Below are 144179 nucleotides of genomic sequence, written 5' to 3' on the forward strand. Positions count from 1 at the left end.
TCAGTGAACCAAAGCTGTTGTTGTGATATCAGTTTCAATGGGTCAGACCCCTCAGACAGTACAGAGGGGGAAACCATGGGGTTTATTATGTGTTCCCTCTCACACACACACACACACACACACACACTCACACACACACACACACACACACACACACACACACACACACACACACACACACACACACACACTGGTACGGATGTATATACACACACACACACACACACACACACACACACACACACACACACACACACACACACACACACACACACACACACACAGACACACACACACACACACAGACACACACACACACACAGACACACACACACACACACACACATACTGGTACGGATGTATACACACACACACACTGGCATGGACATATGTTGACACACACACACACACACACACACTGGCATGGACATATGTTGACACACACACACACACACACACACTGGCATGGACATATGTTGACACACACACACACACACACACACACACTGGCATGGACATATGTTGACACACACACACACACACACACACACACACACACACTGGTACGGAAGTATGCAGATACACACACACACTGGCACGGACATATGCAGACACACACACACACACACACTGGTACGGACGTATATATACACACACACACACACACACACACACACACACACAATCACACACACACACTGGCAGTGGTACAGATGTAGGCAGACACACACAGACACACTCGCGCACACTCACTCACTCACTCACTCACTCACACACTCACACACACACACACACACACACACACACACACACGTCATCTTGGGGCTAAAAGTGTTGGCAGCACACCATCCTGTCAGGACGAGAGCAGTGTATGTGGACCCCAGCACTGACAGATGTTCCACTGGAGGCGAGTAGAACCCTGGGTAGTGGATTCTACTAGCTGAACACAGAACACACTGGCAAAGATGAATGCAGTCAGACACATGAACACACACACAGGTACAGGAATCCTGGGCCCTGGGGAGAGAGCGAGGAGAACAGAGAACATTAGCCACTACCACTGATCTGGAACCAGTTAGAACCCAGAACCATCCATTGTTCTCTAGAGCAGAGAGGAGACAGTAAGGGATGAAAAACAAGGCTGGTGTCTGGATTGGTAATCATGCTGGGTGGTGTCTACTGTAGTGGTGTCTGGATTGGTAATCATGCTGGGTGGTGTCTACTGTAGTGGTGTCTGGATTGGTAATCATGCTGGGTGGTGTCTACTGTAGTGGTGTCTGGATTGGTAATCATGCTGGGTGGTGTCTACTCTAGTGGTGTCTGGATTGGTACTCATGCTGGGTGGTGTCTACTGTAGTAGTGTCTGGATTGGTACTCATGCTGGGTGGTGTCTACTGTAGTGGTGTCTGGATTGGTACTCATGCTTTGTGGTGTCTACTGTAGTAGTGTCTGGACTGGTACTCATGCTGGGTGGTGTCTACTGTAGTAGTGCCTGGATTGGTAATCATGCTGGGTGGTGTCTACTGTAGTGGTGTCTGGATTGGTAATCATGCTGGGTGGTGTCTACTGTAGTAGTGTCTGGATTGGTAATCATGCTGGGTGGTGTCTACTGTAGTAGTGTCTGGATTGGTAATCATGCTGGGTGGTGTCTACTGTAGTGGTGTCTGGATTGGTAATCATGCTGGGTGGTGTCTACTGTAGTAGTGTCTGGATTGGTAATCATGCTGGGTGGTGTCTACTGTAGTAGTGTCTGGATTGGTAATCATGCTGGGTGGTGTCTACTGTAGTGGTGTCTGGATTGGTAATCATGCTGGGTGGTGTCTACTGTAGTGGTGTCTGGATTGGTAATCATGCTGGGTTTAGACTTTAGTTTGGGTCTTTGGTTTAGAGTCTTTAGTTTGGGTCTTTGGTTTGGTTTAGAGTCTTTAGTTTGGGCCTTTGGTTTAGAGTCTTTAGTTTGGATCTTTGGTTTGGTGTAGAGTCTTTAGATTGGATCTTTGGTTTGGTTTAGAGTCTTTAGATGGTGTTGATGGTATCCTCAATGAAATTAGGATTCCAATTGACTATATTTAAACTCTTTAACATCATTGTCACACCTTAGAGAGCCACTTTATGTCTATATTTGGTTTGGTCAGGGTGTAATTTAGGTGGGCATTCTATGTTCTGTTTTCTATGTTTTTTGTATTTCTATGTTTTGGCCGGGTATGGTTCTCAATCAGGGACAGCTGTCTATCGTTGTCTCTGATTGGGAATCATACTTAGGCAGCCTTTTTTTCCCTGTTGTGATTGTGGGAAGTTGTCTTTGTTAGGGGCACTATAGCCCTTGTAAGCGTCACAGGCGTTTTGGTTATTTCTTGTTTTGTTGGCGACATTATAGATAAAGATATGTACGCTGCACCTTGGTCTTCCTCCAACAACGGCCGTGACAATCATCCTTAGCTCTGGCATCTTCCCCAATATTTGGAACCAAAGACTGATCACCCCAATCCACAAAAGTGGAGACACATTTGACCCCAATAACTACCGGGAAATATGTGTCAACAGCAACCTTTGGAAAATCCTCTGCATTATCATTAACAGCAGACTTGTATATTTCCTCAGTGGCAGAATACCTGACCACTGTGACTGACCCAAACTTAAGGAAAGCTTTGACTATGTACAGACTCAGTGAGCATTGCCTTGCCTTTGGGAAAGGCCACTGTAGGCGGACCTGGCTCTCAAGAGAAGACAGGCTATGTGCTCACTGCCCACAAAATGAGGTGGAAACTGAGCTGCCCTTCCTAACCTCCTGCCCAATGTATGACCATATTAGAGAGACATATTTCACTCAGATTACACAGACCCACAAATAATTTGAAAACAAACCCAATTTGGATAAACTCCCATATCTACTGGGTGAAATACCAGTGTGCCATCACAGCAGCAAGATGTGTCACCTGTTGCCACAAGAAAAGGGCAACCAGTGAAGAACAAACACCATTGTAAATAAGACCCTTATTTATGTTTATTTATTTTCTCTTTTGTACTTCAACTATTTGCACATCGTTACAACACTGTTTATAGACATAATATGACATTTGAAATGTCTTTATTCTTTTGGAAGTTTTGTGAGTGTAATGTTTATTGTTAATTCTTTATTGTTAATTTCACTTTTGTTTATCTATTTCACTTGCTTTGGCAATGTAAACATATGTTGCCCATGCCAATAAAGCCCCTTAAATTGAAATTGAATTGAGAGAGAGAAGGGGGAGGGAGAGAATGAGTAGTGTTGTGTTTCTCAGCATGCTGTCATGATCCTAGTGTACACGTTGGCTTTGCATACATTTACATGAGAGAGTGTGAGGGAGAGAGATTGCGGGAGAGAGAGAAAGAGAGTGTTTTCTGTATTTAAAGAAGAGTCTGAGTACCTGTCACACAGATTCAGATCACACTACACTTGTGGCAACAACCTCTAGGCAACAAGCTGCCACACACACCCCTCGGGGATTGTTTGTGTCTTCATTAACATCGTGACTGACTGCATGAATCACAGCCGGTGTCCCACATGGCACCCTCTCCCCTATATAGTGCACTACTGTTAACAAAAGCCCCGTCAAAAGTAGTGCACTATATAGGAAATAGGGTGCCATTTGGGACACTACCCTAGAGCAGACATCCTACCTTCTTCTCAAACCTAAAGATACTATCTCTGTAAAGCCAAGAGTCTAACTGACTGACAGACTGGCCTATCTCTGTATTTATGTTGTGTGAAGCAAAAACATGTGTTTTGAATGTGTCTTGGGGTGTGTTGTGTACATCTGGTGTATGATGTAGCCTATGAATTCAGCCTGGTTTGATTAAAATATGTCAAACAAATGGTAGTGGTTTCGATTGCAGCTAGTTTATGATTTGAGTGCATCATGGCATATTTATTACCAGTATAACGTTACTGTATATGGCTCAACGGTGCCATCTAGTGACGGTTTCCCTGAATTTAGTTTTAGTGCTTGTTGTCAGTTGGGAGGAAAGGTGAGCGTTTTTTTTGTTCTTATTTGATTCCTTATAGGTCTCTGCTGCATTCACATTGATGAAATATAGATTTTGATAGGGAAATTTAGTCAAATCTTTGGTGTAAAGTTATAATTTCCCAACTGAAACCAACCAACGGCCGAATCTAAAGCGTCTAGGTATGCTAGCTAACATTAGCTAACAGTTAACTTAGCTAGCTAACATTAGCCAACAGTTAACTTAGCTAGCTAACATTAGCTAACAGTTAACTAAGCTTAGAAATTATTCCATGTAAGTTTGATGTACTTTTATGTGAAATGTACTATTTACATCACGCGTTGGACAGCTTAATTACTTGAAGTAACTAAGTATCAAGAAAACACAACTTGCAATTTTTTCGACCACAAATTGTTCTAGCTAACTAACTAGCGGGCTTGTCAAGTTAGCTAGGTACAGTACCTAGCTAGCTGTGCTAGCCACTTCGAGTGAGTTAACTAACGTTACCTGGCTTCTGATAGTTTGGTCAGCTACATACATTAGCCCGTGTCTATAACTGTTCTCCAACTACTTGTGTTTTCTCAGACAGACGTCCTTTGCTGTTTATTTATGGTTGAAGACTTGGCTTGTTAGTTAGCCATGTCTCGCTTTACCAGTGCCTTCGTTGCATCTCCTTATAGGAGTGATCAGGCTCCAAAACCAACTGATAAGAGGTGAGTGTGCAGACCTGTGCAAAAATCGAGATATTTTTTAGTCAGTTTGTGTTTCCATTAATTATCTCCCTCCCGCTCTCTCTCTTTTTCTCTCTCCGCTATCTCTCTTTTTCTCTCTCCCCCTTCCTTTCTATCTCCTTTCTCTTCCCCCTTCTCTCTCTCCCCACTCTTCCTTCCCACCCCACTCTTCCAGGTGGAGTAGGCCTCCAGAGGGCCTTGTTGTACCCCAGGATGTGGAGAGGGGGCTGGGGCCATGGAGTAAGGACCAGGGGCTGCCCAGCTCAGACCCCCCTCTCCCCCCTCAGCTGTGGGGACCCAAACGGCAGCTAGGCCAGTGTGAGTTCTGCACCTCAGATTGCACCCTATTCCCTATATAGTACTTTGCTGCTTTTGTCCAGGGCTCTGTTGGCTGATGGCTTGGCCCAGACGAGGGACACAGCCCTGTAAATACAGCTGTATCTTAGCTTACAACTCTCTCCCTCCCTGCTTCTCTCTCTCCCACCCTCTTCCCCCTACAGCCAGCCCTGGACCCAGGGTTCCCATGGATACTGCTACCAGGTACAGGATGACCAGCAGACAGCAGACAGGAACAGCTATCCTGGGTGGGTGTACTCACTGTGTGTGTAGTGGGTGTGTGTTACAGGCGAGGCACAGGTCTATAGATGATGATGGTGTGTGTGTGTGTGTGTGTGTGTGTGTGTGCATGTGTGCGTGTGTGTGTGTTGTAGTGCGTGGTTGTCGCAGGCAGAGTCCGCTCCCTCTACAGGGTACAGCTGTAGGGAGACTGGGGCTGTCAGAGGAGGAGGCCAAGGAGCAGATGGAGAACGGTCAGTACCATGTCACTGAGTGTGTGGGCGTGCGTGTGTGTGTGTGTGTGTGTGTGTGTGTGAGTAGAGAATGGTCAGTACCATGTTATTGTGCATCACCAATGACACTCTATTCCCTACAGTGAAAGTATTCACACCCCTTGACTTTTTCCACATTTTGTTGTGTTACTGGCCTATACACAATACCCCATAATGTCAAAGTGGAATTGTGTTTTTTGTTGTTGTTGTTGTTGTTTTTTTAATGAAAAGCTTAAATGCCTTCAGTAAGTATTTGTTATGGCCAGCCTACATGAGTTCAGGAGTAAAACTGTGCTTAACAAGTCACATAATAAGTTACATGGACTCACTCTTTGTGGAATAATAGGGTTTAACATGATTTTAGATTGACTACCTCATCTCTGTAACCCAACACCTAAATGACAGAGTGAAAAGAAGGAAGCCTGTACAGAATAAAACATATTCTAAAACATACATCCTGTTTGCAATAAGGCACTAAAGGAAAACTGCTAAAAATGTGGCAAAGAAATTCACTTTATGTCCTGAATTGTTATGTAATGTCCTGAAAAGTGTTATGTTTGGGGCAAATCCAACACAATACATCACTGAGTACCATATTTTCAAGCGTGGTGGTGGCTGCATCATGTTATGGGTATGCTTGTCATCGGGCAAGAATTAGGGAGTTTTTAGGATAAAAAGAAACGGAATGGAGCTAGGCAAAGGCCAAATCCAATTTTTTATTTATTTTTTATTTCCCCTTTATTTAACCAGGTAGGCCAGTTGAGAACACCTTTATTTAACCAGGTAGGCCAGTTGAGAACACCTTTATTTAACCAGGTAGGCCAGTTGAGAACACCTTTATTTAACCAGGTAGGCCAGTTGAGAACAAGTTCTCATTTACAACTGCGACCTGGCCAAGATAAAGCAAAGCAGTGCGACAAGAACAACAACACAGAATTACACATCAACAAACGTACAGTCAATAACACAATAGAAAAAATATATGTACAGTGTGTGCAAATGTAGAAGAGTAGGGAGGTAAAGGCAATAAATAGGCCATAGAGGAGAAATAATTACAATTTAGCATTAACACTGGAGTGATAGATGTGCAGATGATGATGTGCAAGTAGAGAAACTGGGGGGCAAAAGAGCAAGAGCATAAATAACAATATGGGGATGAGGTAGTTGGGTGTGTTGTTTACAGATGGGCTGTGTACAGTTTCAGTGATCAGAAAGCTGATATTTCTGTATTTCATTTTCAATAAATTTTGCACCAAAAAAAATCTAAAAACATGTTTTCATTTTGTCATTATGTGTAGATGGAAATACATATATTTAATCCATTCAGGCTGCAATCTCAACAAAACGTGGAATGAGTCGAGGGGTTTGAATACTTTCGGAAGGCACTTCTTTTGACCAGAGCGTTATGAGCCGTTCCTCCTCTATTGAAAAACAACGGCTTGTTCTGCACAAAGCCGTTCTTGCTCCAGTCATATGATACAGTCCCAAAATGGGGCATACTTTTCTCCATACTTTCTACATGGTGTTAGTTGTTTAGGTTTACACTGAATGCGTTTTTCCCCTAGAGTTTTATTTGACACTGTACGGCCTTAGGCTGCATGAAAAAAAAAAAACACTCTGGCAGCCCGCCCTAGAATTTCATATGCAGAAAAAACAACACTCTGGCAGCCCGCCCTAGAATTTCATATGCAGAAAAACCAACACTCTGGCAGCCCGCCCTAGAATTTCATATGCAGAAAAAACAACACTCTGGCAGCCCGCCCTAGAATTTCATATGCAGAAAAAACAACACTCTGGCAGCCCGCCCTAGAATTTCATATGCAGAAAAAACAACACTCTGGCCGCCCGCCCTAGAATTTCATATGCAGAAAAAACAACACTCTGGCAGCCCGCCCTAGAATTTCATATGCAGAAAAAACAACACTCTGGCAGCCCGCCCTAGAATTTCATATGCAGAAAAAACAACACTCTGGCAGCCCGCCCTAGAATTTCATATGCAGAAAAAACAACACTCTGGCCGCCCGCCCTAGAATTTCATATGCAGAAAAAACAACACTCTGGCAGCCCGCCCTAGAATTTCATATGCAGAAAAAACAACACTCTGGCAGCCCGCCCTAGAATTTCATATGCAGAAAAACCAACACTCTGGCAGCCCGCCCTAGAATTTCATATGCAGAAAAAACAACACTCTGGCAGCCCGCCCTAGAATTTCATATGCAGAAAAAACAACACTCTGGCAGCCCGCCCTAGAATTTCATATGCAGAAAAAACAACACTCTGGCAGCCCGCCCTAGAATTTCATATGCAGAAAAACCAACACTCTGGCAGCCCGCCCTAGAATTTCATATGCAGAAAAACCAACACTCTGGCAGCCCGCCCTAGAATTTCATATGCAGAAAAACCAACACTCTGGCAGCCCGCCCTAGAATTTCATATGCAGAAAAACCAACACTCTGGCAGCCCGCCCTAGAATTTCATATGCAGAAAAACCAACACTCTGGCAGCCCGCCCTAGAATTTCATATGCAGAAAAACCAACACTCTGGCAGCCCGCCCTAGAATTTCATATGCAGAAAAACCAACACTCTGGCAGCCCGCCCTAGAATTTCATATGCAGAAAAACCAACACTCTGGCAGCCCGCCCTAGAATTTCATATGCAGAAAAACCAACACTCTGGCAGCCCGCCCTAGAATTTCATATGCAGAAAAACCAACACTCTGGCAGCCCGCCCTAGAATTTCATATGCAGAAAAACCAACACTCTGGCCGCCCGCCCTAGAATTTCATATGCAGAAAAACCAACACTCTGGCAGCCCGCCCTAGAATTTCATATGCAGAAAAACCAACACTCTGGCAGCCCGCCCTAGAATTTCATATGCAGAAAAACCAACACTCTGGCAGCCCGCCCTAGAATTTCATATGCAGAAAAACCAACACTCTGGCAGCCCGCCCTAGAATTTCATATGCAGAAAAACCAACACTCTGGCAGCCCGCCCTAGAATTTCATATGCAGAAAAACCAACACTCTGGCAGCCCGCCCTAGAATTTCATATGCAGAAAAACCAACACTCTGGCAGCCCGCCCTAGAATTTCATATGCAGAAAAACCAACACTCTGGCCGCCCGCCCTAGAATTTCATATGCAGAAAAACCAACACTCTGGCAGCCCGCCCTAGAATTTCATATGCAGAAAAACCAACACTCTGGCAGCCCGCCCTAGAATTTCATATGCAGAAAAACCAACACTCTGGCAGCCCGCCCTAGAATTTCATATGCAGAAAAACCAACACTCTGGCAGCCCGCCCTAGAATTTCATATGCAGAAAAACCAACACTCTGGCCGCCCGCCCTAGAATTTCATATGCAGAAAAACCAACACTCTGGCAGCCCGCCCTAGAATTTCATATGCAGAAAAAACAACACTCTGGCAGCCCGCCCTAGAATTTCATATGCAGAAAAACCAACACTCTGGCAGCCCGCCCTAGAATTTCATATGCAGAAAAACCAACACTCTGGCCGCCCGCCCTAGAATTTCATATGCAGAAAAACCAACACTCTGGCAGCCCGCCCTAGAATTTCATATGCAGAAAAACCAACACTCTGGCAGCCCGCCCTAGAATTTCATATGCAGAAAAAAAAAAAAATCCTGATAAGGAAATAGGTTGCCTTTGGGACATAACCTTACTCTGCCCTATCGCTCTCCTGTTGAGCAGACACCGTGGAGTTGGTGAGAGAGCTGGTTACCATGCTGTCCAGAGACAGAGTCAAAGCTGTACGAGGCCTTCCTGTAAGTCTGGGGGAGCGCAGAAACATCAGGTAAACACACATTATGACGCATTCAACTACTTTTCACAGAGACAAACCAATATGTTATTTTTTATTTTATTTATTTAACCAGGCAAGTCAGTTAAGAACAAATTCTTATTTTCAATGACGGCCTAGGAACAGTGGGTTAACTGCCTGTTCAGAACGACAGATTTTGTACCTTGTCAGCTCGGGGGTTTGAACTCGCAACCTTTCGGTTACTGGTCCAAGGTCTCAGAGCAAGTGACGTCACCGATTGAAACGCTATTGAAACGCTATACCACCGCTAACTAAGCTAGCCGCTTCACATCCGTTAGACGTACAGTTAGGCCCTAAAGCTCAGGCTTACGCAGCGCAGTCTATACAGAACATTCAGAACGTATTCAGACCCCTTCCCCCTTTTTCCACATTTTCCATTTTCTAAAATGGATTAAATCGTTGTCTTTCCTCATCAATCTACACACAATACTCCATAATGACAAAGCCATTATTTAAAATAAAAAAAATCTAAAACTAAAAGAATACATTTACATAAGTATTCAGAGCCTTTACTCAGTACTTTGTTGAAGCACCTTTGGCAGTGATTACAGCCTCGAGTCTTCTTGGGTATGACGCTACAAGCTTGGCACACCTGTATTTGGGGAGTTTCTCTCATTCTTCTTTGCAGATCCTCTCAAGCTCTGTCAGGTTGGATGGGGAGCGTTGCTGCACAGAGATCAAATCAAATCAAATTTATTTATATAGCCCTTCGTACATCAGCTGATATCTCAAAGTGCTGTACAGAAACCCAGCCTAAAACCCCAAACAGCAAGCAATGCAGGTGTAGAAGCACGGTGGCTAGGAAAAACTCCCTAGAAAGGCCAAAACCTAGGAAGAAACCTAGAGAGGAACCAGGCTATGTGGGGTGGCCAGTCCTCTTCTGGCTGTGCCGGGTGGAGATTATAACAGAACATGGTCAAGATGTTCATAAATGACCAGCATGGTCGAATAATAATAAGGCAGAACAGTTGAAACTGGAGAAGCAGCACAGTCAGGTGGACTGGGGACAGCAAGGAGTCATCATGTCAGGTATTCCTGGGGCATGGTCCTAGGGCTCAGGTCCTCCGAGAGAGAGAAAGAGAGAAGGAGAGAATTAGAGAACGCACACCTAGATTCACACAGGACACCGAATAGGACAGGAGAAGTACTCCAGATATAACAAACTGACCCTAGCCCCCGACACATAAACTACTACTGCAGCATAAATACTGGAGGCTGAGACAGGAGGGGTCAGGAGACACTGTGGCCCATTCCGAGGACACCCCCGGACAGGGCCAAACAGGAAGGATATAACCCCACCCACTTTGCCAAAGCACAGCCCCCACACCACTAGAGGGATATCTTCAACCACCAACTTACCATCCTGAGACAAGGCTGAGTATAGCCCACAAAGACCTCCGCCACGGCACAACCCAAGGGGGGGGGGGGGCGCCAACCCAAACAGGATGACCACATCAGTGACTCAACCCACTCAGGTGACGCACCCCCTCCAGGGACGGCATGAGAGAGCCCCAGTAAGCCAGTGACTCAGCCCCTGTAATAGGGTTAGAGGCAGAGAATCCCAGTGGAAAGAGGGGAACCGGCCAGGCAGAGACAGCAAGGGCGGTTCGTTGCTCCAGAGCCTTTCCGTTCACCCTCCCACTCCTGGGCCAGACTACACTCAATCATATGACCCACTGAAGAGATGAGTCTTCAGTAGAGACTTAAAGGTTGAGACCGAGTTTGCGTCTCTGACATGGGTAGGCAGACCGTTCCATAAAAATGGAGCTCTATAGGAGAAAGCCCTGCCTCCAGCTGTTTGCTTAGAAATTCTAGGGACAATTAGGAGGCCTGCGTCTTGTGACCGTAGCGTACGTGTAGGTATGTACGGCAGGACCAAATCAGAGAGATAGGTAGGAGCAAGCCCATGTAATGCTTTGTAGGTTAGCAGTAAAACCTTGAGAGATGTTTGATCATGTTCAAGTCCAGGCTCTGGCTGGGCCACTCAAGGACATTTAGAGACTTGTCCCGAAGCCACTCCTGCGTTGTCTTGGCCTTTTGCCCCAGTCTGAAGTCCTCAACACTCTGGAGCAGGTTTTCATCAAGGATCTCTCGGTACTTTGCTCCATTCATCTTTCCCTCGATCCTGATTAGTCTCCCAGTTCCTGCCGCTGAAAAACATCCCCACAGCATGATGCTGCCACCACCGTGCTTCACCATACAGATGGTGCCAGGTTTCCTTCCAGACGTAAAGCTTGGCATTCAGGCCAAAGAGTTCAATCTTAGTTTCATCAGACCAGAGAATCTTGTTTCTCATGGTCTGAGAGTCCTTTACAGATATAACTGCGGGGACTGCGGGCTATGGGTCAACCGTCTCATCACTACTGTGTGTTTCCAGGTGCCGTGTCTTAGCAGAGAAGTTCTCCAGGAGGAGTCTAGAGAGAACAAGCTGCACTGACTGTTGGGAGCAGATCTCACTGGTCAGAACCCATGTCCTGTAGTAGTCACTAGATAGACATGTTAGAGAGGACACTGGTCAGAACCCATACCCTGTAGTAGTCACTAGATAGGCATGTTAGAGAGGACACTGGTCAGAACCCATATCCTGTTGTAGTCACTAGATAGACATGTTAGAGAGGACACTGGTCAGAACCCATATCCTGTAGTAGTCACTAGATAGACATGTTAGAGAGGACACTGGTCAGAACCCATATCCTGTAGTAGTCACTAGATAGACATGTTAGAGAGGACACTGGTCAGAACCCATATCCTGTAGTAGTCACTAGATAGACATGTTAGAGAGGACACTGGTCAGAACCCACATCCTGTAGTAGTCACTAGATAGACATGTTAGATAGGACACTGGTCAGAACCCATATCCTGTAGTAGTCACTAGATAGACATGTTAGAGAGGACACTGGTCAGAACCCATATCCTGTAGTAGTCACTAGATAGACATGTTAGAGAGGACACTGGTCAGAACCCATATCCTGTAGTAGTCACTAGATAGACATGTAAGAGAGGACACTGGTCAGAACCCATGTCCTGTAGTAGTCACTAGATAGACATGTAAGAGAGGACACTGGTCAGAACCCATGTCCTGTAGTAGTCACTAGATAGACATGTTAGAGAGGACACTGGTCAGAACCCATATCCTGTAGTAGTCACTAGATAGACATGTTAGAGAGGACACTGGTCAGAACCCATATCCTGTAGTAGTCACTAGATAGACATGTTAGAGAGGACACTGGTCAGAACCCATATCCTGTAGTAGTCACTAGATAGACATGTTAGAGAGGACACTGGTCAGAACCCATATCCTGTAGTAGTCACTAGATAGACATGTAAGAGAGGACACTGGTCAGAACCCATGTCCTGTAGTAGTCACTAGATAGACATGTAAGAGAGGACACTGGTCAGAACCCATGTCCTGTAGTAGTCACTAGATAGACATGTTAGAGAGGACACTGGTCAGAACCCATATCCTGTAGTAGTCACTAGATAGACATGTTAGAGAGGACACTGGTCAGAACCCATATCCTGTAGTAGTCACTAGATAGACCTGTTAGAGAGGACACTGGTCAGAACCCATATCCTGTAGTAGTCACTAGATGTCTCTGTCTCTCAGTCTGTTCGTAGGTGCAGCAGTGTGGTGTTTTTCAGACAGTCTCTCTCTCTGTGGCGCGGTTCTCTGAGGGAGATCAGTGGAAGGTTTGGTTCTGCTGTCCTCTGCTACTTCCTGTTTCTAAGATGGCTGCTCCTCTTCAACCTCCTCTCTTCCCTCCTCAACCTCTCCTTCATCACATTGCCGTGGGCGCTGCTTGGCACCGACACTCAGGGCGCCGGGGCAACTGCCGGGTTCAGGGGACTGGAGCTCCTCACTGGAGTGGTGAGTGGACACACTGACACGGACACATGCATACATATAGGATACGCAGACACACACAAATACACACTCTGTTTTAAAGATGCAGTAACTAAGTCTAAAGTGTCATCTGTCTGTCTGCCTGTCTGTCTCTCTCTCTCTCCCTGCCTCTCTCCCTGTTTCTCTCTCTCCCTGTTTCTCTCCCTTCCTCTCTCCCTGCTTATCTGTCTGTTTGTCTGCCTCTCCATACCTCTCTCCCTGTCTCTCTCTCCCTGCCTCTCTCCCTGTCTATCTCTCTCCCTGCCTCTCACTGTCTCTGTCACTCCATACCTCTCTCCCTGTCTCTCTCTCCCTGCGTGTGTGTGTGTGTGTGTGTGTGTAGGGGTGGTTCAACGTGTCCATGCTGTACTATGGTGTCTACAGCAGTAACAGTGTGCTGAGTGGAGGCCAGTCTAGTTATAACATCCAGCTAGCTTACCTCTTTACCATCACCTCCTACATGCTGCTCTGTGGAGCCTCACTCATATACAGGTAATACTGTCTGTCTGTCTGTCTGTCTGTCTGTCTGTCTTACCTCCTACATGCTGCTCTGTGGAGCCTCAGTCATATACAGGTAATACTGTCTGTCTGTCTGTCTGTCTGTCTTACCTCCTACATGCTGCTCTGTGGAGCCTCAGTCATATACAGGTAATACTGTCTGTCTGTCTGTCTGTCTGTCTGTCTGTCTGTCTGTCTGTCTGTATGTCTGTCTGTATGTCTGGTTTACCTCCTACATGCTGCTCTCTGGAGCCAGATACTCTTCCTGGGGTTTATTATGTATCCCCATTAGTTCCTGTCAAGGCAGCAGCTACTCTTCCTGGGGTTTATTATGGATCCTCATTAGTTCCTGCCAAGGCAGCAGCTACTCTTCCTGGGGTTTATTATGGATCCTCATTAGTTCCTGCCAAGGCAGCAGCTACTTTTCTGCCTTGGCTGTACCTCCATAATATCTGTCATAATCACACCAGACAGGGAACAGCTGGCTCTGGTCTACTGTCCCCTCCCGCTCGCCCCACTCAGATTTTTTTTTGCTAGTGAGATGTCCGGTCCTGAGGCACCCCTCCGCGGGGCGGGGCCAATAAGTAGCCCGGAGTGGCCCCGCCCCAGTCAGAAAAAACAATGGAGTGGGGTGTCTCACTTTCTCTACCGTCCCTGGCGTCTACACAGTAAACAAACAAACAACTGACTTTCAGCTTGTAGGGAAGGACATTCAACATGTATGGCACTGACACAAATGACTAATAATATGGAGGAACAGTCAGCATGCCAGATATTATGGAGGAACAGTCAGCATGCCAGATATTATGGAGGAACAGTCAGCATGCCAGATATTATGGAGGAACAGTCAGCATGCCAGATATTATGGAGGAACAGTCAGCATGCCAGATATTATGGAGGAACAGTCAGCATGCCAGATATTATGGAGGAACAGTCAGCATGCCAGATATTATGGAGGAACAGTCAGCATGCCAGATATTATGGAGGAACAGTCAGCATGCCAGATATTATGGAGGAACAGTCAGCATGCCAGATATTATGGAGGAACAGTCAGCATGCCAGATATTATGGAGGAACAGTCAGCATGACAGATATTATGGAGGAACAGTCAGCATGCCAGATATTATGGAGGAACAGTCAGTCAGCATGCCAGATATTATGGAGGAACAGTCAGTCAGCATGCCAGATATTATGGAGGAACAGTCAGTCAGCATGCCAGATATTATGGAGGAACAGTCAGTCAGCATGCCAGATATTATGGAGGAACAGTCAGTCAGCATGCCAGATATTATGGAGGAACAGTCAGTCAGCATGCCAGATATTATGGAGGAACAGTCAGCATGCCAGATATTATGGAGGAACAGTCAGCATGCCAGATATTATGGAGGAACAGTCAGCATGCCAGATATTATGGAGGAACAGTCAGCATGACAGATATTATGGAGGAACAGTCAGCATGCCAGATATTATGGAGGAACAGTCAGCATGCCAGATATTATGGAGGAACAGTCAGCATGCCAGATAATATGGAGGAACAGTCAGCATGCCAGATATTATGGAGGAACAGTCAGCATGCTAGATATTATGGAGGAACAGTCAGCATGCCAGATATTATGGAGGAACAGTCAACATGCCAGATAATATAGAGGAACAGTCAGTCAGCATGCCAGATAATATGGAGGAACAGTTAGCATGCCAGATATTATGGAGGAACAGTCAGCATGCCAGATATTATAGAGGAACAGTCAGCATGCCAGATAATATAGAGGAACAGTCAGTCAGCATGCCAGATAATATGGAGGAACAGTTAGCATGCCAGATATTATGGAGGAACAGTCAGCATGCCAGATATTATAGAGGAACAGTCAGCATGCCAGATATTATGGAGGAACAGTCAGCATGCCAGATAATATGGAGGAACAGTCAGCATGCCAGATAATATAGAGGAACAGTCAGTCAGCATGCCAGATAATATGGAGGAACAGTTAGCATGCCAGATATTATGGAGGAACAGTCAGCATGCCAGATAATATAGAGGAACAGTCAGTCAGCATGCCAGATAATATGGAGGAACAGTTAGCATGCCAGATATTATGGAGGAACAGTCAGCATGCCAGATATTATGGAGGAACAGTCAGCATGCCAGATAATATGGAGGAACAGTCAGCATGACAGATAATATGGAGGAACAGTCAGCATGCCAGATAATATAGAGGAACAGTCAGCAAGCCAGATAATATGGAGGAACAGTCAGTCAGCATGCCAGATATTATGGAGGAACAGTCAGCATGCCAGATAATATGGAGGAACAGTCAGCATGCCAGATAATATGGAGGATCAGTCAGCATGACAGATATTATGGAGGAACAGTCTGTGTGTGTGTGTGTGTGTGTGTGTGTGTGTGTGTGTGTGTGTGTGTGTGTGTGTGTGTGTGTGTGTGTGTGTTGAGCAGCATGGCAGGGTGTCTCCAGACTGGTGTTGTGGCGTCAGGTGTAGCGGCTCAGAGACCTGGCTCTCTGTCTGGAAGAGGAGATGACTACTGGAGACTGTTGTGTAGCTGGGACTTCTCTCTGCTGCACCACGCGGACATACACACACACAGGACCAACCTGCTAGTACATCTAAAGGTACTCTCACACACACACACACACACAAACACACACACACACATACACATACACATACACATACACAGAAACAACCTGCTAGTATTACTGAAGATACACACATAAACAACCTGCTAGTATTACTGAAGATACACACATAAACAACCTGCTAGTATTACTGAAGATACACACATAAACAACCTGCTAGTATTACTGAACTCTGTTGATTTGTATTGAGACCTCTAACTCTGTTGATTTGTATTGAGACCTCTAACTCTGTTGATTTGTATTGAGACCTCTAACTGTTGATTTGTATTGAGACCTCTAACTCTGTTGATTTGTATTGAGACCTCTAACTCTGTTGATTTGTATTGAGACCTCTAACTCTGTTGATTTGTATTGAGACCTCTAACTCTGTTGATTTGTATTGAGACCTCTAACTCTGTTGATTTGTATTGAGACCTCTAACTGTTGATTTGTATTGAGACCTCTAACTCTGTTGATTTGTATTGAGACCTCTAACTGTTGATTTGTATTGAGACCTCTAACTCTGTTGATTTGTATTGAGACCTCTAACCCTGTTGATCTGTATTGAGACCTCTAACTCTGTTGATTTGTATTGAGACCTCTAACCCTGTTGATTTGTATTGAGACCTCTAACTCTGTTGATTTGTATTGAGACCTCTAACTGTTGATTTGTATTGAGACCTCTAACTCTGTTGATTTGTATTGAGACCTCTAACTCTGTTGATTTGTATTGAGACCTCTAACTCTGTTGATTTGTATTGAGACCTCTAACTGTTGATTTGTATTGAGACCTCTAACTGTTGATTTGTATTGAGACCTCTAACTGTTGATTTATATTGAGACCTCTAACTGTTGATTTGTATTGAGACCTCTAACCCTGTTGATCTGTATTGAGACCTCTAACTCTGTTGATTTGTATTGAGACCTCTAACCCTGTTGATTTGTATTGAGACCTCTAACTCTGTTGATTTGTATTGAGACCTCTAACTCTGTTGATCTGTATTGAGACCTCTAACCCTGTTGATTTGTATTGAGACCTCTAACTCTGTTGATCTGGATTGAGACCTCTAACCCTGTTGATTTGTATTGAGACCTCTAACTCTGTTGATTTGTATTGAGACCTCTAACTCTGTTGATCTGTATTGAGACCTCTAACCCTGTTGATTTGTATTGAGACCTCTAACTCTGTTGATCTGTATTGAGACCTCTAACCCTGTTGATTTGTATTGAGACCTCTAACCCTGTTGATTTGTATTGAGACCTCTAACTGTTGATTTGTATTGAGACCTCTAACCCTGTTGATTTGTATTGAGACCTCTAACTGTTGATTTGTATTGAGACCTCTAACCCTGTTGATTTGTATTGAGACCTCTAACCCTGTTGATTTGTATTGAGACCTCTAACTCTGTTGATTTGTATTGAGACATCTAACCCTGTTGATTTGTATTGAGACCTCTAACTCTGTTGATTTGTATTGAGACCTCTAACTGTTGATTTGTATTGAGACCTCTAACCCTGTTGATTTGTATTGAGACCTCTAACTCTGTTGATTTGTATTGAGACCTCTAACTCTGTTGATTTGTATTGAGACCTCTAACTCTGTTGATTTGTATTGAGACCTCTAACTCTGTTGATTTGTATTGAGACCTCTAACTGTTGATTTGTATTGAGACCTCTAACTCTGTTGCTCTGTATTGAGACCTCTAACTCTGTTGATCTGTATTGAGACCTCTAACTGTTGATTTGTATTGAGACCTCTAACTCTGTTGATTTGTATTGAGACCTCTAACTCTGTTGATCTGTATTGAGACCTCTAACTCTGTTGATCTGTATTGAGACCTCTAACTGTTGATTTGTATTGAGACCTCTAACCCTGTTGATTTGTATTGAGACCTCTAACTCTGTTGATCTGTATTGAGACCTCGAACTGTTGATTTGTATTGAGACCTCTAACCCTGTTGATTTGTATTGAAACCTCTAACTCTGTTGATCTGTATTGAGACCTCTAACTCTGTTGATCTGTATTGAGACCTCTAACTGTTGATTTGTATTGAGACCTCTAACCCTGTTGATTTGTATTGAGACCTCTAACTCTGTTGATCTGTATTGAGACCTCTAACTCTGTTGATTTGTATTGAGACCTCTAACTCTGTTGATTTGTATTGAGACCTCTAACTCTGTTGATTTGTATTGAGACCTCTAACTGTTGATTTGTATTGAGACCTCTAACCCTGTTGATTTGTATTGAGACCTCTAACTCTGTTGATTTGTATTGAGACCTCTAACTCTGTTGATTTGTATTGAGACCTCTAACTCTGTTGATTTGTATTGAGACCTCTAACTCTGTTGATTTGTATTGAGACCTCTAACTGTTGATTTGTATTGAGACCTCTAACTCTGTTGATTTGTATTGAGACCTCTAACTCTGTTGATCTGTATTGAGACCTCTAACTCTGTTGATCTGTATTGAGACCTCTAACTGTTGATTTGTATTGAGACCTCTAACCCTGTTGATTTGTATTGAGACCTCTAACTCTGTTGATCTGTATTGAGACCTCTAACTGTTGATTTGTATTGAGACCTCTAACCCTGTTGATTTGTATTGAGACCTCTAACTCTGTTGATCTGTATTGAGACCTCTAACTCTGTTGATCTGTATTGAGACCTCTAACTGTTGATTTGTATTGAGACCTCTAACTCTGTTGATTTGTATTGAGACCTCTAACTGTTGATTTGTATTGAGACCTCTAACTGTTGATTTGTATTGAGACCTCTAACTCTGTTGATTTGTATTGAGACCTCTAACTCTGTTGATTTGTATTGAGACCTCTAACTCTGTTGATCTGTATTGAGACCTCTAACCCTGTTGATTTGTATTGAGACCTCTAACTCTGTTGATTTGTATTGAGACCTCTAACTCTGTTGATCTGTATTGAGACCTCTAACTCTGTTGATTTGTATTGAGACCTCTAACTCTGTTGATTTGTATTGAGACCTCTAACTCTGTTGATCTGTATTGAGACCTCTAACCCTGTTGATCTGTATTGAGACCTCTAACTGTGACCTTGTAGCTTGGTTGAGTAGGCTATTGCATGCAAAAGGCATCCTTGGGGGGGCTGGGGGAACAGACAGAATGAAACACACATCCCCCCCCCCCCACACACACACACACACACACACACACACACACACGTACCCATCTTACTAGCTGTGTTTGTCTAGGAGTCTCTAAGGGAGAGCAGAGTGGAGAGAGAGCTGTCTGTGTCAGACAAGATGAGGGCCTGTCTGGTCCGTCTGGCTGTCTGGCTTCTGTCTGTCTGTCTGGCTACTGGGGCCTGTGTGGCTGTCTACTACCTCTGTCAGCACAACCTGCAGGTCAGTAGCACAAACACACACCACACACACACAGTTTAATGTGTTGTACTGTCACCTGGAACTACCTCTGTGTGTGTGTGTGTGTGTGTGTGTGTGTGTGTGTGTGTGTGTGTGTGTTTCTCCAGTGTGTGGTAACGTCCCCCAGTCCAGAGGATGTCCTGACAGAGGCCTGGTCTCTGCTGCTGCCTGTAGCAGTGTGTGTCCTCAACACCTTCATATCACTACTCTACGCACACACACACAGACTGGAGCGCTACGATAGCCCACGTACACGCATCTACGTCACGGTGCTCAGGTAACTCACGCAGTACACACACACAGTACACACACACAGTACACACACACCCACGCACACAGTACACACACACCCACGCACACAGTACACACACACACACACACACACACACACACCCACAAACAGTATACACACACCTACGCACAAACAGTACACACACACACACACACACACACACAGTACACACACACACACACACACACACACACACCCACGCACACACAGTACACACACTCACGCACACACAGTACACAGTAGTAGGTAACATGTTATTGTCTCTGTGACTGTAACACCCCAGACCCTCAGTAGTAGGTAACATGTTATTGTCTCTGTAACTGTAACACCCCATACCCTCATTAGTAGGTAACATGTTATTGTCTCTGTGACTGTAACACCCTAGACCCTCAGTAGTAGGTAACATGTTATTGTCTCTGTGACTGTAACACCCCATACCCTCATTAGTAGGTAACATGTTATTGTCTCTGTGACTGTAACACCCCAGACCCTCAGTAGTAGGTAACATGTTATTGTCTCTACTCTGACTGTAACACCCCATACCCTCAGTAGTAGGTAACATGTTATTGTCTCTGTGACTGTAACACCCCAGACCCTCAGTAGTAGGTAACATGTTATTGTCTCTGTGACTGTAACACCCCATACCCTCATTAGTAGGTAACATGTTATTGTCTCTGTGACTGTAACACCCCAGACCCTCAGTAGTAGGTAACATGTTATTGTCTCTGTGACTGTAACACCTCAGACCCTCAGTAGTAGGTAACATGTTATTGTCTCCACTCTGACTGTAACACCCAGACCCTCAGTAGTAGGTAACATGTTATTGTCTCTGTGACTGTAACACCCCATACCCTCATTAGTAGGTAACATGTTATTGTCTCTGTGACTGTAACACCCCAGACCCTCATTAGTAGGTAACATGCTATTGTCTCTGGGACTGTAACACCCCAGACCCTCAGTAGTAGGTAACATGTTATTGTCTCTGCGACTGTAACACCCCAGACCCTCAGTAGTAGGTAACATGTTATTGTCTCTGTGACTGTAACACCCCAGACCCTCATTAGTAGGTAACATGTTATTGTCTCTGTGACTGTAACACCCCAGACCCTCAGTAGTAGGTAACATGTTATTGTCTCTGTGACTGTAACACCCCAGACCCTCAGTAGTAGGTAACATGTTATTGTCTCTGTGACTGTAACACCCCATACCCTCAGTAGTAGGTAACATGTTATTGTCTCTGTGACTGTAACACCCCAGACCCTCAGTAGTAGGTAACATGTTATTGTCTCTACTCTGACTGTAACACCCCATACCCTCAGTAGTAGGTAACATGTTATTGTCTCTGTGACTGTAACACCCCAGACCCTCATTAGTAGGTAACATGTTATTGTCTCTGTGACTGTAACACCCCAGACCCTCAGTAGTAGGTAACATGTTATTGTCTCTCTGACTGTAACACCCCAGACCCTCAGTAGTAGGTAACATGTTATTGTCTCTGTGACTGTAACACCCCAGACCCTCAGTAGTAGGTAACATGTTATTGTCTCTGTGACTGTAACACCCCAGACCCTCATTAGTAGGTAACATGTTATTGTCTCTGTGACTGTAACACCCCAGACCCTCAGTAGTAGGTAACATGTTATTGTCTCTGTGACTGTAACACCCCATACCCTCAGTAGTAGGTAACATGTTATTGTCTCTGTGACTGTAACACCCCAGACCCTCAGTAGTAGGTAACATGTTATTGTCTCTGTGACTGTAACACCCCAGACCCTCAGTAGTAGGTAACATGTTATTGTCTCTGTGACTGTAACACCCCAGACCCTCAGTAGTAGGTAACATGTTATTGTCTCTGTGACTGTAACACCCCCAGACCCTCAGTAGTAGGTAACATGTTATTGTCTCTGTGACTGTAACACCCCAGACCCTCAGTAGTAGGTAACATGTTATTGTCTCTACTCTGACTGTAACACCCCAGACCCTCAGTAGTAGGTAACATGTTATTGTCTCTACTCTGACTGTAACACCCCATACCCTCAGTAGTAGGTAACATGTTATTGTCTCTGTGACTGTAACACCCCAGACCCTCATTAGTAGGTAACATGTTATTGTCTCTGTGACTGTAACACCCCAGACCCTCAGTAGTAGGTAACATGTTATTGTCTCTGTGACTGTAACACCCCAGACCCTCAGTAGTAGGTAACATGTTATTGTCTCTGTGACTGTAACACCCCAGACCCTCAGTAGTAGGTAACATGTTATTGTCTCTACTCTGACTGTAACACCCCATACCCTCAGTAGTAGGTAACATGTTATTGTCTCTGTGACTGTAACACCCCAGACCCTCATTAGTAGGTAACATGTTATTGTCTCTGTGACTGTAACACCCCAGACCCTCAGTAGTAGGTAACATGTTATTGTCTCTGTGACTGTAACACCCCAGACCCTCAGTAGTAGGTAACATGTTATTGTCTCTGTGACTGTAACACCCCAGACCCTCAGTAGTAGGTAACATGTTATTGTCTCTACTCTGACTGTAACACCCCATACCCTCAGTAGTAGGTAACATGTTATTGTCTCTGTGACTGTAACACCCCAGACCCTCATTAGTAGGTAACATGTTATTGTCTCTGTGACTGTAACACCCCAGACCCTCAGTAGTAGGTAACATGTTATTGTCTCTCTGACTGTAACACCCCAGACCCTCAGTAGTAGGTAACATGTTATTGTCTCTGTGACTGTAACACCCCCAGACCCTCAGTAGTAGGTAACATGTTATTGTCTCTGTGACTGTAACACCCCAGACCCTCATTAGTAGGTAACATGTTATTGTCTCTGTGACTGTAACACCCCAGACCCTCATTAGTAGGTAACATGTTATTGTCTCTGTGACTGTAACACCCCAGACCCTCAGTAGTAGGTAACATGTTATTGTCTCTGTGACTGTAACACCCCATACCCTCAGTAGTAGGTAACATGTTATTGTCTCTGTGACTGTAACACCCCAGACCCTCAGTAGTAGGTAACATGTTATTGTCTCTGTGACTGTAACACCCCAGACCCTCAGTAGTAGGTAACATGTTATTGTCTCTACTCTGACTGTAACACCCCATACCCTCAGTAGTAGGTAACATGTTATTGTCTCTGTGACTGTAACACCCCAGACCCTCAGTAGTAGGTAACATGTTATTGTCTCTGTGACTGTAACACCCCAGACCCTCAGTAGTAGGTAACATGTTATTGTCTCTACTCTGACTGTAATACCCCAGACCCTCAGTAGTAGGTAACATGTTATTGTCTCTGTGACTGTAACACCCCAGACCCTCATTAGTAGGTAACATGTTATTGTCTCTGTGACTGTAACACCCCAGACCCTCAGTAGTAGGTAACATGTTATTGTCTCTCTGACTGTAACACCCCAGACCCTCAGTAGTAGGTAACATGTTATTGTCTCTACTCTGACTGTAACACCCCAGACCCTCAGTAGTAGGTAACATGTTATTGTCTCTACTCTGACTGTAACACCCCAGACCCTCAGTAGTAGGTAACATGTTATTGTCTCTACTCTGACTGTAACACCCCAGACCCTCAGTAGTAGGTAACATGTTATTGTCTCTGTGACTGTAACACCCCAGACCCTCAGTAGTAGGTAACATGTTATTGTCTCTACTCTGACTGTAACACCCCAGACCCTCAGTAGTAGGTAACATGTTATTGTCTCTGTGACTGTAACACCCCAGACCCTCATTAGTAGGTAACATGTTATTGTCTCTGTGACTGTAACACCCCAGACCCTCAGTAGTAGGTAACATGTTATTGTCTCTGTGACTGTAACACCCCCAGACCCTCAGTAGTAGGTAACATGTTATTGTCTCTGTGACTGTAACACCCCCAGACCCTCAGTAGTAGGTAACATGTTATTGTCTCTGTGACTGTAACACCCCCAGACCCTCAGTAGTAGGTAACATGTTATTGTCTCTACTCTGTGACTGCAGGAATGCGATGCTGAAGGTGTCTATCCTAGCAGTGTTGTGTTACTACTGGTTAGCGCTGGTCCCCGGCAACGTCCCGGTAAGAACTAATACACGCATATTGCCTGAGTCACATACGGCACCCTATTCCCTGTGTAGTGCACTACTTTAGACCAGGGTGTGTGTCTGTGTGTCTGTCTGTCCTACAGTGCTGGGAGTCGTATGTTGGTCAGGATGTGTACCGGCTGGTCATAGTGGACTTCATCTTCTGTCTGCTGGGATCCTTCTGTGGAGAATACCTCTACAAGTACAGCTGTCCATACTATACTATACTATATACTATACTACTATACTGTAGAGAATACCTCTACAAGTACAGCTGTCCATACTATACTATACTATATACTATACTACTATACTGTAGAGAATACCTCTACAAGTACAGCTGTCCATACTATACTATACTATATACTATACTACTATACTGTAGAGAATACCTCTACAAGTACAGCTGTCTTTACTATACTATACTATATTACTATACTATATTACTATACTATACTATATTACTATACTATACTATATTACTATACTATACTATATTACTATACTATACTATACTATGGATAATACCTCTACAAGTAGAGTACTTATATTGGAGCTGGGATGATCAACAGCGACCACTTATCACAGTCATGTTGCTGATATGGTTCATTACGATAAGTAGCCTATACTAGAGAAATGTCAAGTCTGAAATACGTTTGCTAATGTGGATGATTGTTAATTGACGGCTACGACAGTCAGACTGGTAGTAGTAGTTTTTAAAGGGCAATTAAAAACCAACTGTGGTACACATCAATGTTGTAACTAGTATAGTACTGTATACACTGAGTGTACAACACATTAGGAACACCTTGCTGATATTGAGTCGCACCCTCTTTTGCTCTCAGAACAGTCTCAATTCATCTCTACAAGGTGTTGTAACTAGTATAGTACTGTATACACTGAGTGTACAAAACATTAGGAACACCTTGCTGATATTGAGTCGCACCCTCTTTTGCTCTAAGAACAGTCTCAATTTGTCGGGGTCATGAACTCTACAAGGTGTTGAAAGTGTTCCACAGGGATGCTGGCCCATGTTGACTCTACAAGGTGTTGAAAGCGTTCCACGGGGATGCTGACCCATGTTGACTCTACAAGGTGTTGAAAGGGTTCCACAGGGATGCTGGCCCATGTTGACTCTACAAGGTGTTGAAAGCGTTCCACAGGGATGCTGGCCCATGTTGACTCTACAAGGTGTCGAAAGCGTTCCACAGGGATGCTGGCCCATGTTGACTCTACAAGGTGTTGACAGCGTTCCACAGGGATGCTGGCCCATGTTGACTCTACAAGGTGTTGACAGCGTTCCACAGGGATGCTGGCCCATGTTGACTCTACAAGGTGTCGAAAGCGTTCCACAGAGATGCTGGCCCATGTTGACTCTACAAGGTGTCGAAAGCGTTCCACAGAGATGCTGGCCCATGTTGACTCTACAAGGTGTTGACAGCGTTCCACAGGGATGCTGGCCCTTGTTGACTCTACAAGGTGTTGAAAGCGTTCCACAGGGATGCTGGCCCATGTTGACTCTACAAGGTGTTGACAGCGTTCCACAGGGATGCTGGCCCATGTTGACTCTACAAGGTGTTGACAGCGTTCCACAGGGATGCTGGCCCATGTTGACTCTACAAGGTGTTGACAGCGTTCCACAGGGATGCTGGCCCATGTTGACTCTACAAGGTGTTGACAGCGTTCCACAGGGATGCTGGCCCATGTTGACTCTACAAGGTGTCGAAAGCGTTCCACAGGGATGCTGGCCCCATGTTGTCTCTCCAAGGTGTTGAAAGCGTTCTACAGGGATGCTGGTCCATGTTGACTGCAGTGCTTTCACTGTTGTGTCCAGTTGGCTGGATGTCCTTTGGGTGGTGGACCATTCTTGGTACACACAGGGAAACTGTTGAGTGTGAAAAACCCAGCAGCGTTGCAGTTCTTGACACAAACTGGTGCGCCTGGCACCTACTACCCCGTTCAAAGGCACTTAAATATGTTGTCTCACCCTCTGAATGTCAACACAGACACAATCCATGTCTCAGTTGTCTCAAGGCTTAAAAATCATTCTTTACCCAGGTCTCCTCCTCTTCATCTACACTGATTGAAGTGGATTTAACAAGTGACATCAGTAAGGGATCATATCTTTCACCTGGATTCACCTGGTCAGTCTATGTCATGGAAAGAGCAGGTGTTCCTAATGTTTTGTCCACTCAGTGTCTATCCTCTCCTCTATAAGTTTGCCCATCTATCTGTGGTTATTCCATGTTTAGTATATTTACAAAAAATACACTTATATAGATAGTTTAGTATTAGTATTTAACTCCACCATGGACTCAAGAACACCTGTTGTTGTCTTTAGTGTGATTGCCACTAGGTGTGTTGTGAAGCCGGCAGAGTTTGACGTGGCCAGGAACGTTCTAGATCTGATCAACGCTCAGACCCTGGCCTGGTACAGTAACCTATAGTCCTACCCTCTCTGCCGCTCTAGTAACCTATATCTCTACCCTCTCTGCTTCTCTAGTAACCTATATCTCTACCCTCTCTGCTTCTCTAGTAACCTATATCTACACCCTCTCTGCCTCTCTAGTAATATAATCGATTAGCATGCCCACCATTTCCGTCAGTTAAACATGACAAACTGAACACAGTATGTATGCATTAACGTATCATGATACAATATTATAGTGTGGCAACATATGAGGTGTGAATGGCAAACATTTCACAGCAAAATGGATGTACATTTTTTCTCTACAGCAAAAGAAATTTCAAAATATATTAGAATAGCAGACTGATCACATGACCAATATCTGAGCTCTGATTGGAGTAGTCCTAAAATTGCACACTAAGTGGCGCAGCTGATAAAAATTCCCCATGCTGGCAACATTGCTTGGCAATATTGGCAAAAAAATGCTAGTGTATCATTAGCTTGAGACTGTCTGAATGTTGTTCTGCCTGCCTGTCTGTCTGCCTGTCGGTCTGTCTGCTTGTCTGTCTATCTGTCTGCCTGTCCGTCTGTCTCTCTCTGTCTCTCTCCCTCTCCAGGATAGGGGTGTACTTCTCTCCTCTCCTCCCTGTCGTTCAGCTCATCAAACTCTTCCTAATCTTCCACCTAAAGAAGGTAGAGCCCTGGAGAAAAGCAGTGCACTAATAGTGAACACTAGGGTTCCATTGTAATACTAGGGTTCCATTGTAATACTAGGGTTCCATTCTAATACTAGGGTTCCATTGTGATACTAGGGTTCCATTCTAATACTTGGGTTCGGTTGTAATACTAGGGTTCCATTGTGATACTAGGGTTCCATTCTAATACTAGGGTGCCATTGTAATACTAGGGTTCCATTCTAATACTAGGGTTCCATTCTAATACTAGGGTTCCATTGTAATACTAGGGTTCCATTGTAATACTAGGGTTCCATTCTAATACTAGGGTTCCATTGTGATACTAGGGTTCCATTCTAATACTAGGGTGCCATTGTAATACTTGGGTTCCATTCTAATACTAGGGTTCCATTGTGATACTAGGGTTCCATTCTAATACTTGGGTTCGATTGTAATACTAGGGTTGCATTCTAATACTAGGTTTCCATTGTAATACTAGGGTTCCATTCTAATAATAGGGTTCTGTTGTAATACTAGGGTTCCATTGTGATACTAGGGTTCCATTCTAATACTAGGGTTCCATTCTAATACTAGGGTTCCATTGTAATACTAGGGTTCCATTGTGATACTAGGGTTCCATTGTGATACTAGGGTTCCATTGTAATACTAGGGTTCCATTCTAATAATAGGGTTCTGTTGTAATACAAGGGTTCCATTGTGATACTAGGGTTCCATTCTAATACTAGGGTTCCATTCTAATACTAGGGTTCCATTGTGATACTAGGGTTCCATTGTGATACTAGGGTTCCATTGTGATACTAGGGTTCCATTGTGATACTAGGGTTCCATTGTGATACTAGGGTTCCATTGTAATACTAGGGTTCCATTGTGATACTAGGGTTCCATTCTAATACTAGGGTTCCGTTGTAATACTAGGGTTCCATTTGAGATGTAGACTCAGACTCCCTCCCTCCCTCCCTCCCCCCTCCTCCCTCCCTCCCTCCCTCCCTCCCTCCCTCCCTCCCTCCCTCTCTTTCTCCCCCCTCCTCCCTCCCTCCCTCCCTCTCTTTCTCCCCCCTCCTCCCTCCCTCCCTCCCTCTCTTTCTCCCTCCTCCTCCCCCCCCCTCCCTCTCTTTCTCCCCCCTCCTCCCTCCCTCCCTCCCTCCCTCTCTTTCTCCTCCTCTCTCCCCCTTCCTCCCCCATCTCTCTTTCTCCCTCCCTACCTCTCTTTCTCCCCCCTCCCTCCCTACCTCTCTCCCTCCTCCTCTCTCCCTCCCTACCTCTCTCCCCCCTCTCTCCACCCCCCCTCCTCCCTCCCTACCTCTCTCCTAGACCAGTATAAGGAGCTGCCATCCTCCCAGCTCCTGGAGTAGGGTGGGTCAGATGCAGACCCTCTTCATCTCCCTCCTCTTCCTCCCCTGTTACCTGGGGACTCTGGCCCTGCTGGCATACACACTCTGGAGGTACACACACACACACACAATCAATACAATGTTTTTTATAAAGCCCTTTTTACATCAGCAGAGTGCTGTACAGAAACCCAGCCTAAAACCCCAAACAGCAAGCAATGCAGATGTAGAAGCACGGGGGCTAGGAAAAACTCCCTAGAAAGGCAGGAACCTGGGTAGAAACCTAGAGAGGAACCAGGCTCTGAGGGGTGGCCAGTCCTCTTCTGGCTGTGCCGGGTGGAGAGGAACCAGGCTATGAGGGGTGGCCAGTCTTCTTCTGGCTGTGCCGGGTGGAGAGGAACCAGGCTATGAGGGGTGGCCAGTCTTCTTCTGGCTGTGCCGGGTGGAGATTATAACAGTACATGGCCATGAAGGCCAGATCGTTCTTCAAGCTGTTCAAATGTTCATAGATGATCAGCAGCAGGAATCATCAGGCCCGGTAGTTCTGAGGCCTGGGCCCAGGTCCTCCGGGAGGGGAGACATAGAATGCCTAACAAGCAAAAAGGCAGTAACTGCTCATTTGGTTGAAAATTAGTTAATGTAATTTTTTGCTACATTAAATACATGCTTCATCATGTGGACAAGTATCCTTCCTCTGTTGTATTGTGTTTTGTAGAAAATGGGGGTCATGTTAACAGTAACAGCATAAAGGTACTGTGAAACCAAGGTGAATCAAAGCTGTTCCACACTATGAGCAGGTACTGCCTTTTTGCTTGGTAGGGCAGTGTACTCTGCTTTGTCTCGGGGTAGTAAGTTAGTGGTCTGTTGATATCCCTTTGGTGGTGTGGGGGCTGTGCTTTGGCAAAGTAGGTGGGGCTATATCCTACCTGGTTGGCCCCGTCCAAGGGTAACCACGACCCTCCCCTGTCTCAGTCTCCAGTATCTATTCTGTAATAGTCTATGTGCCGGGGGGCTAGGGTCAGTCTGTCCTATCTGGTGTAATTCTCCTGTCTTATCTGGTGTCCTGTGTGATGGTAGGGCAGTATAGTCCACGAAGATCTCCCCCGCCACAGGAGTCCCAGAGGGCGCAAAACTGGACAGGAAAGACCCCGTCAGGGACTCAACCCACTCACTCGTACAGCGTGGCATGACGGGATGCACCCTCCTAGGGAGGGCATGGGAGAGTGAGAGCGAGCCAGTGACTCAGACTCCGTAATCGGGTCAGAGACAGGGGAACTTAGTGGAGTGAGGGGAGCCGGCCAGGCGGAAAACGCAAGGATGGTTCGTCACTCCAGTGCCTTGCCGTTCACCTTCAAACCCCCTGGGCCAGACTACACTCAATCAAAGAACCTACTGAAGAGATGAGTCTTCAGTAAAGACTTAAAAGGTCGAGATCGAGTCTTCATCTCTCACATGGATAGGCAGACCATTCCATAAAAATGTCGCTCTATAGGAGAAAGCCCTTGCTTCCAGCTGTTTGCTTAGGAATTCTAGGGGCAATAAGGAGTCCTGCGTCTTGTGACCGTAGCGTACTTGTAGATACAGTATGTACCACAGGACTAACTCTGAGAGATGGGTAGGAGCAAGTCCTGTAATTCTTTGTAGGTTATCAGTAAAACCTTGAAATCAGCCCTAGCCTTAACAGGAAGCCAGTGTAGAGAGTCTAGCACTGGTGTAATATGATTGGTGTGATATGATGTAATATGTCAAGACTCTAGCAGCCGTGTTTAGTGCTAGCTGAAGCTAGTCTAGTTTTGAAGTGACAAAAGCATGGATTAGCTTTTCTGCAAAATGGGAAAAAAATGTTTTATCTGTTCGTCAAAGGAGAGATCAGGGTCCAGAGTAACGCCGAGGTCCTTCACAGTTTTATATAAGACGACTGTACAACCATCGAGATTCATTGTCAGATTCAACAGAAGATCTCTTTGTTTCTTGGGACCTAGAACTAGCATCACTGTTTTGTCAAAGACTAAAAGTACCAAAATTGCCACCATCCACTTCCTTATGTCTGAAGCACGGGCTTTGGGGTTGTCAATTTTTAGTGCTTCACCATGTTTCATTGAAATCTATAGCTGTGCGTCGTCCACATAGCAGTGAAAGTTGACATTGTGTTTCCGTTATGACATCACCAAGAGGTAGCACATATAGTGAAAACAATAGTGGTCCTAGAACGGAACCTTGGGGAACACCAAACGTCCGAAGACAAACCATCCACCGAGACAAACTGATATCTTTCTGACAGATAAGAACTTGCGCGTGTGGACCATTTATGGTTTCCAATCTTCCCCCCCCAAAAAAATGTGCTGATTGATGTTGTCGAAAGCGGCACTAAGGTCTAGGAGCACGAGGACAGACGCAGAGGCTCGGTCTGACGCCATTTAATAGGTCATTTACAACCTTCATACGTTTGGTCTCAGGACTATGGTGGGGTCTAAAACCAGACTGGGACGTTTCGTATACATGATTTGTTTTCAGGACGGCGGTGAGTTGCTGAGAAACTGCTTTTTCTAACGTTTTTGACAGGAACACGAGATTAGACATAGACTGATAGTTTATTTTCATTTATCAGGTCAAGGTTTGGCTTTTTCAGAAGACGTGTTATTACTGCCACTTTCAGTGAATTTGGTACACATCTGGAGGATAGGGAGACGTTTATTATGTTGAACATAGGAGGGCCAAGCACAGGAAGTACAGTGAGCTCCGAAAGTATTGGGACAGCGACCATTTTGTTTGTTTGTTGTGGCTCTGTACTCCACTTTGGATTTGAAATGATACAATGACTACGAGGTTAAAGGTCAGACTGTCAGCTTTAATTTGAGGGTATTGTCATCCATATTGGGTGAACCGTTTAGATATTATTATTATTATTATTATTCTTGTACTTAGTCCTCCCATTTTAGGGGACCAAAAGTATTGGGACAAATTCACTTATATGTGTCTTAAAGTAGTTTAAAGTTTAGTATTTAGTCCCATATTTCTAGCAAACAGTGACTACATCAAGCTTGTGACTCTATAAACTGGTTGGATGCATTTGCTGTTTGTTTTGGTTGTTTCAGATTATTTGGTGCCCAATAGAAATGAAGGGTAAATAACGTATTGTGTCATTTTGGAGTCACTTTTATTGTAAATAAGAATAGATATTTCTAAACACTTCTACATTAATGTGGATGCTACCGTTAATTAATCGTGAATGAATGAATGAATCTTGAATGATGATGAGTGAGAAAGTTAGATGCTCAAATATCACACCCCCAGGACATGTTAACCACTCACCATTACAATAACAGGGTTAGCATTTTTTTTTGTGGGGGGGGGTGGGATGATATCTGTGCATCTGTAACTTTCTCACACAGACTGTAGACCGGTGTATAGACACACTCTAACCCTACCTGTCCTGTCTCGGTCCCCAGTCTCCCTCCCTCTAGTGTGTGTGGTCCGTTCCAGGACCAGGGCTGGGTGATGCAGACTGTAGACACACACTAACCCTACCTGTCCTGTCTCTGTCCCCAGTCTCCCTCCCTCTAGTGTGTGTGGTCCGTTCCAGGACCAGGGCTGGGTGATGCAGACTGTAGACCAGTAGATAGACACACACTAACCCTACCTGTCCTGTCTCTGTCCCCAGTCTCCCTCCCTCTAGTGTGTGTGGTCCGTTCCAGGACCAGGGCTGGGTGATGCAGACTGTAGACCAGTAGATAGACACACACTAACCCTACCTGTCCTGTCTCTGTCCCCAGTCTCCCTCCCTCTAGTGTGTGTGGTCCGTTCCAGGACCAGGGCTGGGTGATGCAGACTGTAGACCAGTAGATAGACACACACTAACCCTACCTGTCCTGTCTCGGTCCCCAGTCTCCCTCCCTCTAAGTGTGTGTGGTCTGTTTCAGGGCTGGGTGATGCAGACTGTAGACCAGTAGATAGACACACACTAACCCTACCTGTCCTGTCTCAGTCCCCAGTCTCCCTCCCTCTAGTGTGTGTGGTCCGTTCCAGGACCAGGGCTGGGTGATGCAGACTGTAGACACACACTAACCCTACCTGTCCTGTCTCTGTCCCCAGTCTCCCTCCCTCTAGTGTGTGTGGTCCATTCCAGGACCAGGGCTGGGTGATGCAGACTGTAGACCAGTAGATAGACACACACTAACCCTACCTGTCCTGTCTCTGTCCCCAGTCTCCCTCCCTCTAGTGTGTGTGGTCCGTTCCAGGACCAGGGCTGGGTGATGCAGACTGTAGACCAGTAGATAGACACACACTAACCCTACCTGTCCTGTCTCTGTCCCCAGTCTCCCTCCCTCTAGTGTGTGTGGTCCGTTCCAGGACCAGGGCTGGGTGATGCAGACTGTAGACCAGTAGATAGACACACACTAACCCTACCTGTCCTGTCTCGGTCCCCAGTCTCCCTCCCTCTAAGTGTGTGTGGTCTGTTTCAGGGCTGGGTGATGCAGACTGTAGACCAGTAGATAGACACACACTAACCCTACCTGTCCTGTCTCAGTCCCCAGTCTCCCTCCCTCTAGTGTGTGTGGTCCGTTCCAGGACCAGGGCTGGGTGATGCAGACTGTAGACACACACTAACCCTACCTGTCCTGTCTCTGTCCCCAGTCTCCCTCCCTCTAGTGTGTGTGGTCCATTCCAGGACCAGGGCTGGGTGATGCAGACTGTAGACCAGTAGATAGACACACACTAACCCTACCTGTCCTGTCTCTGTCCCCAGTCTCCCTCCCTCTAGTGTGTGTGGTCCGTTCCAGGACCAGGGCTGGGTGATGCAGACTGTAGACCAGTAGATAGACACACACTAACCCTACCTGTCCTGTCTCTGTCCCCAGTCTCCCTCCCTCTAGTGTGTGTGGTCCGTTCCAGGACCAGGGCTGGGTGATGCAGACTGTAGACCAGTAGATAGACACACACTAACCCTACCTGTCCTGTCTCGGTCCCCAGTCTCCCTCCCTCTAGTGTGTGTGGTCTGTTTCAGGGCTGGGTGATGCAGACTGTAGACCAGTAGATAGACACACACTAACCCTACCTGTCCTGTCTCTGTCCCCAGTCTCCCTCCCTCTAGTGTGTGTGGTCCGTTCCAGGACCAGGGCTGGGTGATGCAGACTGTAGACCAGTAGATAGACACACACTAACCCTACCTGTCCTGTCTCGGTCCCCAGTCTCCCTCCCTCTAGTGTGTGTGGTCTGTTTCAGGGCTGGGTGATGCAGACTGTAGACCAGTAGATAGACACACACTAACCCTACCTGTCCTGTCTCTGTCCCCAGTCTCCCTCCCTCTAGTGTGTGTGGTCCGTTCCAGGACCAGGGCTGGGTGATGCAGACTGTAGACACACACTAACCCTACCTGTCCTGTCTCGGTCCCCAGTCTCCCTCCCTCTAGTGTGTGTGGTCCGTTCCAGGGCCAGGACTGGGTGATGCAGACTGTAGATCAGTGGCTAGCCTCCCTTCAGGCCTCTCAACCCCACTCTGCCTGGCTAGCTTGGATCATCAACGTTATACTACACAGTCAAGTCTTCTACTGCCTCCTAACACTCATAGTACTGTGAGTAGCTGTGTACACACACATAAACACACACACACACACTTCTCCTATGTCCAGTCCTGGTACAGTATGTTACTGTGTGTCTAACGGTTTTATCCTCCCATGAAATAAAGAACAGAAGCTACGGCTATTAGCTCTGACTGATGTACTGACAATGACCGTGTGGTTGCTATAGCTAGCCTAGCTCCTAGCTATCTGATAACTACTCTATTGAGGGATAATGTACTATGACAGTGTGGTTACTATAGCTAGCCTAGCTCCTAGCTATCTGATAACTACTCTATTGAGGGATAATGTACTATGACAGTGTGGTTGCTATAGCTAGCCTAGCTCCTAGCTATCTGATAACTACTCTATTGAGGGATAATGTACTATATGACAGTGTGGTTACTATAGCTAGCCTAGCTCCTAGCTATCTGATAACTAGTCTATTGAGGGATAATGTACTATGACAGTGTGGTTGCTATAGCTAGCCTAGCTCCTAGCTATCTGATAACTAGTCTATTGAGGGATAATGTACTATATGACAGTGTGGTTACTATAGCTAGCCTAGCTCCTAGCTATCTGATAACTAGTCTATTGAGGGATAATGTACTATGACAGTGTGGTTGCTATAGCTAGCCTAGCTCCTAGCTATCTGATAACTAGTCTATTGAGGGATAATGTACTATGACAGTGTGGTTGCTATAGCTAGCCTAGCTCCTAGCTATCTGATAACTAGTCTGTTGAGGGATAATGTACTATGACAGTGTGGTTGCTATAGCTAGCCTAGCTCCTAGCTATCTGATAACTACTCTATTGAGGGATAATGTACTATGGCCGTGTGGTTGCTATAGCTAGCCTAGCTCCTAGCTATCTGATAACTACTCTATTGAGGGATAATGTACTATGACAGTGTTGTTGCTATAGCTAGCCTAGCTCCTAGCTATCTGATAACTACTCTATTGAGGGATAATGTACTATGACAGTGTGGTTGCTATAGCTAGCCTAGCTCCTAGCTATCTGATAACTAGTCTGTTGAGGGATAATGTACTATGACAGTGTGGTTGCTATAGCTAGCCTAGCTCCTAGCTATCTGATAACTACTCTATTGAGGGATAATGTACTATGGCCGTGTGGTTGCTATAGCTAGCCTAGCTCCTAGCTATCTGATAACTACTCTATTGAGGGATAATGTACTATGACAGTGTTGTTGCTATAGCTAGCCTAGCTCCTAGCTATCTGATAACTACTCTATTGAGGGATAATGTACTATGACAGTGTGGTTACTATAGCTAGCCTAGCTCCTAGCTATGTTAAGATGGATTCTCTGACTGTCGCTCTGAATAAGAACGTCTGGTAAATGACTAAAATATAAAAATGTGCCTTTACTTCCTGTACGGTGGTGATGTACTTCCTGTGGCAGGTGACTCAGGGTCGTAAATGTCTCATCATGTCTCTTCCTGTACGGTGGGGATGTACTTCCTGTGGCAGGTGACTCAGGGTCGTAAACGTCTCATCGTGTCTCTTCCTGTAGGGTGGTGATGTATTTATAGTGGCAGGTGACTCAGGGTCGTAAACATCTCATCATGTCTCTTCCTGTAGGGTGGTGATGTATTTCCTGTGGCAGGTGACTCAGGGTCGTAAACGTCTCATCGTGTCTCTTCCTGTAGGGTGGTGATGTATTTCCTGTGGCAGGTGACTCAGGGTCGTAAACGTCTCATCATGTCTCTTCCTGTAGGGTGAGGATGTATTTCCTGTGGCAGGTGACTCAGGGTCGTAAACGTCTCATCATGTCTCTTCCTGTAGGGTGAGGATGTACTTCCTGTGGCAGGTGACTCAGGGTCGTAAACGTCTCATCATGTCTCTTCCTGTAGGGTGGTGATGTACTTCCTGTGGCAGGTGACTCAGGGTCGTAAACGTCTCATCATGTCTCTTCCTGTAGGGTGGTGATGTACTTCCTGTGGCAGGTGACTCAGGGTCGTAAACGTCTCATCATGTCTCTTCCTGTAGGGTGGTGATGTACTTCCTGTGGCAGGTGACTCAGGGTCGTAAACGTCTCATCATGTCTCTTCCTGTAGGGTGGTGATGTATTTCCTGTGGCAGGTGACTCAGGGTCGTAAACGTCTCATCATGTCTCTACGGGAACAGATCGTCAACGTGAGGCTCTCCTACACATACATACACTAAAGCACACACACACACCTACACAAACACACACTCACCTCTCTCTCTCTCTCTCTCTCTCTCTCTCTCTCTCTGTGGTGTTAGGAGGGGAAGGACAAGGCCTTTCTCCTCAGGAGGTTACAGTGTCTACAGAGACAGGGAGCAGGCAGACCTAGACCACAGGTTAGTACTATAACCCCATAGGACTCAGGTCTAAAGTAGTGCACTGTAAAGGGATTAGGGTGCCATTTATGATGCAGTCTTGTTGTAGATAAGATGACAGACAGACAGATGTAGATATGAAGACCGTCTGTTTCCCCTATAGGTGCACTTCGAGGAGGAGAGACCGACCAGGCCAGAGTCAGGGCAGCTTAGAGAAGAAGCACGCCCTCCTCCCTCCTTCCAACACCCACACCCCCCCATGGAGGCCCCCTCCATGTTCACTCGGCCTCCCTGGGACAGCTCCCCCAGGCTAGGTAGAGCCCAGCCCCCCAGCCCCCGTGGTGGAGCCAGCCCCAGAGGCAGCCCTGGTCGCGGCCGGACCCCAGCCAGCAGGCAGGCGTGCTGGGTAGAGGAGGAGCGACCAGCCCCTCCCCCTCCAGATCCACTGTGGCCAGTCAGGGGTAGAGGATGGCTTCAGGGAAGGCCCCACGGGGGGCCCAGATTGGAGCCGCTGCCTGCCCGCGAGGTACCCGTCCTGCCTGGGTCGGTGCCTGAGAGCGCCCCCCCTCCCCCACGGAGACCAGGGTCCAGCAGAGCAGAGGTGAACCAGGGACAACATCAGTCGTAGCTAGACTCAGAGAGAGGATAGGATCCCACATCAACTGTCGGGCTCAGACATGGCCTGCTTCCAAAATGCCACCCTATTCCTTAGGACTCAGGTCAAATGTAGTGCACTATGTAGGGAATAGGGTGCCATAGAGCTCTGGTCTAAAGTAGTGCACTATGTAGGGAATAGGGTGCCATAGAGCTCTGGTCTAAAGTAGTGCACTATGTAGGGAATAGGGTGCCATAGAGCTCTGGTCTAAAGTAGTGCACTATGTAGGGAATAGGGTGCCATAGAGCTCTGGTCTAAAGTAGTGCACTATGTAGGGAATAGGGTGCCATAGAGCTCTGGTCTAAAGTAGTGCACTATGTAGGGAATAGGGTGCCATAGAGCTCTGGTCTAAAGTAGTGCACTATGTAGGGAATAGGGTGTTGTCCCAGAAGAAGATTTAAATGTTAGTTAGTTGAGATAAAGGGAGTTGTTATATTGTGTGTTGTCTTTTTGATGAATATAACAAAGGTTTAAGTGCTAGTTAGTTGTGATGAAGGTAGGTGATCTTTATGTTGATATGCTGAGTCATGTTGATGTGCTGAGTTATGTTGGGATATGCTGAGTTATGTTGATATGCTGAGTCATGTTGGGATATGCTGAGTTATGTTGATATGCTGAGTCATGTTGAGTTATGTTGATATGCTGAGTTATGTTGATATGCTGAGTCATGTTGATATGCTGAGTTATGTTGATATGTTGAGTTATGTTGATATGCTGAGTTATGTTGATATGTTGAGTTATGTTGATATGCTGAGTCATGTTGGGATATGCTGAGTTATGTTGGGATATGCTGAGTTATGTTGGGATATGCTGAGTTATGTTGATATGCTGAGTCATGTTGAGTTATGTTGATATGCTGAGTTATGTTGATATGTTGAGTTATGTTGATATGCTGAGTTATGTTGATATGTTGAGTCATGTTGATATGCTGAGTTATGTTGATATGTTGAGTTATGTTGATATGCTGAGTTATGTTGATATGTTGAGTTATGTTGATATGCTGAGTCATGTTGGGATATGCTGAGTTATGTTGGGATATGCTGAGTTATGTTGGGATATGCTGAGTTATGTTGATATGCTGAGTCATGTTGATATGTTGAGTTATGTTGATATGCTGAGTTATGTTGATATGCTGAGTCATGTTGGGATATGTTGAGTCATGTTGATATGCTGAGTCATGTTGGGATATGCTGAGTTATGTTGGGATATGCTGAGTTATGTTGGGATATGCTGAGTTATGTTGATATGCTGAGTTATGTTGATATGTTGAGTTATGTTGGGATATGCTGAGTTATGTTGATATGCTGAGTTATGTTGATATGCTGAGTCATGTTGATATGTTGAGTTATGTTGATATGCTGAGTCATGTTGATATGCTGAGTCATGTTGATATGCTGAGATATGTTGATATGCTGAGTTATGTTGGGATATGCTGAGTTATGTTGATATGCTGAGTTATGTTGATATGCTGAGTCATGTTGATATGTTGAGTTATGTTGATATGCTGAGTCATGTTGGGATATGCTGAGTTATGTTGGGATATGCTGAGTTATGTTGATATGTTGAGTTATGTTGGGATATGCTGAGATATGTTGATATGTTGAGTTATGTTGATATGCTGAGTTATGTTGATATGCTGAGTTATGTTGATATGCTGAGTTATGTTGATATGTTGAGTTATGTTGATATGCTGAGTCATGTTGGGATATGCTGAGTTATGTTGGGATATGCTGAGTTATGTTGATATGCTGAGTTATGTTGGGATATGCTGAGTTATGTTGATATGCTGAGTTATGTTGATATGTTGAGTCATGTTGATATGTTGAGTGACGTTGATATGCTGAGTCATGTTGGGATATGCTGAGTTATGTTGATATGCTGAGTCATGTTGATATGTTGAGTTATGTTGATATGCTGAGTCATGTTGGGATATGCTGAGTTATGTTGGGATATGCTGAGTTATGTTGATATGCTGAGTTATGTTGATATGCTGAGTCATGTTGAGATATGTTGATATGTTGAGTTATGTTGATATGCTGAGTCATGTTGGGATATGCTGAGTTATGTTGATATGCTGAGTTATGTTGGGATATGCTGAGTTATGTTGATATGCTGAGTCATGTTGAGATATGTTGATATGCTGAGTTATGTTGATATGCTGAGTTATGTTGATATGCTGAGTCATGTTGAGATATGTTGATATGCTGAGTTATGTTGATATGCTGAGTCATGTTGATATGCTGAGTTATGTTGATATGCTGAGTCATGTTGAGATATGTTGATATGCTGAGTCATGTTGATATGCTGAGTTATGTTGATATGCTGAGTTATGTTGATATGCTGAGTTATGTTGATATGCTGAGTTATGTTGATATGCTGAGTTATGTTGATATGTTGAGTTATGTTGATATGCTGAGTTATGTTGATATACTGAGTCATGTTGATATGCTGAGTCATGTTGAGATATGTTGATATGTTGAGTTATGTTGATATGCTGAGTTATGTTGATATGTTGGCAGGGTGTTGATTATTTTTGATATTCTAATAAGTCTTGTTCTGTATCAGTTGATTTTGAATTAAATTCTTTGTCATCTGTAAATAACATGTTTGAGTCAGTCAGTGGACGTGTCTGAAATCTGGCGTGCCTACTACCAGGGTGGTATTGCTGCTGGAGGACTGGCGTGCCTACTACCAGGGTAGTATTGCTGCTGGAGGACTGGCGTGCCTACTACCAGGGTAGTATTGCTGCTGGAGGACTGTCTTGCCTACTACCAGGGTAGTATTGCTGCTGGAGGACTGGCGTGCCTACTACCAGGGTAGTATTGCTGCTGGAGGACTGGCGTGCCTACTACCAGGGTAGTATTGCTGCTGGAGGACTGTCTTGCCTACTACCAGGGTAGTATTGCTGCTGGAGGACTGTCTTGCCTACTACCAGGGTAGTATTGCTGCTGGAGGACTGGCGTGCCTACTACCAGGGTAGTATTGCTGCTGGAGGACTGTCTTGCCTACTACCAGGGTAGTATTGCTGCTGGAGGACTGGCGTGCCTACTACCAGGGTAGTATTGCTGCTGGAGGACTGGCGTGCCTACTACCAGGGTAGTATTGCTGCTGGAGGACTGGCGTGCCTACTACCAGGGTAGTATTGCTGCTGGAGGACTGGCGTGCCTACTACCAGGGTAGTATTGCTGCTGGAGGACTGGCGTGCCTACTACCAGGGTAGTATTGCTGCTGGAGGACTGGCGTGCCTACTACCAGGGTAGTATTGCTGCTGGAGGACTGGCGTGCCTACTACCAGGGTGGTATTGCTGCTGGAGGACTGGCGTGCCTACTACCAGGGTAGTATTGCTGCTGGAGGACTGGCGTGCCTACTACCAGGGTGGTATTGCTGCTGGAGGACTGGCGTGCCTACTACCAGGGTGGTATTGCTGCTGGAGGACTGGCGTGTCTACTACCAGGGTAGTATTGCTGCTGGAGGACTGTCTTGCCTACTACCAGGGTAGTATTGATGCTGGAGGACTGCCGTGCCTACTACCAGGGTGGTATTGCTGCTGGAGGACTGGCGTGCCTACTACCAGGGTGGTATTGCTGCTGGAGGACTGGCGTGCCTACTACCAGGGTAGTATTGCTGCTGGAGGACTGGCGTGCCTACTACCAGGGTAGTATTGCTGCTGGAGGACTGCCGTGCCTACTACCAGGGTGGTATTGCTGCTGGAGGACTGGCGTGCCTACTACCAGGGTAGTATTGCTGCTGGAGGACTGGCGTGCCTACTACCAGGGTGGTATTGCTGCTGGAGGACTGGCGTGCCTACTACCAGGGTGGTATTGCTGCTGGAGGACTGGCGTGCCTACTACCAGGGTGGTATTGCTGCTGGAGGACTGGCGTGCCTACTACCAGGGTGGTATTGCTGCTGGAGGACTGGCGTGCCTACTACCAGGGTGGTATTGCTGCTGGAGGACTGGCGTGCCTACTACCAGGGTGGTATTGCTGTTGGAGGACTGGCGTGCCTACTACCAGGGTAGTATTGCTGCTGGAGGACTGGCGTGCCTACTACCAGGGTAGTATTGCTGCTGGAGGACTGGCGTGCCTACTACCAGGGTGGTATTGCTGCTGGAGGACTGGCGTGCCTACTACCAGGGTAGTATTGCTGCTGGAGGACTGGCGTGCCTACTACCAGGGTAGTATTGCTGCTGGAGGAGACTGGCGTGCCTACTACCAGGGTGGTATTGCTGCTGGAGGACTGGCGTGCCTACTACCAGGGTGGTAGAATGATGAAGACCTATAGGATACAGCCTCCTACAGGAAGGTAAATGGTGGTTTCTACCCTCTTCTCTCTGTTGGTGGATAGAATGATGAAGACCTATAGGATACAGCCTCCTACAGGAAGGTAAATGGTGGTTTCTAACCTCTTCTCTCTGTTGGTGGATAGAATGATGAAGACCTATAGGATACAGCCTCCTACAGGAAGGTAAATGGTGGTTTCTACCCTCTTCTCTCTGTTGGTGGATAGAATGATGAAGACCTATAGGATACAGCCTCCTACAGGAAGGTAAATGGTGGTTTCTACCCTCTTCTCTCTGTTGGTGGATAGAATGATGAAGACCTATAGGATACAGCCTCCTACAGGAAGGTAAATGGTGGTTTCTACCCTCTTCTCTCTGTTGGTGGATAGAATGATGAAGACCTATAGAATACAGCCTCCTACAGGAAGGTAAATGGTGGTTTCTAACCTCTTCTCTCTGTTGGTGGATAGAATGATGAAGACCTATAGTATACAGCCTCCTACAGGAAGGTAAATGGTGGTTTCTAACCTCTTCTCTCTGTTGGTGGATAGAATGATGAAGACCTATAGGATACAGCCTCCTACAGGAAGGTAAATGGTGGTTTCTACCCTCTTCTCTCTGTTGGTGGATAGAATGATGAAGACCTATAGGATACAGCCTCCTACAGGAAGGTAAATGGTGGTTTCTAACCTCTTCTCTCTGTTGGTGGATAGAATGATGAAGACCTATAGGATACAGCCTCCTACAGGAAGGTAAATGGTGGTTTCTACCCTCTTCTCTCTGTTGGTGGATAGAATGATGAAGACCTATAGGATACAGCCTCCTACAGGAAGGTAAATGGTGGTTTCTACCCTCTTCTCTCTGTTGGTGGATAGAATGATGAAGACCTATAGGATACAGCCTCCTACAGGAAGGTAAATGGTGGTTTCTACCCTCTTCTCTCTGTTGGTGGATAGAATGATGAAGACCTATAGTATACAGCCTCCTACAGGAAGGTAAATGGTGGTTTCTAACCTCTTCTCTCTGTTGGTGGATAGAATGATGAAGACCTATAGGATACAGCCTCCTACAGGAAGGTAAATGGTGGTTTCTTCCCTCTTCTCTCTGTTGGTGGATAGAATGATGAAGACCTATAGGATACAGCCTCCTACAGGAAGGTAAATGGTGGTTTCTTCCCTCTTCTCTCTGTTGGTGGATAGAATGATGAAGACCTATAGGATACAGCCTCCTACAGGAAGGTAAATGGTGGTTTCCTATAGGCTGTGTTTCCACTGCAGAGGTCCGTCAGAGGCTTGACCACTTTGGCCAATCAGAACATTGATTAAAAAAAATCTGCTGTTTAGCCACATGGACCTTATCATCACACCAATGAGATCGAGGATCCAAATTCACCGTGTGTCTGCCTTGACTTATCATCACACCAATGAGATCGAGGATCCAAATTCACCGTGTGTCTGCCTTGACTTATCATCACACCAATGAGATCGAGGATCCAAATTCACCGTGTGTCTGCCTTGACTTATCATCACACCAATGAGATCGAGGATCCAAATTCACCGTGTGTCTGCCTTGACTTATCATCACACCAATGAGATCGAGGATCCAAATTCACCGTGTGTCTGCCTTGACTTATCATCACACCAATGAGATCGAGGATCCAAATTCACCGTGTGTCTGCCTTGACTTATCATCACACCAATGAGATCGAGGATCCAAATTCACTGTGTGTCTGCCTTGACTTATCATCACACCAATGAGATCGAGGATCCAAATTCACCGTGTGTCTGCCTTGACTTATCATCACACCAATGAGATCGAGGATCCAAATTCACTGTGTGTCTGCCTTGACTTATCATCACACCAATGAGATCGAGGATCCAAATTCACCGTGTGTCTGCCTTGACTTGTCATCACACCAATGAGATCGAGGACCCAAATTCACTGTGTGTCTGCCTTGACTTATCATCACACCAATGAGATCGAGGATCCAAATTCACCGTGTGTCTGCCTTGACTTATCATCACACCAATGAGATCGAGGATCCAAATTCACCGTGTGTCTGCCTTGACTTATCATCACACCAATGAGATCGAGGATCCAAATTCACCGTGTGTCTGCCTTGACTTATCATCACACCAATGAGATCGAGGATCCAAATTCACCGTGTGTCTGCCTTGACTTATCATCACACCAATGAGATCGAGGATCCAAATTCACTGTGTCTGCCTTGACTTATCATCACACCAATGAGATCGAGGATCCAAATTCACCGTGTGTCTGCCTTGACTTATCATCACACCAATGAGATCGAGGATCCAAATTCACCGTGTGTCTGCCTTGACTTATCATCACATCAATGAGATCGAGGATCCAAATTCACCATGTGTCTGCCTTGATGTTCATAATACCCTCAACAATATTTGACCAGTTGGTTACGGTGACACTTCTGCCAAGGACACACAACCCAGAGTGGCCACAGCAAAGCCCAGGGAGCCTGATCCTCTCTGGAAGTTGCTGTAGCCCTGCTTGGGATATTTAGCCAACACTAGAGCCTGTAGCCCTGCTTGGGATATTTAGCCAACACTAGAGCCTGTAGCCCTGTTTGGGATATTTAGCCAACACTAGAGCATGTAGCCCTGTTTGGGATATTTAGCCAACACTAGAGCATGTAGCCCTGCTTGGGATATTTAGCCAACACTGGCTATTGGTTGAGACGCAGGGCCCGTTCTAGCTTGGTATGTCAGGGGTGGGGAAATTGGAAATGTGAATCGTGCCAAGTTGGAGGTAACAATGTGTTTAGGTTCTAGTTTGTTGAGATGCGTGAATACGCCACACCAATAGATAGATTTTTATGTCTGTTTTAAAACTTAATTTCCTTCAGTTCTACTTTAGTAATGATGTATATTCACGACTTGGTCAGTTAATTTGATAGCATGTATAATCTATGCAAATAAATGATATGAATTGATAGTCCACATCTGTTTTCTTTTATTCTGTAACAGGGTATATTGTAACAATGTATTCAAGTGAATCAAATCAAAGTCTATTTATGATATAGATACACAATACAATGGTGGACTCACTAAACAGAGAACATCCCTGGTCATCCCTACTGCCTCTGATCTGGAGGACTCACTAAACAGAGAACATCCCTGGTCATCCATACTGCCTCTGATCTGGAGGACTCATTTGTTAATTATGTCTGAGTGTTGGAGTGTGTCCTTGACTATCCGTAAATAAAAATACAACAACCAGATTGTGGCATTTGGATTGGCTAATAGAACTAATTTGAAATGATTTATACTTTCTATTATTTGTGATACTTAAGTATATTTAAAACCAAATACTTTTAGACTTTTACTCAAGTAGTATTTTACTGGGTGACTTTCACTTTTACTTGAGTCATTTTCTATGAAGGAATCTTTACTTTTACTCAAATATGACAGTTGGGTACTTTTTTCACCACTGGGTGTGGCTAACTTGGTGTTTGAGGGTTTTAAAAATCATATTAAAATGAGGTTTCTTATATATAAGTTTACAAATTGACTCATTCATCCCCCCTCCTCTCCCCTGTAACTATTCCCCAGGTCGTTGCTGCAAATGAGAATGTGTTCTCAGTCAACTTACCTGGTAAAATAACGGATAAATAAAAATAAATAAATAAAAATCTCTCAGAGTACAGACAGGTATAAAACATTTCCTTCTGATTACATTTTACAATCTGTTATTCCATGTATGAATCTGTTATTCCATGTATGAATCTGTTATTCCATGTATGAATCTGTTATTCCATGTATGAATCTGTATGAATCTGTTATTCCATGTATGAATCTGTTATTCCATGTATGAATCTGTTATTCCATGTATGAATCTGTATGAATCTGTTATTCCATGTATGAATCTGTTATTCCATGTATGAATCTGTTATTCCATGTATGAATCTGTTATTCCATGTATGAATCTGTATGAATCTGTTATTCCATGTATGAATCTGTTATTCCATGTATGAATCTGTTTTTTAATGCATTTCTTTGGGCTAATAGCAGTAAGGCCAAATTCAATGTTTCATCAAATAATGTATTTTATATATTCCTACAGGGGTCCTAAAATGATACATCAAATAGCTAAATTATCCATGGTATGACCATCTTAAAACAATTCCATATGTCAGCTTAGTAGAAACCCAGACCCGTGTCTTTGGACTAGGTGGATGGATACAATACGCATTTCTTTAGTAGGAAAAACAGGTGCTGCTGATAATACTGCCATCGTCGTGGAGACAGAGGACATGTATCTGATGCTGTCTGGCCAACTAGACTATGGTATGTTATATAGTAAGGCAGAGGGGGGCGCTGTTTCGCTCGCTCGGATGCTTTCTCGGGTGAGATGGTTTCAGACACGTGCGGATTGAAGGCAAAGTTAGCGAGTGGCGCTGTTGGGATGCCGGAATTATTTTTGGATGAACGTGCGAGGTAACCTACTTTTTTAAAGTGATTAGTTTGACAATCAGATGGAAAAGATAACTGGTTGTGTTCATGGCACATTAAAAAGTAGTTAATTTTTTACATTTAAATTACATGTCTTTACTATAAATTCATTTTTTTTAAAAATGAGGGGCAGGGCCTCATACTGGCCTCTCCAAATCACTTAGCACCAGCGCTAGCCTGGGGACGAGGTTAATGTCTATGTATTGGGGCCAGTAGATGGCGATGTTTCTTTAAGAAACTGATACTCATGTCTATGGCGATAAATTCTGCACGCACCTCCAGCCGCTACATAGGATAAACTAACACACACTGTAAACACACAATATTACCTCTGGTTAGTGTGTCAAGGTTTTGGTCAGAACTTTTGCTGTTTTTTAACCATTTTGACAGTCACACATCCGGCACCACCTAAACAAAAACAATTATGCAGTTACCACAGGTTATCTGATCGAATCCTGGCCTCACGCTGTTCACACAGGCAGCCCAATTCAGACGTTGACGCCACTAATTGGTCTTTTGACCAAGGAGATCAGATGTTTTGCCAATAATTGGGCAAAAGACTCAAAAATTGGGCTGCCTGTGTTAATGCAGCCTTTTCGTGTCAAGGTTTGTCAGACTTTAAGACTACTTATTGTTGGCAATGTCTATTTTAACAAAAGTGTGGATTGCAGTCACTCCTTGTCCATAGACTGCTTTCAAGGTAAGGAAACATCTTAATATGTCAAATCTAAACTATCCCTTTACAATAGAACATCAGACCCTGGTTCAGGCTCCCGAGTGGTGCAGCGGTCTAAGGCACCTCATCTCAGTGCTAGAGGCTATATCACTACAGACCCTGGTTCAGGCTCCCGAGTGGTGCAGCGGTCTAAGGCACCTCATCTCAGTGCTAGAGGCGATATCACTACAGACCCTGGTTCAGGCTCCCGAGTGGTGCAGTGGTCTAAGGCACCTCATCTCAGTGCTAGAGGCGATATCACTACAGACCCTGGTTCAGGCTCCCGAGTGGTGCAGTGGTCTAAGGCTCCCCATCTCAGTGCTAGAGGCTATATCACTACAGACCCTGGTTCAGGCTCCCGAGTGGTGCAGTGGTCTAAGGCACTTCATCTCAGTGCTAGAGGCGATATCACTACAGTACCTGGTTCAGTGGTCTATGACACTGCATCTCAGTGCTAGAGGCTATATCACTACAGTACCTGGTTCAGTGGTCTATGACACTGCATCTCAGTGCTAGAGGCTATATCACTACAGACCCTGGTTCAGAGGTCTAAGGCACCTCATCTCAGTGCTAGAGGCGATATCACTACAGACCCTGGTTTGAATCCAGGCTGTATCACAACCGGCTGTGATTGGGAGTCCCATAGGGCGGCGCACAATTGGCCCAGCGTCGTCTGGGTTAGGGTTTGGCCGTCATTGTAAATAAGAATTTGTTCTTAACTGACTCGCCAAGTTAAATAAAAGGTTAAATCTTTTATTTTATTTTTTAATCACAGAAGACACCATAACAATGACAACGTTAAGAACAGTTTTTATTGTGAAAAATGTCTGCTTTTCATACCCTAGCCTAAAACTGTACAATCAATAATTTAAAAACATGTTTCGGCTTGTTTAAAAAATAATAATTAAGAACACACTCTTGTGCTCGTTCGATCACACACTCTCTGTTTAAATTACCCAGCAGCAGCTACAACCAAAAGGAAAATAGCTATGCATCCCAAATCGCACCCTATCCCCTATGTAGCGCACTACTTTTGACCAGGACCCATTGGCATATGCACTACATAGGTAATAAAAGTGCTCTTTTAGGACACACCCATAGTGTTTACATTTTGTGTTCACCATCATTTCTCTTCCCTTAGTCCCAAAATGGCCCCCTATTTCCTATCAAGTGCACTGCTCTGTTCAAAAGCAGTGCACTAATATAAGGAATAGGGTGCCATTTGGGACACACATTAACAACCTCAACTCAGGCAACATCAGGGACACCCCCCAAACGGGGCCCTTCTCCTGACATGGTCACAAAACTCCATCTCCCATCATTCTTTGCCAACTTTAAACAAATAAAATACAAATTTAAACAGTCCATCATAATAACAACATTAATCCTATCTAGAGAAATCATTTGAGAAGGAAAAAATATATAATATCTCCGTTTCAAATTACACCCTTATTCCCCCATTATTAGGGCACTTAATTGAAAAAGTACTGCACTTATTTTGAAGAATAGGGTGTAATTTGAGGCCTTCCTGAAGTCCGACTATTATAAAGGTCAACGTTAAAGACTGCTGTCGTAATAAAAGACATTACAATATGTCAAAACGTTTTCAAATGAATGACAAAAAAGGTTTTGTTGAAAGCTCGTCTTCTCTACATGTCGAAGGTAGTGGGCTCCATATTACGATGTGCTGCACAAGAACCAAAACCACCTCTTCCCTCCTTTACAGTCTACAACCAACAGATCACCATTAGGACTCTACTGGCACCCTATTCCCTAGGTAGGGCACTACTTTCGACCAGGGTGCCATAGTGACTAGGGTGCCATTTGGGATACATCCTATGCTTCTGTCCTGGCCAAAGAACAGCATGACAACCTTTTCGTATGACCAGACCGAGAGGTTTTCCCTGACCTCATGACCTGACCATGTGACCTAACCAGGAAAACCTCACAGAGGGAGGCCTGTAAAAAGGCTGTCGGGGGGAGAAGCTTCTTTATAAAAAGCAGACAAGAGTTAAAGTCCTATTTTCTTCATTCATACAATACTGGACTTTTGAGGCGATGGATGCATACAAACTACATAAAACAAAGTCCTTTTCTCCATTACGTTTACTCAACTCCGGGGTCCCTCTCTCCCTCCGTCCTCTTATCGCCTCCTTTTGGAAAAAGGTCAAAGGTAATCGAGGAGAGGCGGCGAGAAGGGAACGTGGGTGAGAAGGGAACGTGGGCGAGAAGGGAACGTGGGCGAGAAGGGAATGTGGGCGAGAAGGGAACGTGGGCGAGAAGGGAACGTGGGCGAGAAGGGAATGTGGGTGAGAAGGGAACGTGGGTGAGAAGGGAACGTGGGTGAAAATGCTACCTGTATAAAATGAAGACTCCTCTCCACTTACGCAGCATCAGGCAAATTATGTTGACAGGGTGGAATCCCCAATAAATGTGTAACGTGATTAAACTTCTTTCTTTTTTTTTTTACATTTCAAGAGTCTTTCCCGTGAAGGACTCGGGGTAGGGTCCACATGACCATCCTCCATGAAAGGTGGCTATCGAGGAGGGGAGGAGCCTCTTCCGTTCGTCTACTAACTAATTGGCTATCGAAGGAGGGGAGGAGCCTCTTCCGTTCGTCTACTAACTAATTGGCACCACTCGACCACTTATCGGTTTCCGGATCACGCAGAAGAGAAGACGGAGAGAGGACAGAATTTTTCCCAAATGAGAAAAGGCCATCCATACATACATAGAAGAGTCTGTCCTTCTAGCGGTTGATACTCAGAGAGATACTACTCTCTCTGAGACCAGAGGGACAGTTCAGTAAAACACAGAACAATAAGGGAGAAAAATAGCTTTGAGGGCCAGGAGATTTCCCTGAATAGGAGAAACTCTGGGGCTCCACGCTCACGTCGCTGACTGTCTGTGTAGGAAAACAATATGGCCGCCCTGCAGTGAGAAGAGAACACCACTCAGCCTGACAACCAGGCTTCATTGGGTGAGTCTGGGACTACGTCCTAAATGGTACCCTATTCCCTATATAGTGCACTACTTTAGACCAGAGCCCTATGGCACCCTATTCCCTACATAGTGCACTACTTTAGACCAGAGCTCTATGGGCCCTGGCACCCTATTCCCTACATAGTGCACTACTTTAGACCAGAGCCTGTGTAGGGAATAGGGTGACGTTCACTGTCTGCACTGGAAACTGGTGCGGAGAGGAGGAGAGAGAGAGAGAGAAAGGAAGGAGAGGAAAACTGGCAGGCAGACTGGATGACTCTGGGGAGAAGAGAGGAGGGAGGGAGGTAAAGAACAAGGAGGGAGGGAGATGAGAGGTAAAGAACAAGGAGGGAGGGAGATGAGAGGTAAAGAACAAGGAGGGAGGGAGATGAGGTAAAGAACAAGGGAGTGCGAGATAATGCAAAGTGAGGGAGATGTAGGGAGAGAGAGCAGGCAGAGTGAGGGAGATGTAGGGAGAGAGAGCAGGCAGTGAGATGGAGAGAGAGAGAGCAGGCAGAGTGAGGAGAGAAAGCAGGCAGAGTGAGGGAGAGAGAGAGCAGGCAGAGTGGGGGAGATGTAGGGAGAGAGAGCAGGCAGAGATGGAGAGAGAGAGAGAGCAGGCAGAGTGAGGAGAGAAAGCAGGCAGAGTGAGGGAGATGGAGAGAGGAAGCAGGCAGAGTGAGGGAGATGTAGGGAGAGAGAGCAGGCAGAGTGAGGGAGATGTAGGGAGAGAGAGCAGGCAGAGTGAGGGAGATGTAGGGAGAGTGAGGAAGATGTAGGGAGAGAGAGCAGGCAGAGTGAGGGAGATGTAGGGAGAGAGAGCAGGCAGAGTGAGGAGAGAAAGCAGGCAGAGTGAGGGAGATGTAGGGAGAGAGAGCAGGCAGAGTGAGGAGAGAAAGCAGGCAGAGTGAGGGAGATGTAGGGAGAGAGAGCAGGCAGAGTGAGAAGAGAAAGCAGGCAGAGTCAGGGAGATGGAGAGAGGAAGGAAGGAGAGCAGGCAGAGTGAGGGAGATGGAGAGATGAAGGAAGGAGAGCAGGCAGAGTGAGGGAGATGGAGAGAGGAAGGAAGGCGAGCAGGCAGAGATCCATGAAGAGAACATCTATTATTTAACATATGAATCATGGGACAGCAGGAGGCAACACTCTGATCAACAGAGAGAGAAAGGGGGGAAGAAGAGAGGAGGGGAAAACACTAGAACTCAGTAGGGTTGTGGATCTATTCTGGATGTAGTGTGGATGTATTCTGGGTGTATTCTGGGTGTATTCTGGATGTATTCTGGATGTATTCTGGGTGTATTCTGGGTGTATTCTGGATGTATTCTGGGTGTATTCTGGATGTATTCTGGATGTATTCTGGGTGTATTCTGGATGTATTCTGGGTGTGGATGGATGTATTCTGGGTGTATTCTGGATGTATTCTGGGTGTATTCTGGGTGTGGATGGATGTATTCTGGGTGTATTCTGGGTGTGGATGTATTCTGGGTGTGGATGGATGTATTCTGGGTGTGGATGGATGTATTCTGGGTGTATTCTGGGTGTGGATGTATTCTGGGTGTATTCTGGGTGTGGATGGATGTATTCTGGGTGTGGATGTATTCTGGGTGTATTCTGGGTGTGGATGTATTCTGGGTGTATTCTGGGTGTATTACAACTCCAGCACAACCCCTCCTATGGACGAGGGTTGACCAGAAATGTCTGGTCGGGTCTCCTCAAGTCTGTGCACACACACCTCTGTCCTCCTCCTCCACTAGGTTTCACCTCCCTCCTCCTCCTCCACTAGGTTTCACCTCCGTCCTCCTCCTCCACTAGGTTTCACCTCCCTCCTCCTCCTCCACTAGGTTTCACCTCCCTCCTCCTCCTCCTCCTCCACTAGGTTTCACCTCCCTCCTCCTCCTACACTAGGTTTCATCACCCTCCTCACCCAGGGTTTCTCCTCCCCCAGGGTTAGGGTATGGGGTAAGGGCTAGGTCTGTTTCAGGGTATCTCCTCCCTTCAGGGTGTAGGTTAGGTCTCAGACTTGGTTCTCCCCACAGGCTCTACACATCCTCCCCTCAGTGGAAGGGACAGGGTCTGTTTCAGTGTGTTTAGGGTGTCAGTCTCCCCCCTCCCCCGAGACAGGGTCTATCACTAGGAGATTTTACAGTTGTTGCGTGTGCAGTTCTGTGGGGGGCTCTGGGGGGGTTTGATAGATTTAGAACGCTTCAGACTGTTCCCTTTAGACCCGCCCGCCGCGTTGGCCAGCGAATAGGAACGTCCGTGCATCATCACTGCGTTCATCCCATTGGCCATAGAGAAGGACTTGAGGTGGGACTTTATCGCCACGGGCAACGGCAGCTTGTCGATCAGGTGGACGGGCGTGCAGGAGACAATCGCTCTGCAGCACAGGTCCTGGAGAGTGAAGACTGGAGGGAGAAGGGGAGGAGAGAGAGAGTTACTTCAACCTTGTTCTGTCCTGTTACAGCATTAGCTAGCTAGCAACCTGCCAACCACAGATCATTAGCTAGCAACCTGCTAACCACAGATCATTAGCTAGCAACCTGCTAAACACAGATCATTAGCTAGCTAGCAACCTCGTAACCATAGATCATTAGCTAGCTAGCTAGCTAGCAACCTGCTAACCACCGATCATTAGCTAGCTAGCTAGCAACCTGCTAACCACCGATCATTAGCTAGCTAGCAACCTGCTAACCACAGATCATTAGCTAGCTAGCAACCTGCTAACCACAGATCATTAGCTAGCTAGCAACCTGCCTAAACACAGATCATTAGCTAGCTAGCAACCTGCTAACCACAGATCATTAGCTAGCTAGCAACCTGCTAACCACAGATCATTAGCTAGCTAGCAACCTGCCTAACCACAGATAATTAGCTAGCTAGCAACCTGCCTAACCACAGATCATTAGCTAGCTAGCAACCTGGTAACCACAGATCATTAGCTAGCTAGCAACCTGCTAACCACAGATCATTAGCTAGCTAGCAACCTGTTAACCACAGAGCATTAGCTAGCTAGCAACCTGCCTAACCACAGATCATTAGCTAGCTAGCAACCTGCTAACCACAGATCATTAGCTAGCTAGCAACCTGCTAACCACAGATCATTAGCTAGCTAGCAACCTGCTAACCACAGATGAAGGATATTGTGTGGTAATTTTACCAGCAGTAAACATCTGGTGGTTCAGAAAGGAACAAGGGAGAGCTTCTTTAGATGCGCTTCTAAAGTGGTCCTCCGTAGCGCAGTCGCTAGAGCGCGGCCCTCCGTAGCTCAGTCGCTAGAGCGCGGCCCTCCGTAGCTCAGTCGCTAGAGCATAGCACTTGCAACACCGGGATAGTGGGTTCACTTCTCGGGACCGTTCATCCGTAAAATGTATGTACGCATGACTAAGTCTCTGGATAAAAGCTTCTGCTAAATGGTATATGTTATAATATTAAAGTAGGACAGCTGTACGTAGGCTGCATCTTATTATGTTCCTACCGGTGCTCCTAAACCCTGGATTCTGTAATTACTACCTATTCATATCATCTATACCTTGAATACTTTTTATTGTGCTCCTACAATTTTTCTAATTAGGAGCACATGTACTCCTTGTAAAAAAAAATCCCCTCCCCACCACCCCCTCCTACCTCTGTTGGGCTTCCAGAACTTCTCCATGCCGTGCCTCATCAGTACGATGCGAGACAGCTCTGTGAACGACTCGATGACGTTGAAGTTGCAGAGCGGGCTGACCTCAAAGAAGGTCATGCCGTTCTTCTCCGCGTACGCCCGGGCCTGCTCCGTAGGAACCTGCCGCTTGAACGCCAGGTGGAGCCGGTTGCCTACCAGGATACGAGGTACACCCGGGGCATGCTGATGGGAGGGAGAGAGGGGGGGGGGGAATTTAAGTGGTTTACAGGAAGTAGAAAACAGTAGTAAGTTATAGAAACTGTTAGAATTGTCTCTTTTATATAACAGAGAGGAACAAGCCATAGTTGGTAATATCTCTCTAGGAGCTGATCCGTCGTCAGTATTGTAGAATAATTCTAAAGTTAAGGTACGATTGGAAAGGGAGAACGCTGATCTGAGAACTGTGCTTCCTTTCTTTCAATCCAATCAGTATCCATCCTATCAGTATCCATCCTATCCTATCAGTATCCATCCTATCAGTATCCATCCTATCATATCAGTATCCATCCTATCCTATCAGTATCCTATCCGTATCCATCCCATCCTATCCGTATCCATCCCATCCTATCCGTAACCATCCCATCCTATCAGTATCCATCCCATCCTATCTGTATCCATCCCATCCAATCCGTATCCATCCCATCCTATCAGTATCCATCCCATTAGTATCCATCCCATCAGTATCCATCCTATCAGTATCCATCCCATCCTATCCGTATCCATCCCATCCTATCCGTATCCATCCCATCCTATCCGTATCCATCCCACCCTATCCGTATCCATCCCATCCTATCCGTATCCATCCCATCCTATCCGTATCCATCCCATCCTATCCGTATCCATCCCATCCTATCCGTATCCATCCCATCCTATCCGTATCCATCCCATCCTATCCGTATCCATCCTATCAGTATCTATCCTATCAGTATCCATCCTATCCTATCAGTATCCATCCTATCCTATCAGTATCCATCCTATCAGTATCCATCCTATCAGTATCCATCCTATCAGTATCCATCCTATCCTATCAGTATCCATCCCATCAGTATCGACACGCTGCAACAACACACTTAACGAGCGTTCCCTCTGCGTGGTGTTTAGGGAAACACACGTTGCATCTTGGGTCGTTGTAGGAAAGATACGTGGTTAAAACACTGGGAAGCCTGAGCTCCATCGCTATGGGAAACGGGCCCTGGTCTTTCTAGCGGCTTCACCTTTCATTCTAACAATCAAATTCTCTAGTCTATTCCCCCCCCCCCATCTGTCTGTCTCTCCCCCCCCCCGTTTCGTATCTGTCTCCCGCTCTCTGAATGACAGGAGTCCAGTTGCAGGGTACTGTAGACTAGAGGTGAACAAACAAACACACACACCCCCCCATATCTGTCTGTCTCTCTCCCCCCCCGTTTCGTATCTGTCTCCCGCTCTCTGAATGACAGGAGTCCAGTTGCAGGGTACTGTAGACTAGAGGTGAAGAAAAACACACACACACAGGGAGGATGTCCTGTATGCTTCTGCATCCCAGAAGGACATGGTGTGTCTATAGCAGTACTCTGGGTCTATTTGGTTCTGTTCACCGAGGTGTGTTGAGGACTATGGGACAGGGTCTCTCCTCTCCTCCTCCTCCTCCTCTCCCCTCTCCTCCTCCTCCTCCATCCCAGAAGGACATGGTGTGTCTATAGCAGTACTCTGGGTCTATTTGGTTCTGTTCACCGAGGTGTGTTGAGGACTATGGGACAGGGTCTCTCCTTTCCTCTCCCTCTCCTCCTCCCTCCCCTCCCCTCTCCTCCTCCCTCCCCTCTCCTCCTCCTCCTCTCCTCTCCTCCTCCTCCATCCCAGAAGGACATGGTGTGTCTATAGCAGTACTCTGGGTCTATTTGGTTCTGTTCACCGAGGTGTGTTGAGGACTACGGGACAGGGTCTCTCCTTTCCTCTCCCTCTCCTCCTCCCTCCCCTCCTCTCCCCTCTCCTCCTCCCTCCCCTCTCCTCCTCCTCCTCCTCCATCCCAGAAGGACATGGTGTGTCTATAGCAGTACTCTGGGTCTATTTGGTTCTGTTCACCGAGGTGTGTTGAGGACTATGGGACAGGGTCTCTCCTTTCCTCTCCCTCTCCTCCTCCCTCCCCTCCTCTCCTCTCCTCCATCCCAGAAGGACATGGTGTGTCTATAGCAGTACTCTGGGTCTATTTGGTTCTGTTCACCGAGGTGTGTTGAGGACTACGGGACAGGGTCTCTCCTTTCCTCTCCCTCTCCTCCTCCCTCCCCTCCTCTCCCCTCTCCTCCTCTCTCCTCCTCCTCCATCCCAGAAGGACATGGTGTGTCTATAGCAGTACTCTGGGTCTATTTGGTTCTGTTCACCGAGGTGTGTTGAGGACTACGGGACAGGGTCTCTCCTCTCCTCCTCCTCCTACTCTCCTCCTCCTCCTCCTCCATCCCAGAAGGACATGGTGTGTCTATAGCAGTACTCTGGGTCTATTTGGTTCTGTTCACCGAGGTGTGTTGAGGACTATGGGACAGGGTCTCTCCTTTCCTCTCCCTCCCCTCTCCTCCTCCTCCTCCTCTACCCTCCCCTCTCCTCTCCCTTCATACCTCGTCAATCTCTCGTATCCAGCGGTCGATGCCTTCGAACGACCAGCGGTTTGCGATGTCATACACCAGCAGGATTCCCTGGAGAGAAAACACACACACACACACACACCATTGTTCTTTATGTCCTGTTTATAGAAGTAGGAGGAGCAGACAGGACCAGCCAAACACACTCAGTAGGGGACTTGTGTCATTAGATTGTGTGTGTGTACTATGTCATTAGATTGTGTGTGTACTGGATTAGATGAGTTTATTAGTCATGTGCACAGAGTCTCAGATGTAATTGCAGGGTACAGTGAAACTCTGTAGCTCCAACACTGCAGGTCAAAAAGAGAAGTACATGAAACAATAATACTAATATTATACTAATATATATACTATATACAGTCGGGAAGTTTACATACACCTTAGCCAAATACATTTAAACTCAGTATTTCACAATTCCTGACATAATCCTAGTAAAAAATGCCCTGTCTTAGGTCAGTTACGATCATCACTTTATTTTAAGAATGTGAAATGTCAGAATAATAGTAGAGAGAAGGATTTATTTCAGCTTTCATTTCTTTCATCACATTCCCAGTGGGTCAGAAGTTTACATACACGCAATTAGTATTTGGTAGCATTGCCTTTAAATTGTTTAACTTGGGTCAAACGTTTCGGGTAGCCTTCCACAAGCTTCCCACAATAAGTTGGGTGAATATTGGCCCATTCCTCCTCCTCGGTGTAACTGAGTCAGGTTTGTAGGCCTCCTTGCTCGCACACACTTTTTCAGTTCTGCCCACACATTTTCTATGGGATTGAGGTCAGGGCTTTGTGATGGCCACTCAAATACCTTGACTTTGATGTCCTTAAGCCATTTTGCCACAACTTTGGAAGTATGCTTGGGGTCATTGTCCATTTGGAAGAACCATTTGCGACCAAGCTTTAACTTCCTGACTGATGTCTTGAGATGTTGCTTCAATATATCCACATAATTTTCCATCCTCATGATGCCATGTATTTTGTGAAGTGCACCAGTCCCTCCTGCAGCAAAGCACCCCCACAACATGCTGCTGCCACCCCCGTGCTTCACTGTTGGGATGGTGTTCTTCGGCTTGCAAGCCTCCCCCTTTTTCCTCCAAACATAACGATGGTCATTATGGCCAAACAGTTTCATCAGACCAGAGGACATTTCTCCAAAAACTACAATCTTTGCCCCCATGTGCAGTTACAAACCGTAGTCTGGCTTTTTTTAATGGCGGTTTTGGAGCAGTGGCTTCTTCCGTGCTGAGCGGCCTTTCAGGTTATGTCGATATAGGACTCGTTTTACTGTGGATGTAGATACTTTTGTACCCATTTCCTCCAGCATCTTCACAAGGTCCTTTGCTGTTATTCTGGGATTGATTTGCACTTTTCGCACCAAAGTACGTTCATCTCTAGGAGACAGAACGTGTCTCCTTCCTGAGCGGTATGACGGCTGCATGGTCCCATGGTGTTTATACTTGCGTACTATTGTTTGTACAGATGAACGTGGTACCTTCAGGCGTTTGGAAATTGCTCCCAAGGATGAACCTGACTTGGAGGTCTACAATTTTTTTTTCTGAGGTCTTAGCTGATTTCTTTAGATTTTCCCATGATGTCAAGCAAAGAGGCACTGAGTTTGAAGGTAGGCCTTGAAATTCATCCACAGGTACACCTCCAATTGACTCAAATGATGTCAATTAACCTATGAGAAGCTTCTAAAGCCATGACATCATTTTCTGGAATGTTCCAAGCTGTTTAAAGTCACAGTCAACTTAGTGTATGTAAACTTCTGACCCACTGGAATTGTGATACAGTGAATTATAAGTGAAATAATAATAAAACTTCCGACTTCAACTGTATATATATATACACACACTATGTCAGCAGAATGTGTGTACCATGTCAGCAGAATGTGTGTACCATGTCAGCAGAATGTGTGTACCATGTCAGCAGAATGTGTGTACCATGTCAGCAGAATGTGTGTACCATGTCAGCAGAATGTGTGTACCATGTCAGCAGAATGTGTGTTCCTACCTGAGCCCCTCTGGAGTAGGACCTGAAGATGGTGCAGAACCTCCCCTGTCCTGACGTGTCCCTGAGAGAGAGAGAGATATGAGTTAACCACAATTAAAAGGGAAATTCCGACAATTTTGATCTGTGGTTAAAAAGAGAAGGTTCTAAAAAATAAATGTATCTGTGACATCACAGGATAGGATTCAAAGTAAGAAAAACAGTGATTTTCAAAACCTGCAACGAGTTTCTAGCCAGGAAGGTATTATCTTCCTCCCCACGTCACCACAAATCCCATAGCGTTTGAATATCACTGTTTTTAAAATGGTTTAACTTCTGATGATATCATCGGGTAAAACTTAACATTATATTTGTTCCTACAAAATGTAGAAAATGTGCCGTTTTCACATACAATGTCAATCTACGGTGTACCAAACGGAGATTAATGATTATCCAAGATAAAACCCAGATAATGCACTTCAGAAAACAAGGGTAGAGTAAGAAGAGTATTCATGACTTCTCTTTAGGCCAACGCCCCTAAACTACACTACCTCATAAATACCTTGGTTTCCTGTCTGATCTTGATCTTTGAGGTATAAAGTCTTCATCGGAAACTGTAGTAAACTGAACATCTGGAAAGACCTTAGCTGTGTTCGAATACCCATCCTAACATACTGCATACTACCTACTTAATGAATACCCATACTAACATACTGTATACTACCTACTTAATGAGTACCCATACTAACATACTGTATACTACCTACTTAATGAGTACCCATACTAACATACTGTATACTACCTACTTAATGAGTACCCATACTAACATACTGTATACTACATACTTAATGAGTACCCATACTAACATACTGTATACTACCTACTTAATGAGTACCCATACTAACATACTGTATACTACATACTAACATACTGTATACTACCTACTTAATGAGTACCCATACTAACATACTGTATACTACATACTTAATGAGTACCCATACTAACATACTGTATACTACCTACTTAATGAGTACCCATACTAACATACTGTATACTACCTACTTAATGAGTACCCATACTAACATACTGTATACTACATACTAACATACTGTATACTACCTACTTAATGAGTACCCATACCAACACACTGTATACTACATACTTAATGAGTACCCATACTAACATACTACCTACTTAATGAGTACCCATACTAACATACTGTATACTACCTACTTAGTGAGTACCCATACTAACATACTGTATACTACCTACTTAATGAGTACCCATACTAACATACTGTATACTACATACTAACATACTGTATACTACCTACTTAATGAGTACCCATACTAACACACTGTATACTACATACTTAATGAGTACCCATACTAACATACTGTATACTACATACTTAATGAGTGCCCATACTAACATAGTGTATACTACATACTTAATGAGTACCCATACTAACATACTGTATACTACCTACTTAATGAGTACCCATACTAACATACTGTATACTACATACTTAATGAGTGCCCATACTAACATAGTGTATACTACATACTTAATGAGTACCCATACTAACATACTGTATACTACCTACTTAATGAGTACCCATACTAACATACTGTATACTACCTACTTAATGAGTACCCATACTAACATACTATCTACTTAATGAGTACCCATACTAACACACTGTATACTACATACTTAATGAGTACCCATACTAACATACTACCTACTTAATGAGTACCCATACTAACATACTGTATACTACCTACTTAATGAGTACCCATACTAACATACTGTATACTACCTACTTAATGAGTACCCATACTAACATACTGTATACTACCTACTTAATGAGTACCCATACTAACATACTGTATACTACATACTAACATACTGTATACTACCTACTTAATGAGTACCCATACTAACACACTGTATACTACATACTTAATGAGTACCCATACTAACATAGTGTATACTACATACTTAATGAGTGCCCATACTAACATAGTGTATACTACATACTTAATGAGTACCCATACTAACATACTGTATACTACATACTTAATGAGTGCCCATACTAACATACTGTATACTACCTACTTAATGAGTACCCATACTAACATACTGTATACTACCTACTTAATGAGTACCCATACTAACATACTGTATACTACCTACTTAATGAGTACCCATACTAACATACTGTATACCCATACTAACATACTGTATACTACCTACTTAATGAGTACCCATACTAACATACTGTATACTACCTACTTAATGAGTACCCATACTAACATACTGTATACCCATCCTAACATACTGTATACTACCTACTTAATGAGTACCCATCCTAACATACTGTATACTACCTACTTAATGAGTACCCATACTAACATACTGTATACTACCTACTTAATGAATACCCATACTAACATACTGTATACGACCTACTTAATGAGTACCCATACTAACATACTGTATACTACCTACTTAATGAGTACCCATACTAACATACTGTATACTACCTACTTAATGAGTACCCATACTAACATACTGTATACTACCTATTTAATGAGTACCCATACTAACATACTGTATACTACCTACTTAATGAGTACCCATACTAACATACTGTATACTACATACTAACATACTGTATACTACCTACTTAATGAGTACCCATACTAACACACTGTATACTACATACTTAATGAGTACCCATACTAACATAGTGTATACTACATACTTAATGAGTACCCATACTAACATACTGTATACTACCTACTTAATGAGTACCCATACTAACATACTGTATACTACCTACTTAATGAGTACCCATACTAACATAGTGTATACTACATACTTAATGAGTACCCATACTAACATACTGTATACTACCTACTTAATGAGTACCCATACTAACACTGTATACCCATACTAACATACTGTATACTATCTACTTAATGAGTACCCATACTAACACACTGTATACTACATACTTAATGAGTACCCATACTAACATACTGTATACTACCTACTTAATGAGTACCCATACTAACATACTGTATACGACCTACTTAATGAGTACCCATACTAACATACTGTATACTACCTACTTAATGAGTACCCATACTAACATACTGTATACTATCTACTTAATGAGTACCCATACTAACACACTGTATACTACATACTTAATGAGTACCCATACTAACATACTGTATACTACATACTTAATGAGTGCCCATACTAACATACTGTATACTACCTACTTAATGAGTACCCATACTAACATACTGTATACTACCTATTTAATGAGTACCCATACTAACATACTGTATACTACCTACTTAATGAGTACCCATCCTAACATACTGTATACTACCTACTTAATGAGTACCCATACTAACATACTGTATACTACCTAATTAATGAGTACCCATACTAACATACTGTATACCCATCCTAACATACAGTATACTACCTACTTAATGAGTACCCATACTAACATACTGTATACTACCTACTTAATGAGTACCCATCCTAACATACTGTATACTACCTACTTAGAGTACCCATCCTAACATACTGTATACTACCTACTTAATGAGTACCCATACTAACATACTGTATACTACCTACTTAATGAGTACCCATACTAACATACTGTATACCCATCCTAACATACAGTATACTACCTACTTAATGAGTACCCATACTAACATACTGTATACTACCTACTTAATGAGTATATACTATTAGTTCATTTTAGTATACTGTAAACAAACGGTGTTGTTTCAGTTGAGCGTACTGGCATTTCGCCTGCCGACCGGAAGTTGATGCTGTTGCTATGCAACCTCTTGCTAGCTTGTTAGCATTACAAATGACTTGCTAGACATGTTAAGATTTCGGGTGTGTTCGTAAATTCAATCTGGAGTACTTTCTGTTTCACACAACTCTACTACTGACTGACAATGCTTCACACAACTCTCCAGACTGACTGTTTAGACATTTTTAGCAAATGTACTGAAAATGAAACACAGAAATGCCCCTGTGTATTCACACCCCTCTGCTATGTCACTACAGACTGAGCTGTGTATTCACACCCCTCTGCTATGTCACTACAGACTGACCTGTGTATTCACACCCCTCTGCTATGTCACTACTACCTGACATGATGACTCCTTGCTGTCCCCAGTCCACCTGACTGTGCTGCTGCTCCAGTTTCAACTGTTCTGCCTTATTATTATTCGACCATGCTGGTCATTTATGAACATTTGAACATCTTGACCATGTTTTGTTATAATCTCCACCCGGCACAGCCAGAAGAGGACTGGCCACCCCACATAGCCTGGTTCCTCTCTAGGTTTCTTCCTAGGTTTTGGCCTTTCTAGGGAGTTTTTCCTAGCCACAGTGCTTCTACACCTGCATTGCTTGCTGTTTGGGGTTTTAGGCTGGGTTTCTGTACAGCACTTTGAGATATCAGCTGATGTACGAAGGGCTATATAAATACATTTCATTTGATTTTTGATTTGATTTAACTACAGACTGAGCTGTGTATTCACACCCCTCTGCTATGTCACTACAGACTGAGCTGCGTATTCACACCCCTCTGCTATGTCACTACAGACTGAGCTGTGTATTCACACCCCTGTGTATTCACACCCCGATGCTATGTCACTACAGACTGAGCTGTGTATTCACACCCCTCTGCTATGTCACTACAGAGGGAGCTGTGTATTCACCTTGATCATCCTTGATGTCACTACAAATTGGAGTCCACCGGAGGCCAATTCAATAGTTTGGACATGATTTAGAAAGAAACACACTTGTCTATTTAAGGTCCCACAGTTGACAGAGCAACTCTACCACGATGTCAGAGGAGAACCCCCCACCACGACGTCAGAGGAGAAACCCCCACCACGAAGTCAGAGGAGAAACCCCCACCACGACGTCAGAGGAGAAACCCCCACCACGACGTCAGAGGAGAAACCCCCACCACGACATCAGAGGAGAAACCCCCACCACGAAGTCAGAGGAGAAACCCCCACCACGACGTCAGAGGAGAAACCCCCACCACGACGTCAGAGGAGAAACCCCCACCACGAAGTCAGAGGAGAAACCCCCACCACGAAGTCAGAGGAGAAACCCCCACCACGAAGTCAGAGGAGAAACCCCCACCACGACGTCAGAGGAGAAACCCCACCACGACGTCAGAGGAGAAACCCCCACCACGAAGTCAGAGGAGAAACCCCCACCATGAAGTCAGAGGAGAAACCCCCACCACGAAGTCAGAGGAGAAACCCCCACCACGAAGTCAGAGGAGAAACCCCCAACACGACGTCAGAGGAGAAACCCCCACCACAACGTCAGAGGAGAAACCCCCACCACGAAGTCAGAGGAGAAACCCCCACCACGACGTCAGAGGAGAAACCCCCACCACGAAGTCAGAGGAGAAACCCCCACCATGTCCAAGGAACTGTCCGTAGATCTCCAATATAAAATTGTGACGAGGCATATATCTGGGGAAGGGTATAAAACTAGTTTTCGAGAGCACAGTGGTCTCCATCATTGGGAAATGGACTGCTAATTTCTACGCTCCAAAATGGCCACCTAGCTTCCCAAGGCCAAAAGGCCTTCAGCTGTACAGAATGGGGCTGAGTTGAAATGGACTGCTCATTTCTACGCTCCAAAATGGCCACCTAGCTTCCCATGGCCAAAGGGCCTTCAGCTGTACAGAATGGGGCTGAGTTGAAATGGACTGCTCATTTCTACGCTCCAAAATGGCCACCTAGCTTCCCATGGCCAAAGGGCCTTCAGCTGTACAGAATGGGGCTGAGTTGAAATGGACTGCTCATTTCTACGCTCCAAAATGGCCACCTAGCTTCCCAAGGCCAAAAGGCCTTCAGCTGTACAGAGTGGGGCTGAGTTGAAATGGACTGCTGATATCTCTGTTACTCAGAGGGCAGATCGATGTATCTGTCACCACAGACAGGGTTGGGTTGGTCCTGTCCAGCACTACTTTACTGCTTCACACAACTCTACTGACTGACTGTTTCACACAACTCTACTGACTGACTCTTTCTGTTTCACACAACTCTACTGGCTGACTGTTTCACACAACTCTACTGGCTGACTGTTTCACACAACTCTACTGGCTGACTGCTTCACACAACTCTACTGGCTGACTGTTTCACACAACTCTACTGGCTGACTGTTTCACACAACTCTACTGGCTGACTGCTTCACACAACTCTACTGGCTGACTGCTTCACACAACTCTACTGGCTGACTGTTTCTGTTTCACACAACTCTACTGACTGACTGTTTCTGTTTCACACAACTCTACTGACTGACTGTTTCACACAACTCTACTGACTGACTGTTTCACACAACTCTACTGGCTGACTGTTTCACACAACTCTACTGGCTGACTGTTTCACACAACTACAGGCTGACTATTTCTGTTTCACACAACTCTACTGGCTGACTGTTTCTGTTTCACACAACTCTACTGGCTGACTGTTTCTGTTTCACACAACTCTACTGGCTGACTGTTTCTGTTTCACACAACTCTACTGGTTGACTGTTTCTGTTTCACACAACTCTACTGGCTGACTGCTTCACACAACTCTACTGACTGACTGTTTCACACAACTCTACTGGCTGACTAATTCACACAACTCTACTGGCTGACTGTTTCTGTTTCACACAACTCTACTGGCTGACTGCTTCACACAACTCTACTGGCTGACTGCTTCACACAACTCTACTGGCTGACTGCTTCACACAACTCTACTGGCTGACTGCTTCACACAACTCTACTGGCTGACTGCTTCACACATTCTCTACTGGCTGACTACTTCACACAACTCTACTGGTTGACTGTTTCTGTTTCACACAACTCTACTGACTGACTGTTTCACACAACTCTACTGGCTGACTGTTTCTGTTTCACACAACTCTACTGGCTGACTGCTTCACACAACTCTACTGGCTGACTGTTTCACACAACTCTACTGACTGACTGTTTCACACAACTCTACTTGCTGACTGTTTCTGCTTCACACAACTCTACTGGCTGACTGCTTCACACAACTCTACTGGCTGACTGTTTCACACAACTCTACTGGCTGACTGTTTCACACAACTCTACTGGCTGACTGCTTCACACAACTCTACTGGCTGACTGTTTCACACAACTCTACTGGCTGACTGTTTCACACAACTCTACTGGCTGACTGTTTCACACAACTCTACTGGCTGACTAATTCACAGAACTCTACTGGCTGACTGTTTGTTTCACACAACTCTACTGGTTGACTGTTTCTGTTTCACACAACTCTACTGACTGACTGCTTCACACAACTCTACTGACTGACTGTTTCTGTTTCACACAACTCTACTGGCTGACTGTTTCACACAACTCTACTGGCTGACTGTTTCTGTTTCACACAACTCTACTGGCTGACTGTTTCTGTTTCACACAAATCTACTGGCTGACTGTTTCTGTTTCACACAACTCTACTGGCTGACTGTTTCTGTTTCACACAACTCTACTGACTGACTGTTTCTGACTGACCCTGTAAAACAACACCTATCATACTACTGACCCTGTAAAACAACACCTATCATACTACTATGTCTGACCCTGTAAAACAACACCTATCATACTACTATGACTGACCCTGTACAACAACACCTATCATACTACTGACTGACCCAGTAAAACAACACCTATCATACTACTATGACTGACCCTGTAAAACAACACCTATCATACTACTATGACTGACCCAGTAAAACAACACCTGTCGTACTACTGACTGACCCTGTAAAACAACACCTATCATACTACTATGACTGACCCAGTAAAACAACACCTATCATACTACTATGACTGACCCTGTAAAACAACACCTATCATACTACTATGACTGACCCTGTAAAACAACACCTATCATACTACTATGACTGACCCTGTAAAACAACACCTATCATACTACTATGACTGACCCTGTAAAACAACACCTATCATACTACTATGACTGACCCTGTAAAACAACACCTATCATACTACTATGACTGACCCTGTACAACAACACCTATCATACTACTATGACTGACCCTGTAAAACAACACCTATCATACTACTATGACTGACCCTGTACAACAACACCTATCATACTACTATGACTGACCCTGTAAAACAACACCTATCATACTACTATGACTGACCCTGTAAAACAACACCTATCATACTACTATGACTGACCCTGTAAAACAACACCTATCATACTACTGACTGACCCTGTAAAACAACACCTATCATACTACTATGACTGACCCAGTAAAACAACACCTATCATACTACTATGACTGACCCTGTAAAACAACACCTGTCATACTACTATGACTGACCCTGTAAAACAACACCTGTCGTACTACTGACTGACCCTGTAAAACAACACCTATCATACTACTATGACTGACCCAGTAAAACAACACCTATCATACTACTATGACTGACCCTGTAAAACAACACCTATCATACTACTATGACTGACCCTGTAAAACAACACCTATCATACTACTATGACTGACCCTGTAAAACAACACCTATCATACTACTATGACTGACCCTGTAAAACAACACCTATCATACTACTATGACTGAGCCTGTACAACAACACCTATCATACTACTATGACTGACCCTGTAAAACAACACCTATCATACTACTATGACTGACCCTGTACAACAACACCTATCATACTACTATGACTGACCCTGTAAAACAACACCTATCATACTACTATGACTGACCCTGTAAAACAACACCTATCATACTACTGACTGACCCTGTAAAACAACACCTATCATACTACTATGACTGACCCAGTAAAACAACACCTATCATACTACTATGACTGACCCTGTAAAACACATATGTCAGAGTCAAGGCCCGCGGGCCACATCCGGCCCGCAAGAAGGTTTTTTACGGCCCCTGGGATGATCTTGATTTATTATTAGAACCGGCCCGCAGCAAGCCGGCAGCCCGCAGATCTTTTACACGCACCAATACTACATTTCCCACAATGCAAAGGTGACGCACCGAGCAGTAGGCTGCTTCATTTCAATATTTATTGGCACAGCAGTCGTCAGCATCACAGTAAAATTAACTTTCAGATACCCATCAAAAATGGCAAAACGGAAGGTGGATACTGAGAACCGGGGGTTTCAAACAAGGTGGGAGTCGGAGTATATGTTCACGAAGGTAGCTGGAAAACCTGTGTGTCTTCTGTGTGGAGAAAGTGTGGCGGTACTGAAAGAGTATAATCTGAGACGACATTATGAAACGAAACACGCGGACGCAACTGTCAAGGCCAGTTTTATTTTGGCAGAAGAGATCGCTAAATCAGCCCGGCCATTTACGGAGGGGGATTTCATCAAAAACTGCATGATTAAAGTTTGTGACGAAGTTTGCCCAGAAAAAAGGCAACTCTTTTTAAATGTGAGTCTGAGCAGAAACACCATTGCCGAGAGAGTAGACCAGTTGTCCATCAATCTAAAAGAGCAGCTTGTGAAAAAGGGAAAAGATTTTATTGCATATTCCTTGGCTGTGGATGAGAGCACCGACATTTCTGACATTGCCCAGTTGTCAATTTTCATCCGCGGAGTGGACTCCAACCTAAGCGTGACAGAGGAGTTTTTGGCTTTACGTCCTATGCATGGCACAACTACGGGGCATGATTTGTATGAAGAGGTGTCAAGATGTGTAAATGAGATGGAGCTGCCTTGGGAAAAACTCGTGGGTTTGACAACCGACGGAGCACCTGCGATGTGTGGACACAGGAGCGGACTGGTGGCGAAGATACGGGAAAAGATGCAAGAGGAAAACGCGACAGGTGAGCTGACAGCTTATCATTGTATCATACACCAGGAAGCGTTGTGCGGTAAAGCCTTGAAAATGGAGCATGTAATGAGCATCATCACGCGCACAGTTAACTTTATCAGAGCCAAAGGTTTGAATCACCGCCAGTTCAAGGCATTTCTGACGGAGTTAGAAACGGAGCATGGTGATTTGCCTTATCACACAGAGGTGCGATGGCTAAGCCAGGGAAAGGTGCTTCAAAGATGTTTCGAGCTTCGTGAGGAGATTTGTCTGTTCTTGGACAGCAAAGGGAAAGACACAACACAACTCCGAGACGAAATGTTTCTGTGTGAAATGGCTTTTCTGTGTGACATTACGAGTCATCTGAATGCAATAAACTTGCAGCTGCAGGGTCGGGATCGTGTCATCTCTGATATGTACAGTACAGTGAAGGCATTTAAAACCAAACTGACTCTGTGGGAGACGCAGATGCGGAAAGAAAATTTGAGCCACTTTCCCAGCTGCCAGACCATGAAAGAGAAGCTCTCTACCAGTGCGTTCCCGAGCACACAGTTGGCTGATAAAATAGGTATGCTTGCCGCTGACTTTCGACGCCGATTTGCTGACTTTGAAGCACAAAAAAGCAGGTTGGAACTGCTCGGTAACCCATTTGCTGTTGACGTGGAAAGCTCACCACCAAACCTCCAAATGGAGTTGATTGACCTCCAATGCAATGATGCACTGAGGGCAAAATATGCGGCAGTGGGTGCTGCGGAGTTCGCCCGTTTCCTCCCCGGCACAATGCCCCAGCTGCGCATCCAGGCTGCTCAAACGTTGTCTATGTTTGGCAGCACATACCTGTGTGAACAACTGTTTTCTTTGATGAACCTGAACAAAACATCACACAGAAGTCGACTTACTGCTGAACACCTCCACTCAATTCTGAGGATTTCTTCAGCTCAGAGCCTTACCCCGAACATTGATGAACTTGTGGAAAAGATGGGACACCACCAAGTATCACCCTCAACCTCAAACAAGTGAACATTACTGTGCAATCACATATTTAGAGTTTTTACTCAGTTCAAGTTTAAAAGTTAAAATTTAATATTTGTTTTCACTGCATGTTACTTCTCCTTAAACAAAGTGTTGTTTTTGATTAATAGATTTTTGCACTTTATTTTTTTGTATTTCAATCCAATTATATTTTAAAAATATTTCAGTTGAGTGGATGATAGAAAATTGCTATTATTGTTTTTTCTTTGAAGTAAATTTAGCCCACTTTTGCTAAAATAGAAAATATAGTCTACTGATGGTGCCTTGAATACCGGTTTCTTTCATTTAATGTTCATGTTATGGGGATATTTATATAAAGGAAATTTGTCTTTTGTGTCTGTTGAAAATTAAAGATTACTGACAGAGCCATAAGAAAATATTGCTTTATTTATCTGATCATATTGTAATATATTTGTTAGGTTTTCAGTAGGTTCAATTAGGTTCACTAGACTATATGCGTCATTTAAAAAAATTTCAATGAACATTCGAACAGTCCGGCCCTCGTCTTGTAGCTGATTTTTTTATTTGGCCCTCCGTCCATTTGACTTTGACACCCCTGCTGTAAAACAACACATTACACTGCACTGTACTAATAACCACAACGTGTTGATTCAACATGTAGGATGTACTAACCACAGCTCCAGTTTCACTCTCCTCCCATCCAGCAGAATAGTGGTGGTCTTGTAGTCGATGCCTGGATGGAGGAGAGAGGGAGGAGGTTGAGAGAGAGAGAGACAGAGAGCGAGAGGAGGAGGTTGTTGAGAGAGAGAGAGAGACAGAAAGAGAGAGAGAGAGAGACAGAGAGAGAGAGAGAGAGAGAGAGAGAAGGGGGAGGTTGAAATACAGAAGAGAAAGTGGTAGGGAGGAGGGTGAGAGAAAGAAGGGAGAGGTATTAGACATTAAAAAGCATTATCAGTTCACCTGTCCTTATAGCTAGCTGTGTGTGCGTGCGTGCGCGCGCGTGTGTGTGTGTGTGTGTGTAAAAGGACATGTCGTGCTTCAGTTGCAGTTCTCCACTTGGATGAGAAATCTTTGCTCTCGTCCTGACCAATCAAATTACTGCTAGCACTGCCTCTCAGTGCTAGAGGCGTCACTACAGACCCTGGTTCGATTCCAGGCTCATTCACAATTGTCCCAGCGTCGTCTGCGTTAGAGTTTGGCCGGGGGGAAGGCCGTCATTGTAAATAAGAATTTGTTCTTAGTTGACCTTCCAAGTTAAATAACATTTTAAAATTCACGAACTGGCATTCTTTTATTTAAAAGGAACTCAGTCCACCTTTAAAGTTACTCTTGAAAGGTGTAATAGTAATAATCAGTTCCTCTGTCATTTTGGGGCGGCTGGGTAGCCTAGTGGTTAGAGCGTTGGACTAGTAATCCGAAGGTTGCAAGTTCAAACCCCCGAACTGACAAGGTGAAAATCTGTCGTTCTGCCCCTGAACAGGCAGTTAACCCACTGTTCCTAGGCCGTCATTGAAAATAAGAATTTGTTCTTAACTGACTTGCCTAGTTACATAAAGGAACAATTTTAATTTAAAATGTCAGTCATTACAGACCTTAGAGAGACATTTATAACCTGTCAGAAATGTCAGTCATTACAGACCTTAGAGAGACATTTATAACCTGTCAGAAATGTCAGTCATTACAGACCTTAGAGAGACATGCTTGTCCCCATAGAGGTGTGAACAGTGCTTGTCCCCATAGGGGTGTGAACAGTGCTGGTCCCCATAGAGGTGTGAACAGTGCTTGTCCCCATAGAGATGTGAACAGTGCTGGTCCCCATAGGGGTGTGAACAGTGCTGGTCCCCATAGAGATGTGAACAGTGCTTGTCCCCATAGAGGTGTGAACAGTGCTTGTCCCCATAGAGGTGTGAACAGTGCTGGTCCCCATAGAGGTGTGAACAGTGCTTGTCCCCATAGAGATGTGAACAGTGCTGGTCCCCATAGGGGTGTGAACAGTGCTGGTCCCCATAGAGGTGTGAACAGTGCTGGTCCCCATAGAGGTGTGAACAGTCTGTATCATGAACAGTGCTTGTCCCCATAGAGGTCTGAACAGTCTGTATTATGAACAGTGCTGGTCCCCATAGAGGTGTGAACAGTCTGTATCATGAACAGTACTGGTCCCCATAGAGGTGTGAACAGTCTGTATTATGAACAGTGCTGGTCCCCATAGAGGTGTGAACAGTCTGTATCATGAACAGTGCTCGTCCCCATAGAGATGTGAACAGTCTGTATCATGAACAGTGCTCGTCCCCATAGAGATGTGAACATTAGATAGTTCCTGAAGACAGAGCATCTCTCTCTCTCTCTCTCTCATTAGTTATTCCCTCTATCTTCTCCCCCCGTGTCTCTGGGGGATGTGTCTGATGGAGCTGGGAGTGTGTGAAGCAGCTCTTTTGAAGCCACAGACCAGCAGCCCTGCCCCCCCCCCCCCCCCTCTTTCTCTCTCTCTCCATCGCCCCCCAACTATCAACAGCAGCAAGCTGTCACATCCAGTAGCACCATAACACCCAGACAGGCATCCGTCCCCTTTCCTCGTGCCCAGGGAGAGCTCACCCCATCGGGTACGGATCTGTCACAACCTCCCCTCTCCACTGAGAACCTCCAGGACTCCGACAGTCACACGACAGCTAGCCTGTAGACACCCCTAGCTCTGAACGACAATGACTGGGGATTCCCGGCAACAATGTTACTGTATTGAAGAAAAAGAAACCACACAACCTTTGAAATGACTTAACAAGGACAACGTAGGCAGTTCTACACACACCCTGATGAACTGGTGTGGAAGCTATGATTCCCAGCGTGATGGTAGCTAATGGGCGTCTCCCGACTCAACACACACCCTGATGAACTGGTGTGGAAGCTATGATTCCAGGCGTGATGGTAGCTAATGGGCGTCTCCCGACTCTACACACACCCTGATGAACTGGTGTGGAAGCTATGATTCCCAGCGTGATGGTAGCTAATGGCCGTCTCCCGACTCAACACACACCCTGATGAACTGGTGTGGAAGCTATGATTCCCAGCGTGATGGTAGCTAATGGCCGTCTCCCGACTCTACACACACCCTGATGAACTGGTGTGGAAGCTATGATTCCAGGCGTGATGGTAGCTAATGGGCGTCTCCCGACTCTACACACACCCTGATGAACTGGTGTGGAAGCTATGATTCCCAGCGTGATGGTAGCTAATGGGCGTCTCCCGACTCAACACACACCCTGATGAACTGGTGTGGAAGCTATGATTCCCAGCGTGATGGTAGCTAATGGCCGTCTCCCGACTCTACACACACCCTGATGAACTGGTGTGGAAGCTATGATTCCAGGCGTGATGGTAGCTAATGGGCGTCTCCTGACTCAACACACACCCTGATGAACTGGTGTGGAAGCTATGATTCCAGGCGTGATGGTAGCTAATGGGCGTCTCCCGACTCAACACACACCCTGATGAACTGGTGTGGAAGCTATGATTCCAGGCGTGATGGTAGCTAATGGGCGTCTCCCGACTCAACACACACCCTGATGAACTGGTGTGGAAGCTATGATTCCAGGCGTGATGGTAGCTAATGGGCGTCTCCCGACTCAACACACACCCTGATGAACTGGTGTGGAAGCTATGATTCCAGGCGTGATGGTAGCTAATGGGCGTCTCCCGACTCAACACACACCCTGATGAACTGGTGTGGAAGCTATGATTCCAGGCGTGATGGTAGCTAATGGGCGTCTCCCGACTCAACACACACCCTGACAAACCAGAATAGAAGGCATCTGGTGATCCTCGGGCTAAGGTCATGGTGACTGTGTAGCTACACTCTCAGGGGACCTGCTGGGTGTGTGTGTGTGTGGAGTGTGTGTGTGGAGAGTGTGTGTGTGGAGTGTGGAGTGTGTAGTGTGTGGAGTGTGTGTGTACTCTATAATACAAGGCTTGTTGTAGGACTGTGAAGTCATTCAAACCAGGGGTGGGAGGAAAGGTCTGGTTTGAAAAGCTTCTCTTAAAACTTTATTATTTAAAAATAAATAAAAATACACAGGATAGGTGTTGTTTTACAGGGTCAGTCATAGTAGTATGATAGGTGTTGTTTTACAGGGTCAGTCATAGTAGTATGATAGGTGTTGTTGTACAGGGTCAGTCATAGTAGTATGATAGGTGTTGTTCTACAGGGTCAGTCATAGTAGTATGATAGGTGTTGTTGTACAGGGTCAGTCATAGTAGTATGATAGGTGTTGTTTTACAGGGTCATAGTAGTATGATAGGTGTTGTTTTACAGGGTCAGTCAGTAGTATGATAGGTGTTGTTTTACAGGGTCAGTCATAGTAGTATGATAGGTGTTGTTTTACAGGGTCAGTCATAGTAGTATGATAGGTGTTGTTCTACAGGGTCAGTCATAGTAGTATGATAGGTGTTGTTCTACAGGGTCAGTCATAGTAGTGTGATAGGTGTTGTTTTACAGGGTCAGTCATAGTAGTATGATAGGTGTTGTTCTACAGGGTCAGTCATAGTAGTATGATAGGTGTTGTTTTACAGGGTCATAGTAGTATGATAGGTGTTGTTGTACAGGGTCAGTCAGTAGTATGATAGGTGTTGTTTTACAGGGTCAGTCATAGTAGTATGATAGGTGTTGTTTTACAGGGTCAGTCATAGTAGTATGATAGGTGTTGTTGTACAGGGTCAGTCATAGTAGTATGATAGGTGTTGTTTTACAGGGTCATAGTAGTATGATAGGTGTTGTTTTACAGGGTCAGTCAGTAGTATGATAGGTGTTGTTTTACAGGGTCAGTCATAGTAGTATGATAGGTGTTGTTTTACAGGGTCAGTCATAGTAGTATGATAGGTGTTGTTGTACAGGGTCAGTCATAGTAGTATGATAGGTGTTGTTCTACAGGGTCAGTCATAGTAGTATGATAGGTGTTGTTGTACAGGGTCAGTCATAGTAGTATGATAGGTGTTGTTTTACAGGGTCATAGTAGTATGATAGGTGTTGTTTTACAGGGTCAGTCAGTAGTATGATAGGTGTTGTTTTACAGGGTCAGTCATAGTAGTATGATAGGTGTTGTTTTACAGGGTCAGTCATAGTAGTATGATAGGTGTTGTTCTACAGGGTCAGTCATAGTAGTATGATAGGTGTTGTTCTACAGGGTCAGTCATAGTAGTGTGATAGGTGTTGTTTTACAGGGTCAGTCATAGTAGTATGATAGGTGTTGTTCTACAGGGTCAGTCATAGTAGTATGATAGGTGTTGTTTTACAGGGTCATAGTAGTATGATAGGTGTTGTTGTACAGGGTCAGTCAGTAGTATGATAGGTGTTGTTTTACAGGGTCAGTCATAGTAGTATGATAGGTGTTGTTTTACAGGGTCAGTCATAGTAGTATGATAGGTGTTGTTGTACAGGGTCAGTCATAGTAGTATGATAGGTGTTGTTTTACAGGGTCATAGTAGTATGATAGGTGTTGTTTTACAGGGTCAGTCAGTAGTATGATAGGTGTTGTTTTACAGGGTCAGTCATAGTAGTATGATAGGTGTTGTTTTACAGGGTCAGTCATAGTAGTATGATAGGTGTTGTTCTACAGGGTCAGTCATAGTAGTATGATAGGTGTTGTTCTACAGGGTCAGTCATAGTAGTGTGATAGGTGTTGTTTTACAGGGTCAGTCATAGTAGTATGATAGGTGTTGTTCTACAGGGTCAGTCATAGTAGTATGATAGGTGTTGTTTTACAGGGTCATAGTAGTATGATAGGTGTTGTTGTACAGGGTCAGTCAGTAGTATGATAGGTGTTGTTTTACAGGGTCAGTCATAGTAGTATGATAGGTGTTGTTTTACAGGGTCAGTCATAGTAGTATGATAGGTGTTGTTGTACAGGGTCAGTCATAGTAGTATGATAGGTGTTGTTTTACAGGGTCATAGTAGTATGATAGGTGTTGTTTTACAGGGTCAGTCAGTAGTATGATAGGTGTTGTTTTACAGGGTCAGTCATAGTAGTATGATAGGTGTTGTTTTACAGGGTCAGTCATAGTAGTATGATAGGTGTTGTTCTACAGGGTCAGTCATAGTAGTATGATAGGTGTTGTTCTACAGGGTCAGTCATAGTAGTGTGATAGGTGTTGTTTTACAGGGTCAGTCATAGTAGTATGATAGGTGTTGTTCTACAGGGTCAGTCATAGTAGTATGATAGGTGTTGTTCTACAGGGTCAGTCATAGTAGTGTGATAGGTGTTGTTTTACAGGGTCAGTCATAGTAGTATGATAGGTGTTGTTCTACAGGGTCAGTCATAGTAGTATGATAGGTGTTGTTTTACAGGGTCAGACATAGTAGTATGATAGGTGTTGTTGTACAGGGTCAGTCATAGTAGTATGATAGGTGTTGTTTTACAGGGTCAGTCATAGTAGTATGATAGGTGTTGTTGTACAGGGTCAGTCATAGTAGTATGATAGGTGTTGTTTTACAGGGTCAGTCATAGTAGTATGATAGGTGTTGTTTTACTGGGTCAGTCATAGTAGTATGATAGGTGTTGTTTTACAGGGTCAGTCATAGTAGTGTGATAGGTGTTGTTTTACAGGGTCAGTCATAGTAGTATGATAGGTGTTGTTGTACAGGGTCAGTCATAGTAGTATGATAGGTGTTGTTTTACTGGGTCAGTCATAGTAGTATGATAGGTGATGTTTTACAGGGTCATTCATAGTAGTATGATAGGTGTTGTTTTACAGGGTCATAGTAGTATGATAGGTGTTGTTGTACAGGGTCAGTCATAGTAGTATGATAGGTGTTGTTTTACAGGGTCAGACATAGTAGTATGATAGGTGTTGTTTTACAGGGTCAGACATAGTAGCATGTTACCCCTGGAGGAAACTAGGGTTAAGTGCCTTCCTCAAGGCACTTGGAGATTTTCACCTTGTCGACTCGGGCAGCGACCTTTCAGCTACTGACCCTTCTGCTGTAGCTGATACATTATTAGTTAGCGAGACAGTGACTGGACCCTCTGTAGCTGATACATTATTAGTTAGCGAGACAGTGACTGGACCCTCTGTAGCTGATACATTATTAGTTAGCGAGACAGTGACTGGACCTTCTGCTGTAGCTGATGCATTATTAGTTAGCGAGACAGTGACTGGACCTTCTGCTGTAGCTGATACATTATTAGTTAGTGAGACAGTGACTGGACCTTCTGTAGCTGATACATTATTAGTTAGTGAGACAGTGACTGGACCTTCTGCTGTAGCTGATGCATTATTAGTTAGCGAGACAGTGACTGGACCTTCTGCTGTAGCTGATGCATTATTAGTTAGTGAGACAGTGACTGGACCCTCTGTAGCTGATGCATTATTAGTTAGTGAGACAGTGACTGGACCTTTCTGCTGTAGCTGATGCATTATTAGTTAGTGAGACAGTGACTGGACCTTCTGCTGTAGCTGATGCATTATTAGTTAGTGAGACAGTGACTGGACCCTCTGTAGCTGATACATTATTAGTTAGTGAGACAGTGACTGGACCTTCTGCTGTAGCTGATACATTATTAGTTAGTGAGACAGTGACTGGACCTTCTGCTGTAGCTGATGCATTATTAGTTAGTGAGACAGTGACTGGACCTTCTGCTGTAGCTGATGCATTATTAGTTAGTGAGACAGTGACTGGACCCTCTGTAGCTGATACATTATTAGTTAGCGAGACAGTGACTGGACCTTCTGCTGTAGCTGATGCATTATTAGTTAGTGAGACAGTGACTGGACCCTCTGTAGCTGATACATTATTAGTTAGTGAGACAGTGACTGGACCTTCTGCTGTAGCTGATACATTATTAGTTAGTGAGACAGTGACTGGACCTTTCTGCTGTAGCTGATGCATTATTAGTTAGTGAGACAGTGACTGGACCCTCTGTAGCTGATGCATTATTAGTTAGTGAGACAGTGACTGGACCCTCTGTAGCTGATACATTATTAGTTAGTGAGACAGTGACTGGACCCTCTGTAGCTGATACATTATTAGTTAGTGAGACAGTGACTGGACCCTCTGTAGCTGATGCATTATTAGTTAGCGAGACAGTGACTGGACCTTCTGCTGTAGCTGATAAATTATTAGTTAGTGAGACAGTGACTGGACCCTCTGCTGTAGCTGATGCATTATTAGTTAGTGAGACAGTGACTGGACCTTCTGCTGTAGCTGATACATTATTAGTTAGTGAGACAGTGACTGGACCTTTCTGCTGTAGCTGATGCATTATTAGTTAGTGAGACAGTGACTGGACCCTCTGTAGCTGATGCATTATTAGTTAGTGAGACAGTGACTGGACCTCCTGCTGTAGCTGATGCATTATTAGTTAGTGAGACAGTGACTGGACCTTTCTGCTGTAGCTGATGCATTATTAGTTAGTGAGACAGTGACTGGACCTTCTGCTGTAGCTGATGCATTATTAGTTAGTGAGACAGTGACTGGACCTTCTGCTGTAGCTGATACAGTATTAGTTAGTGAGACAGTGACTGGACCTTCTGCTGTAGCTGATGCATTATTAGTTAGTGAGACAGTGACTGGACCTTTCTGCTGTAGCTGATGCATTATTAGTTAGTGAGACAGTGACTGGACCTTCTGCTGTAGCTGATGCATTATTAGTTAGTGAGACAGTGACTGGACCTTCTGCTGTAGCTGATACAGTATTAGTTAGTGAGACAGTGACTGGACCTTCTGCTGTAGCTGATACATTATTAGTTAGTGAGACAGTGACTGGACCTTTCTGCTGTAGCTGATGCATTATTAGTTAGTGAGGCAGTGACTGGACCCTCTGTAGCTGATGCATTATTAGTTAGTGAGACAGTGACTGGACCCTCTGCTGTAGCTGATACATTATTAGTTAGTGAGACAGTGACTGGACCCTCTGCTGTAGCTGATACATTATTAGTTAGTGAGGCAGTGACTGGACCCTCTGTAGCTGATACATTATTAGTTAGTGAGACAGTGACTGGACCTTTCTGCTGTAGCTGATGCATTATTAGTTAGTGAGACAGTGACTGGACCTTTCTGCTGTAGCTGATGCATTATTAGTTAGTGAGACAGTGACTGGACCCTCTGTAGCTGATGCATTATTAGTTAGTGAGGCAGTGACTGGACCCTCTGTAGCTGATACATTATTAGTTAGTGAGACAGTGACTGGACCTTCTGCTGTAGCTGATGCATTATTAGTTAGTGAGACAGTGACTGGACCTTCTGCTGTAGCTGATACATTATTAGTTAGTGAGACAGTGACTGGACCCTCTGTAGCTGATACATTATTAGTTAGTGAGACAGTGACTGGACCCTCTGTAGCTGATGCATTATTAGTTAGTGAGACAGTGACTGGACCTTCTGCTGTAGCTGATGCATTATTAGTTAGTGAGACAGTGACTGGACCTTCTGCTGTAGCTGATACATTATTAGTTAGTGAGACAGTGACTGGACCCTCTGTAGCTGATACATTATTAGTTAGTGAGACAGTGACTGGACCCTCTGTAGCTGATGCATTATTAGTTAGTGAGACAGTGACTGGACCTTTCTGCTGTAGCTGATGCATTATTAGTTAGTGAGACAGTGACTGGACCTTCTGCTGTAGCTGATAAATTATTAGTTAGTGAGACAGTGACTGGACCTTCTGCTGTAGCTGATGCATTATTAGTTAGTGAGACAGTGACTGGACCTCCTGCTGTAGCTGATACATTATTAGTTAGTGAGACAGTGACTGGACCCTCTGTAGCTGATACATTATTAGTTAGTGAGACAGTGACTGGACCCCCTGTAGCTGATACATTGTTAGTTAGTGAGACAGTATGAATGTGTCTACATTATTAGTTAGTGAGACAGTGACTGGACCCTCTGTAGCTGATACATTGTTAGTTAGTGAGACAGTGTGAATGTGTCTGCATTATTCAGACGTTTTTACAGGAGCGGAAAGATTATTCACTTACCACACACAGCGGACTGGTGTGTGTCTGTTTTTAGGTGGTGTGTGTGTGTAGATGGTGTGTGTGTGTGTGTAGATGGTGTGTGTGTGTGTGTGTGTGTGTGTAGATGGTGTGTGTGTAGATGGTGTGTGTGTGTGTGTGTGTGTGTGTGTGTGTGTGTGTGTGTGTGTGTAGATGGTGTGCGTGTGTGTGTAGATGGTGTGTGTGTGTGTGTAGATGGTGTGTGTGTGTGTGTGTGTAGATGGTGTGCGTGTGTGTGTGTAGATGGTGTGTGTGTGTGTGTGTAGATGGTGTGTGTGTAGATGGTGTGTGTGTGTGTGTGTGTAGATGTGTGTGTGTGTGTGTGTGTGTGTGTGTGTGTGTGTGTGTGTGTGTGTGTGTGTGTGTGTGTGTGTGTGTAGATGGTGTGTGTGTGTGTAGATGGTGTGTGTGTGTGTGTGTGTGTGTATGGTGTGTGTGTATGTAGATGGTGTGTGTTGCTGTGTTTGTGTGTAGTATGTGTATACATGTGTTATGTGTCCGTGCGTCTGTGTGTGTGTTGATGGTGTGTGTGTGTGTGTGTAGATGATGTGTGTGTAGCTGTGTGTGTGTAGTATGTGTAAACATGTGTTATGTGTCCATGCGTGTGTGTGTGTGTTGATGGTGTGTGTGTGTGTGTAGATGATGTGTGTGTAGCTGTGTGTGTGTAGTATGTGTATACATGTGTTATGTGTCCATGCGTGTGTGTGTGTGTAGATGGTGTGTGTGTAGCTGTGTGTGTGTAGTATGTGTAGATGGTGTGTGTGTAGCTGTGTCTGTGTAGAATGTGTTGATGGTGTGTGTGTAGTATGTGTAAACATGTGTTATGTGTCCGTCTGTGTGTGTGTTGATGGTGTGTGTGTAGCTGTGTCTGTGTAGAATGTGTTGATGGTGTGTGTGTAGTATGTGTAAACATGTGTTATGTGTCCGTCTGTGTCTTTACGCGTTCGTGCTGTGTATTTGTATTTATTAGAGATCCCCCTTAGCTGCTGCCAAGACTTAGTGTGTGTGTGTGTGTGTGTGTGTGTGTGTGTGTGTGTGTGTGTGTGTGTGTGTGTGTAGTACATTTGCAAGTGAGTAATTTAGCAGAAGCTCTTATCCAGAGCGACTGACAGTTAGTGCATTCATCCTAAGACAGCTCGGTTGGACCACCACATAATCACAGTCACAGTAAGTACATTTTCCCCCTCAATAAAGTAGTTATCAGAAAAAGTCCTGAGCTCGTGACTCACCACTGCTGTACGCGTACGGAGACTCTGCCGATCCATCCTGTAGGCTGTCTAGTATCTCCCCTTTCCCCACATCGCTGTCCCCGACCAGGAGGAACTTCAACAGGTAGTCATAACTCTTCACCGGGCTGCCCTGGGTACCCATCCTACCTTCCTCACATCTGTACCCTCACACACTGGGGGAGGAGAGGGGAGAGGATGGAGGCAGAGGGGGACTTAGGGGGGATAGGGGCTGGAGAGAGGGGGGAAACAGGTATAGTCTATTCCAGCAGAGAAGTTAAAAGAGTCAAGAGTCTGTGTGGTACTCCAGTTCAGAATTGTTGATTAGCCCTACGGCCCACTGTTGTGTGTCGAGGTGGAGTTGAGGCGCTGCTACAGGTTAAAACACCTGACCACCATTGTAGCTTGGCAAGTCTGAATGATGCAGCAATAGTGGACACAATAAAAAATAAAAAGTCCCTCCAGGTTAAACAGCTTGCAGCAGTTGGAAGTACGGTGTGCTGCTCAAAACCAAAAACGTCCCTTGGACAGGAATTAGGCAGGGTACCAGTGGTGGCCCAAATAACGTCACTGCTGAAAGCAAGCTGCGAGCAGAAGTCCTGATCTTCCAACCTCAACACCGTTTACAACTGGTATTTATTTAACCACCGACTTCTCTGACTGCTAGCGCTTCAAACACCTGTCACAGTTTAAAACATAAATTACATTTAAAATACAACGCGGTTGCTTCATCAACAGACGGCTAGTAAACGAACCTTGTTGTGAGCTATCTGGCAATAACCTCTCTTTAGATGAAAACAACATATTTGTTTTGTGGACGTGACGTTAGCTAAACTGTATATTTTAAGGATGTAGCTAATTTCCAAGTTAGCGTACAGGCTATCTGTGTCCTTATTGTTAGCATAACGTTAGCTAGCTAGCGAGTAATGCCATTATGGGCTAGCTATCGCAACAAAGAAAGTGTTATCAAGAACATCTAACGTTACAGCCTATGTTGAGCCCACAAAACAAAACTGTTTATAACCTGTTTTCTTTTAAAACTAGATAGTTAGCAACCCTGTTATAGTAATTGAAGGGTAAATAGGCATATGAACAACAGCTTTGCGTGGCTGGCAAGACAGGAGGAGCTAGTTAGCTGGATATGCTAAGCTAGCTGGTAATGCTAAACTAGCTGGGTATGCTAAGCTAGCTGGTAATGCTAAACTAGCTGGGTATGCTAAGCTAGCTGGTAATGCTAAGCTAGCTGGTAATGCTAAACTAGCTAGATATTCGTGGTTAGTTGACAAGTGTCAAATCAAATCAACGACAGAGGTCAACATCCGAATTAAATAACATACCCTATATGTATCAGTTTGCCAGAACTCTCATTCATAAAGGTAATAATTGTACGAGTAATCTCCTAACCTGTCGAAAACTGGACTATCATCTTCCTAACTGGTTTACGATGCTGGCTTCCTTGGTACCGATTGCTTGCTAACTTCACCCGAGACTGGCTGCTCTGAAATCGGGCCCCTCTCTCTTGTCCGGACAACAAAGATCCGTAACTTCCCGACCTTTTCCTTGCCTTGGTTCTATCCAGAACTTGCAGTTTGCCGTATTTTCTCGTGGGTCCAAAGCACACTTTGAGATGTAAGGTTTTAGTCCAAGTCCGCGGTAAATCATTTGAAAATCTCAGTTTGTGAAATTATACATGTGTTTTTTTCCTTCCACGCTCAATCATATTCGCGATAACACACTGTAGTTGACAGATAGGCACTGCACAGTCTGGTGCTCGAGGTTCCCGCTCCGCCCTTACCAGCCTCTGATTGGATACACATACGCACAGAATGATCCGATTGGCTATCAGAAAAATCAATCATAAAATCTGTCAACAACACATTGAGAGTGTGGAAGTGACTGAGATTAAGGGGCAGATTCGACTATGTTGATCGTACTGGTCGACTGGGTACTGGTCTGTGACCGGTGACGCAAACGGGCAAAGGCAGGTGAAGGAGGAATCTTGCGCTGCTCGGTTCGTGTTGTCAACAAGGCAGCATTGTGCATCGTCCAGAAACATACATCTCTTTCCAATAAAAAAAATATATGTTTGAATTTTTCTAATTAGTTTTCATTTGGAAGGCATATACAGCGTTTATATATTTTTTTAAAACCAATCACTTTTTCATGTCATAACACATGAAAAAGTAATACACATTACTCCACGAGTTTAATTATGTCACTTTTGTTTTTGAGCCGATTTCGCCATGGGCTTTGAATGGGGTACCTGGCTCACGCCTGGGGGGAGCCCGGTTCTACAACGAATGCAATCAACTTTCACCCGGTGCAAAACACGCCTTATCGGGCGTCCCGGACAGATTGATTAATCGAATGCCTTCAATGCTAATCAGATGATAGAATGGATTAAAGCACTGGCTCTAACAAAAACGGAATAAAAAACAATGGGGAAATGTAGTAATACTAGTAACGTCATAAATGTTGAAACAAAGGACACGGAAGTAACCTTAACAAACACGTTTGTGTGGGATACTGTCAGTTGACAGAGGGTGTGAATGTGTGTCAAACCTGTTTGAAAATCATGACTCATTACCTCTCTCCTCTCCCATATATAGATACTCGAATGAATGAACGACTGATTGAATTAATCACACACACACATAGCCGAGGTAAGTAGTGGTGCTGAGGGTGCTGCAGCATCCTCTGAAAAATAACAATAATATATATATATATATATATATATATATACTAGTCATGTATTAGCGGACCGATATAGGCTTCCGTATCGCCGGCAAATATTTTTTTAGATATATATTTCAGGATACTGTGTATCCTTGGAAATAAACAGAATTCATGTAAACATTACAATTTTAAAAACATAGCTTGTCCAAGAAAAGTAGTCTCTTGACAGGGTAAATTAAGTTGCCTACAAAGTTCTGTACTGAATTCAATATTACCACTACCTTTTTAAAACCATGTATAGATTTATTACTCAAACACAAGCATTATTATTTATTTGTATATATTTAATTTTAAGCTTTATTTTAACACAGGCCAGGCCCTGTTGTTACTTCATATCCCAGCGATAATGCTTTGCATTACCCTGGGAAGACAAAATGCAATTTGCTCAACTTGCCATTGGCTCAACTTTCCCCAAGGCACATATCTACAAGGATGCACTTTCATACTAGGTTTAGGACCTCATATTGAAGCTTGTAGGCTGCGTTTACACATGCAGCTCAATTCTGATTTCAGCCTACCGGGGAACAGTGGGTTAACTGCCTTGTTCAGGGGCAGAACTACAGATTTTTACCATGTCAGCTCGGGGATTCGATCCAGCAACCTTTCAGTTACTGGCCCAATGCTCTAACCACTAGGCTATCTGCCATACCAAAATAATTTGTTATACTGTTTTATAAGATATGTTTTTATATTGTGTTAGATTTGTTGTTAATACATATTTTATAATACAGTCAGAAGGTTTAGAACACCTACTCATTCAAGGGTTTTTCTTTATTTTTACTATTTTCTACATTGCAGAATAATAGTGAAGACATCAAAACTATGAAATAACACATATGGAATCATGTAGTAACCAACAAAGTGTTAAATAAATCCTTGTTAAAAGTTCATTTGTGGAATTTCTTTCCTTCTTAATGTGTTTGAGCCAATCAGTTGTGTTGTGACAAGGTGGGGGTGGTATACAGAATATAGACCTATTTGGTGAAAGACCAAGTCCATATTATGGCAAGAACAGCTCAAATAAGCAAAGAGAAATGACAGGCTCTCATTTCATTAAGACATGAAGGTCAGTCAATGCAGGAAAAAGTGCAGTCTTAAAAACCTTCAAGTGATGAAACTGTCTCTCATGAGGACCGCCACAGGAAAGGAAGAGCCAAGGTTACCTCTGCTGCAGAGGAGATATTCATTGGAGTTACACACACCTATAAAACACACACCTGGTCAGGACTCCAGACACACACACCTATAAAGCACACACTATGACACCATGATGTGCATGTACTCACACAACCATGAGGCAAATGCACACACAGCTATTTCACACAAACACTACTGACAGATACACAATCTATGGGAACAATATTGTATGAACCAAGCACTTGGTCGATAACTCCCATTGGAATAATCTGCTTTAGCCTGATAAAAACTTAATATACTTCACTAATGGATTATACCAATCATCATCATCACAATGATGCAGATAATATATGTAAACCCTGGATTATCTATCATCAATCTGAATCTCAGATAATATATGTAAACCCTGGATTTTCCATCATCAATCTGAATCTGTGTGTCTGTTGTGTTTGTGTGGCCAACAGGGCTCTGGTATGCTGCTTCGGGACAGGCCTCCGAATCCTCTAGATCCCTGCCTTGCCATTGGAGCCAGGTTCTGTCCCTGACTAGCCCCTGTGCAGATCCTGGTGTGTAACAGGCACTCCATATAAATATCCTCACACACTGACTGGAACTCTCCAGGAACTGTGGAGGGGAATCATACTTGACTATGAGGGATCCCAAAGGAATAGAAGGTGGAGTGTAGTGTGGTTATGGTGTTGTGTGAGTGTGTGTCCAATCCATAGCAATTAGCAAGACACCCCCAATAAAGGAGTGGTTCTGCAGGTGGTAACCACAGACCACTTCTCAGTTCCTATGCTTCCTGGCTGATGTTTTGGTCACTTTTGAATGCTGGCGGTGCTTTCACTCTAGTGGTAGCATGAGACAACCCACACAAGTGGCTCAGGTAGTGCAGCTCATCCAGGATGGCACATCAATGCGAGCTGTGGCAAGAAGGTTTGCTGTGTCTGTCAACGTAGTGTCCAGAGGATGGAGGCGCTACCAGGAGACAGTCCAGCACATCAGGAGACGTGGAGTAGGCCGTAGGAGGGCAACAACCCAGCAGCAGGACCGCTACCTCCGCCTTTGTGCAAGGAGGAGCACTGCCAGAGCCCTGCAAAATGACCTCCAGCAGGCCACAAATGTGCATGTGTCTGCTCAAACGGTCAGAAACAGACTTCATGAGGGTGGTATGAGGGCCCGACGTCCACAGGTGGGGGTTGTGCTTACAGCCCAACACCGTGCAGGGCGTTTGGCATTTGCCAGAGAACACCAAGATTGGCAAATTCGCCACTGGCGTCCTGTGCTCTTCACAGATGAAAGCAGGATCACACTGAGCACGTGACAGACGTGACAGAGTCTGGAGACGCCGTGGAGAACGTTCTGCTGCCTGCAACATCCTCCAGCATGACCGGTTTGGCGGTGGGTCAGTCATGGTGTGGGGTGGCATTTCTTTTGGGGGCCGCACAGCCCTCCATGTGCTCGCCAGAGGTAGCCTGACTGCCATTAGGTACCGAGATGAGATCCTCAGACCCCTTGTGAGACCATATGCTGGTGCGGTTGGCCCTGGGTTCCTCCTAATGCTAGACCTCATGTGGCTGGAGTGTGTCAGCAGTTCCTGCAAGAGGAAGGCATTGATGCTATGGACTGGCCCGCCCGTTCCCCAGACCTGAATCCAATTGAGCACATCTGGGACATCATGTCTCGCTCCATCCACCAACGCTACCTTGCACCACAGACTGTCCAGGAGTTGGCGGATGCTTTAGTCCAGGTCTGGGAGGAGATCCCTCAGGAGACTATCCGCCACCTCATCAGGAGCATGCCCAGGGGTTGTAGGGAGGTCATACAGGCACGTGGAGGCCACACACACTACTGAGCCTCATTTTGACTTGTTTTAAGGACATTACATCAAAGTTGGATCAGCCTGTAGTGTGGTTTTCCACTTTAATTTTGAGTGTCACTCCAAAATCCAGATTTTGTTGTCAGCACATTCAACTATGTAAAGAAAAAAGTATTTAATAAGAATATTTCATTCATTCAGATCTAGGATGTGTTATTTTAGTGTTCCCTTTATTTTTTTGAGCAGTGTATAAACCTCTCTCTCATATATATATATATATATATATATAAATAAATAAATAAACTGGAAAACAATGAGGCTACTCATTTTCAAACCACATTCAAATCAACTGGGCCTTTATTATTATGAAAGGGACATTGGGGATACGTCCCACATAGCACTAGTCAAAAAGTAGTGCACTACTTAGTCTACAGCATTCCATTTGAGACAGATCCCTGGACATTCAGCACCTTCAGTAGTAGTCAACACTCAACACAAATCAAATGCAATCAAACATGACAATATGACAAACTACGGTCCTGATTTAGAATCAATTGTTTTCTTATTTCTTCCATTATGGCACAAACAACAAAAAAATCAGTCTATGAAATTAAAGGAGATTTAAAAAAAAAAATAGGTTCTAAGAAGATAAACCAGGATAATACCAGGTTGTTATTGTTAAAAAATAAAGGCTCTCAATAAAGTTGAGAAAGTCCTTTTGTATTTCAGATGGAGGATTCCCTGGTTCTTCCTTCCAGATTCAGGGAATATTCTAACCAGGATTTCTGAAGGAAAACCTGGGAATTTGGGGAAAGTTAGGGGAATCTTTCAAACGTAATGCTAAATAAAAAGGTTAAATAAATACAGTACCTCTATACTCTAGTACTTCTCTGGTAGTTAGATACAGTACCTCTATACTCTAGTACTTCTCTGGCAGTTAGATACTGTACTGAATACAGTACTTCTATACCTCTAGTACTTCTCTGGCAGTTAGATACTGTACCTCTATACTCTAGTACTTCTCTGGCAGTTAGATACTGTACTGTAGGTTTGGGGTTGGCAGGTTCTTAGGGGGGAAATGGCACATTACCAGAGTAAAAAATGACCTAGAATACTAAACTAAGAATAAATACGGACTGTTTTCAATTAAAATAAATTCATTGACAAATGTTGTAATAATCATGATCTCGTTACACATTAGTCGGAATGTATAAACAATAAATTCATCCTAAAAATGTGAATGTTTTATTTTAATCTTATAATATAAAATAGATCTGGAGTTAAATAAGACTAGGAGTAATTAGTGCAGTAGATGCTTTCGACAGCATCAAATGGCACCCTATTCCCTACATAGTGCACTACTTTTGACCAGGGCCCCATAGAGCTCTGGTCAAAAGTAGTGCACTATGAAGGGAATAGGGTGCCAGCAGCCCTAAATACCTGATTTAAAAGGAGACACACACACACACCTCCTTTACAAGCTCTCATCAGCAGCACCAACATTCTCACACTAACATCCTCTCCCACCACCCCTCCCCCTCCACTCATCAACCTTGGTGTTCTTGTCTCTCCCCCCTATCCCTCCCCCTTCTCTATTCTGTCTCTCCCCCCTATCCCTCCCCCTTCTCTATTCTGTCTCTCCCCCCTATCCCTCCCCCTTCTCTATTCTGTCTCTCCCCCCTATCCCTCCCCCTTCTCTATTCTGTCTCTCCCCCCTATCCCTCCCCCTTCTCTATTCTGTCTCTCCCCCCTATCCCTCCCCCTTCTCTATTCTGTCTCTCCCCCCCTATCCCTCCCCCTTCTCTATTCTGTCTCTCCCCCCTATCCCTCCCCCTTCTCTATTCTGTCTCTCCCCCTATCCCTCCCCCTTCTCTATTCTGTCTCTCCCCCCAATCCCTCCCCCTTCTCTATTCTGTCTCTCCCCCCTATCCCTCCCCCTTCTCTATTCTGTCTCTCCCCCCTATCCCTCCCCCTTCTCTATTCTGTCTCTCCCCCTATCCCTCCCCCTTCTCTATTCTGTCTCTCCCCCCTATCCCTCCCCCTTCTCTATTCTCGGTCTCTCCCCCCCTATCCCTCCCCCTTCTCTATTCTGTCTCTCCCCCCTATCCCTCCCCCTTCTCTATTCTGTCTCTCCCCCCTATCCCTCCCCTTTCTCTATTCTGTCTCTCCCCCCTATCCCTCCCCCTTCTCTATTCTGTCTCTCCCCCCCTATCCCTCCCCCTTCTCTATTCTCCGTCTCTCCTCTGGTCTCAGTTGATCTTGGTGGTGTCTCCAGGGGTAGATGAGTTCTCCCAGAAACAGCCCCCCCCCCCTCCCCCTAGTCCATCTTGGTAGTCTTGTGTCTCCAGGGGTAGATGAGTTCTCCCAGAAACAGCCCCCCCCCCCTCCCCCTAGTCCATCTTGGTAGTCTTGTGTCTCCAGGGGTAGATGAGTTCTCCCAGAAACAGCCCCCCCGGTCCTAGTCTATCTTGGTAGTCTTGTGTCTCCAGGGGTAGATGAGTTCTCCCAGAAACAGCCCCCCCCCCCCCCCCTGGTCCTAGTCTATCTTGGTAGTCTTGTGTCTCCAGGGGTAGAAACAGCCCCCCCCCCCCCCCCCGGTCCTAGTCTATCTTGGTAGTCTTGTGTCTCCAGGGGTAGATGAGTTCTCCCAGAAACAGCCCCCCCCCCTCCCCCTAGTCCATCTTGGTAGTCTTGTGTCTCCAGGGGTAGATGAGTTCTCCCAGAAACAGCCCCCCCCCCTCCCCCTAGTCCATCTTGGTAGTCTTGTGTCTCCAGGGGTAGATGAGTTCTCCCAGAAACAGCCCCCCCCCCTCCCCCTAGTCCATCTTGGTAGTCTTGTGTCTCCAGGGGTAGATGAGTTCTCCCAGAAACAGCCCCCCCCCTCCCCCTAGTCTATCTTGGTAGTCTTGTGTCTCCAGGGGTAGATGAGTTCTCCCAGAAACAGCCCCCCCCCCCCCCCCCCCCCCCTGGTCCTAGTCTATCTTGGTAGTCTTGTGTCTCCAGGGGTAGAAACAGCCCCCCCCCCCCCCCCCCCCGGTCCTAGTCTATCTTGGTAGTCTTGTGTCTCCAGGGGTAGATGAGTTCTCCCAGAAACAGCCCCCCCCCCTCCCCCTAGTCCATCTTGGTAGTCTTGTGTCTCCAGGGGTAGATGAGTTCTCCCAGAAACAGCCCCCCCCCCTCCCCCTAGTCCATCTTGGTAGTCTTGTGTCTCCAGGGGTAGATGAGTTCTCCCAGAAACAGCCCCCCCTCCGGTCCTAGTCCATCTTGGTAGTCTTGTGTCTCCAGGGGTAGATGAGTTCTCCCAGAAACAGCCCCCCCCCCTCCCCCTAGTCCATCTTGGTAGTCTTGTGTCTCCAGGGGTAGATGAGTTCTCCCAGAAACAGCCCCCCCCCATCCCCCTAGTCCATCTTGGTAGTCTTGTGTCTCCAGGGGTAGATGAGTTCTCCCAGAAACAGCCCCCCCCCCTCCCCCTAGTCCATCTTGGTAGTCTTGTGTCTCCAGGGGTAGATGAGTTCTCCCAGAAACAGCCCCCCCCCCTCCCCCTAGTCCATCTTGGTAGTCTTGTGTCTCCAGGGGTAGATGAGTTCTCCCAGAAACAGCCCCCCCCCCTCCCCCTAGTCTATCTTGGTAGTCTTGTGTCTCCAGGGGTAGATGAGTTCTCCCAGAAACAGCCCCCCCCCCTCCCCCTAGTCCATCTTGGTAGTCTTGTGTCTCCAGGGGTAGATGAGTTCTCCCAGAAACAGCCCCCCCCCCTCCCCCTAGTCCATCTTGGTAGTCTTGTGTCTCCAGGGGTAGATGAGTTCTCCCAGAAACAGCCCCCCCCCCTCCCCCTAGTCCATCTTGGTAGTCTTGTGTCTCCAGGGGTAGATGAGTTCTCCCAGAAACAGCCCCCCCCCCTCCCCCTAGTCCATCTTGGTAGTCTTGTGTCTCCAGGGGTAGATGAGTTCTCCCAGAAACAGCCCCCCCCCCCCCCCCCCCCCCTGGTCCTAGTCTATCTTGGTAGTCTTGTGTCTCCAGGGGTAGATGAGTTCTCCCAGAAACAGCCCCCCCCCCTCCCCCTAGTCCATCTTGGTAGTCTTGTGTCTCCAGGGGTAGATGAGTTCTCCCAGAAACAGCCCCCCCCCCTCCCCCTAGTCCATCTTGGTAGTCTTGTGTCTCCAGGGGTAGATGAGTTCTCCCAGAAACAGCCCCCCCCCCTCCCCCTAGTCCATCTTGGTAGTCTTGTGTCTCCAGGGGTAGATGAGTTCTCCCAGAAACAGCCCCCCCCCCTCCCCCTAGTCCATCTTGGTAGTCTTGTGTCTCCAGGGGTAGATGAGTTCTCCCAGAAACAGCCCCCCCCCCTCCCCCTAGTCCATCTTGGTAGTCTTGTGTCTCCAGGGGTAGATGAGTTCTCCCAGAAACAGCCCCCCCCCCTCCCCCTAGTCCATCTTGGTAGTCTTGTGTCTCCAGGGGTAGATGAGTTCTCCCAGAAACAGCCCCCCCCCCCTCCCCCTAGTCCATCTTGGTAGTCTTGTGTCTCCAGGGGTAGATGAGTTCTCCCAGAAACAGCCCCCCCCCCCTCCCCCTAGTCCATCTTGGTAGTCTTGTGTCTCCAGGGGTAGATGAGTTCTCCCAGAAACAGCCCCCCCCCCCTCCCCCTAGTCCATCTTGGTAGTCTTGTGTCTCCAGGGGTAGATGAGTTCTCCCAGAAACAGCCCCCCCCCCTCCCCCTAGTCCATCTTGGTAGTCTTGTGTCTCCAGGGGTAGATGAGTTCTCCCAGAAACAGCCCCCCCCCCCTCCCCCTAGTCCATCTTGGTAGTCTTGTGTCTCCAGGGGTAGATGAGTTCTCCCAGAAACAGCCCCCCCCCCTCCCCCTAGTCCATCTTGGTAGTCTTGTGTCTCCAGGGGTAGATGAGTTCTCCCAGAAACAGCCCCCCCCCCTCCCCCTAGTCCATCTTGGTAGTCTTGTGTCTCCAGGGGTAGATGAGTTCTCCCAGAAACAGCCCCCCCCCCTCCCCCTAGTCCATCTTGGTAGTCTTGTGTCTCCAGGGGTAGATGAGTTCTCCCAGAAACAGCCCCCCCCCCCTCCCCCTAGTCCATCTTGGTAGTCTTGTGTCTCCAGGGGTAGATGAGTTCTCCCAGAAACAGCCCCCCCCCCTCCCCCTAGTCCATCTTGGTAGTCTTGTGTCTCCAGGGGTAGATGAGTTCTCCCAGAAACAGCCCCCCCCCCTCCCCCTAGTCCATCTTGGTAGTCTTGTGTCTCCAGGGGTAGATGAGTTCTCCCAGAAACAGCCCCCCCCCCCTCCCCCTAGTCCATCTTGGTAGTCTTGTGTCTCCAGGGGTAGATGAGTTCTCCCAGAAACAGCCCCCCCCCCCCCCCCCCCCCCGGTCCTAGTCTATCTTGGTAGTCTTGTGTCTCCAGGGGTAGATGAGTTCTCCCAGAAACAGCCCCCCCCCCTCCCCCTAGTCCATCTTGGTAGTCTTGTGTCTCCAGGGGTAGATGAGTTCTCCCAGAAACAGCCCCCCCCCCGGTCCTAGTCCATCTTGGTAGTCTTGTGTCTCCAGGGGTAGATGAGTTCTCCCAGAAACAGCCCCCCCCCCGGTCCTAGTCCATCTTGGTAGTCTTGTGTCTCCAGGGGTAGATGAGTTCTCCCAGAAACAGCCCCCCCCCCTCCCCCTAGTCCATCTTGGTAGTCTTGTGTCTCCAGGGGTAGATGAGTTCTCCCAGAAACAGCCCCCCCCCCTCCCCCTAGTCCATCTTGGTAGTCTTGTGTCTCCAGGGGTAGATGAGTTCTCCCAGAAACAGCCCCCCCCCCCCCTCCCCCTAGTCCATCTTGGTAGTCTTGTGTCTCCAGGGGTAGATGAGTTCTCCCAGAAACAGCCCCCCCCCCTCCCCCTAGTCCATCTTGGTAGTCTTGTGTCTCCAGGGGTAGATGAGTTCTCCCAGAAACAGCCCCCCCCCCGGTCCTAGTCCATCTTGGTAGTCTTGTGTCTCCAGGGGTAGATGAGTTCTCCCAGAAACAGCCCCCCCCCCGGTCCTAGTCCATCTTGGTAGTCTTGTGTCTCCAGGGGTAGATGAGTTCTCCCAGAAACAGCCCCCCCCCCTCCCCCTAGTCCATCTTGGTAGTCTTGTGTCTCCAGGGGTAGATGAGTTCTCCCAGAAACAGCCCCCCCCCCTCCCCCTAGTCCATCTTGGTAGTCTTGTGTCTCCAGGGGTAGATGAGTTCTCCCAGAAACAGCCCCCCCCCCCCCTCCCCCTAGTCCATCTTGGTAGTCTTGTGTCTCCAGGGGTAGATGAGTTCTCCCAGAAACAGCCCCCCCCCCTCCCCCTAGTCCATCTTGGTAGTCTTGTGTCTCCAGGGGTAGATGAGTTCTCCCAGAAACAGCCCCCCCCCCTCCCCCTAGTCCATCTTGGTAGTCTTGTGTCTCCAGGGGTAGATGAGTTCTCCCAGAAACAGCCCCCCCCCCGGTCCTAGTCTATCTTGGTAGTCTTGTGTCTCCAGGGGTAGATGAGTTCTCCCAGAAACAGCCCCCCCCCCCCCCCCCCCCCGGTCCTAGTCTATCTTGGTAGTCTTGTGTCTCCAGGGGTAGATGAGTTCTCCCAGAAACAGCCCCCCCCCCTCCCCCTAGTCCATCTTGGTAGTCTTGTGTCTCCAGGGGTAGATGAGTTCTCCCAGAAACAGCCCCCCCCCCCTCCCCATCTCTCTCTCCCCTGGTCCTAGTCTATCTTGGTAGTCTTGTGTCTCCAGGGGTAGATGAGTTCTCCCAGAAACAGCTTCTTGCAGAGGGCCAGCCAGGAGTCTTTAGGGTAGCAGCTGTAGGTGGGGGTCCTGTAGGTCTGAACCACACTGCTCACCTTCAGAGGGTTAATCTGAGAGAGAGACGGAGGGAGGGGGGAAACATAAACATGTCTAGGTTTATCTAGGAGAAAAACTGTGAATGACACATGTGTAGGGTATGTCTGTGTGGTTTTACAGAAATAAATAACCTAAACTGACTGTGTGTAGGGTATGTCTGTGTGGTTTTACAGGAATAAATAACCTAAACTGACTGTGTGTAGGGTATGTCTGTGTGGTTTTACAGGAATAAATAACCTAAACTGACTGTGTGTAGGGTATGTCTGTGTGGTTTTACAGGAATAAATAACCTAAACTGACTGTGTGTAGGGTATGTCTGTGTGGTTGTGGTTTTACAGGAATACATAACCTAAACTGACTGTGTGTAGGGTATGTCTGTGTGGTTTTACAGGAATAAATAACCTAAACTGACTGTGTGTAGGGTATGTCTGTGTGGTTTTACAGGAATAAATAACCTAAACTGACTGTGTGTAGGGTATGTCTGTGTGGTTTTACAGGAATAAATAACCTAAACTGACTGTGTGTAGGGTATGTCTGTGTGGTTTTACAGGAATAAATAACCTAAACTGACTGTGTGTAGGGTATGTCTGTGTTGTTGTGGTTTTACAGGAATAAATAACCTAAACTGACTGTGTGTAGGGTATGTCTGTGTGGTTTTACAGGAATAAATAACCTAAACTGACTGTGTGTAGGGTATGTCTGTGTGGTTTTACAGGAATACATAACCTAAACTGACTGTGTGTAGGGTATGTCTGTGTTGTTGTGGTTTTACAGGAATAAATAACCTAAACTGACTGTGTGTAGGGTATGTCTGTGTGGTTTTACAGGAATACATAACCTAAACTGACTGTGTGTAGGGTATGTCTGTGTGGTTTTACAGGAATACATAACCTAAACTGACTGTGTGTAGGGTATGTCTGTGTTGTTGTGGTTTTACAGGAATACATAACCTAAACTGACTGTGTGTAGGGTATGTCTGTGTGGTTTTACAGGAATAAATAACCTAAACTGACTGTGTGTAGGGTATGTCTGTGTGGTTTTACAGGAATAAATAACCTAAACTGACTGTGTGTAGGGTATGTCTGTGTGGTTTTACAGGAATACATAACCTAAACTGACTGTGTGTAGGGTATGTCTGTGTGGTTTTACAGGAATAAATAACCTAAACTGACTGTGTGTAGGGTATGTCTGTGTTGTTGTGGTTTTACAGGAATAAATAACCTAAACTGACTGTGTGTAGGGTATGTCTGTGTTGTTGTGGTTTTACAGGAATACATAACCTAAACTGACTGTGTGTAGGGTATGTCTGTGTGGTTTTACAGGAATACATAACCTAAACTGACTGTGTGTAGGGTATGTCTGTGTGGTTTTACAGGAATAAATAACCTAAACTGACTGTGTGTAGGGTATGTCTGTGTGGTTTTACAGGAATAAATAACCTAAACTGACTGTGTGTAGGGTATGTCTGTGTGGTTTTACAGGAATAAATAACCTAAACTGACTGTGTGTAGGGTATGTCTGTGTGGTTTTACAGGAATACATAACCTAAACTGACTGTGTGTAGGGTATGTCTGTGTGGTTGTGGTTTTACAGGAATAAATAACCTAAACTGACTGTGTGTAGGGTATGTCTGTGTGGTTTTACAGGAATACATACCCTAAACTGACTGTGTGTAGGGTATGTCTGTGTGGTTTTACAGGAATAAATAACCTAAACTGACTGTGTGTAGGGTATGTCTGTGTGGTTTTACAGGAATAAATAACCTAAACTGACTGTGTGTATGGTATGTCTGTGTTGTTGTGGTTTTACAGGAATACATAACCTAAACTGACTGTGTGTAGGGTATGTCTGTGTGGTTTTACAGGAATACATAACCTAAACTGACTGTGTGTAGGGTATGTCTGTGTGGTTTTACAGGAATAAATAACCTAAACTGACTGTGTGTAGGGTATGTCTGTGTGGTTTTACAGGAATACATAACCTAAACTGACTGTGTGTAGGGTATGTCTGTGTGGTTTTACAGGAATAAATAACCTAAACTGACTGTGTGTAGGGTATGTCTGTGTGGTTTTACAGGAATACATAACCTAAACTGACTGTGTGTAGGGTATGTCTGTGTGGTTTTACAGGAATACATAACCTAAACTGACTGTGTGTAGGGTATGTCTGTGTGGTTTTACAGGAATACATAACCTAAACTGACTGTGTGTAGGGTATGTCTGTGTTGTTGTGGTTTTACAGGAATACATAACCTAAACTGACTGTGTGTAGGGTATGTCTGTGTGGTTTTACAGGAATAAATAACCTAAACTGACTGTGTGTAGGGTATGTCTGTGTGGTTTTACAGGAATACATAACCTAAACTGACTGTGTGTAGGGTATGTCTGTGTGGTTTTACAGGAATAAATAACCTAAACTGACTGTGTGTAGGGTATGTCTGTGTGGTTTTACAGGAATAAATAACCTAAACTGACTGTGTGTAGGGTATGTCTGTGTTGTTTTACAGGAATACATAACCTAAACTGACTGTGTGTAGGGTATGTCTGTGTGGTTTTACAGGAATACATAACCTAAACTGACTGTGTGTAGGGTATGTCTGTGTGGTTTTACAGGAATACATAACCTAAACTGACTGTGTGTAGGGTATGTCTGTGTGGTTTTACAGGAATAAATAACCTAAACTGACTGTGTGTAGGGTATGTCTGTGTTGTTGTGGTTTTACAGGAATAAATAACCTAAACTGACTGTGTGTAGGGTATGTCTGTGTGGTTTTACAGGAATACATAACCTAAACTGACTGTGTGTAGGGTATGTCTGTGTGGTTTTACAGGAATAAATAACCTAAACTGACTGTGTGTAGGGTATGTCTGTGTTGTTGTGGTTTTACAGGAATACATAACCTAAACTGACTGTGTGTAGGGTATGTCTGTGTGGTTTTACAGGAATAAATAACCTAAACTGACTGTGTGTAGGGTATGTCTGTGTGGTTTTACAGGAATAAATAACCTAAACTGACTGTGTGTAGGGTATGTCTGTGTGGTTTTACAGGAATACATAACCTAAACTGACTGTGTGTAGGGTATGTCTGTGTGGTTTTACAGGAATAAATAACCTAAACTGACTGTGTGTAGGGTATGTCTGTGTGGTTTTACAGGAATAAATAACCTAAACTGACTGTGTGTAGGGTGTCTGTGTTGTTGTGGTTTTACAGGAATACATAACCTAAACTGACTGTGTGTAGGGTATGTCTGTGTGGTTTTACAGGAATACATAACCTAAACTGACTGTGTGTAGGGTATGTCTGTGTGGTTTTACAGGAATACATAACCTAAACTGACTGTGTGTAGGGTATGTCTGTGTGGTTTTACAGGAATACATAACCTAAACTGACTGTGTGTAGGGTATGTCTGTGTGGTTTTACAGGAATACATAACCTAAACTGACTGTGTGTAGGGTATGTCTGTGTGGTTTTACAGGAATAAATAACCTAAACTGACTGTGTGTAGGGTATGTCTGTGTGGTTTTACAGGAATAAATAACCTAAACTGACTGTGTGTAGGGTATGTCTGTGTGGTTTTACAGGAATAAATAACCTAAACTGACTGTGTGTAGGGTATGTCTGTGTGGTTTTACAGGAATAAATAACCTAAACTGACTGTGTGTAGGGTATGTCTGTGTTGTTGTGGTTTTACAGGAATACATAACCTAAACTGACTGTGTGTAGGGTATGTCTGTGTGGTTTTACAGGAATAAATAACCTAAACTGACTGTGTGTAGGGTATGTCTGTGTGGTTTTACAGGAATAAATAACCTAAACTGACTGTGTGTAGGGTATGTCTGTGTGGTTTTACAGGAATAAATAACCTAAACTGACTGTGTGTAGGGTATGTCTGTGTGGTTGTGGTTTTACAGGAATACATAACCTAAACTGACTGTGTGTAGGGTATGTCTGTGTGGTTTTACAGGAATAAATAACCTAAACTGACTGTGTGTAGGGTATGTCTGTGTGGTTGTGGTTTTACAGGAATACATAACCTAAACTGACTGTGTGTAGGGTATGTCTGTGTGGTTTTACAGGAATAAATAACCTAAACTGACTGTGTGTAGGGTATGTCTGTGTGGTTTTACAGGAATACATAACCTAAACTGACTGTGTGTAGGGTATGTCTGTGTTGTTGTGGTTTTACAGGAATAAATAACCTAAACTGACTGTGTGTAGGGTATGTCTGTGTTGTTGTGGTTTTACAGGAATACATAACCTAAACTGACTGTGTGTAGGGTATGTCTGTGTGGTTTTACAGGAATAAATAACCTAAACTGACTGTGTGTAGGGTATGTCTGTGTTGTTGTGGTTTTACAGGAATAAATAACCTAAACTGACTGTGTGTAGGGTATGTCTGTGTGGTTTTACAGGAATACATAACCTAAACTGACTGTGTGTAGGGTATGTCTGTGTGGTTTTACAGGAATAAATAACCTAAACTGACTGTGTGTAGGGTATGTCTGTGTGGTTTTACAGGAATAAATAACCTAAACTGACTGTGTGTAGGGTATGTCTGTGTTGTTGTGGTTTTACAGGAATACATAACCTAAACTGACTGCCATTTTGAGCTTCCGTTTATTTTCCCAGCCAAACGCTGTCATCAAAGAGGATCACAATTGAAATAAGTCGTATACCTTTTTTGTGTGTCCTCAATTATTCTTAATCAAGTGCATCATTTTTTTGTGGAACTAGTTTTAAATGATTAAATAAACTAAAAGACAGAACGAAAAGAAAGACAGGATTTATGTTGTGAAAAATTAAATGAAAGAGAGAGAAGAGAGAAAGAGACAAGAGCGAAAGAAGAGAGAAGAGAAATAAACAAAGAGGAGAAACAGAGAAACAGAGAGAGAAGAGAGTGAGAGATGTCTTACATCCATCATGAGGTGTAGAGGTGTTCCTGGTTCCTCACAGAGCACTCTGAACTTCACCCCCTCTGTAGAGAACACACACACATCTCAGTCAAACACAGAACATCACAGCCCAGCGCCGTCTCCTCCCTCATTCAACCAGGTCTCTCTTAAAAATAGACACTAACCTGGTTAAATAAAAGGAATATAGAAACCACAGTACAGAACATTTTTAAAAACATTTAATAAAGTTGGTTTTGTAACAAACTGGAAATCTGATATTTTTGACTGTCATTATGATTGTTTCATATCGGCAAAGTAGTTAAAATGCTGTCACTTCCTCAAAGTTTTAAAGTACATTTCCTGCAATTCTACACAGTTAGACATGTTGGCAGAGACAGTCCCTCCCACCTGCCAGTCTGTAGGATCTGAAGAGTCGGAGGCCCATGGCGAACAGAGGGAAGGAGTTGATGAAGTCAACACTGAGGTGGAGAACTCCCTGGAACATTACTACCACAAGGCGGAGCTAGACAGAGAGAGACAGAGAGAGAGAGACAGACAGACAGACAGAGACAGACAGACAGACAGTAAGGGGTCAAAGAATAGACATTTTATTGTTCATTGGTTAGAAGGAGAATGTGTTTGGTTCCTTTCCCAGCAGCCCCAGACACACGTGGAGAGGCCCAGGGACAGCACCCATGGACGGAGATGGGATTAAAGTGCCTGTGTGTGTGTTCTCACCAGGGTAAACACTAGGTAGTATAGAGCTGTGGTTGGCAGGAGGAAGGAACGGACGGACGGACGGACGGACGGACAGACGGACAGACAGACAGACAGACATGGATGGAGAGGGGATGAAAGTGCCTGTGTGTGTGTTCTCACCAGGGTAAACACTAGGTAGTATAGAGCTGTGGTTGGCAGGAGGAACAGCAGGATGGTGAAGAGTAACGTCCCGATGAACAACTAGAAAACACCACATGTTAGTTCACTGTAACAAATACACATGTTAGTTCACTGTAACAAATATACACAAATTAGTGTGTGTGTGATAGGTGTGTGTGAGTAATAGGTGTGTGTGTGTGTGTGTGTGTGTGTGAGAGTAATAGGTATGTGTGACTACCTGGTTCAGGTCATAAGAGCAGGAGTCTACTCTCTGTCTGAGGACATTCCATTTCTTCCCTCTGAACAGCCTCCACAGAGAGGACAGACCATATACTGTCATACAGTACAGCCTGGAGAGAAAGAGGAGTGGGGAGAGAGAGAGAGAGGAGGGGGAGAGAGAAGGGAGTAGAGAGAGAGAGAGAGGAGGGGAGAGAGAGAGGAGGGGAGAGAGAGAGAGGAGGTAGGAGAGGGGAGAGAGGAGGAGAGGGGAGAGAGAGAGGAGTAGAGAGAGGAGGATGGGAGGGGAGAGAGAGAGGGGAGGGGAGAGAGTGGCGGTAGGGGAGAGAGAGGCGGTAGGGGAGAGAGAGAGAGAGAGAGAGGGAGAGAGAGGAGGTAGGAGAGGGAGGAGGGAAATGAGAGATGGTGAGAGGAAAGGGAGGTAGGGGGATGAGGGGAGAGAGAGGGAAAGGAGGGGGAAGAGAGTGGAGGGGGAGACGAAAGGGAAAGGAGGAGGAGGGGGAAGAGCAGGGCAGAGAGGGGGAGGGGATAGAGAAAGAAGGATGGAGAGATGAGGGGGATGGAGAGAGAGAGAGGGAGAGAGGGAGGATGGAGGGTGAGAGAAGGAAGATATTTTTAGCCTTCATACACATTTAATAAGTCTGTAAATGACATGCTGAGAGCTCCTCACACATCAATTAGTAAAGGGGAAAGAGGTAACACGTCACCATGATGTTCACAGGGCTGAGAGGTACAAGAGCCTTCACAATGTATTCAGACCCCTTGACTTTTTCCACATGTTGTTACATTACAGCCTTAAAAACATTTTTGTTCCCCCTCAATCTACACACAATATCCCATAATTGTTTTAAAAATGTAAACATTTTCAGGGGGAGGACCCCCAGACCCCCCTGCCAGATGGGGCACCCCTACCTTATACAACGTCAGGAGCCCATGAATAGACCAACAGGTGTGACTGATGATTGAAGCAGGTGTTAAACGTGGGCTTTGCTTCACAGAAAACAGCAGTTGATTTACTCCATTGTCAACTCTTTAAATCACATCAGTAGACCAATATCCTTAAGTATCATGACATCAGCTTTTATAACCTTCAATCTGTTTGTTTTTTAAAATCATATTTTGGACCAGAATAAGGCTCTACTACCTATTGTTCCTGCTGATAATTTGATAATTTATCTGAAGAGAATCGCTAACAGTCAGTAGTAGCCTACCGGTATGCACATTAGGGAGTAAATTAACAGCTCTCACACGGCGCAATTCGGTTTCGTTCACCTAAAATATCCGCTTGTTCGCAAACCCCCCCATCACTAGGCTACACTGACGAGTCACCTTAGCGGCAGTGGGTCGTGTTTACATCGCGACGTGTTGCATTCACCTAAAATATCCGCTTGTTCGCAAACCCCCCCCCATCACTAGGCTACACTGACGAGTCACCTGAGCTGCAGTGGGTCGTGTTTACATCGCGACGTGTTTCATTACGTCGTACGTCATCATCACGGCGTTTTTGCTGCGCTACTGAACAGACAAGTCAAATGTAGTGTTTATAACGCAAGCTTGAGGAGAGCCTATCTCGTCAGGGATCGTATTTATTTTGGAAGAATATGACATGTTAATAAAAATAAATAAATAAAAAAACAGGATAAATATCAGTTTCAGCTGATAATAAACATGTTCTTCAACGAACTGGCTGGACTGAAGAGGACGCAAAAGTTTGAAAAAAGTATTTCAACCGAACCTTCAACTGCAAGGGGGCGTTGCGTTTCCACGTCCCGATTGAAATTCATGACATCCGGCGCAACGTAAGGCTTTAGGAAGAAGAAGATGAAAAGATGTGGTCATTCTTACTCTCATGGTGTGTTAACCTGCCTAATTACACTGAAGACTCAATGTCTGTATCCCAAATGGGACCCTATCCTCTACGTAGTGCACATCTTCTGACTAGAGCTCATAGGGTATTCCCTTTATAGTGCACTAAGGTCAAACGTGGTGCACTTTTGGGAGGCATCGTGACTGTGCTGGTCTCTTCTCACCTGGCTCCATTATGTAACAGTGTTGCTTCCGTCCCTCTCCTCACCCCAACCTGGGCTCGAACCTGGGACCCTCTGAACACACCAACAACAACAACTGGCTCCAACGAAGCATCGTTACCCATCGCAGAAGGTCTCAGAGCGAGTGACATCACCGATTGAAACACTATAAGTGCGCACCGCTAACTAGCTAGCCATTTCACACCGGTTACACATAGACATAGAAACAGTAGATATAGCAGGGTTAGTGACCGGTCTCTTCTCACCTGGCTCCATAGACGTAGAAACAGTAGATGTGGAAGGTGAGCAAGGCGGTGATGTCAGAGAGCAGGGAGAGGGCAAAGGTCAAGCCCAGGCAGGCAGACAGACCCACGTACCACAGAATCATCTCAACGAACGGAGACATCAGGTGAATGTAGCCTGCAGAGAGAGGAGGAGGAGGGCCATGGGTGTGTGTGTCTGTGCAGGAGGGCCATGGGTGTGTGTGTCTGTGGAGGAGGGCCATGGGTGTGTGTGTCTGTGGAGGAGGGCCATGGGTGTGTGTGTCTGTGGAGGAGGGCCATGGGTGTGTGTGTCTGTGGAGGAGGGCCATGGGTGTGTGTGTCTGTGGAGGAGGGCCATGGGTGTGTGTGTCTGTGGAGGAGGGCCATGGGTGTGTGTGTCTGTGGAGGAGGGCCATGGGTGTGTGTGTCTGTGGAGGAGGGCCATGGGTGTGTGTGTATGTGGAGGAGGGCCATGGGTGTGTGTGGAGGGGCATGGGTGTGTGTGTGTGTGCAGGAGGGCCATGGGTGTGTGTGTCTGTGGAGGAGGGCCATGGGTGTGTGTGTCTGTGGAGGAGGGCCATGGGTGTGTGTGTCTGTGCAGGAGGGCCATGGGTGTGTGTGTCTGTGGAGGAGGGCCATGGGTGTGTGTGTCTGTGGAGGAGGGCCATGGGTGTGTGTGTCTGTGGAGGAGGGCCATGGGTGTGTGTGGAGGGGCATGGGTGTGTGTGTCTGTGCAGGAGGGCCATGGGTGTGTGTGTCTGTGCAGGAGGGCCATGGGTGTGTGTGTCTGTGGAGGAGGGCCATGGGTGTGTGTATCTGTGGAGGAGGGCCATGGGTGTGTGTGTCTGTGCAGGAGGGCCATGGGTGTGTGTGTCTGTGGAGGAGGGCCATGGGTGTGTGTGTCTGTGGAGGAGGGCCATGGGTGTGTGTGGAGGGGCATGGGTGTGTGTGTGTGTGTGTGTGTCACTCACTGATCCACAGGTGTATATGGTAGAGGAAGAATCGTCCTAACACCTGGTCTAGAGCCCGGTTCATCTTCAGACCAGCTGGAGCTCCCATCAGCCACTGCAACAGCTCCTCCAGCTCTTTAGCTACATACTAACAACAAAACACACAACAATACATAGCTTAGCTACATACTAACAACAAAACACACAACAATACATAGCTTAGCTACATGCTAACAACAAAACACACAACAATACATAGCTTAGCTACATGCTAACAACAAAACACAATACATAGCTTAGCTACATACTAACAACAATACATAGCTTAGCTACATGCTAACAACAAAACACACAACAATACATAGCTTAGCTACATGCTAACAACAAAACATACAACAATACATAGCTTAGCTACATGCTAACAACAAAACACAATACATAGCTTAGCTACATGCTAACAACAAAACACACAGCAATACATAGCTTAGCTACATGCTAACAACAAAACACACAGCAATACATAGCTTAGCTACATGCTAACAACAAAACATGCAACAATACATAGATTAGCTACATGCTTACAAATCACAGAACAACATTTTGTCTCACCTTATAATATATACACTATGGGCTGTATTTATAAAGTGTCTCAGAGAGCTGATCTAGGATCAGTATAGCCTTTTAGATCATAATGAATCAGATTACATGGAGAGGAGGGACCTGATCCTAGATCATAATGAATCAGATTACATGGACAGGAGGAGCTGATCCTAGATCACAATGATTATGATTATAATGGACAGGAGGGCCTGATCCTAGATCATAATGAACATGATTATAATGGACAGGAGGGACCTGATCCTAGATCATAATGAACATGATTATAATGGACAGGAGGGACCTGATCCTAGATCATAATGAATATGATTATAATGGACAGGAGGACCTGATCCTAGATCATAATGAACATGATTATAATGGACAGGAGGGCCTGATCCTAGATCATAATGAACATGATCATAATGGACAGGAGGACCTGATCCTAGATCATAATGAATATGATTATAATGGACAGGAGGACCTGATCCTAGATCATAATGAACATGATTATAATGGACAGGAGGGACCTGATCCTAGATCATAATGAATATGATTATAATGGACAGGAGGGCCTGATCCTAGATCACAATGATTATGATGGACAGGAGGGCCTGATCCTAGATCATAATGAACATGATTATAATGGACAGGAGGACCTGATCCTAGATCATAATGAACATGATTATAATGGACAGGAGGAGCTGATCCTAGATCATAATGGACATGATTATAATGGACAGGAGGGACCTGATCCTAGATCATAATGAACATGATCATAATGGACAGGAGGACCTGATCCTAGATCATAATGAATATGATTATAATGGACAGGAGGGACCTGATCCTAGATCATAATGGACAGGAGGACCTGATCCTAGATCATAATGAACATGATTATAATGGACAGGAGGGACCTGATCCTAGATCATAATGAATATGATTATAATGGACAGGAGGGCCTGATCCTAGATCACAATGATTATGATTATAATGGACAGGAGGGACCTGATCCTAGATCACAATGATTATGATTATAATGGACAGGAGGGACCTGATCCTAGATCATAATGAACATGATTATAATGGACAGGAGGGACCTGATCCTAGATCATAATGAACATGATTATAATGGACAGGAGGGACCTGATCCTAGATCATAATGAATATGATTATAGTGGACAGGAGGGACCTGATCCTAGATCATAATGGACAGGAGGACCTGATCCTAGATCATAATGAATATGATTATAATGGACAGGAGGGACCTGATCCTAGATCATAATGGACAGGAGGGCCTGATCCTAGATCATAATGAATCAGATTACATGGACAGGAGGACCTGATCCTAGATCATAATGGACAGGAGGGACCTGATCCTAGATCATAATGAATATGATTATAATGGGAGGAGGACCTGATCCTAGATCATAATGAACATGATTATAATGGACAGGAGGGACCTGATCCTAGATCATAATGAACATGATTATAATGGACAGGAGGACCTGATCCTAGATCACAATGATTATGATTATAATGGACAGGAGGACCTGATCCTAGATCATAATGAATCAGATTACATGGACAGGAGGAGCTGATCCTAGATCACAATGATTATGATTATAATGGGAGGAGGACCTGATCCTAGATCATAATGAACATGATTATAATGGACAGGAGGGACCTGATCCTAGATCATAATGAATATGATTATAATGGACAGGAGGACCTGATCCTAGATCATAATGGACAGGAGGACCTGATCCTAGATCATAATGGACAGGAGGGACCTGATCCTAGATCATAATGAACATGATTATAATGGACAGGAGGGACCTGATCCTAGATCATAATGAACATGATTATAATGGACAGGAGGGACCTGATCCTAGATCATAATGAATATGATTATAATGGACAGGAGGGACCTGATCCTAGATCATAATGGACAGGAGGACCTGATTCTAGATCATAATGAATATGATTACATGGACAGGAGGACCTGATCCTAGATCATAATGAACATGATTATAATGGACAGGAGGGCCTGATCCTAGATCATAATGAATCAGATTACATGGACAGGAGGACCTGATCCTAGATCATAATGAACATGATTATAATGGACAGGAGGACCTGATCCTAGATCATAATGGACAGGAGGGACCTGATCCTAGATCATAATGAACATGATTATAATGGGAGGAGGACCTGATCCTAGATCATAATGAATATGATTATAATGGGAGGAGGACCTGATCCTAGATCATAATGAACATGATTATAATGGACAGGAGGGACCTGATCCTAGATCATAATGAACATGATTATAATGGACAGGAGGAGCTGATCCTAGATCACAATGATTATGATTATAATGGACAGGAGGGACCTGATCCTAGATCATAATGAACATGATTATAATGGACAGGAGGGACCTGATCCTAGATCATAATGATTATGATTATAATGGGAGGAGGACCTGATCCTAGATCATAATGAACATGATTATAATGGACAGGAGGGACCTGATCCTAGATCATAATGAACATGATTATAATGGACAGGAGGGACCTGATCCTAGATCATAATGAACATGATTATAATGGACTGGAGGGACCTGATCCTAGATCATAATGAACATGATTATAATGGACAGGAGGGACCTGATCCTAGATCATAATGAATATGATTATAATGGACATGAGGGACCTGATCCTAGATCATAATGATTATGATTATAATGGACATGAGGGACCTGATCCTAGATCATAATGATTATGATTATAATGGACATGAGGGACCTGATCCTAGATCATAATGATTATGATTATAATGGACAGGAGGGACCTGATCCTAGATCATAATGAACATGATTATAATGGACAGGAGGGACCTGATCCTAGATCATAATGAACATGATTATAATGGACAGGAGGGACCTGATCCTAGATCATAATGAATATGATTATAATGGACAGGAGGGACCTGATCCTAGATCATAATGGACAGGAGGGACCTGATCCTAGATCATAATGAATCAGATTATAATGGACAGGAGGACCTGATCCTAGATCATAATGAATATGATTATAATGGACAGGAGGACCTGATCCTTGATCATAATGGACAGGAGGGACCTGATCCTAGATCATAATGAACATGATTATAATGGACAGGAGGGACCTGATCCTAGATCATAATGGACAGGAGGACCTGATCCTAGATCATAATGAACATGATTATAATGGACAGGAGGGACCTGATCCTAGATCATAATGGACAGGAGGACCTGATCCTAGATCATAATGAACATGATTATAATGGACAGGAGGGACCTGATCCTAGATCATAATGATTATGATCATAATGGACAGGAGGACCTGATCCTAGATCATAATGAACATGATTATAATGGACAGGAGGGACCTGATCCTAGATCATAATGAACATGATTATAATGGACAGGAGGGACCTGATCCTAGATCATAATGAATATGATTATAATGGACAGGAGGGACCTGATCCTAGATCACAATGATTATGATTATAATGGACAGGAGGGACCTGATCCTAGATCATAATGAATATGATTATAATGGACAGGAGGGACCTGATCCTAGATCATAATGAACATGATTATAATGGACAGGAGGACCTGATCCTAGATCATAATGGACAGGAGGACCTGATCCTAGATCATAATGAATATGATTATAATGGACAGGAGGGACCTGATCCTAGATCATAATGGACAGGAGGGCCTGATCCTAGATCATAATGAATCAGATTACATGGACAGGAGGACCTGATCCTAGATCATAATGAATCAGATTACATGGACAGGAGGACCTGATCCTAGATCATAATGGACAGGAGGGACCTGATCCTAGATCATAATGAATATGATTATAATGGGAGGAGGACCTGATCCTAGATCATAATGAACATGATTATAATGGACAGGAGGGACCTGATCCTAGATCATAATGAACATGATTATAATGGACAGGAGGACCTGATCCTAGATCACAATGATTATGATTATAATGGACAGGAGGACCTGATCCTAGATCATAATGAATCAGATTACATGGACAGGAGGAGCTGATCCTAGATCACAATGATTATGATTATAATGGGAGGAGGACCTGATCCTAGATCATAATGAACATGATTATAATGGACAGGAGGGACCTGATCCTAGATCATAATGAATATGATTATAATGGACAGGAGGACCTGATCCTAGATCATAATGAACATGATTATAATGGACAGGAGGGACCTGATCCTAGATCATAATGAACATGATTATAATGGACAGGAGGGACCTGATCCTAGATCATAATGAATATGATTATAATGGACAGGAGGGACCTGATCCTAGATCATAATGGACAGGAGGACCTGATCCTAGATCATAATGAATATGATTACATGGACAGGAGGACCTGATCCTAGATCATAATGAACATGATTATAATGGACAGGAGGGCCTGATCCTAGATCATAATGAATCAGATTACATGGACAGGAGGACCTGATCCTAGATCATAATGAACATGATTATAATGGACAGGAGGACCTGATCCTAGATCATAATGGACAGGAGGGACCTGATCCTAGATCATAATGAATATGATTATAATGGGAGGAGGACCTGATCCTAGATCATAATGAACATGATTATAATGGACAGGAGGGACCTGATCCTAGATCATAATGAACATGATTATAATGGACAGGAGGGACCTGATCCTAGATCATAATGGACAGGAGGGACCTGATCCTAGATCATAATGAATATGATTATAATGGACAGGAGGACCTGATCCTAGATCATAATGGACAGGAGGGACCTGATCCTAGATCATAATGAATCAGATTATAATGGACAGGAGGACCTGATCCTAGATCATAATGAATATGATTATAATGGACAGAAGGACCTGATCCTAGATCATAATGAACATGATTATAATGGACAGGAGGGACCTGATCCTAGATCATAATGAACATGATTATAATGGACAGGAGGAGCTGATCCTAGATCACAATGATTATGATTATAATGGACAGGAGGGACCTGATCCTAGATCATAATGAACATGATTATAATGGACAGGAGGGACCTGATCCTAGATCATAATGATTATGATTATAATGGGAGGAGGACCTGATCCTAGATCATAATGAACATGATTATAATGGACAGGAGGGACCTGATCCTAGATCATAATGAACATGATTATAATGGACAGGAGGGACCTGATCCTAGATCATAATGAATATGATTTTAATGGACAGGAGGACCTGATCCTAGATCATAATGATTATGATTATAATGGACATGAGGGACCTGATCCTAGATCATAATGATTATGATTATAATGGACATGAGGGACCTGATCCTAGATCATAATGATTATGATTATAATGGACAGGAGGGACCTGATCCTAGATCATAATGAACATGATTATAATGGACAGGAGGGACCTGATCCTAGATCATAATGAACATGATTATAATGGACAGGAGGGACCTGATCCTAGATCATAATGAACATGATTATAATGGACAGGAGGGACCTGATCCTAGATCATAATGGACAGGAGGGACCTGATCCTAGATCATAATGAATATGATTATAATGGACAGGAGGACCTGATCCTAGATCATAATGGACAGGAGGGACCTGATCCTAGATCATAATGAATCAGATTATAATGGACAGGAGGACCTGATCCTAGATCATAATGAATATGATTATAATGGACAGAAGGACCTGATCCTAGATCATAATGAACATGATTATAATGGACAGGAGGGACCTGATCCTAGATCATAATGGACAGGAGGACCTGATCCTAGATCATAATGAACATGATTATAACGGACAGGAGGGACCTGATCCTAGATCATAATGGACAGGAGGACCTGATCCTAGATCATAATGAACATGATTATAATGGACAGGAGGGACCTGATCCTAGATCATAATGATTATGATCATAATGGACAGGAGGACCTGATCCTAGATCATAATGGACAGGAGGGACCTGATCCTAGATCATAATGATTATGATCATAATGGACAGGAGGACCTGATCCTAGATTATAATGGACAGGAGGGACCTGATCCTAGATCATAATGAATATGATTATAATGGACAGGAGGGACCTGATCCTAGATCACAATGATTATGATTATAATGGACGGGAGGACCTGATCCTAGATCATAATGGACAGGAGGACCTGATCCTAGATCATAATGGACAGGAGGACCTGATCCTAGATCATAATGGACAGGAGGACCTGATCCTAGATCATAATGAACATGATTATAATGGACAGGAGGGACCTGATCCTAGATCATAATGAATATGATTATAATGGACAGGAGGACCTGATCCTAGATCATAATGGACAGGAGGGACCTGATCCTAGATCATAATGGACAGGAGGACCTGATCCTAGATCATAATGAATCAGATTACATGGACAGGAGGACCTGATCCTAGATCATAATGGACAGGAGGGACCTGATCCTAGATCATAATGAATATGATTATAATGGGAGGACCTGATCCTAGATCATAATGAACATGATTATAATGGACAGGAGGGACCTGATCCTAGATCATAATGAACATGATTATAATGGACAGGAGAACCTGATCCTAGATCACAATGATTATGATTATAATGGACAGGAGGACCTGATCCTAGATCATAATGAATCAGATTACATGGACAGGAGGAGCTGATCCTAGATCACAATGATTATGATTATAATGGGAGGAGGACCTGATCCTAGATCATAATGAACATGATTATAATGGACAGGAGGGACCTGATCCTAGATCATAATGAATATGATTATAATGGACAGGAGGGACCTGATCCTAGATCATAATGAACATGATTATAATGGACAGGAGGGACCTGATCCTAGATCATAATGAACATGATTATAATGGGCAGGAGGGACCTGATCCTAGATCATAATGAATATGATTATAATGGACAGGAGGGACCTGATCCTAGATCATAATTGACAGGAGGACCTGATCCTAGATCATAATGAATATGATTACATGGACAGGAGGACCTGATCCTAGATCATAATGAACATGATTATAATGGACAGGAGGGCCTGATCCTAGATCATAATGAATCAGATTACATGGACAGGAGGACCTGATCCTAGATCATAATGAACATGATTATAATGGACAGGAGGACCTGATCCTAGATCATAATGGACAGGAGGACCTGATCCTAGATCATAATGAATATGATTATAATGGGAGGAGGACCTGATCCTAGATCATAATGAACATGATTATAATGGACAGGAGGGACCTGATCCTAGATCATAATGAATATGATTATAATGGACATGAGGGACCTGATCCTAGATCATAATGATTATGATTATAATGGACATGAGGGACCTGATCCTAGATCATAATGATTATGATTATAATGGACATGAGGGACCTGATCCTAGATCATAATGATTATGATTATAATGGACAGGAGGGACCTGATCCTAGATCATAATGAACATGATTATAATGGACAGGAGGGACCTGATCCTAGATCATAATGAACATGATTATAATGGACAGGAGGACCTGATCCTAGATCATAATGGACAGGAGGGACCTGATCCTAGATCATAATGAATCAGATTATAATGGACAGGAGGACCTGATCCTAGATCATAATGAATATGATTATAATGGACAGAAGGACCTGATCCTAGATCATAATGAACATGATTATAATGGACAGGAGGGACCTGATCCTAGATCATAATGGACAGGAGGACCTGATCCTAGATCATAATGAACATGATTATAACGGACAGGAGGGACCTGATCCTAGATCATAATGGACAGGAGGACCTGATCCTAGATCATAATGAACATGATTATAATGGACAGGAGGGACCTGATCCTAGATCATAATGATTATGATCATAATGGACAGGAGGACCTGATCCTAGATCATAATGGACAGGAGGGACCTGATCCTAGATCATAATGATTATGATCATAATGGACAGGAGGACCTGATCCTAGATTATAATGGACAGGAGGGACCTGATCCTAGATCATAATGAATATGATTATAATGGACAGGAGGGACCTGATCCTAGATCACAATGATTATGATTATAATGGACGGGAGGACCTGATCCTAGATCATAATGGACAGGAGGACCTGATCCTAGATCATAATGGACAGGAGGACCTGATCCTAGATCATAATGGACAGGAGGACCTGATCCTAGATCATAATGAACATGATTATAATGGACAGGAGGGACCTGATCCTAGATCATAATGAATATGATTATAATGGACAGGAGGACCTGATCCTAGATCATAATGGACAGGAGGGACCTGATCCTAGATCATAATGGACAGGAGGACCTGATCCTAGATCATAATGAATCAGATTACATGGACAGGAGGACCTGATCCTAGATCATAATGGACAGGAGGGACCTGATCCTAGATCATAATGAATATGATTATAATGGGAGGAGGACCTGATCCTAGATCATAATGAACATGATTATAATGGACAGGAGGGACCTGATCCTAGATCATAATGAACATGATTATAATGGACAGGAGAACCTGATCCTAGATCACAATGATTATGATTATAATGGACAGGAGGACCTGATCCTAGATCATAATGAACATGATTATAATGGACAGGAGGGACCTGATCCTAGATCATAATGAACATGATTATAATGGGCAGGAGGGACCTGATCCTAGATCATAATGAATATGATTATAATGGACAGGAGGGACCTGATCCTAGATCATAATTGACAGGAGGACCTGATCCTAGATCATAATGAATATGATTACATGGACAGGAGGACCTGATCCTAGATCATAATGAACATGATTATAATGGACAGGAGGGCCTGATCCTAGATCATAATGAATCAGATTACATGGACAGGAGGACCTGATCCTAGATCATAATGAACATGATTATAATGGACAGGAGGACCTGATCCTAGATCATAATGGACAGGAGGACCTGATCCTAGATCATAATGAATATGATTATAATGGGAGGAGGACCTGATCCTAGATCATAATGAACATGATTATAATGGACAGGAGGGACCTGATCCTAGATCATAATGAATATGATTATAATGGACATGAGGGACCTGATCCTAGATCATAATGATTATGATTATAATGGACATGAGGGACCTGATCCTAGATCATAATGATTATGATTATAATGGACATGAGGGACCTGATCCTAGATCATAATGATTATGATTATAATGGACAGGAGGGACCTGATCCTAGATCATAATGAACATGATTATAATGGACAGGAGGGACCTGATCCTAGATCATAATGAACATGATTATAATGGACAGGAGGGACCTGATCCTAGATCATAATGAACATGATTATAATGGACAGGAGGGACCTGATCCTAGATCATAATGGACAGGAGGGACCTGATCCTAGATCATAATGAATATGATTATAATGGACAGGAGGACCTGATCCTAGATCATAATGAATATGATTATAATGGACAGGAGGACCTGATCCTAGATCATAATGAACATGATTATAATGGACAGGAGGACCTGATCCTAGATCATAATGGACAGGAGGACCTGATCCTAGATCATAATGAACATGATTATAATGGACAGGAGGGACCTGATCCTAGATCATAATGGACAGGAGGACCTGATCCTAGATCATAATGAACATGATTATAATGGACAGGAGGGACCTGATCCTAGATCATAATGATTATGATCATAATGGACAGGAGGACCTGATCCTAGATCATAATGGACAGGAGGGACCTGATCCTAGATCATAATGATTATGATCATAATGGACAGGAGGACCTGATCCTAGATTATAATGGACAGGAGGGACCTGATCCTAGATCATAATGAATATGATTATAATGGACAGGAGGGACCTGATCCTAGATCACAATGATTATGATTATAATGGACAGGAGGACCTGATCCTAGATCATAATGGACAGGAGGACCTGATCCTAGATTATAATGGACAGGAGGACCTGATCCTAGATCATAATGGACAGGAGGACCTGATCCTAGATCATAATGAACATGATTATAATGGACAGGAGGGACCTGATCCTAGATCATAATGAATATGATTATAATGGACAGGAGGACCTGATCCTAGATCATAATGGACAGGAGGGACCTGATCCTAGATCATAATGGACAGGAGGACCTGATCCTAGATCATAATGAACATGATTATAATGGACAGGAGGGACCTGATCCTAGATCATAATGAACATGATTATAAATGGACAGGAGGACCTGATCCTAGATCATAATGGACAGGAGGGACCTGATCCTAGATCATAATGAATATGATTATAATGGACAGGAGGTACCTGATCCTAGATCACAATGAACATGATTATAATGGGAGGAGGACCTGATCCTAGATCACAATGAACATGATTATAATGGACAGGAGGGACCTGATCCTAGATCATAATGGACAGGAGGACCTGATCCTAGATCATAATGAACATGATCATAATGGACAGGAGGGACCTGATCCTAGATCATAATGAACATGATCATAATGGACAGGAGGGACCTGATCCTAGATCATAATGAACATGATCATAATGGACAGGAGGGACCTGATCCTAGATCATAATGAACATGATTATAATGGACAGGAGGACCTGATCCTAGATCATAATGAACATGATTATAATGGACAGGAGGGACCTGATCCTAGATCACAATGATTATGATTATAATGGACAGGAGGACCTGATCCTAGATCATAATGGACAGGAGGGACCTGATCCTAGATCATAATGAACATGATTATAATGGACAGGAGGGACCTGATCCTAGATCATAATGAATATGATTATAATGGACAGGAGGGACCTGATCCTAGATCATAATGGACAGGAGGGCCTGATCCTAGATCATAATGAACATGATTATAATGGACAGGAGGGACCTGATCCTAGATCATAATGAACATGATTATAATGGACAGGAGGGACCTGATCCTAGATCATAATGAACATGATTATAATGGACAGGAGGGCCTGATCCTAGATCATAATGAACAGGATTATAATGGACAGGAGGGACCTGATCCTAGATCATAATGAACATGATTATAATGGACAGGAGGGACCTGATCCTAGATCATAATGAACATGATTATAATGGACAGGAGGGACCTGATCCTAGATCATAATGAACATGATTATAATGGACAGGAGGGACCTGATCCTAGATCATAATGAACATGATTATAATGGACAGGAGGGACCTGATCCTAGATCATAATGAACATGATTATAATGGACAGGAGGGACCTGATCCTAGATCATAATGAACATGATTATAATGGACAGGAGGGGCCTGATCCTAGATCATAATGAACATGATTATAATGGACAGGAGGGACCTGATCCTAGATCATAATGAATATGATTATAATGGACAGGAGGGACCTGATCCTAGATCATAATGAATATGATTATAATGGACAGGAGGGACCTGATCCTAGATCCTAATGAATATGATTATAATGGGAGGAGGACCTGATCCTAGATCATAATGGACAGGAGGACCTGATCCTAGATCATAATGAATATGATTATAATGGACAGGAGGACCTGATCCTAGATCACAATGGACAGGAGGACCTGATCCTAGATCATAATGAATATGATTATAATGGACAGGAGGACCTGATCCTAGATCACAATGGACAGGAGGGACCTGATCCTAGATCATAATGAATATGATTATAATGGGAGGAGGACCTGATCCTAGATCATAATGGACAGGAGGACCTGATCCTAGATCATAATGAATATGATTATAATGGACATGAGGGACCTGATCCTAGATCATAATGAATATGATTATAATGGACAGGAGGACCTGATCCTAGATCATAATGGACATGATTATAATGGACAGGAGGACCTGATCCTAGATCATAATGAACATGATTATAATGGACAGGAGGGACCTGATCCTAGATCATAATGAATATGATTATAATGGACAGGAGGGACCTGATCCTAGATCATAATGGACAGGAGGGCCCTGATCCTAGATCATAATGAACATGATTATAATGGACAGGAGGGACCTGATCCTAGATCATAATGAATATGATTATAATGGACAGGAGGGACCTGATCCTAGATCATAATGGACAGGAGGACCTGATCCTAGATCATAATGGACAGGAGGGCCTGATCCTAGATCATAATGAACATGATTATAATGGACAGGAGGGACCTGATCCTAGATCATAATGGACAGGAGGGACCTGATCCTAGATCATAATGGACAGGAGGACCTGATCCTAGATCATAATGAATATGATTATAATGGACAGGAGGACCTGATCCTAGATCATAATGAATATGATTATAATGGACAGGAGGGACCTGATCCTAGATCATAATGGACAGGAGGACCTGATCCTAGATCATAATGGACAGGAGGGCCTGATCCTAGATCATAATGAACATGATTATAATGGACAGGAGGGACCTGATCCTAGATCATAATGGACAGGAGGGACCTGATCCTAGATCATAATGGACAGGAGGACCTGATCCTAGATCATAATGAATATGATTATAATGGACAGGAGGACCTGATCCTAGATCACAATGGACAGGAGGACCTGATCCTAGATCATAATGAATATGATTATAATGGACAGGAGGACCTGATCCTAGATCACAATGGACAGGAGGGACCTGATCCTAGATCATAATGAATATGATTATAATGGGAGGAGGACCTGATCCTAGATCATAATGGACAGGAGGACCTGATCCTAGATCATAATGAATATGATTATAATGGACATGAGGGACCTGATCCTAGATCATAATGAACATGATTATAATGGACAGGAGGGCCTGATCCTAGATCATAATGAACAGGATTATAATGGACAGGAGGGACCTGATCCTAGATCATAATGAACATGATTATAATGGACAGGAGGGACCTGATCCTAGATCATAATGAACATGATTATAATGGACAGGAGGGACCTGATCCTAGATCATAATGAACATGATTATAATGGACAGGAGGGACCTGATCCTAGATCATAATGAACATGATTATAATGGACAGGAGGGACCTGATCCTAGATCATAATGAACATGATTATAATGGACAGGAGGGGCCTGATCCTAGATCATAATGAACATGATTATAATGGACAGGAGGGACCTGATCCTAGATCATAATGAATATGATTATAATGGACAGGAGGGACCTGATCCTAGATCATAATGAATATGATTATAATGGACAGGAGGAGCTGATCCTAGATCATAATGAATATGATTATAATGGACAGGAGGGACCTGATCCTAGATCATAATGAATATGATTATAATGGGAGGAGGACCTGATCCTAGATCATAATGGACAGGAGGACCTGATCCTAGATCATAATGAATATGATTATAATGGACAGGAGGACCTGATCCTAGATCACAATGGACAGGAGGACCTGATCCTAGATCATAATGAATATGATTATAATGGACAGGAGGACCTGATCCTAGATCACAATGGACAGGAGGGACCTGATCCTAGATCATAATGAATATGATTATAATGGGAGGAGGACCTGATCCTAGATCATAATGGACAGGAGGACCTGATCCTAGATCATAATGAATATGATTATAATGGACATGAGGGACCTGATCCTAGATCATAATGAATATGATTATAATGGACAGGAGGACCTGATCCTAGATCATAATGGACATGATTATAATGGACAGGAGGACCTGATCCTAGATCATAATGAACATGATTATAATGGACAGGAGGGACCTGATCCTAGATCATAATGAATATGATTATAATGGACAGGAGGGACCTGATCCTAGATCATAATGGACAGGAGGGCCCTGATCCTAGATCATAATGAACATGATTATAATGGACAGGAGGGACCTGATCCTAGATCATAATGAATATGATTATAATGGACAGGAGGGACAGGAGGGACCTGATCCTAGATCATAATGAACATGATTATAATGGACAGGAGGACCTGATCCTAGATCATAATGAATATGATTATAATGGACACGAGGGACCTGATCCTAGATCATAATGGACAGGAGGACCTGATCCTAGATCATAATGGACAGGAGGGCCTGATCCTAGATCATAATGAACATGATTATAATGGACAGGAGGGACCTGATCCTAGATCATAATGGACAGGAGGGACCTGATCCTAGATCATAATGGACAGGAGGACCTGATCCTAGATCATAATGAATATGATTATAATGGACAGGAGGACCTGATCCTAGATCATAATGAATATGATTATAATGGACAGGAGGGACCTGATCCTAGATCATAATGGACAGGAGGACCTGATCCTAGATCATAATGGACAGGAGGGCCTGATCCTAGATCATAATGAACATGATTATAATGGACAGGAGGGACCTGATCCTAGATCATAATGGACAGGAGGGACCTGATCCTAGATCATAATGGACAGGAGGACCTGATCCTAGATCATAATGAATATGATTATAATGGACAGGAGGACCTGATCCTAGATCACAATGGACAGGAGGACCTGATCCTAGATCATAATGAATATGATTATAATGGACAGGAGGACCTGATCCTAGATCACAATGGACAGGAGGGACCTGATCCTAGATCATAATGAATATGATTATAATGGGAGGAGGACCTGATCCTAGATCATAATGGACAGGAGGACCTGATCCTAGATCATAATGAATATGATTATAATGGACATGAGGGACCTGATCCTAGATCATAATGAATATGATTATAATGGACAGGAGGACCTGATCCTAGATCATAATGGACATAATTATAATGGACAGGAGGACCTGATCCTAGATCATAATGAACATGATTATAATGGACAGGAGGGACCTGATCCTAGATCATAATGAATATGATTATAATGGACAGGAGGGACCTGATCCTAGATCATAATGGACAGGAGGGCCCTGATCCTAGATCATAATGAACATGATTATAATGGACAGGAGGGACCTGATCCTAGATCATAATGGACAGGAGGGCCCTGATCCTAGATCATAATGAACATGATTATAATGGACAGGAGGGACCTGATCCTAGATCATAATGAATATGATTATAATGGACAGGAGGGACCTGATCCTAGATCATAATGAACATGATTATAATGGACAGGAGGACCTGATCCTAGATCATAATGAATATGATTATAATGGACAGGAGGGACCTGATCCTAGATCATAATGGACAGGAGGACCTGATCCTAGATCATAATGGACAGGAGGGCCTGATCCTAGATCATAATGAACATGATTATAATGGACAGGAGGGACCTGATCCTAGATCATAATGGACAGGAGGGACCTGATCCTAGATCATAATGGACAGGAGGACCTGATCCTAGATCATAATGAATATGATTATAATGGACAGGAGGGACCTGATCCTAGATCACAATGGACAGGAGGGACCTGATCCTAGATCATAATGAACATGATTCTAATGGGAGGAGGGACGTGGGGCCGTACGTATCAGCTCCCCTCGGTCCATGTTATCTTATTCCTTGTGATCTAAAAGGCTAAACTGATCCTAGATCAGCACACATACTCAGAGATAAAGATTGTTTAGGGGGATATCGAGGGAGATATTGAGGGTGATATTGAGGGGGATATTGGGTTGGATATTGAGGGGGTTATTCTAGGGGGATATTCTAGGGGGATATTGGGTTGGATATTGAGGGGGGTTATTCTAGGGGGATATTCTAGGGGGATATTGGGTTGGATATTGAGGGGGTTATTCTAGGGGGATATTGGGTTGGATATTGAGGGGGTTATTGAGGGGGTTATTCTAGGGGGATATTGGGTTGGATATTGAGGGGGTTATTGAGGGGGATATTGAGGGGGATATTCTAGGGGGAAATTGGGTTGGATATTGAGGGGGATATTCTAGGGGGATATTCTAGGGGGATATTGAGGGGGATATTCTAGGGGGCTATTCTAGGGGGATATTGGGTTGGATATTGAGGGGGATATTCTAGGGGGATATTGGGTTGGATATTGAGGGGGATATTCTAGGGGGATATTCTAGGGGGATATTCAAGGGGGATATTCTAGGAGGATATTGGGTTGGATATTGAGGGGGATATTCTAGGGGGATATTCTAGGGGGATATTCAAGGGGGATATTCTAGGAGGATATTGGGTTGGATATTGAGGGGGATATTCTAGGGGGATATTCTAGGGGGATATTCTAGGGGGATATTGGGTTGGATATTGAGGGGGTTATTCTAGGGGGATATTGGGTTGGATATTGAGGGGGATATTCTAGGGGGATATTGGGTTGGATATTGAGGGGGATATTCTAGGGGGATATTGGGTTGGATATTGAGGGGGTTATTCTAGGGGGATATTGGGTTGGATGTTGAGGGGGATATTCTAGGGGGATATTGGGTTGGATATTGAGGGGGATATTCTAGGGGGATATTGGGTTGGATATTGAGGGGGATATTCTAGGGGGATATTGGGTTGGATATTGAGGGGGATATTCTAGGGGGATATTGGGTTGGATATTGAGGGGGATATTCTAGGGGGATATTGGGTTGGATATTGAGGGGGATATTCTAGGGGGATATTGGGTTGGATATTGAGGGGGCTATTCTAGGGGGATATTGAGGATATTGAGGGGGATATTCTAGGGGGATATTGGGTTGGATATTGAGGGGGATATTCTAGGGGGATATTGGGTTGGATATTGGGGGGGATATTCTAGGGGGATATTGGGTTGAATATTGAGGGGGATATTTAGTAGGGTAAAAACGACCCTGAACCTCTTTATAATGTGGCAACGTGATTTCATTTGAAGCTTATCTTCACCAATGTGAGTTTTACGGAGGTGGTTATGTAACTAGACTTTAGTCAACTGAACGATACATAAATAGTCACCTCTCGATACTGAACATTGTTGAAGACATTTTTTTTTAAAGAAAATCTCTCTGACAGATTATAATGAGGTTTAAAGGTAATTGTTGTACATTGCTTTGGCACTGGGGAAATGTTGTCCATGATATCTTACATCAGCAGCAGGTACCAGTGTGTTGGCCAGTTTGCCTATACGGTTCTCTCTATACATCCACGACACCAGCAGCAGGCCCAGAGACACATCCACAAAGAACGACACAAAGATATTGGCTTTCCTGTGTGGAGAGAAAGAGAGAGAGAGAGTCACTACTTTTGACCCGAGGTCAGTAGGGCTCTGGTCAAATGCACTGCACTATACAGGGAATAGTGTGCGAATTTGAGACGCAATGGGGTGAGTTTAGATACCATCTTGTAGCCACATGGCTGTGTGTGTGTGTGTGTGTGTGTGTGTGTGGTCTCTACCTCATGAAGTGGTTGTGTGTGGTGGCTCTGGTAGGAGAGCAGACTGTCTGAAGGTGTTCTGTTCTGTAGCTCAGCTGAACACACGTAGACAACTTACTGGAGATGAACCTCATCGGGCGCATATTCAATATCCTGGGGAGACAGACAGACACATTCAATATCCTGGGGAGACAGACAGACACATTCAATATCCTGGGGAGACAGACACATTCAATATCCTGGGGAGACAGACAGACAGACACATTCAATATCCTGGGGAGACAGACAGACACATTCAATATCCTGGGGAGACAGACAGACACATTCAATATCCTGGGGAGACAGACAGACACATTCAATATCCTGGGGAGACAGACACATTCAATATCCTGGGGAGACAGACAGACAGACACATTCAATATCCTGGGGAGACAGACAGACACATTCAATATCCTGGGGAGACAGACAGACACATTCAATATCCTGGGAGACAAACAGACAGACACATTCAATATCCTGGGAGACAAACAGACAGAGACACATTCAATATCCTGGGAGACAAACAGACAGACACATTCAATATCCTGGGGAGACAGAGACAGACACATTCAATATCCTGGGAGACAGACAGACAGACATTCAATATCCTCGGAGACAGACAGATGAACACATTCAATATCCTGGGGAGAGAGAGAGAGAGAGAGAGAGAGACACAGACAGACAGACAGACAGACGAACTGGGTCAGTGTCTCTTGGCACATAAAGAGTTGCAACTGACGAACGTACAGGATCCAGTGTTGGTATCCAGGTGGTTAGCAGACAGACAGGTACTGACACACCCCTTACCTGCTACTACAGAGGCTGGTCAACAGTGTTAGTATCCAGGTGGTTAGCAGACAGACCGGTGTCGAGGCCTGTTTCATCAGTTCTACTATAATGGAGCCCTCCCGTCCCTCTGATTGCCAGTGGGTCATCTTCACTGGACCGTCATCATACTTATCCAGGAAGAACAGTGGCTCACTCTGACACACTGTCCCAAACACCTGCAGCAGCAACAACAACAATTACAGACAACATATGTATTACAACAACAACAACAACAACAATTACAGACAACATATGTATTACAACAACAACAACAACAACAACAATTACAGACAACATATGTATTACAACAACAACAACAATTACAGACAACACATATTGTATTACAACAACAACAATTACAGACAACACATATTGTATTACAACAACAACGACAGACAACACATATTGTATTACAACAACAACAATTACAGACAACACATATGTATTACAACAACAACAACAATTACAGACAACACATATGTATTACAACAGCAACAATTACAGACAACACATATGTATTACAACAACAACAACAACAACAATTACAGACAACACATAAGTATTACAACAACAACTACAGACAACACATAAGTATTACAACAACAACTACAGACAACACATAAGTATTACAACAACAACAATTACAGACAACAAATATGTATTACAACAAATATGTATTACGACAACAACACAACAATTACAGACAACACATTTGTATGTATTACGACAACAACATAACAATTACAGACAACACATATGTATTACAACAACAACATAACAATTACAGACAACACATATGTATTACAACAACATAACAATTACAGACAACACAAATATGTATTACGACAACAACAACAATTACAGACAACACATATTGTATTACAACAACAACATAAGAGGTAAACAACACAGGAGAGGATAGAAAACCCCTGTGTTCAATGAGCAACAACATCTACATGTAAATCAGGCTGTGAGTCCACGTCCTCACCTGTGGTAGTTGTGACTCCGTTTGAGGGTCTGGAACCCCGTTGTCTATGGGGTGCAGCTGAGACAGCATGACCTTCCTCTGTTCATAGTGGATAAAGATCACCTTGTCCTTCTCTCCTCCTCCTTCCTCTCCCTCTACTTTATTCTCTCCTCCTCCTCTCTTTGTTCCTCCTTTCTTTCCCTCTCCTCCTTTCTCTCCACCACCATCCTCTTTCAGCTCCTTTTCCTGTTGTATCAGCTTCCCATCTACGGCAAGGGCAGAGGGACATTTTATTAGAGAGGCACTGCATGATGATAACAACAGAAATATCCACCTTTTGATTAAATATACAGACATCTGTGTCTCTTTGGATTAAAAAGAGCAGAGTGAATTAAACTATCTAATTTACAAACTCTTGTTAACTTACTTTTGCTATGAGAAAACAGTGATGCAGTGATGCAGGTCTACAGACAGAACATTCATTTCAGTGTGAGAACACAGTGATGCAGGTCTATAGACAGAACATTCATTTCAGTGTGAGAACACAGTGATGCAGGTCTATAGACAGAACATTCATTTCAGTGTGAGAACACAGTGATGCACGTCTATAGACAGAACATTCATTTCAGTGTGAGAACACAGTGATGCAGGTCTACAGACAGAACATTCATTTCAGTGTGAGAACACAGTGATGCACGTCTACAGACAGAACATTCATTTCAGTGTGAGAACACAGTGATGCAGGTCTACAGACAGAACATTCATTTCAGTGTGAGAACACAGTGATGCACGTCTACAGACAGAACATTCATTTCAGTGTGAGAAAACAGTGATGCAGGTCTACAGACAGAACATTCATTTCAGTGTGAGAACACAGTGATGCAGTGATGCACGTCTACAGACAGAACATTCATTTCAGTGTGAGAACACAGTGATGCACGTCTACAGACAGAACATTCATTTCAGTGTGAGAAAACAGTGATGCAGGTCTACAGACAGAACATTCATTTCAGTGTGAGAACACAGTGATGCACGTCTATAGACAGAACATTCATTTCAGTGTGAGAACACAGTGATGCAGGTCTACAGACAGAACATTCATTTCAGTGTGAGAACAGTCTGTCTATAGACAGAAAGCCATTCCGTCAATAATTCTATATCAACAGTTGATCTCCAAAGAGAGTGGTCTCCGAATCAAAACACCTTTAATGTTGTTACAAAGTCTGCATCCCAAATAACACCCTATTCCCTACATAGTGCACTACTTTAGACCAGAGCTCTATGACACCCTATTCCCTACATAGTGCACTACTTTAGACCAGAGCTGGCACCCTATTCCCTACATAGTGCACTACTTTAGACCAGAGCTGGCACCCTATTCCCTACATAGTGCACTACTTTAGACCAGAGCTGGCACCCTATTCCCTACATAGTGCACTACTTTAGACCAGAACTCTATGACACACTATTCCCTACATAGTGCACTACTTTAGACCAGAGCTGGCACCCTATTCCCTACATAGTGCACTACTTTAGACCAGAGCTCTATGACACCCTATTCCCTACATAGTGCACTACTTTAGACCAGAACTCTATGACACACTATTCCCTACATAGTGCACTACTTTAGACCAGAGCTCTATGACACCCTATTCCCTACATAGTGCACTACTTTAGACCAGAACTCTATGACACACTATTCCCTACATAGTGCACTACTTTAGACCAGAGCTGGCACCCTATTCCCTACATAGTGCACTACTTTAGACCAGAACTCTATGACACACTATTCCCTACATAGTGCACTACTTTAGACCAGAGCTGGCACCCTATTCCCTACATAGTGCACTACTTTAGACCAGAGCTCTATGACACCCTATTCCCTACATAGTGCACTACTTTAGACCAGAACTCTATGACACACTATTCCCTACATAGTGCACTACTTTAGACCAGAGCTCTATGACACCCTATTCCCTACATAGTGCACTACTTTAGACCAGAACTCTATGGCACCCTATTCCCTACATAGTGCACTACTTTTGACCAGTAGTGTCGTATATAGGGAACAATAGGGGCCACTTGGGATGCAAACGGAGACTTACTCGGGTCCCTTGTGAGGACGTGACACCTGAAGCCTATCTTGCCCATCTCTCTACTGAGCTGGAGCCACTGTCCCTGGGGGAAGATGGTGCTGAGGTCCCTGAGGAAACTCTCCATGCCCTCCTGGCCCTCCTTGGGCATGCTCCACGAGCCCAGCACCGTCAGATCCACCCCACTCTGGCCACGCATCTGGACCAGGGAGAGGACAGGAAGGTTAAAACACACAAACTCTCTACCTGCTGTATGTACCATCTGAACCAGGGAGAGGACAGGAAGGTTAAAACACACACACTCTCTACCTGCTGTATGTACTGTTTGACCTGACAAGAGATGAAGGGGTATTGGGTGACTGACAGCTACACACTGACTGACAGATTTAAAAATATATGTATATTCATATTTAACATTTATTTAACTAGGCAGGTCAGTTAAGAACACATTCTTATTTACAATGACGGCCTGGGAACAATGGGTTAACTGCCTTGTTCAGGGGCAGAACGACAGATTTTCACCTTGTCAGCTCTGGGATTCGATCCAGCAACCTTTCAGTTACTGACCCGCCCCTCTAACCATTAGGCTACCTGCCGCCCCGGATACACACTGACTGACACACACACGCTGACTGATACACACACACACTGACTGATACACACACACTGACTGATACACACTGACTGATACACACACACTGACTGATACACTGACTGACACACACACACACGCACACACTCTACCTGGTGGATGTACTGCTTGACCTGTCCAGGGATGAAGGGGTAGTGGATAACAGCTAGCACCACGGCCGAGTTCTGTCCTGGGATCCATCGCCCCACAAGCAGCCCACTGTCTGCCTTGTTACAGCACTGAGGGAAGAATATCTTCAGCACCATGGTGGGACTGGAGGTCAGGGGTCAGAGGTCAGGCACGCTCCTTCAGTCTAACCTCCTGGGGTAGGTGATCACAGATTAGCCTAGTGTCTTCAGATACCTGCAGAATGGAGAAACATTTTGTGAAGGAAGAAATAATTAGCATACCCATTACCCAGCTACACTAGTTACCAATAATCAGTACCCATTACCCAGCTACACTAGTTACCAATAATCAGTACCCATTACCCAGCTACACAAGTTACTAATAATTAGTACCCATTACCCAGCTACACTAGTTACCAATAATCAGTACCCATTACCCAGCTACACTAGTTACCAATAATCAGTACCCATTACCCAGCTACACAAGTTACTAATAATCAGTACCCATTACCCAGCTACACAAGTTACTAATAATCAGTACCCATTACCCACCTACACTAGTTACCAATAATTAGTACCCATTACCCAGCTACACTAGTTCCCCCAAAAAGAAGTAACATAGTTAAGGTCTGTATATAGTTTAGTTATACTGTGTATACCAGGGTTTCATCTTGTCATATTGTGAATGTCCTCGTGTGGTGTGAGCCGATGTTGTTTAATAAACATGACCAAGAATCAGGAGGGTTGTCAGAGTGACTCACTCCAACTGTTAGCAGACATTTCAATTCAGCAATCAGGACCAGCTGTTTGTTAGTCAACTCAAATGAATCATTGTCGGGCCGCTTCAGTGGAGTTCCGTTGCCTTTGTCCACTGCTGCCCTCTTCGTGTCCTTCAGAATATTGAGCCTTGCATTCGTGTCCATGCCAACCATGCCTGTGGGCTTAACTATTGATTTGGCTGTCGTGCTTTAGTTTCCCGTCACATCTATAACAGCACTATTGCTGCCTATACTACGTTACATGTTAATATAACATTTAAAACTATTTTGGGCATTAATCGACTTTTTGCAGTATACGTTTGAGACAAAGTGAGACGCTTATTTTTATTAAATGAGCACAATTAGGCCCTAATCGAAGTTAGTGCACACTCCAGCCAGCGTCGGAAGCTGTGCGACACCCGTATCGTATCGTTATCAGTTGTCAAAATAAAATCAACAGCAATCAACAATAGTTTCTGTATTCCTCTCTGATGTGATGCATATCTTCAATATCAGTGATAATATATTCTGCAGGCAGTTATCCACACTGGGCGCACAGTGCAAAGAGACAGACATTAGCTTACGTTAGCTAACTTAGTAACGACTAAATCCGTCTTCAGCTAGTTAACAACATTTCGGCAAATAATATCAAATATTCCATACCTGTAGGGTTGTTTATTTCTATTCGAAGGAAATCTGCTTTTGTTAATATGCTGTCAATACCGTTTCAAACAGATTTGGGATCGTACCGTTACATTATTTACCCTTCAATTGTTAAATTGAAGTTAGCGTCTGTTGGTAGCCATCTTTGTTGTTGATAGACCGTCAACATTTACGCTCCGGTTGGAATATCATTGCAGTAACAAGAGTTCCGGTGGATTGCTGGATGAGATGATGTAGCAGTTCTGTGAATAATCTGAACTAAACCCTCTGTTTGATAGTCATTTCCAGCCACAACGAAACGCTTGATATTTAGCCTAATAATATCAAATATAATCATAAAATACTACACTTTATTATGGCCACTGAATTCCACTACCACTGAATATTCTTAAAAAAAATATCCCATCCATTTCTGCCAGTTGAAAAGGACACATTTTTCATTATTACCAAAACGATTGTAATCAAACATGGAATTTCAGTTCGACTCAATAAGGCAGCCATAATATCCATTTGAATATAGTATTACACATTTTGAAAACATCCCCGTCGAAATGACATTTCTGACCTTCAATGTTCAGACCGTGTTGTTTGCTGTTTGAGGTCATTCTGTTGAATGAAGAACCACTGTAGAGGTGTTATCTTCTCTGAATGACACTGCAGGAAAAGAGCGGGCTGAAAAAAGCTTTAGACAAGTAGATATTATAAGTAACCCACATCCACTGTCCATAATATCTTACACCCTTGTGCAGAGCTTGTTCATTTAGACGAGATCTTAATTCCACCTGAAATGTCAAAGAAAGTCACATTTCAGAAGAATAGCCATGTCCTTATGCAGCGTTAGTAGGCTACATTATCGTAATCTGGCACAGTTTGGGTGCTTCATTTATTTGGGATGACGGTTGTGGAGGCAGAGATAACACAGACAGGGGAGTGGTCTCAAACAGTAGACTTGTATCAAATTCAAGGGTTGCACTGAGAACAGTAGGCCCACAGATACAGGTTCTATTGGGAAATAAAATACAGCTCTCATCTCATTGTAAAGGTTTTCTAATTTGTACTTTCTTTAAAAAAAAAAAGATGTATCCCTTATCACGTTACTGTCTGTCATGATTATACTACATTGACCATCAGGCATTGCGACAGGAGAAGTGCTTCTTGGGTAAAAGAGGAAGACAACAAACTCAGGGAAACACGTGGCCAGCCTGTGGTTTAGTGTAATTCAATTCTCGGTTGGTTGAAAATTAACGAAATGTATCTGTCTAAGGATCAGACCGACAAAACCGAAGTCACGTGCATAAGGAATAGAGCAGACGTTATATATGACTTTAAAGTCTCCTTTTTCACTATGGGTCAACTGCCAAATTTCCCATGGAATGTAAGTAGCGGGGCTGCTTGCATGTTGTACTGTAGGGTCTGCGTCATAAATTGAATGTATTTATTTATTTTTTATTGTTTAGGAAGAGTAAGACATGAATACAGTAATAACATAATTTGTTGTTGTTTTCTACAGTTCCTTGAAAGGGAGCTCGAGAACGACAGCTCATCAGAAATTATTCTAGACATTCTAAAGCAGGTATTGCCTGTCAAAAGCATTTTTTTTTAAAATGTCACACCTATTTAGTTAAATATATAGAAACAGCACATTGGATTACCGAGTTGGAAACCACACTAACAATTACTATGGTTACCTGTTTCCAGACATGCCTTCATCCACTGTGCTGTAAACATCCCCCCTCAGTAAGATATAGGAGACTGTTTCTGTCTCAGCTCATCAAAAGGGTGAGTTCTGATATATTTTTTGTCTGGTATCATTCTGTCAGAAAATAGTTCATTTAAAAAGCCAATTCTTACACGTTTCACATGAATACAATACAGTATAACTATATTATTAAAGCAAACAACAGTAATGTGATGCTTCTCTTCCCTGTGTGCAGCATGAAGCCAGTGGGAAGGAGCCCCTGGATGAGCTCTATGATGCACTGGGTGAAGTCCTGGGGGTAGAGGAGGGGACAGAGTGCTACAAGAGCTATTTACTGGTACTACACACACACACACACCACACTGTATTTAACAGAAGCTGTAGTCTACATTTTCTGCAGACGCTCTTATCCTGAACAACTTCCAGTAGTGAGTGAATACATTGTTTTCGTACTGGTCCCCCGTGGGAATTGAACCCACAACCCTGGCGTTGCAAGCACCACGCTCTACCAGCCGAGCCACACCTCTATTTTATCCTTTAAAATAATACAATTATTATTAAATTCAATATTACTTTAATTAAATATTAATTTTAATATTTACCGTACGTGTGTGTGTGTGTAGCCGTGTGGAGAGGCAGTGAGTCTATCAGAGAGTACAGCTGTGATCTCTGAAGGAACTACAGGCCTGGTCACATGGGAGGCAGCTCTTTACCTCGCTGAATGGGCTCTGGAGAACACACACCTCTTCACTGATAGGTTGGTACACTACTGTGTGTGTTCTGTCATTGTGTTCTGTCTGGAGAACACACACCTCTTCACTGATAGGTTGGTACACTACGGTGTGTGTTCCGTCTGGAGAACACACACCTCTTCACTGATAGGTTGGTACACTACTGTGTGTGTTCTGTCTGGAGAACACACACCTCTTCACTGATAGGTTGGTACACTACTGTGTGTGTTCTGTCATTGTGTTCTGTCTACAACTCATACTGTGGTTACTACTCGTAATCTCAATCTGGTGTGTGTTTATTGTGAGTGTCCTCTCCCTGTGTGTGTGTGTCCTCGTGTGTGTGTGTGTGTGTGTGTGTGTGTGTGAGTGAGTGTCCTCTCCCTGTGTGTGTGTGTGTGTGTGTGTCCTCTCCCTGTGTGTGTGTGTGTGTGTGTGTGTGTGTCCTCTCCGTGTGTGTGTGTGTGTGTGTCCTCTCCCTGTGTGTGAGTCCTGTCTCTGCTCTCTCCTACAGGACAGTCCTAGAGCTGGGCAGTGGTGTAGGGTTGACTGGTATAGCAGTGTGTAGGTCCTGCAGACCCTCCAGCTACGTGTTCAGTGACTGTCACCTCAGCGTTCTACATAGACTGAGGGACAACGTCCAGCTCAATGGGCTGGACAACCAGAACTCTCCCAGAGTGAGTGTGGAGCATCTGGACTGGGAGGAGGTGACAGAGAAGCAGCTGAGAGAGATCGGAGCCGCCACGGTCATCGCTGCAGGTAGGAACATGGTCTGGCTCTATTCTATTCAATCCGTAAAGCTGAAGATCCTCTTTAAAGGCAATGTTCCCTCTGTCGAGACTTCCTTCACAATAAACACGGCATATGTCAACTCAGTCAGAAATCACCTTTACATTTGTAGGCAGATCTCCTGCGATGCTTTGGTGATATGGATTGAATACAGCCTTTAATTACAACAAAAAGTATATATTTCTCAAAATATATTATTAGTTAGCCAGTTACCTGGCAGTTACCTGGCAGTTACCTGGCAGTTACCTGTCTGTTACCTGGCAGTTACCTGTCTGTTACCTGGCAGTTACCTGTCTGTTACCTGGCAGTTACCTGTCTGTTACCTGGCAGTTACCTGGCAGTTACCTGGCTGTTACCTGGCTGTTACCTGGCAGTTACCTGGCTGTTACCTGGCAGTTACCTGTCTGTTACCTGGCAGTTACCTGTCTGTTACCTGGCAGTTACCTGGCAGTTACCTGGCTGTTACCTGGCTGTTACCTGGCAGTTACCTGGCTGTTACCTGGCAGTTACCTGTCTGTTACCTGTCTGTTACCTGGCAGTTACCTGGCTGTTACCTGGCAGTTACCTGGCTGTTACCTGGCAGTTACCTGTCTGTTACCTGGCAGTTACCTGTCTGTTACCTGGCAGTTACCTGGCTGTTACCTGGCTGTTACCTGGCAGTTACATGTCTGTTACCTGATAGTTACCTGGCAGTTACCTGGCAGTTACCTGTCTGTTACCTGGCAGTTACCTGTCTGTTACCTGGCAGTTACCTGGCAGTTACCTGGCTGTTACCTGGCAGTTACCTGTCTGTTACCTGATAGTTACCTGGCTGTTACCTGGCAGTTACCTGGCAGTTACCTGTCTGTTACCTGGCAGTTACCTGTCTGTTACCTGGCAGTTACCTGGCTGTTACCTGGCAGTTACCTGGCTGTTACCTGGCAGTTACCTGGCAGTTACCTGATAGTTACCTGGCAGTTACCTGGCTGTTACCTGGCAGTGACCTGGCAGTTACCTGGCTGTTACCTGGCAGTTACCTGTCTGTTACCTGGCAGTTACCTGGCTGTTACCTGGCAGTTACCTGGCTGTTACCTGGCAGTTACCTGGCTGTTACCTGGTAGTTACCTGGCTGTTACCTGGCTGTTACCTGGCAGTTACCTGGCTGTTACCTGGCAGTTACCTGTCAGTTACCTGGCTGTTACCTGGCAGTTACCTGTCTGTTACCTGGCAGTTACCTGGCTGTTACCTGGCAGTTACCTGTCTGTTACCTGATAGTTACCTGGCTGTTACCTGGCAGTTACCTGGCAGTTACCTGTCTGTTACCTGGCAGTTACCTGGCTGTTACCTGGCAGTTACCTGGCTGTTACCTGGCAGCTACCTGATAGTTACCTGGCAGTTACCTGGTTGTTACCTGGCAGTGACCTGGCAGTTACCTGGCTGTTACCTGGCTGTTACCTGGCAGTTACCTGGCTGTTACCTGGCAGTTACCTGGCTGTTACCTGGCAGTTACCTGGCTGTTACCTGGCAGTTACCTGGCTGTTACCTGGCAGTTACCTGGCTGTTACCTGGCAGTTACCTGGCTGTTACCTGGTAGTTACCTGGCTGTTACCTGGTAGTTACCTGGCTGTTACCTGGCAGTTACCTGGCAGTTACCTGGCTGTTACCTGGCAGTTACCTGGCAGTTACCTGGCTGTTACCTGGCTGTAACCTGGCAGTTACCTGGCTGTTACCTGGCTGTAACCTGGCAGTGACCTGGCAGTGACCTGGCAGTTACCTGGCTGTAACCTGGCAGTTACCTGGCAGTTACCTGGCAGTTACCTGGCTGTAACCTGGCTGTAACCTGGCAGTTACCTGGCTAACTAATTGATCCAGCTTTCTGCTGGTGAGGGATCAAATGTGTTTCCTAATTCTGTCAGCTGACACACGTCCTGTTGTTTCCTAATTCTATTGTTGTCGGCTGACAATGTCCTGTTGTTTCCTGTGTTATAGACGTAGTTTACGATCCAGATATCATTGGCCGTCTGGTGAAGCTTCTCTCTAAGATCCTGAGGTGTTCGGCCAATGGCAGCCCTCCTGATGTCTACATCTCCTCCACCATCAGAAACCCAGACACATATAACAGTTTTAAACACCAGCTAGGTCAGTACTAAACCTAGAGCGTTGAGAGAACTAATGAAAATAGCTTTACAAGTTGAATGTATCATTAGTAGTAAACCAACTGCTTCAAAGAACAGCTGAGTGAGGAGACTCTCCAACCCCATAGATACTGTAGAGGATGAATCTCAATAGTCTTCAAGTGGCCTCGTCACCTTGTATGTCGGGTTACAGTGAAGTTCTAGGTGACAACCGATGTCAATAAGGGCTTTATAAATACATGTGATTGATCTAGTCCATCTCCACTGGTCTGGAGAGATCTAATCCTATAGCCTTGGATGAATTCCTTTCTGGATGGATCTATAATTATACACCTCTGAAACTGATGGATCTATAATTATACACCTCTGAAACTGATGGATCTATAATTATACACCTCTGAAACTGATGGATCTATAATTATACACATCTGAAACTGATGGATCTATAATTATACACCTCTGAAACTGATGGATCTATAATTATACACCTCTGAAACTGATGGATCTATAATTATACACCTCTGAAACTGATGGATCTATAATTATACACCTCTGAAACTGATGGATCTATAATTATACACCTCTGAAACTGATGGGTCTATAATTATACACATTGAAACTGATGGATCTATAATTATACACATTGAAACTGATGGATCTATAATTATACACCTCTGAAACTGATGGATCTATAATTATAAACATCTGAAACTGATGGATCTATAATTATAAACATCTGAAACTGATGGATCTATAATTATAAACATCTGAAACTGATGGATCTATAATTATACACCTCTGAAACTGATGGATCTATAATTATACACATCTGAAACTGATGGATCTATAATTATAAACATCTGAAACTGATGGATCTATAATTATAAACATCTGAAACTGATGGATCTATAATTATACACCTCTGAAACTGATGGATCTATAATTATACACATCTGAAACTGATGGATCTATAATTATAAACATCTGAAACTGATGGATCTATAATTATACACCTCTGAAACTGATGGATCTATAATTATACACCTCTGAAACTGATGGATCTATAATTATACACCTCTGAAACTGATGGGTCTATAATTACACACCTCTGAAACTGATGGATCTATAATTATACACATCTGAAACTGATGGATCTATAATTATACACCTCTGAAACTGATGGATCTATAATTATACACCTCTGAAACTGATGGATCTATAATTATACACCTCTGAAACTGATGGATCTATAATTATACACATCTGAATCTGATGGATCTATAATTATACACCTCTGAAACTGATGGATCTATAATTTCTCCTTTGTTTTTCTCTCCCACAGAAAGTTCTGGAATCCAACATGAGGTCATGACAGGACCAGTGACCCATGTGTTCTTTTACAACAGACAAGCCACCATAGAGATGATCAAACTCTACATATAATAACTGCATCCTATTACCATTGTAAGTGCACTACTTTTGACCAGGGTCCATAGGGCTGTGGTCAAAAGTAGTGCACTAGATAGGGAATAGGGTGCCATTTGGGATGCACACAATATAAGACCAAGCCAGAACCAGATGTGTATTACTGTGTAATAAAGTCTTTATTTACATCAAAATATTTACATTGTGTGGAAAATATCCCATTTATACATTCAGGAGAATCAAAACGGCCTGGAATGAAGAGATCCACAGAAGGAGAGAGAGAAATGGGGAGAGAGAGAGAGCAGAGGAAATGGGGAGAGAGAGAGAGCAGAGGAAATGGGGAGAGAGAGAGAGCAGAGGAAAGACTAGCCTGATGTAACGATCTCTCTTTCCGACAGGTCCTCAAAGTGGACCATGTGGCAGTTGGTAGCAGGTGGCCTAGCGGTTCAGAGCAGGTAGCCTAGCGGTTCAGAGCAGGTAGCCTAGCGGTTCAGAGCAGGTAGCCTAGCGGTTCAGAGCAGGTAGCCTAGCGGTTCAGGGCAGGTAGCCTAGCGGTTCAGAGCAGGTAGCCTAGCGGTTCAGAGCAGGTAGCCTAGCGGTTCAGAGCAGGTGGCCTAGCGGTTCAGAGCAGGTAGCCTAGCGGTTCAGAGCAGGTAGCCTAGCGGTTCAGAGCAGGTAGCCTAGCGGTTCAGAGCAGGTAGCCTAGCGGTTCAGAGCAGGTAGCCTAGCGGTTCAGAGCAGGTAGCCTAGCGGTTCAGAGCAGGTAGCCTAGCGGTTCAGAGTAGATAGCCTAGCGGTTCAGAGCAGGTAGCCTAGCCGTTCAGAGCAGGTAGCCTAACGGTTAAGAGCGTTGGGCCAGTAACCGAAAAGTCGCTGGTTTGGATCCCCGAGCAGTCTAGGTGAAACATCTGTAGATGTGCCCTTGAACAAAGCACTTAACCCTAATTTCTCCTGTAAGTCGTTCTGGATAAGAGCGTCTGTTAAAATGTTCAAGATTGGAGGCTCAAGAAGTGGGTTTGAGACGGAGCGAAGATGTAGAGAGGGGATGAGTCAGCTGCTGTAAAGAGCTCTGTCTAACAGGGGGAGTCAGGGTGCAGTGAGGAGAGGCAGGACGTTCTGGTCCCAGTTCTGGTCCCACCGCTGCCCCCCACTGGCCCGGAGGTTCCTCCTGAACTGACCCAGTTTGCCCTCATCCTCACAACCAGGGAAGTCCCACAGAAGAGACTGGAGAGACACAACACAGGTTTTATAAAACGGGTAGATTGGATCCTGTCTAAAACAGCCATGTGTATATCAGACCATATACCACTGTCACAGGAACTGGTTACAGTCAGATAAGACAGAATATACTTTAGAAAAGATGGCAGTTGACAGGATCATACCACTGGGAAGTGATGTGGTATAAATCAGGGGTTTCTGTATCTCCTCAGCTGAACAGTAGTAGTATATGACTGTACCTTGAGCTGTCCAGATAGTTCCTCAGAGTCTTTGAAGATCAACCCGTTCTCCTCGTGTTTCACCAGCTCATGTAGACTACAGAGGAGAATATAACAGGGTTAACAACAGAGAGACTGACAACACAGGAGAATATAACAGAGAGACTGACAACACAGGAGAATATAACAGAGAGACTGACAACACAGGAGAATATAAGAGAAACTGACAACACAGGATAATATAACAGGGTTAACAGAGACTGACAACACAGGAGAATATAACAGAGAGACTGACAACACAGGAGAATATAACAGGGTTAACAGAGAACCTGACAACACATGAGAATATAACAGGGTTAACAGAGAGACTGACAACACAGGAGAATATAACAGAGAGACTGACAACACAGGAGAATATAACAGAGACTGACAACACAGGAGAATATAACAGAGAGACTGACAACACAGGAAAATATAACAGGGTTAACAGAGACTGACAACACAGGAGAATATAACAGAGAGACTGACAACACAGGAGAATATAACAGAGAGACTGACAACACAGGAGAATATAACAGAGACTGACAACACAGGAGAATATAACAGGGTTAACAGAGAGACTGACAACGCAGGAGAATATAACAGAGACTGACAACACAGGAGAATATAACAGGGTTAACAGAGACTGACAACACAGGAGAATATAACAGAGACTGACAACACAGGAGAATATAACAGGGTTGACAGAGACTGACAACACAGGAGAATATAACAGGGTTGACAGAGACTGACAACACAGGAGAATATAACAGAGAGACTGACAACACAGGAGAATATAACAGAGAGACTGACAACACAGGAGAATATAACAGGGTTAACAGAGAGACTGACAACACAGGAGAATATAACTGAGTTAGATCCACATTAAACAGAGCACAGGAAACTCAGTCCAAAACAGATCAGATCAGCACATAGCCTCTCTGCATGGGGGTAGAAGGTGACTGTTGACCCAGGGTTTAGAGTATTCCCTCAGCAGTAGAAGGTGACCCAGGGTTTAGAGTATTCCCTCAGCAGTAGAAGGTGACCCAGGGTTTAGAGTATTCCCTCAGCAGTAGAAGGTGACCCAGGGTTTAGAGTACTCCCTCAGCAGTAGAAGGTGACCCAGGGTTTAGAGTATTCCCTCAGCAGTAGAAGGTGACTGTTGACCCAGGGTTTAGAGTATTCCCTCAGCAGTAGAAGGTGACTGTTGACCCAGGGTTTAGAGTATTCCCTCAGCAGTAGAAGGTGACTGTTGACCCAGGGTTTAGAGTACTCCCTCAGCAGTAGAAGGTGACTGTTGACCCAGGGTTTAGAGTACTCCCTCAGCAGTAGAAGGTGACTGTTGACCCAGGGTTTAGAGTATTCCCTCAGCAGTAGAAGGTGACTGGTGACCCAGGGTTTAGAGTATTCCCTCAGCAGTAGAAGGTGACCCAGGGTTTAGTGTACTCCCTCAGCAGTAGAAGGTGACTGGTGACCCAGGGTTTAGAGTACTCCCTCAGCAGTAGAAGGTGACTGTTGACCCAGGGTTTAGAGTACTCCCTCAGCAGTAGAAGGTGACTGTTGACCCAGGGTTTAGAGTACTCCCTCAGCAGTAGAAGGTGACTGTTGACCCAGGGTTTAGAGTATTCCCTCAGCAGTAGAAGGTGACTGGTGACCCAGGGTTTAGAGTATTCCCTCAGCAGTAGAAGGTGACCCAGGGTTTAGAGTACTCCCTCAGCAGTAGAAGGTGACTGTTGACCCAGGGTTTAGAGTATTCCCTCAGCAGTAGAAGGTGACTGGTGACCCAGGGTTTAGAGTATTCCCTCAGCAGTAGAAGGTGACTGGTGACCCAGGGTTTAGAGTACTCCCTCAGCAGTAGAAGGTGACTGTTGACCCAGGGTTTAGAGTATTCCCTCAGCAGTAGAAGGTGACCCAGGGTTTAGAGTACTCCCTCAGCAGTAGAAGGTGACTGTTGACCCAGGGTTTAGAGTATTCCCTCAACAGTAGAAGGTGACTGTTGACCCAGGGTTTAGAGTACTCCCTCAGCAGTAGAAGGTGACTGTTGACCCAGGGTTTAGAGTATTCCCTCAGCAGTAGAAGGTGACTGTTGACCCAGGGTTTAGAGTATTCCCTCAGCAGTAGAAGGTGACTGGTGACCCAGGGTTTAGAGTATTCCCTCAGCAGTAGAAGGTGACTGTTGACCCAGGGTTTAGAGTATTCCCTCAGCAGTAGAAGGTGACCCAGGGTTTAGAGTACTCCCTCAGCAGTAGAAGGTGACCCAGGGTTTAGAGTACTCCCTCAGCAGTAGAAGGTGACCCAGGGTTTAGAGTACTCCCTCAGCAGTAGAAGGTGACCCAGGGTTTAGAGTATTCCCTCAGCAGTAGAAGGTGACCCAGGGTTTAGAGTATTCCCTCAGCAGTAGAAGGTGACTGTTGACCCAGGGTTTAGAGTATTCCCTCAGCAGTAGAAGGTGACTGGTGACCCAGGGTTTAGAGTATTCCCTCAGCAGTAGAAGGTGACTGGTGACCCAGGGTTTAGAGTACTCCCTCAGCAGTAGAAGGTGACTGTTGACCCAGGATTTAGAGTATTCCCTCAGCAGTAGAAGGTGACCCAGGGTTTAGAGTACTCCCTCAGCAGTAGAAGGTGACTGTTGACCCAGGGTTTAGAGTATTCCCTCAACAGTAGAAGGTGACTGTTGACCCAGGGTTTAGAGTACTCCCTCAGCAGTAGAAGGTGACTGTTGACCCAGGGTTTAGAGTATTCCCTCAGCAGTAGAAGGTGACCCAGGGTTTAGAGTACTCCCTCAGCAGTAGAAGGTGACTGTTGACCCAGGGTTTAGAGTATTCCCTCAGCAGTAGAAGGTGACTGTTGACCCAGGGTTTAGAGTATTCCCTCAGCAGTAGAAGGTGACTGGTGACCCAGGGTTTAGAGTATTCCCTCAGCAGTAGAAGGTGACCCAGGGTTTAGAGTACTCCCTCAGCAGTAGAAGGTGACTGTTGACCCAGGGTTTAGAGTACTCCCTCAGCAGTAGAAGGTGACTGTTGACCCAGGGTTTAGAGTATTCCCTCAGCAGTAGAAGGTGACTGTTGACCCAGGGTTTAGAGTATTCCCTCAGCAGTAGAAGGTGACCCAGGGTTTAGAGTACTCCCTCAGCAGTAGAAGGTGACTGTTGACCCAGGGTTTAGAGTATTCCCTCAGCAGTAGAAGATGACTGTTGACCCAGGGTTTAGAGTATTCCCTCAGCAGTAGAAGGTGACTGTTGACCCAGGGTTTAGAGTATTCCCTCAGCAGTAGAAGGTGACTGGTGACCCAGGGTTTAGAGTATTCCCACAGCAGTAGAAGGTGACTGTTGACCCAGGGTTTAGAGTATTCCCTCAGCAGTAGAAGGTGACCCAGGGTTTAGAGTACTCCCTCAGCAGTAGAAGGTGACCCAGGGTTTAGAGTACTCCCTCAGCAGTAGAAGGTGACCCAGGGTTTAGAGTACTCCCTCAGCAGTAGAAGGTGACCCAGGGTTTAGAGTATTCCCTCAGCAGTAGAAGGTGACCCAGGGTTTAGAGTATTCCCTCAGCAGTAGAAGGTGACTGTTGACCCAGGGTTTAGAGTATTCCCTCAGCAGTAGAAGGTGACTGGTGACCCAGGGTTTAGAGTATTCCCTCAGCAGTAGAAGGTGACTGGTGACCCAGGGTTTAGAGTACTCCCTCAGCAGTAGAAGGTGACTGTTGACCCAGGGTTTAGAGTATTCCCTCAGCAGTAGAAGGTGACCCAGGGTTTAGAGTACTCCCTCAGCAGTAGAAGGTGACTGTTGACCCAGGGTTTAGAGTATTCCCTCAACAGTAGAAGGTGACTGTTGACCCAGGGTTTAGAGTACTCCCTCAGCAGTAGAAGGTGACTGTTGACCCAGGGTTTAGAGTATTCCCTCAGCAGTAGAAGGTGACTGTTGACCCAGGGTTTAGAGTATTCCCTCAGCAGTAGAAGGTGACTGGTGACCCAGGGTTTAGAGTATTCCCTCAGCAGTAGAAGGTGACTGTTGACCCAGGGTTTAGAGTATTCCCTCAGCAGTAGAAGGTGACCCAGGGTTTAGAGTACTCCCTCAGCAGTAGAAGGTGACCCAGGGTTTAGAGTACTCCCTCAGCAGTAGAAGGTGACCCAGGGTTTAGAGTACTCCCTCAGCAGTAGAAGGTGACCCAGGGTTTAGAGTATTCCCTCAGCAGTAGAAGGTGACCCAGGGTTTAGAGTATTCCCTCAGCAGTAGAAGGTGACTGTTGACCCAGGGTTTAGAGTATTCCCTCAGCAGTAGAAGGTGACTGGTGACCCAGGGTTTAGAGTATTCCCTCAGCAGTAGAAGGTGACTGGTGACCCAGGGTTTAGAGTACTCCCTCAGCAGTAGAAGGTGACTGTTGACCCAGGATTTAGAGTATTCCCTCAGCAGTAGAAGGTGACCCAGGGTTTAGAGTACTCCCTCAGCAGTAGAAGGTGACTGTTGACCCAGGGTTTAGAGTATTCCCTCAACAGTAGAAGGTGACTGTTGACCCAGGGTTTAGAGTACTCCCTCAGCAGTAGAAGGTGACTGTTGACCCAGGGTTTAGAGTACTCCCTCAGCAGTAGAAGGTGACCCAGGGTTTAGAGTATTCCCTCAGCAGTAGAAGGTGACTGTTGACCCAGGGTTTAGAGTATTCCCTCAGCAGTAGAAGGTGACCCAGGGTTTAGAGTACTCCCTCAGCAGTAGAAGGTGACTGTTGACCCAGGGTTTAGAGTACTCCCTCAGCAGTAGAAGGTGACCCAGGGTTTAGAGTACTCCCTCAGCAGTAGAAGGTGACTGGTGACCCAGGGTTTAGAGTACTCCCTCAGCAGTAGAAGGTGACTGGTGACCCAGGGTTTAGAGTACTCCCTCAGCAGTAGAAGGTGACTGTTGACCCAGGGTTTAGAGTATTCCCTCAGCAGTAGAAGGTGACTGTTGACCCAGGGTTTAGAGTATTCCCTCAGCAGTAGAAGGTGACCCAGGGTTTAGAGTACTCCCTCAGCAGTAGAAGGTGACTGGTGACCCAGGGTTTAGAGTACTCCCTCAGCAGTAGAAGGTGACTGGTGACCCAGGGTTTAGAGTACTCCCTCAGCAGTAGAAGGTGACTGTTGACCCAGGGTTTAGAGTATTCCCTCAGCAGTAGAAGGTGACTGTTGACCCAGGGTTTAGAGTATTCCCTCAGCAGTAGAAGGTGACCCAGGGTTTAGAGTATTCCCTCAGCAGTAGAAGGTGACTGTTGACCCAGGGTTTAGAGTATTCCCTCAGCAGTAGAAGGTGACCCAGGGTTTAGAGTATTCCCTCAGCAGTAGAAGGTGACCCAGGGTTTAGAGTATTCCCTCAGCAGTAGAAGGTGACTGTTGACCCAGGGTTTAGAGTATTCCCTCAGCAGTAGAAGGTGACTGTTGACCCAGGGTTTAGAGTACTCCCTCAGCAGTAGAAGGTGACTGGTGACCCAGGGTTTAGAGTACTCCCTCAGCAGTAGAAGGTGACCCAGGGTTTAGAGTACTCCCTCAGCAGTAGAAGGTGACCCAGGGTTTAGAGTACTCCCTCAGCAGTAGAAGGTGACCCAGGGTTTAGAGTATTCCCTCAGCAGTAGAAGGTGACCCAGGGTTTAGAGTACTCCCTCAGCAGTAGAAGGTGACCCAGGGTTTAGAGTACTCCCTCAGCAGTAGAAGGTGACCCAGGGTTTAGAGTACTCCCTCAGCAGTAGAAGGTGACTGGTGACCCAGGGTTTAGAGTATTCCCTCCGCAGTAGAAGGTGACTGGTGACCCAGGGTTTAGAGTATTCCCTCAGCAGTAGAAGGTGACCCAGGGTTTAGAGTACTCCCTCAGCAGTAGAAGGTGACCCAGGGTTTAGAGTACTCCCTCAGCAGTAGAAGGTGACCCAGGGTTTAGAGTACTCCCTCAGCAGTAGAAGGTGACCCAGGGTTTAGAGTACTCCCTCAGCAGTAGAAGGTGACCCAGGGTTTAGAGTACTCCCTCAGCAGTAGAAGGTGACCCAGGGTTTAGAGTACTCCCTCAGCAGTAGAAGGTGACCCAGGGTTTAGAGTATTCCCTCAGCAGTAGAAGGTGACCCAGGGTTTAGAGTACTCCCTCAGCAGTAGAAGGTGACCCAGGGTTTAGAGTACTCCCTCAGCAGTAGAAGGTGACCCAGGGTTTAGAGTACTCCCGCAGCAGTAGAAGGTGACTGTTGACCCAGGGTTTAGAGTATTCCCTCAGCAGTAGAAGGTGACCCAGGGTTTAGAGTATTCCCTCAGCAGTAGAAGGTGACTGTTGACCCAGGGTTTAGAGTACTCCCTCAGCAGTAGAAGGTGACCCAGGGTTTAGAGTATTCCCTCAGCAGTAGAAGGTGACCCAGGGTTTAGAGTACTCCCTCAGCAGTAGAAGGTGACCCAGGGTTTAGAGTATTCCCTCAGCAGTAGAAGGTGACCCAGGGTTTAGAGTACTCCCTCAGCAGTAGAAGGTGACCCAGGGTTTAGAGTATTCCCTCAGCAGTAGAAGGTGACCCAGGGTTTAGAGTACTCCCTCAGCAGTAGAAGGTGACCCAGGGTTTAGAGTACTCCCTCAGCAGTAGAAGGTGACCCAGGGTTTAGAGTATTCCCTCAGCAGTAGAAGGTGACTGTTGACCCAGGGTTTAGAGTATTCCCTCAGCAGTAGAAGGTGACTGTTGACCCAGTGTTTAGAGTATTCCCTCAGCAGTAGAAGGTGACCCAGGGTTTAGAGTACTCCCTCAGCAGTAGAAGGTGACCCAGGGTTTAGAGTATTCCCTCAGCAGTAGAAGGTGACCCAGGGTTTAGAGTACTCCCTCAGCAGTAGAAGGTGACCCAGGGTTTAGAGTACTCCCTCAGCAGTAGAAGGTGACCCAGGGTTTAGAGTATTCCCTCAGCAGTAGAAGGTGACTGTTGACCCAGGGTTTAGAGTATTCCCTCAGCAGTAGAAGGTGACTGTTGACCCAGGGTTTAGAGTATTCCCTCAGCAGTAGAAGGTGACCCAGGGTTTAGAGTACTCCATCAGCAGTAGAAGGTGACTGTTGACCCAGGGTTTAGAGTATTCCCTCAGCAGTAGAAGGTGACTGTTGACCCAGTGTTTAGAGTACTCCCTCAGCAGTAGAAGGTGACCCAGGGTTTAGAGTACTCCCTCAGCAGTAGAAGGTGACCCAGGGTTTAGAGTACTCCCTCAGCAGTAGAAGGTGACCCAGGGTTTAGAGTATTCCCTCAGCAGTAGAAGGTGACTGTTGACCCAGGGTTTGGAGTACTCCCTCAGCAGTAGAAGGTGACCCAGGGTTTAGAGTACTCCCTCAGCAGTAGAAGGTGACCCAGGGTTTAGAGTATTCCCTCAGCAGTAGAAGGTGACAGCACAGACAGTGTGTGTGGACATGGTATCAGAAGGTGCCTGTTAAAGAGTCCTGTCTCACCAGTAGAAGTGGATGGCACAGACAGGCAGACAGCAGCCAAACATGTCCACCACCTTCATAGGCAGGTCCAGACCACTGGACGACTTATGGAGACAAACACCCAGATCTGCTGAGCCTGGGACAGGGAGAACATACAGAACATCAGTACACACACACACACATCTGCTGAGCCTGGGACAGGGAGAACATACAGAACATCAGTACACACACACACACCCAGATCTGCTGAGCCTGGGACAGGGAGACCATACAGAACATCAGTACACACACACACACCCAGATCTGCTGAGCCTGGGACAGGGAGACCACACTAACCTAGCAGAACAGGGTAGTCCTCTGCCTCCAGCCATGGAGTACAGATCTTCACGTGCTCAAAGCTCAGGGTGTCGATCAGCTTCCTGTAGTGGTCCTTCTGAGGACCCTTACCTGGTCTCACACAAACACACAGGGAATTGAAACAACACGTATCTAGGGTTAACAGTATAGGACCGACAAGAATTGTAAAGGTTTTTTCTCAGTTGGTTTAATCTGGCAACAACAGGTTAGTTGATAATGTCATTGTTTTGTGAGGATTCTCAATCAAATCACATTTATTCCTAAGGCCCCTTTTCACATCAGCATTTGACAAAAAAAACACTGCGTTTACACAGGCAGCTCAATTCTGATATTTTGCCCAATTATTTGACAAAAGACTTGATCTGATTGGTCAAAAGACTTGATCTGATTGGACAAAAGACTTGATGTGATTGGTCAAAAGACTTGATCTGATTGGACAAAAGACTTGATCTGATTGGTCAAAAGACTTGATCTGATTGGTCAAAAGACTTGATCTGATTGGACAAAAGACTTGATCTGATTGGACAAAAGACTTGATCTGATTGGACAAAAGACTTGATGTGATTGGACAAAAGACTTGATCTGATTGGTCAAAAGACTTGATCTGATTGGACAAAAGACTTGATCTGATTGGACAAAAGACTTGATCTGATTGGACAAAAGACTTGATCTGATTGGACAAAAGACTTGATGTGATTGGTCAAAAGACTTGATCTGATTGGACAAAAGACTTGATCTGATTGGACAAAAGACTTGATCTGATTGGTCAAAAGACTTGATCTGATTGGTCAAAAGACTTGATCTGATTGGACAAAAGACTTGATCTGATTGGTCAAAAGACTTGATCTGATTGGTCAAAAGACTTGATCTGATTGGTCAAAAGACTTGATCTGATTGGTCAAAAGACTTGATCTGATTGGTCAAAAGACTTGATCTGATTGGACAAAAGACCAAATCATACGTAGCATTTCAAAGTGCTTTACTGTAATCCGGTGACAGGTAGCCTAGTGGTTAGAGTGTAGGGGTGGCAGGGTAGCCTAGTGGTTAGAGTGTAGGGGCGGCAGGGTAGCCTAGTGGTTAGAGTGTAGGGGTGGCAGGGTAGCCTAGTGGTTAGAGTGTAGGGGTGGCAGGGTAGCCTAGTGGTTAGAGTGTAGGGGCGGCAGGTAGCCTAGTGGTTAGAGTGTAGGTGCAGCAGGGTAGCCTAGTGGTTAGAGTGTAGGGGTGGCAGGGTAGCCTAGTGGTTAGAGTGTAGGGGCGGCAGGGTAGCCTAGTGGTTAGAGTGTAGGTGCAGCAGGGTAGCCTAGTGGTTAGAGTGTAGGGGCGGCAGGTAGCCTAGTGGTTAGAGTGTAGGGGCGGCAGGGTAGACTAGTGGTTAGAGTGTAGGGGCGGCAGGTAGCCTAGTGGTTAGAGTGTAGGGGCGGCAGGTAGCCTAGTGGTTAGAGTGTAGGGGCGGCAGGGTAGCCTAGTGGTTAGAGTGTAGGGGCGGCAGGTAGCCTAGTGGTTAGAGTGTAGGGGCGGCAGGGTAGCCTAGTGGTTAGAGTGTAGGGGCAGCAGGTAGCCTAGTGGTTAGAGTGTAGGGGCGGCAGGGTAGCCTAGTGGTTAGAGTGTAGGGGCGGCAGGGTAGCCTAGTGGTTAGAGTGTAGGGGTGGCAGGTAGCCTAGTGGTTAGAGTGTAGGGGCGGCAGGGTAGCCTAGTGGTTAGAGTGTAGGGGCGGCAGGGTAGCCTAGTGGTTAGAGTGTAGAGGTGGCAGGGTAGCCTAGTGGTTAGAGTGTAGGGGCGGCAGGTAGCCTAGTGGTTAGAGTGTAGGGGCGGCAGGTAGCCTAGTGGTTAGAGTGTAGGGGTGGCAGGTAGCCTAGTGGTTAGAGTGTAGGGGCGGCAGGTAGTCTAGTGGTTAGAGTGTAGGGGCGGCAGGGTAGCCTAGTGGTTAGAGTGTAGGGGCGGCAGGTAGCCTAGTGGTTAGAGTGTAGGGGCGGCAGGTAGCCTAGTGGTTAGAGTGTAGGGGCGGCAGGTAGCCTAGTGGTTAGAGTGTAGGGGCGGCAGGTAGCCTAGTGGTTAGAGTGTAGGGGCGGCAGGTAGCCTAGTGGTTAGAGTGTAGGGGCGGCAGGTAGCCTAGTGGTTAGAGTGTAGGGGCGGCAGGTAGCCTAGTGGTTAGAGTGTAGGGGCGGCAGGTAGCCTAGTGGTTAGAGTGTAGGGGCGGCAGGTAGCCTAGTGGTTAGAGTGTAGGGGCGGCAGGTAGCCTAGTGGTTAGAGT

The 144179-nt window shown here is 44.8% G+C and overlaps 6 protein-coding genes and 1 long non-coding RNA gene across 15 annotated transcripts in view; 2 read left to right on the forward strand and 5 right to left on the reverse strand.

Annotated features, from left to right (window-relative positions):
- Positions 1–3954: 3954 nt before the first annotated feature.
- LOC118937835 (transmembrane channel-like protein 5) lies at positions 3955–37739 on the forward strand. 4 transcript variants are annotated; one of them, XM_090197774.1, is made up of 22 exons: positions 3955–4008; positions 4570–4697; positions 4891–5033; positions 5216–5299; positions 5426–5524; positions 9253–9355; positions 11760–11841; positions 12990–13250; positions 13609–13757; positions 16216–16390; positions 19619–19771; positions 19897–20066; positions 24077–24152; positions 24262–24359; positions 26499–26588; positions 27182–27257; positions 28571–28701; positions 33983–34159; positions 36016–36040; positions 36245–36298; positions 36410–36487; positions 36630–37632. In XM_090197774.1, the coding sequence occupies exons 2-22, from the start codon at positions 4624–4626 to the stop codon at positions 37092–37094; spliced, it is 2763 nt and encodes a 920-aa protein (XP_090053900.1). In that variant the 5' UTR covers positions 3955–4008; positions 4570–4623; the 3' UTR covers positions 37095–37632. The 4 variants fall into 4 exon arrangements, with proteins under 4 accessions (XP_090053900.1, XP_090053899.1, XP_090053901.1 ...); XM_090197773.1 differs by lacking the exon at positions 36016–36040 and having other exon boundaries at positions 36220–36298; positions 36630–37739; XM_090197775.1 differs by lacking the exons at positions 36245–36298; positions 36410–36487; positions 36630–37632 and having other exon boundaries at positions 36016–36179.
- A 9659-nt stretch (positions 37740–47398) lies between these two features.
- On the reverse strand, positions 47399–50709 carry LOC149979022 (uncharacterized). Its single transcript, XM_090197777.1, has 2 exons — positions 49211–50709; positions 47399–49161 (listed from the first exon to the last, which is right to left on the reverse strand). Exon 1 carries the CDS (start codon positions 50707–50709, stop codon positions 49741–49743), a length of 969 nt encoding a protein of 322 aa, XP_090053903.1. The 3' UTR covers positions 47399–49161; positions 49211–49740.
- LOC110510860 (ras-related protein Rab-40C) lies at positions 47399–82051 on the reverse strand. Its single transcript, XM_090197778.1, has 8 exons — positions 81363–82051; positions 79962–80637; positions 69427–69487; positions 57867–57927; positions 55833–55910; positions 53208–53430; positions 51467–51988; positions 47399–51317 (listed from the first exon to the last, which is right to left on the reverse strand). The coding sequence occupies exons 2-7, from the start codon at positions 80101–80103 to the stop codon at positions 51714–51716; spliced, it is 840 nt and encodes a 279-aa protein (XP_090053904.1). The 5' UTR covers positions 80104–80637; positions 81363–82051; the 3' UTR covers positions 47399–51317; positions 51467–51713.
- A 3938-nt stretch (positions 82052–85989) lies between these two features.
- On the reverse strand, positions 85990–86802 carry LOC110494408 (uncharacterized). 2 transcript variants are annotated; one of them, XR_016486139.1, is made up of 3 exons: positions 86694–86802; positions 86561–86653; positions 85990–86520 (listed from the first exon to the last, which is right to left on the reverse strand). It is a non-coding gene; the product is annotated as an uncharacterized LOC110494408 (long non-coding RNA). The 2 variants fall into 2 exon arrangements; XR_016486138.1 differs by having other exon boundaries at positions 86561–86620; positions 86662–86781.
- A 5523-nt stretch (positions 86803–92325) lies between these two features.
- On the reverse strand, positions 92326–126874 carry pigq (phosphatidylinositol glycan anchor biosynthesis, class Q). Of its 4 annotated transcripts, none has more exons than XM_090197781.1 (14): positions 126516–126874; positions 124515–124764; positions 123783–123969; positions 121699–121943; positions 120690–120886; positions 119865–119996; positions 119557–119677; positions 101758–101884; positions 100790–100943; positions 98498–98609; positions 98260–98340; positions 97789–97903; positions 97402–97463; positions 92326–92501 (listed from the first exon to the last, which is right to left on the reverse strand). In XM_090197781.1, exons 2-14 carry the CDS (start codon positions 124665–124667, stop codon positions 92349–92351), a joined length of 1839 nt encoding a protein of 612 aa, XP_090053907.1. In that variant the 5' UTR covers positions 124668–124764; positions 126516–126874; the 3' UTR covers positions 92326–92348. The 4 variants fall into 4 exon arrangements, with proteins under 4 accessions (XP_090053907.1, XP_090053908.1, XP_090053906.1 ...); XM_090197782.1 differs by having other exon boundaries at positions 126037–126526; XM_090197780.1 differs by lacking the exon at positions 126516–126874 and adding an exon at positions 125951–126140.
- eef2kmt (eukaryotic elongation factor 2 lysine methyltransferase) lies at positions 126871–132899 on the forward strand. The gene is made up of 8 exons (XM_036942098.2): positions 126871–127325; positions 127461–127523; positions 127649–127729; positions 127885–127986; positions 128273–128406; positions 128892–129136; positions 131135–131284; positions 132623–132899. Exons 1-8 carry the CDS (start codon positions 127200–127202, stop codon positions 132721–132723), a joined length of 1002 nt encoding a protein of 333 aa, XP_036797993.2. The 5' UTR covers positions 126871–127199; the 3' UTR covers positions 132724–132899.
- alg1 (ALG1 chitobiosyldiphosphodolichol beta-mannosyltransferase) overlaps positions 132866–144179 on the reverse strand; it is a 22507-nt gene continuing 11193 nt past the window's right edge. For both annotated transcript variants that reach the window (XM_090197785.1, XM_090197784.1), the window contains 4 exons: positions 141908–142018; positions 141593–141707; positions 134163–134238; positions 132866–133929 (listed from right to left, as the gene is read on the reverse strand). In XM_090197785.1, coding sequence (XP_090053911.1) covers positions 133792–133929; positions 134163–134238; positions 141593–141707; positions 141908–142018 — 440 coding nt within the window. In that variant the 3' untranslated portion in view covers positions 132866–133791. The remainder of the gene's footprint in view (positions 133930–134162; positions 134239–141592; positions 141708–141907; positions 142019–144179) is intronic.

This window comes from Oncorhynchus mykiss, chromosome 13 (genome assembly GCF_057628025.1).
Source record: "Oncorhynchus mykiss isolate SJ-2025 chromosome 13, ASM5762802v1, whole genome shotgun sequence".
In the NCBI taxonomy this organism is placed as follows: Eukaryota; Metazoa; Chordata; class Actinopteri; order Salmoniformes; family Salmonidae; genus Oncorhynchus; species Oncorhynchus mykiss.

What these genes read in the sequence shown, in the direction of transcription:
- pigq (XM_090197781.1), bottom strand. Translation starts at nt 124,667, where the DNA reads ATGGTGCTGAAGATATTCTTCCCTCAGTGCTGTAACAAGGCAGACAGT. An exon ending in CGTCCTCACAAGGGACCCGA is followed by an intron (nt 121,944 to 123,782) that starts GTAAGTCTCCGT and finishes CCCTTGCCGTAG; the next exon opens with ATGGGAAGCTGATACAACAG. An exon ending in CTCTACACCTCATGATGGAT is followed by an intron (nt 92,502 to 97,401) that starts GTAAGACATCTC and finishes TCTCTCTCTCAG; the next exon opens with ATTAACCCTCTGAAGGTGAG.
- LOC149979022 (XM_090197777.1), bottom strand. Translation starts at nt 50,709, where the DNA reads ATGATTCATATGTTAAATAATAGATGTTCTCTTCATGGATCTCTGCCT.
- LOC110510860 (XM_090197778.1), bottom strand. Translation starts at nt 80,103, where the DNA reads ATGGGTACCCAGGGCAGCCCGGTGAAGAGTTATGACTACCTGTTGAAG. An exon ending in AGAGTGAAACTGGAGCTGTG is followed by an intron (nt 57,928 to 69,426) that starts GTTAGTACATCC and finishes TCTCTCTCTCAG; the next exon opens with GGACACGTCAGGACAGGGGA. An exon ending in CCTACTCCAGAGGGGCTCAG is followed by an intron (nt 55,911 to 57,866) that starts GTAGGAACACAC and finishes TTTTCTCTCCAG; the next exon opens with GGAATCCTGCTGGTGTATGA.
- eef2kmt (XM_036942098.2), top strand. Translation starts at nt 127,200, where the DNA reads ATGTATCTGTCTAAGGATCAGACCGACAAAACCGAAGTCACGTGCATA. An exon ending in GCTACAAGAGCTATTTACTG is followed by an intron (nt 127,987 to 128,272) that starts GTACTACACACA and finishes GTGTGTGTGTAG; the next exon opens with CCGTGTGGAGAGGCAGTGAG. An exon ending in ACACACCTCTTCACTGATAG is followed by an intron (nt 128,407 to 128,891) that starts GTTGGTACACTA and finishes TCTCTCCTACAG; the next exon opens with GACAGTCCTAGAGCTGGGCA.
- LOC118937835 (XM_090197773.1), top strand. Translation starts at nt 4,624, where the DNA reads ATGTCTCGCTTTACCAGTGCCTTCGTTGCATCTCCTTATAGGAGTGAT. An exon ending in TGGAGCTCCTCACTGGAGTG is followed by an intron (nt 13,251 to 13,608) that starts GTGAGTGGACAC and finishes GTGTGTGTGTAG; the next exon opens with GGGTGGTTCAACGTGTCCAT. An exon ending in AACGCTCAGACCCTGGCCTG is followed by an intron (nt 26,589 to 27,181) that starts GTACAGTAACCT and finishes CTCCCTCTCCAG; the next exon opens with GATAGGGGTGTACTTCTCTC.